Genomic DNA, 143115 nt, shown 5'->3' on the forward strand with positions numbered 1-143115 from the left:
GCTGGTGTTGGGCCGTCCTCTTCGGAGGCCAGGGCTGCGTGGTTTGTCTTTACTGCTGCTCTTTTGTCCATTCTTCCACTTGCTCTATAGATACTGGACGGGTGTCCACCTGAGTCAGGCTGTGCTTGTGCTGGGGCTGAGGAGGCAGGAGCCCGCCTGCCCCCAAAGGGAGTTAAAAGGAAGCTCCTGAGCAGGCGGAGGGCAGCCGGGGAGGCTGCCTGGAGGAGGTGACAGTGAGCAGAGTCCAAGCAGTGAGGAGGAAGGTGGCTGCACAGAGAACCCAGGCTGGGTGGGGGTCCAGGGCCTGGGGGCTGAGGCTCCATCCTCTCCGGGTGCCCCTGGACTCTCCGAGGGGCTCACGGTGGGTCCTGCCTCACAGCGCCGCCCTTGTGAGAACTAAGGGAGGAACTGCGGGAGAGTGCTCTGCCTGTGACCATTACTGTCCCCACTCTGCTTCCCTGGGAGGGGGGCCGCAAGGAGAGCCCCCTCCCCTCTCCCCACACCCTCTCTGCAGCAGCCTGCCTCCTCTGGCTCGGGGAGCCCCCGCCGGCTCGTGGACCCCCGTCTGCCTCCCTTGCCTCCTCCAGCCTCATCCGGATGCCCCGCAGACACACCCACAGGAGCAGCTCGTGGTGGTCCCTCAACCTGCTCCTGTGCGGGGATCCTGGTCTTTGCGGGTGGAACCTCCCACCACACACCCACAGACCTGGGATCCCCTTCCTCTTCCTTTCTCTCAACCTCACAGCCAGCAGCTGGTGAGCCGGGGTGGACCAACTCCACTGAGGTCTCTACTGGCCATCCGAGCAGCCGCTTCATTGGGTGCCCTGCTCCGACCCACTTCCCATCCATCCCCTCTCCAGTGAAAGTCCTCAGTGGCTCCGGAGCCCCACGGAGTAGAGGCTGAACTCCTTCTCGTGGCATTTGAGGCACTGGGGAGTCTGGCCCCCACGCCTCTCCAGCTTGGCGTCTGCCTCTCCCCTCCTTCACACCTCAATCTCAGCAGTGTCACATTGCTTCTAGTTCTTGCACAAATATACAGAACACAGGGAGGCATTATTTCCCTGAGCCTTTGCACTGCTGTTCCGTTTTCCTGAATGCCTTTATACACCAACTGGCAAACTCCTATTCAGCCTTCAAAACCCTGCTAATGCATGACTACCTATTGTGATGCCCTCAGAGAGGATTACACTCTCACCTCCATGCTCAGATGGCTCCTTTTTTATTTTCTCCATATCCTAATTATTTGTTTACCTGCCTGTCTCCTCCATCAGATGAGGAGCTTCTAGGAGGCAACGCCCATGACTGGAACACCTGCATTTCCTTAGCCCGAGGTCTCTGAGGAGCACGCAGGCGCCCCGCGTGGATGAGCGGAGGAGAAAACAAACGAGCCCTCGGCATTGTGAGCGGCCTGTCCTCTGTCACAGAGCAGGGCAGGAGGGAGGACAGTCGGTGAAGGTCAGCCGTAACACCTGCGTGCTCCGGTCGCATTGACACCAATGCAGAGAGAGTGACAGTGTGTCACAGGAGCCACTGCCAACTCAGTGGCCCGCCAGGTTCCGGCAGGACGGCCACTCAAACTAGGTCAGAGGCCCTGCCGCCCGCCTCGTTCCGAGGAGCACGCTCCGCGATCGCAGGAGAGAGTTCGGTTTGCGCGTGATTATTTACCCATTTGGCTAATTAGATGTTAATAAACCGTTTCACACTGCGGAGTGCAGTGCTGCGAGAGGAATTTAAGCGGGCTTTGCCAGGAAGCCTCGGCGTAGGGGACTGACCAGGAGGCGGTAGCCGGGCTGTGGGCATGGGAGGACAGCTGGGCACCGGCAGCAGGGCCTCTGCCCGCCTCCCGTCCTCCGCCCCGTCGCCCCTGGGCCGGGATTCATTGCTCACGTCCGCCCTCGCTTCCCTCACTGGGCGCCCACCGTGCATGTGAGGGCGGCGGGGAGGGGCCGCCCAGACCCCACCCTCCAGGGCTTACATCCAGTGTGGAGGAAAAAACCCATGATGAGGCCACGCCCCCCCGGGGGCCTCTGTCCCAGGGCTGTCCGAGCACTTTACACACATGAGTTCATTAGATACAAGGAGAATGACAGTCCCCCATGCCGTCTCCCCATTCTCGGAAGGGCAGGGATGAGGTCCTGCTCGTCGCCCCTCCTCTAGGAAGCCCATCCAGGTCTCTCTCTCTTTTCAGAAGGAGAAGGACCCATGGTTGGCCGAGGTGGTCTTTGGTGGCCTCTGTCCCCTGTCTGGCATGGTATTCTGGATGGAGTCAGGTCAGACATCTCCGAATCCAGACCCTGCCCCTTCTGCTGTGTGATTCTGAGCAGAGGACTCAGCCTCTCTGAGTCTCAGAGGCCCATCTGTAGAGGGAGGGTGTGGGTTCATGGGACCAGGCGTGGAGGGCCGTATACAGACCCCGGATGGAAGGGACGCTCAGTGAGTAAGTTGTCTGCCTCCTGCTCTACTCCCTTTCCAGCTCTACCCCTATAGAGCCCGCTCCCTGGCCCATCCTCCCTCAGAGCAAAAATCAAGAATGACGGAGGGTGTGGGGGGTGGCAGCCCCTCCCCAGGCCAGGGCGGGGAGGGCAGCTGCAGGGATGCTCCCACAGGGTCCAGCCCCCCGAGTCTTTCTCACTCTTGTTGAGGGCGACCCCTCCTCTGATCTCGGTCGCCTGTGTCCTCGCCGCTCTCCTCTCTCTGGTCCGAGTGAGGACAAAGCCCTTTTGTGCCTTTTACTCTCAGCGCCGCTGAAAGGCCTTGGCGTTGTCAGAAAGAACGTTTCAATTAGAGCTGAAAGCCAAGTGAGAACAAAAAAATAAGGAAGTAAATTCAAGAGCAGATACCAGTCATGACTTCCAAGTCTGGGTTTTGGATCCAAGGAGAGCTGGGAGAGCTGTGAAGAGCAGACCTTTATTCTCACATCAGGGGCTGGGGGGGAGGAGCCAGAGCCCCTACAGGGGCGAGGCCTGCGAGAGAGACTTTTCACATGTCCTATTTCACTGCATCCTCAAAATGATCCCTCAGTAAAGTTTCTGTAGACCATGAACCAAGCACAGAGATGTTAAGACACTTACTCAAGGTCACGCAGCATCAGAGCTTTGTTAATGGATAACCACAGTTTTGCCCCAAATAATAGGTCTGACTTCTCAAACTCCATGTCTAGTGACCTGTCCCAGCCAGGAGCTCCACCCCTGGCCCCGTCCATGCCGTGCACCAGGGGCCCTCCCTGTGTGGCCCAGGTCACACCCGGGCATGGCCAGGCTGGCGAGGTTGGCAGGGAGGGCCCCAGGAACAAGCTTGGCCTTGGCTCTTGCAGGCCCGCAGGACAAGGGCCCCGAGGAGCCGTGGATGAGTGCAGTGGCTTCTCCCTTCTATCACCACCTGCCCAGTGGGCCCTGCACGGGGTGCCGCTCTCGGCCGTCAGGAAGCTCAGAGGCCCCTGGGGGCCACACACAAGGAACTGGGTGGTAAGGCTGGTAAACAACCGTCACCTCGGGCCTGCTCTGGGGGTGGGGGGCTGGCAGGGGTGACTTCCTGGAAGGCGTGGCCCTGTAGGGCTCTGAAGGATGATCAGGGCCAGTCAGGGACCAGAGCCTTCCAAGCTGAGACGCTGAGAGCAGCAAGGGGCAGGCCTGTGGGGGGGGGCTGTGTTGTGTTCTGGGGGGACATGCAAGGCCTGGTGGGCCATTCTGGAAACCTGCGCTTCCCTCGGGGGCACCGGGGTCCCTGAGAGGGGCTCCTCCCAGCCTCCTCCGCACACATTAGCCCCACCTGTCACCCTGGAGGGAAGGGGCCCCCTGAGAGGGTCTCCCCAGGAGGGTTTCACAGGCGGAGCCAGGCCTGGGCCGGTGAGGGTTTAATAGCCAGCTGCCCAGCCTAACAAGGCCTGATTTGCAGCGTCCACCAATCCTGTGGTCAAATGCTCCCACCACGGCCAGTTTCAGGCAAGCAATGGGCCGTCGCGGGCTGTGGCCTTGGGAAGAGCTGAGCACCCTGGGATCCCACTGGCCAGCGTGGCCACCGTCTCCAGCTCACCCTTGACGGAGCTGTGAGGGCCCTGGTTCAGGCAGGAAACCGTGGGTGGAGCCGGAGTGCTTTCGTGTGTAAACAGAGCCATAGACCACTGGGTCCTGGCCCAGGGGCTTGGGAGGGTGGGGGATGGAGAGGGGCGGCAGCGCAGCCTGGGGAGGGCGGCGGTGGGAGAGTAATCCGAGCCCAGCCTCAAGTCGATTCCTGTGCCAGCACCGCAGTCCCACCGCCAGGCCCACAGGAGGCCCACCCTGTGCAGGGTCCTCTCCTGCCAAGCTCCTGCACTGCCCCCCAGAGCAGGGAAGACCCAGTCTTTGTCCCTGGCCCTTCGGCCTCTGATGCTTCCGCCCCCTCCCCCGTCCCCCCTTCCGTCCCGCGCGTCGTCGGTGCCCTGCCCCCAGCCCCCGCTTAAAAATTTCTGGTCCTTTCCAGAGCAGTGGTGAGAGAAACTGGCTCTTTCATGGGGCTAGAGCAGTTTATTTCATCTGATGCTCGTAGACAGGACCCAGCGGTCACCACAGTTATCAAGATGAGAAAACCTCGAGTCCACAGGTACCCGGTGCCTCCCGGAGTGGAGAGGGCACACACGATTCAGGCCCCAAACGCCGTCTCTGGCTGTCTCCGTCCCAGGCCGCAGCACGTGGTGGCTTCAGCTGTGCCCGAGACTCTGCGGGGCTGTCAAGCACGAGGTCTTGGGTGGTGAAGTCCTGGAGAGGCGCCTGGCAGGGAGAAGGGCCCCTCTCAGGTCCGCGTATGCTCATAAACAATTCACCCCAACCCGACGCGAGACCCAGGCGTGACCAACCGGGCTGCTCAGACCACACAGCAGTTGAAGTCAGGCCTCCTGCTTCCCGCCTGGGGAGATGGCCGCCCGGGGTCTGCACAGGGGCGGCTGTGAGACTGGCTCCCAGCCTGCGGCCTCCTTCCAACCAGCGAGCGCCCTGTTCTTGTAGGGATTCTCTAGGCCCAGGGGCGGCCCTGCCAGCACCAGAAGGCGCCCAGAGGCCTGGGGACCGCTACTCCAGTGTCCCCACACTGGCCCAGCTGCAGCCCTGGAACAGGCACCAAAGCCGGCCTGGTTCTATGCCTGGCTCGCTGTGCCGTTTGGCGAAGTCCCCGGGCCTCCCCAGGTCACGGTCTATGAAGCGACAAGTAATAATAGTGGCCCACAGGTGTTGGAGATTCTTGTGGCCTCTTACCACTGCTGTCTGCCCACATGGTGACATGTTGAACTTCCCCTTGAGGAAGGAGGTGTTAACGTCTAGGTTTTCCAGATGAGGAAACTGAGGCACAGAGAGGTTAAGTAATTGGCCCAAGGTCACAGAGCTGGCAAATGCAGGACTTGGACTCAAACTCGGGCAGTCTGATTTGCTGGTCTGCGCTCTGAGAACGAAGGGTGGTCGTCACACCCCAAGGCATCTCTCAGCCGTGAGGACCTACCATGCTGCGCTTCGAAGACCGGGCACCAGCCTCACTCCTTCACTCGTTCACGCATCCACGCGGTCATTCCCCGAGTCACGTCCAGGACCGAGTCCAGACGCTGTGATCCCGTGGCCGTCACATCGGAAATGAACAACCCCCCGACGGGTAAATGTTAGCAGCCTCCCGCATCCTGCAGCTGGTTTTGGGGCCACTGACCCTCTCCCTCCTCCAGCACCCAGCCCAGACTCCCTGACTCAGTTACCTCGAAGGCTTCCCCAGGAGTGTGACCTTGACCTTCTTCCCCGGAGCTCTGAGGCCCGGCCGCCCCGACGTCTCAGCAGGGGTTGCTGGGCCTGCCCACTGACAGTCGCGGCTGGATGAGGGGGCACCACGCCCTGTGCAGGCCGGCCCCTGGATCCCACGTGTCTGTCTCCCTGAGCCCCGTCCCCGCCTGCTGATGGGGTCTGTCGCCTTGCCAAGGTGCTGACCCCCTTCTCGCCTGACACTCCCTCTGCATGAGGAGTCTGAAGAACCCGGGCGGCAGCCTGGTTCGTAATTCCGTGGACTCTTTCCATGCCCGCCGGGGTGCCCCTTTGGAGCCGGGACCTGTAACCCTGCAGAGCCCCGAGCTGCAGAGACAGAAGGACACACGCCCTGGCAGGGTCCAGGGAGTGATGGAGAGTGGGGGTGCCTTGCTCCCACCCTTGGTCCCTGGATATCTTCCTTGGGGCTTGCAGGTCCACTCTGAGGTCCCTCATTCAGTGCAAACACCACTTCGTGGGGCAGCACCCCATCCTCGCAGGGGAGTGCCCCCGACAGCACGCTCCAGCGTGTCATCGGCTTGCAGTTTCTGGGTGGTCAGCGTGATACGGCCAGAGGACCCTGTGGTCGTGGGCCCTCCTCCTCTGCTGTAAGTGGGTTTTCTGGCCTGAAGTGATGGTGTGTGGGGCCCTGAGCCGGCAGATCAGACACTCATGAGCCCTAGACAGTGCCGCTGGTGGGGGTCTGGTAGGTAGGAAGGCCAAACTCGTGTCCAGAAAATCCTCCTGTGAGAATGAACTGCTGGCCCTTCCAGGACAGAAGGGCCCCAGTGTGGTCAATTTGCCACCGAGCGCTCAGTTGGTGCCCTCACGGAATAAGCCATATGGGCGCCTCAGTGCTGGCCTCTGTTGCTGCAGGTAGGGCAGCTGGGCAGCTGCATGGGCAACGGGAGGTTTGTGCTGTTGGGTCCGTGGGCAGCGTCCTTCTCTGCTCCACGGTCACTTCATCCACATGCCACCCAGTCACGGTGGCCGAGGCTGGCTACCAACGCCTGGCCAGACCAGCCTGTCCACAAGTGTCTTCCGTGGTGGACACACCATCCTGGGCGCTGACAGGTGACACAGCGAGCTCCAGGCTTCACACCCACCCCCACCTGTCCATCCACATGTACCCCAGACTTCTGTGTCCTTGACTGTGACCTCGGTCATTCCAGACTCCTGACCAACCAGCCAGATGACTTCTCCCTGCCCGCGTGTCTGCGTACCTTCTAACCCCGGCCGTTTCTCTTTCCGCACAGGGTGGATGCACTGCCCAGAGCTCGGCCCCTTGGGTGACCTTCTGTCTCCACTGTCTTTCAAGGCTGGAGGAGGCTGGAGTGCCGCTTGTACCCACCCGCCTACACAACCCACCCATAAACCAAGCTTCGGACTTTTCCTCCTCCTCCAGCGGGTCCTCTGGGATTCCCCCTGTGGCCATAGGTGTGAGCTGAAGGCTGGTGCCGGTGCAGTGAAGGTGGGGCCCTGGGGGCTGGGATACCTGCTTGTGCAGCGTGCCGTGCCCTCCGGTGTCTCGTGCTAGGTCTCAGGTAAGCACACGGCTTCCAGCTTATGATGGATTGTTCTGAGCCTGCCTACCCTGTGACTTGGTGGGCCTGCACCTCCCCGTGCCTTGCCACAGACCTCACAACTGTTACCCCCAAATATACGGGGTCTGCCATGCCAGGTGGCTTACGTGTCAGGTGTGGGCCCTTTCCTGCTCTGCCCACCCACAGCCAGGCCTGACTTAGGATTCTCCACTGGGACTGCGGCACACCCCTGGCACTGCAGCGCAGACCTGCTGGATTTGGTTTCTGGTTTAATCCATTATGATCTGAGAACCTATCTGTATGATTTCTATTCTTCTAAATTTGTCAAGTCTTGTTTTATGGCCCAGAACGTGGTCTCGCTGACTGTTCCATGGGCACTTGAGAAGAACGTGTGCTCTGCTGTTGATGGCGTGTTCCATCAACGCCAATTAGGCCTCGTTGGTGGAGAGCGTTGTTGGGTCGTATAAATCCTCACTGATTTGCTGTCTACTTGTTCCACCAACTACTCAGAGAGCAGTGTTGGCGCCTCCAACTTGAGCTGTGGATTTCCCTGTTCACTTCTAGCGGTTTGGCTCCCGTACTTTGATGTTCTGTTGTGGGGCGCACACACATTTGAATGGGACCCTTGTTATTATGCAGTGGCCCTCCCTATCTCTGGTCACGGTCCTTGTTCTAAAGCTACTTTGTCTGATGTTAATTTAGTGACTTCGGTTTCCTTTTTTTTGATGAGCAAGGTTAGCCCTGAGCTAACATCTGTTGCCAATCCTCCTCTTTTTGCTGAGGAAGACTGGCCCTGAGCTAACATCCGTGCCCATCTTCCTCCACTTTGTACGTGGGACGCCGCCACAGCATGGCTTGACAAGCGGTGTGCAAGTCCGCGCCTGGGATCTGAACCTGCCAACCCCGGGCTGCTGCAGCAGAGCGCGCAAACCTAACCACTATGCCATGGGGCCGGCCCCCAGCTTCCTCTTGGTGAGTGTTGGCATGGTATCTCTCCATCCTTTTTCTTTTAACTTGTCTCTATCTTTATGTTCAAACTCGGTCTCTGGTAGCCAGCAGATAGTTGTTTTTGCTCTTTTTAAGATCCAGTCTGACCATCTGTCTTTGAACTGCCGTGTTTAGACGACCGCCACTTAAAGGGTCACTGAGACAGTCAGGTTAGACTCTGTCACCTCCCTACTCTCTGTACGCCCCACTTCTGCTTTGTTTCTCTGTCCCTCTCTTTCTGCCTTTGCTGCATTTACTTGAACACATTTCAGGATTCCATTTTATCCTCTCCATTGACTTATGATTTATCTCTCTTTAAAAAAACACTACTGGTTTCCCCAGGGCTTACATTGTAGTTTTTAAACTACCTTCAAACCCTTCATATGTAGTGTGAGGCTGTGAGAACTGGACGTTCCCCGTCGCTCCCTCCCTCTCTCCTGCTGTGGCTGTCCTACATTTACTTTTACACATTCTGTAAACACACCATGCATTGTTACTATTTTTTCTTAGGCAGCTGTCTTTACAGCAAGGGTCTCAGCTCTGACCACCAGCAGCCTGTTTCTGTCAACAAGGGTTTCCTGGCACACAGCCACGCACGTTTATTGACACAGGTGCTGGCTGTTTCCACACTTCTGTGTTGACATACTTACAGGGGCAGAGTTGAGTGTAGACTTGGGTAGCCGCAACAGAGATCATCTGGCTCACAAAACGTAAAATATTTACTCTCTGTCCCTCTAAGAACAAGCTTTCTGACCTCTATTTTAGATCAATTAAAACTAAAGAAAAAAATAATTTTATTCTACAATCAATTTCATTTCCAATGCTCTTTGTTTTTTTCTGTAAATACATGTTTCTGACTGATATATTCCTTCTGCTGGAGCATTTCCTTGAACATTTCTTGGAGACTAGCTTGGTTAGCAATGAATTCCCTCAGGTTTTGTTTGTGTGAGAAAGTACCAATTTTTCCTTCATTTTTTCCATGAACTCTATTCATTTTTATTATCAAAAATTTCAAACCTGTTTAAACTTAGAGGGGTGCCATACAATAACCTCCAAATAACCACGGCAGATTTACAGTGATCGGTTCTGGACCCATCTCATTTCATTGTCGCCCTGCTCACTCCCACCCTGATTTCCCCCCAGCAAGATTCTCTTGGTTTTGGTATTCAGAAGTTTGAATACTTTGGGCGAGGAGAAGTATAGTTTATCCTGATTGGGGTTCTCTGAGCTTCTTGAATCTGTGGTTTGGGGTCTTTTATCAATTAAAAAAATCTTGGCCACTGATTGTTCTTGTATTTCCTCTGACCCAACCTCTCTTCCCCTCATGAGGCCCCAGTTGTGCATATGTTAGACAATAGCGTCCCAGGCTCCTGGGTGCTCTGTTCTGTCTTGTCCCCACCCACACCCTTATTTTTCTCTTTGTGTTTCCTATTGGGTGATTTCTATAGATATATTTTCAGGTTTACTGATTCTTTTCTTGGCTGGGTCAAGTCTACTGACGAGGTCATCAAAGGCATTTTTTATCTTTGTTACAGTGATTTTTATTTCTAGTATTCAATTAGAATTTCCTTGTTCCTGCTGAAATTACCCATCTGCTTTTGCATGTCCTATACCTTTTCCATGAGCACCTTTGACACACTAATCATAGTTATTTCAATTTCCCTGACTGATAGTTAAACCTCTGTGTCATATCTGAGTCTGGTGCTGTATCTCTTGGGGCTGTGTTTTGTCTTGCCTTTTTATACGCCTCACAATTTTTGTTGGAAGCTGGACATATTGTTTAGGACAGAAGATACAGAGGTAAGTATTTGTTATCCCTGGAGATAAGCATGCCTTAGCTCCTGCTAGGCCTTTAGTGTGAGAGTCTGTGTTAGTCTAGGCAGGACCTGGGCTGGCTTTGAGGTCTGCTGTTGCTGACGGCCCTCGGAGCCCTGCAGGCTGCAGGTTCTGGGAGCGTGGTCTTCACCAGGGCTCCTGCTCATCCTCCAGCTGTAGTTCTGGTCACAGCACATGTTCCTCCCCAGGGCTGGAGATTTTATGTTTATTTTTTCTCTTTTCTTTTCTCAGCTGCAAATGGGTTTCCATCAGGGCCCTAGGTGACAATTTTTTTGACTCTTCCTCCTGCACATTAAGGCTTTTTGTTTTTATGTATGGGAGGTGGGAAAGGTGGATCTGAGCAGGTTTTCAGCAGTGGCTGATGTTGTCTGCCTCGAGCCAGGCCTTAGGGGAAGCTTCCTCAGGAGGCTCCTAGATCTTCCCTGTAAGCAGATGGTGGGGTTTATGGGAGAAAATTCTACAAGAAAGTACAACCCTCCATACATCTGCAGCCCCTGGGGGTTCACACTTTAGTGGTAGCCTGCACTGACTCTTCAGCAATTTATTAAAACTTATAGCCAAATCCTCTCTCCAGCTTATACGGTGTCTGCTCCAGGGAGGCCACTTTCTGGGTCCTGTTTCTCCCTGCAGCCACCTGCTTTTCCCAGATTTCAAGCTACCTGATTGTCTTGTGACATCTGTTCTCTGGTGGGTTCAATAAAAGTCATCGATTTGCAGTCTTATGGCTTTTTTTTTTTTTGGTAAAAGTGGGAGTGACGCACTTTCCTGCTCTCTACATCACTGAGCTGAAACCACAAGTTCTGGAGTGTCAATCAACAATGAAACAATCTGAAAATGAAGAAACCAAAGGAAAAGCTTATGACTTATAGTTATAGTGATACCACTTGGAGCACCACATCCTGAAATGTTGAAAGTGGTTGGGGGGATGTGTCTGGGGCAGTCTGGTGGGGAGGATGTCTATTTTCATTTTGTGTCCCTCTGTATTTTCTATTAAAAGTAAATCACACATTTGTCTTCCCAGGCACCAGTTACACACACACACACACACACACACACGTCTGAGGGAGTCACTAGAGAAGCAGAGAAGCAGGTGGATCAGGGTGGTCCACACAGTGGTCACTAAAGAAAGATGGACTTTCAGACGAGGAAGACATCAACATCAGAGTGGAGACTCATTCTGATGAGCTCTGCTGGCCTGGAAATTTGAAAGTCACTGGAGGCTCTTCTGATCCATATTTTCCAAAAGATGATATAAATTCAAGAAGAAATCCATAACTAGATCTTCCAGTAGGTCATGGAGCATCAGCAGGTAACTCTCTAGCTCAGTCACTTGACATGAAGCTTTAGAACAGGGTCAACCAAAGTGGGTTCTGGAGCATGAGTCCCACAGGCTGTCAACTGATGTTACTAAAAGAAGCAATTCTGTGGCCAGTCAGGTTAAAATGCTTGTTGAAACAAAGGTAGACAGAATTTTTGACTGCAGGACTTCTCAGAGCCTTGAAATTGCTCTATCCACAGTGACTCCCGAGGGGCCCACACAGTGTGCTTGGTTTATCAAAACTGTTTAGTCTGGAATTGATTGTTTTTTTTTTTTTTGGATGTCTCCTGGAATTACTGATCCGTCAAAGACTCACTTTGAGAAAGCTGATGAAGGGGAAAGATTATATCTGTGTGCATGAATCCTGGTTTCCCTGATTCCATCACTCTAAGCCTCAGTCTTGTCATCTATAAAGTGGGTTTAAAATGCCTTTTGTGATTGTAGGGATTCAGGGCGGTAAGAAGTGGGGAACCTGATGGGTGAGGCCAGGTCCACACATTCCCCAGTCTCTGCCCCTGGGCCCGGCCTCCCCCTTGGCCGGCAGGGCTGTGGACAGCAGCGTCACCTCCTAGCCTCATATGAGCTCCTTGATGAGAACCCATGGAGGCCGACATCTCTGCTGCTGCATCTGAAGATGACGGCTGCTGGTGGCCTGCACGCTGGCAGGAATGTGCTGAGTCTGCAGCCACAGATAAATTGCTGTCCCAGGTCCTGGGTTCCTGTGAACCATCAATTTTCTGGTCCACGCCTGCCCCCACGGGCTCACATCTGGAGGCAAGGGGACAGAAGTCTGTGCTGAGGAAATGGCTCTGGAAGCTCAGCGCTCAGCTGTGAGCACTTATTGGTGGCTTCCTGATTGTGCTCCTGCTCTCAGGAGCAGGCGGGCCCGTTCTTTGTCTCCACTGGTCCTGCTGGGCTGCTGTCCATATTATGAGCAGTGGGGCCCAGGGTACCAAGCCTGCCAGTCACGCCTGCCTCCTGCATGCCCTCAGTACCTACAGAGGGAATACCATCTGCTTGGGGGCCCGGGCCTCGGCTGCCAGGGACGTGGGGAGGAGAGAGGGATCCAAGGTGGTGCAAAGGCAGGCGTTCAGGACTCAGAGGCCAGAGACCTGTGGCCACCTTGCTGGCCACCTGCGGGAGAGTGGCTTCATCCAGACACAGAGAGGAAAGGGAGGCTGGGGCAGCCGAGAGTGAGATTGTGCAGAACAGGCTCCACTGCAGAGCACTTGAACATTCTCTGGCTCATTGAGTTCCCTGGAGGGGTATCAGTCCCTTCTGATAGAGAGGAAGCTTCCAGAAGTTCTTATAATTTATCCAAGACTTGTCTGCCATAACGGCAGGCTTGGGTCCCGCCTTTCACTTCAACTCCCACGCTGTTCCCAGCCCACGTTGGCATCCGGGGGGAAAGATGGCCCCTGTGCCCTCCTGTCCTCACCAGAGGGTGACGGGGTTCCAGGAGCAATTCTGCAAACTGAACGATCTGGACTTGATTTGGATGTCAAGGGTTTTCCCACAAATGTCCTTTTTCTGCTCCAGGATTCAGCCAGGGCCTGCGCTACACTCAGTTGTCAGTGTTCCCCCGCCACTGCCATCTGGACCGTGTCTCAGTCTTCCTCGTTCTGCATGATTTCGACACCTTTGAAGTGCAGCCCCCTCTCCAGGGCTGAATTAGGCGCCCCTCCTGGAGGAAACGTCCGTGGACGTGTGTTAAAATAACCACAGTAATTAATAAATATTCTGGGAGAGACGCTTTCAGCCTACGCAAATATCTTAATTTTTAGCATTTTGCCTGCTAATTTTGGATTTCTGGGTGGATGTTGCCGGAAGCAATTGTTACTGTGAAATTTTAGTGATGGTTTTCTATTTTCTCAATCCTTCTGTATTTATTAGTTGGAATTCTTCTCTAAGAAAGATTTGTCCCTTCTCTCACTTATTTCTTCAACTATTTATTTACATCAGCATGGATCCAGGGGTCATTATCTTATACTCTGGGTATTCATCCAATACCACACTAGTTATTTGTGGCTCAAATTGTTCCGGCTTTGGCCACTGGGAGCGACTTCAGGTGGCCTCATTTGGTGGCCATTTGTCGTGGCCCATTTTGTTTTCCTTTCTTCGAGCACTGGCTTTCTGGCACCACAGCATGCCCCAGGCACATCTGCTGTGTCCTCTGCTCTGGCTCCAGGATGAACAATCGCAGGATGTTGGGCAGAGTGTTTAGAAACCAACATCTGGGCACGGGTGTGCTCATTGCCACTGGGCAGCCCTGCTGCTGAGAGCTCTCGTGGGCAGTGCTAGGGGAACACGTACATACTTTAACCCGTGTACATGTGTGTTTCTGTATCTGCTCCTGTGTGGCTCCGTCTGTGTGTATAAGAAGGTATATGTGAGTTCATCCTGCTGTCTCTGACCCTAGACTGGCCCTGCGGGGTTTACTCTCGTCTTTCTCTCTTGCTTACTGATGACTTTCATCACTACAGTGAAAACCTGGCTCCATTATCTACACTTACTGATTTATTATTCAGTTCTAGATGCATGTGCAGTTGCAGAATTACTAAGCTGTATCCATGTGAGAAGCAAATTCACCCACTAGAGTCCAGAGTTTACGTACAGTTCTTTTTTCTTAGTCTTGCAGGATCTAGTCAACATTGCTTCCAAATTACATGGGTCAGCTTCTTTTTTCAGTGGGGTTGTGTCGTGTATTTGTAATATTATTAGACTCACTGTCACATGCCACGTTCCATCCTGGGGGACCTGACATCCTTGTTGATTTTTTTTGTTTCGTTTGGATACAGGAAATCTCACTCTCTGGGATACACATTTCTATGGGGTTTGCCAAATGCATCGAGTCATGCATCCACCATCATGGTTCCATTGAGAACAATTCTGTCACCTGCCTAAATACAGCCTCATGTGGCTCCTGTGTCCCTGGCAACCACGTCATTCCTTCAGGTTTGTCTTTTCCAGAATGTCATATAAATGGGGTCCTAGGATATGTAGCCTTTCTTTCACTTAGCAAAACACATTTGAGAGTCATTGAGCTGCTGCCCCACCAGTGGTGAGCGCCCTTGATCCCACCCCTGTCTGGACAGGCCACCATGGTTGGGTTATCCGCTCAACTGGTGAAGGGCACCTTGCCTGATGCCATTTTGGGGTGATTACAAATAAAGCTCCTATGAACATTCATGTGCACATTTTCAGGGGAACATAAATTTTCAGTTCATTTTGGTAAATACCCAGGATTCAGCATGGGGTTGCTGGTCTTGTAGTAGGTGTGTGCTTAACTGGACAAGAAACCTCCAGACTGTCTTCCGAGGCAGCTGCACCACTCTGCACGCCCACCAGAGATGAAGAAGAGCCCCTGTTGCTCCGCATCCTCACCAGCATTTGGTGTTGGCAGGTGTTTTGTTTTTTCATTTTTGCTGTTCTGGTGTGTGTGTGTGTGATCTCCTGGTGGTTTAATTAGCATTGCTGTAAGGATGGTGACGCGGGCATCCTTTCCCATGCTTATTTGCCATCCATTCATCTTCTTGGGTGAAGTGTCTGTTCTCAGCTTTTCCTCATTTTTTAGGGTAGACTTTGTTTTCTTATTGTTGAGGGTTTCCTGTCCGGCTGGCTGGGCAGGCACCACCAGGCTCTCCCTGAGTGCTGGATGCCCTTTCCTCGGATCCTCTCGTTGGTTCTTTCTCTAGCCTTGGCTAGTTTCTTTACACCTGTTCTCGGCTATCAGGGAGCCTCTGCAGATCCCTAGAGTCCTCTCTCTGCAGCCGTTTCCTGCTCTGTGAACCACCTTGGTCCCCCCAGACCGCCAGCTCTGTCTCCTCATCTCATGGGTCCTGAGCTCTGCCTGGTCCCCCTCCCTGAGCCATAGCTTGGACACTCGCTCCCGGCAGAAGGCCCAGCCAATTACAGCCCTCGACTCACTTGCTTCCCATGTCTCAGGGATCACCGTCCCTCATTCCCTGGTGTCCAGCATCTTGAAAACCACATGTTTTGCCTGTTTTTGTGTTGTTTTCGGTGGGAGGGTAAATCTGGTCCTTGTTACTCCAACATGACCAGTCCTGGGTGCGTGTGTACCAGTATTTTATGGTTACAAAGTATTTCCACATACATCATTCCCACTAATTGTCACAACAACCCGGGAGGCCGGCACCAGTTGACAGTTGCAAACATTTTGGTGTAGGGGGCAAAGGTGACTTATGTTGGAGGTCAGAGGTCAGAGTTCACGCAATAAGTGTCAGAGCTGAAGCAGGACCTCTAGTTTCTTGCTGCCAGGGTCAGCGATTTTTTCCAGCAAGCCCACTGACCAAATGCAGGTCAGGGTGATGGCTCAGCACGTGGGGTGGCGGGAAGGGGTGGGGGAGGGGCACGGTGGCCAGGAAAGGCTCAGGGAAGAGATGGGACTTGACCTGAGGCCAACATGGGTGACCTTGGGGATCAAGGAAGAGCAGGGACCCATCCTTGGAGGCCAAGCCAGCCAAGCCGAGATAAAAGGTCAGGAGGAAGAGAGGTGTTGCCAGAAAATTCAGTGCTGGGTGACATCCATGCCCTCTCTGGTTTCCAGTGTGAAAGAGGCAGGGGCCGGGTTTGTATCTCAGGATCTAAGACCATCGGCCCTAAAGATGGCAGAGCTGGAAAGAACCACGGACACCCCTGAGTTCTGTGCTCCCTCCTGCTTTGTGACAGGTGGGGAAACTGAGTCAGAAAATGGCTGGCTCAGTGAGCGGCAGAGTCAGGGCTGGAATACGGCTCCGTGCGAGGAGCCCACTCCTTCCTTCCTTCCGCAGCTTTCCCAGTTTTTTCCTTTGCACTTATTTATTTATTAATTTATTTTTTGCCTTCGGCTTATGCATTTTTGTGCTGTTAATATATAATTAGACACGGCTCTGGATTTCTTCCTTTATCTTCAAGGCACGTGTTTATTTTAGGCCCCGAAGTGGCGAGCAGAAGGGGAATCTTTGAACTGCAGAAACAGTCTAAGAGTGTAGCCACAGGGCTGAGGATTCCATTAGGTATAAAGACAGTGGTGCAAAGAAAAACAAGAGCGTTTCTGCTGCTTGTAGGCGATCCTGTAACAGCGAAGCTGTGCGCACCTTCGGTTCTTCAGGGTACAAAGACCTGAAGTAGGGCCGGGTTTCCCGGTGGCTGGGTCGTCGTTTACCCCTGTGCCGGTGTAGCCACCGCCTCATATCATTTCTGTTGTCCTCTTCCCAATTCCCTACCCAATCTTCGTATGCACCTTCGGTGTTGTTTTCATCAGTAAAATGCTCGAGTTGGAGAGACAATTCTTAAGATCCTCATAGCATTAACATTCTGGGATGTACTTTCTCCTTTAGCAATAGAACTCGTATGCTTCCTTCAAGACCCAGGCTCAGGCGTCCCTCCTCCCTGTATTCATCAGCTGCTGGTGCTCTAATGCTGTGTAACAAGTACCCAGGTCTCTGTGGCTCCTACCGTCAGGCATCCATTTCTTGCTCACTGGCCCGTGGGGCGTCTGTGCTCTGCTGAGGTCAGCTGGGATTAGCAGGCTTGGTTCTGGGCTGTACATAGGGTTCAGGTCTGTCCCGCCTGTCTGTCATTCTAGAAGCAGCAGCTCCCTAGGTCACATTCCTCCATAGCCAATGGCAGAAGCACAAGAGGCCAAACCAAACCGTGCAAACACTTCTACAGCCTCTGCTCACATCGTGTCTGCTCACACTCCATTGGCCAATGCGAACTGCACGGTCAACCCAACATCAACGGGGTGGGGCTGCTACTCCAAATCGTCAGTGCCGGACACCACAAAGTCACACGGCAGAGGGAGGGAAGGAACTGCTGGGGACCTGGGGACAATAACCCACCCCCGGCCCTTCTTTGACCACAGGCTGTCCTGTGAGATTTCAGCCCCTTCTGGGGAGTCAGGTCCTGCTTCCTGCATCCCTGGGGAAGCCCTGCACACCAGCCCTTCCATTTTTTGCCAGTAATGCTTCCTGCGTGTCACTGTGTGCTTCTGGTGACTTTTTGTTGGCATTAGCCTGAGATAGGAATTCTCCTGGGAGGAAGAGGAGGCGCGTCTTGAGATTCATGGAACATCACTGAACGGCTCTCCACGGGGCCCCGATTCCCCTGCCCATTGATCTGCATGACTTTGTTTTCTTTACTGACTGCTGACTTCGCCAGCCTGACAGCTTTTGCTCAATTCGTGTGTGTTGAAGGGTGACTTACTCTTGTTTTAATTGCATTTCCCTGATTAAGAGTGAGGTCGAACACTTAGAAATCTATTTATTAGCCATTCACATTTCCTCGTCTGTGAATGGTTCTTACCTTTGGCCCGTTTTTTGTTTTTTGCTGATGGACTTTCTCTGATGGATTATCAGGGTTGCCCCGTCCCCTCCTTGTGAACCCTTTGTTTTCTGTGTGCACTGCACGTGTCTTTTCCTGTATTTTCCTTTGTTCGTAGAGCTTTTGTTGTAGAAGCAGATTTAGTTTTAATGAAGTCAAACTGACTCTTCATTGAAGGTCACATTTTGTAGCTCGTTTAATTAATCCTTTCCTGTCTCCGGTTTATGAAGATATGATCTAATATTTTCTCCTTAAAGCTCATCCTTCACATTCAGGGACTTACTCCGCCTAGGGTTTATTTTTGTGCATGGCACGCGTAAGGGTCTTGTTTTATTTTGTTACCTGCAGCTTCGGCACTGTGTAACGCGTGGCTGCAGTGCTCCATGCTGCACGGGCACTCCTCTGACACCTGTCAAGCTCCCCATGTGCAGACAGTTCCGTTCCTGACCCCCCTGGATCTGTTGGTCAATTTTCCGTCTTAGCACCAGGGACACAGAGACTCGGCTGTTGTCACTCTCTGAGTGCTGACTACCGACAGGACAGATCGACCTTCCGAATCTCGGCTCTTCTGGACCGTTTATTCCCCTTATTAACTTTCTGATTCACCAGGAAGTTCCGTGAAACGGCCTGTTGAAATTTGATTGGAATGTAATGACTTGCAAGACTATTTTGGGGGAAATTCACTTCATAATGGCACCAAGTCTTCTGGTTCACGGACGCAGTGTAAGTGATGGTGTCTGGTGCTGTGCACAAAGCATCCCGGTCTCCCCCACCTTCCAGAAACAGGCGTGTGGCACCTCCTGCCCCTGGTGCAGTGGGGCCCCACAGCTGCCTCTGATGTGGTAGCAGTGACGTGTGGCGCTTTTGGGGCAGAGCATGTCAACGTAGGGCTCTCTTCCCACCCACCCCCCACCCCCCGCACAGACACAGTGGCCTCCAATGCTGGAGATGGTGGCTGCTCTGCTGCCTGCGGCCTCCTGCAAAACCACAGCAGATGCGGGGTTGGCGAGACGTACACGGGTGGTGCACCAGCGCCGGGTGGTACAGGCTCATGAAAGCCCGTGTTGAACTTTCTGGAATTTTGCAAGCGGGTTTAATTCATGGTGTTCTCTGGAAATCCACCATGGTGAGGGTAGTCGCACCACAGAAATCTGCAAATGTGATAAATTAACACTTATTTTTCCTCTGACAGTAGTCTTTTTATTTTATTTAAAAACCTCATTGTGGTTCTGGAAAGCCAGTTGCTAACCGTTCACCAGCACATCACTGACCACACGCTGCTGGTTGAAGCCGCGGAGACGCTGGGGTTGGTTTCACTGCAGGGTGGCTTCACTTATGGAAATGACGCATCTCCCCATTGATTCCGACCTTCCACGTTCTTCTGAAATATTTTACATTTTTTCCATGGAACACCATCTGCTCCCTGACCCCAGTGTCCCCCCCGTGTCCCTGCGGTGGGACACCCAGCCGTAGCCTTGCGACCTCATGCAAATCCTGATGCATTTGTGCCTCAGTTTCCTTTCGTACTCCACGTGGACAGCTCAGTGGCTTCCAAACTGTGGGAAACATCAGCTCCTTTCTCAAGAGTGGTCACATCCGAGCCAGTGAGCATAGTGCTGTTCTCATGGTGTGGGCAGGGCCCCCTTGGCCTCTCCCTCTGCTGTGCCTGGGCCCCCTGCCCAGTGGATGCTACCCCTGGTCCTGGTGGGAACCCTTCACGTTCCTTCCAGGGCCTGCACACAGTGGGGGCAGCATGCCAAGATGCTTTCAAATCGAAGTCAATCTGACCTTTAGAGGCTTCTGGAACTCGCCTCATCTAGAGACCAGGGTTCCCCAGGCCACGGGCGCCATGCCCGCAGGAGGTGCCTTGGGAGGGGCACCAATTAGCTCTCAGACACGGGCGGGGGTACCTGGCCAGTCCCCTCCCTGCTGAGAGTCTGGCTCTGACCCAGGGGGTCAGGCCCAGAAACAACAGTCTCCTGATTCTGCCCAAAGCGATTTGTCCAAACCAAGCGTTCAGCCTCAGAGGGACACTGGGAAGAACCGAAACCTCCACCACTTGTTAGATGCTAAACAAGCCACGATGGACTAAAAAACAGCGAGAGTAGACTGATCCCCTTGTGAGAGAAACCATCTCTCTTCCTTCCACCCGAAGGCCTGGCGGACTCGCTCGTCAGTGGCGCTCTGCACGTGGGGAGACGAGTGATCCTGAGTTCTCTATTCTCTGTCTGCGTTTTCTGAGTTTCATGTAAGATGCACCAATAGCTTGTCTAATAAGAAACACGAAATAAAGCAACAAGAGGAACCCGTAAATGACATTGGTGTTTAATATTCAGCTTCTGTAAACCAGTTTAATTCTTTACATTTTCTCACTGACACCCAGTGTAGGGCCGGAATGACCGGGTGACAAAGATTTGGGAATAAAAAATAGAAGAAAAAACGTCGCGCGTGCTGAAAGATGGGAAAACGTGCTTGCCAGTTCAGGAAAAATTGCAAAACTGACTCTTAACACACTGAACTTAACACTTCCACAATCAGTGACGGCAAATGCTCATTTTTAACCACACAGCTTCTAACGTGTTATTACAGCTATTAACGTGTTTTTGGCCAAATTATATTTGGCCACTTTCTTCTCGACCAAATTGGTTTTGGCCCAATTACATCTTCCATGTGGTTTCCTAGTCTGTAAAAAAGAGATAATTGTACGCAACTTATAAGAATCAACCAGGGAAATAAATGTCCGAGGACTTAATAGGGGGCTGGCGCCCAGCCGGCACCCAGCCTACGCCGTTTCCCGCCGCTTAGAAAGCCCCCGCTCCCGGCTGGCACGAGCACTGAGGAAGGTCACCTGCCCCCACTCCTCGTGGCTCCCGGGGCGTCCGTGCTGAGGATCCTTGGCCAGTGCATGGCATGCAGCCTGGCCACATCTTGGCCCCCGCGTCAGGGGTGCTGCTCCGTCCTCTCAAACCCGAGCAAGGCCTCCACACTCCAAATTCTGTTGGGAAAGTGATTCCCCGCTCTGGTAGCCAGAGCCCCGGGGGATGCTGACAATTCTTAAAAGACAGGTTGACAGCTGCGAGCTGGCACTGGGCTGAGGTGGGACGATGGGGTGGGACGGGCCCCTGCCCAGGGGGCTGCCTGAGAGGGGAGTCCAACAGATGCCCATATGGGGGCCTACGGAGTAGCGAGAGGGTGAAGGGCTCTGAGCCCCTCACCTGGGCCAGGCTGTATCCGTCAGCTCCAGCTGTGGTAACAAATTCCACAGCCTGGGTGGCTGAAACAATAGAAACCTACCGTCCCACAGTCTGGAGGCTGGGCGTCTGAGACCAAGGTGTCAGCAGGGCTGGTTCCCCTGAGGCCTCTCTCCTTGGCGTGTAGACGGCCGTCTCCTTCCTGTGTCTTCGTGTGGTCGCCCCTTTGTGTGTCTGTGTCCTGATCTCCACTTCTCATACGGACACCAGTCAGATTGGATCAGGACCTTCCCAATGACCTTATGTACCTTAGTCATCTCTGTAAAGGGCCCATCTCCAGTCACACTCTGAGGAGTTAGGACTTCAACATACGAATTTTGGGGGATACAATCCAGCCGTCACAAGGGTCTGCACTGGGAGGGAAAGCGGGAATGGATCAGCTGAACCTTGGCTTTGGTGCAAGCCCAGGGCTGAGGGGCTGACTGTGTCCCTGTGAGTCCCCGCCGGGGCAGCAGAGCCCTCCTCGGGCCCAGCTCTGGCCTGCGCTGGACCCCCTCCAGGTTCCTTCCTGCCGAGCAGGCTGCAGCAGAGCAAGGGGCACAGCACTGCCCGGTGCCCTCTGGGCAGTCCATGCCTGATGACTTCTCTCTCTGCTAATCGTCTGCTCGCTTTACAGGACCCTCCCCCGACGTTCCACACGCAGGTGTTTTGTTCCCCAGGAAAAGCTATTACCGAAGTGAGAGGGCCTCAGACATCCCCGTGCTGGAGCTGCTGCAGCAAAGCTGTTTTCTCTCTGCAGACCCATGAATTACTGACTTCAGCAGCTGGAGAGGACGTGACGATTTAAGGAAAGCTTCCCACGGCCAAGGTGGACATGGGTCACAGCCCCAGCTGGCGGGCCCCCAAGAAGCCCCCAGGGCTGTGGCCCCCACACTGCGTGCATCAGATTTCCACCAGGAGCCCCAGACTCCCCAGGCCCATTGAAGCCCCAGGACGTTCTGGAGTGGACACTTAGGTGGTCTGGGAACTACTGACCTGGCCCCGTCCCATCCAGTGTTGTGGATGAGGAAACTGAGGCTCACAAGGTCGAAGGGACACATCCAAGGTCGAACGGCAAGTTAGTGCCAGAGCTAAGACCCACACCTGGTCTCCCCGTCCCCATCTTAGGGCACTGCTGCGTTTGTCAGCACCCTGGGGCCCCAGGCGCTGCGTTATCTCCGCAGCCTGCCCGGCCCGGGCCTGGCACCCTCTTGCCTGCTGCCCGTGGGGTGGATGGGCAGCCAGCGAAGCTCCACAGCGTCACCTCTCCAGGGCGTGCCGCGCGGGGCTGCCAGGACCACAGGGTCCCTGGCCCCCTCTGCCAGCCCCACGTCCAGCCAGCCGTGGTTCTGGTCACTTGCGTTCCACAAGCAGGGTTTCATCATCCACTTGTGTCCTAGAGCCAGAGGGAGGGTCTCAACATGGGGGCCGGGTGGAGAGCACCCGCGGAGGAGAGCGGGGTGCAGGGGAAGCTGGGCACTTGGGGCCGTGCAGAGCTCAGATTAGCGAGAGGGAAGCCCCTGCAACACCTCTCACAGTGGGCTCGCGGGCCCTGACCCCTGTGGGGGCCCCGGAGGCCGTGTAGCAGCTCCGGGAGCCGTGGAGGGTTTCTCAGAGGAGGCGTCAGTCACCTTGGACCCCTGGGCCTCTCCTGCCGGTGGTGTCTCCTGTGCCAGACCCCCAACAGAAACCAGGGGAAATGGTTGTTGAATGCATGAGTGTCTGGCCCTCCGTCTGGAAGCCTTTCCAGCTCTGGTTCCTGATTGATTCTCGTGGTTCTGGATCAGCGCACAGGATGCTGACCACACAGCTGGAAGGGGGCGGGACCTGAGGTCGCCGGGGGAACGCGGCACCTGGAGCTTTGTGAAGTGCCTCCCCCATGTGTGGCAGAGCCTCCTTGGCCTGGGAGGTGGGCACTGCTGCCCCACGTGACAGACAGGGACAAAGAAGGCCCATAGCGGTCTCGGGGTGGTGACTGGTGCTGCCCCCAGCTGCCGCAGGAAGGGGCAGGAGGGCAGCAGCAGAGCACGAGCGGGCTCACGTCTACCAGCCGCGGCCCTTGTGTCAGTTACTTTTCTGTGCCTCAGTTTCCTCCAGTGTAAATGGGGTCAGGGCATCCGGCTCCAGGACAGACACATGTGGGGTGCTTGTTATCGATGCTGGAAACACCAAACCCACAGGCATCCCGGGGTGAAAGCTGGCTGCCCCCTGCCCCCTGCCCCTGCCTCCAGGGGGTACATGAAGCCCAGAGAGGTCAAGTGACTTTTCTGAGCCCACACAGAGGCAAAATCACCCACAAGTGGCCCCTCCTTTTGCAGAAGGGAGCACAGCAGGCTGGAAGCAGCACTGGTCTCTAGCTAGGGCTTTGCCATCTGCGGCTTTGGGAGCTGTGAGCCTGTGATGTGTGACCTCCCCTCTGGCCACAGTGGCCCTCCTGCACAGGCTGCTGTGAGTCTCCAGCAGATCACTTACAGGCAAGTGCTGCCACCAGGCCCAAGTTTGCCGTGGGGACCTTCCGTGCTGGGGGCGGGGGCCTGGCTTCGTGGGTAGAGGGGGTGGGAGGTGAGGGGTGAGGGGGACGGTGGGGTAGGGGTCGGTGAGGTGGGGGCTTGAATGTGAGAGGCTGAGCCTGCTGCCTTTGCGGGTTGTCGCACCCGCAGCGTGGGCATCTCCTGGGAGCTGTGGGAATGCAGACCCCCAGGCCCCAGCCCGGGCCTGCGGCCTCTGAGTCTGCTTTCCAAGCCACTGCCCAGGTGAGGTGTGCACGTTCAACTCAGAGAAGCAGGGCGTGGAGGAAGTCCCCTCTCCAGCCCGACAGCACAGGGCGCACGTCAGCAGAACGTAACGGCCCCAGTACGAGCCCCTTCCCGCAATAGAGCCCTCCATCTTCCTAAAGCTCCATCATTCCTCCTGCCATTTCGCCTCCTCCCTGCACCTGCGTCTCCGCAGTCTGCTCCCCGGCTGACGGATGCCTGCCCTTCCCCGTGTCGTCTCCCCAGGCTGTGACAGCCAGGGCGGGGCTGCCGTGTTGCGTGCACATGGATGAAGCCTGAGAAGAATGAGTTGCATTGCGCCGCAAGGAACCACTGCACTTTTGGAGGCAGGAGTGGCTCTTCCAGAAACGTCAAAGATGTCATTTGCATGAAGCTGCTGGCAGCTCTGAGAGGTACAGGCAGGGATGGGGTGGGCGGGCAGGGAGCCGTGTTAGCAGAGGCAGCTGTGCCAGCAAATAGCTCTCGCTTGACTGCCAGTGCTATAGTTTGAGGCTGCCAGGAGCAGTGTTGAGAAGGATTCTGAGGTCCTGTGCAGACCCAGCAGGCAAGGATGTCATGAACTCTCAGTAATAGGCGGAGGGCAAACATCGGCCTTCTCTGATTTAGATGGAATAATTCCGGGGTCGAGCAAACTGGTTCAAACCCCAGGCTCACCGCTAGCTTCTATGTGGAGCCCTCCTGCCCTTGGTTTCTTCAGGGTGATTGAGAACGGGGACCCAGATGAGGGGCCGGCTAACTCCCAGAAGGGGGGTCAGGGCCGGGGAGTAGAATTGGAGAAGGATGGGGTTTCATCAGGTGGACACTGTGTGGAGGAAGAGAGGACGTTTTGGGCAGTTGCAGCAGCAGGTGCAAAGGCCTGGAGCTGCAGAGCGTGCGCCGTCCAGCGTGCCTGCAGGAGAAGTGCCCATGGGGGCTGCAGAGGGAGGCTGCCTGCAGGACGCCTTCCAGGACTGCTCCAGCCCACATCACTCCCCTCCCCCAGTGCCACCTTTGCTGGCATTTCTCACCCTAGCTCAGGTGACACCAGCCTCCTGGTCAGTGCCCAAGCTTTGAATCCCAGCTGCACCACCACTAGCCATCTGACCTTGGGCCACAGTTGATTCCACTGTGCCACAGTGTCCTCACCTGCAGGATGGCGCCCACAGTGGTACCCACGGCACAGAGGGGCCGGAGATTCAAGAACATCAAGTCCTGATAACGGTGTCTGGCACAGCCTGTGCTGGGGTGGCGTTGGTTCTGTCGTGGTTGGGCCTGGCAACCTCTCGTCCCTCAGTCACATCCTGGGATCAGGGATCCCATCCGCTTCTCCCGTGTTATCCTCTGGACCTAGGCAGAGCCGGGCGGGGACAAAGAGCTCCAAGTTCCAGTTAGAGCTACTGCCCAGCATTACTCCATAGGCCACGGCCCTCCAGGGCTCTCCTGCCTCAAACGCCCTCCTCTCCCGCTCGTGGGGAGTTCAGACAGTCCCACTGCCACCGCCTCCTCCTCCCACTTCTTTTATAATATTTAAAATAGGCTTTTTAATTATCTTTAAAAAGAGTATAAATTTTCATTATCACAGTGTTATAAACTCATAATTAAAGGAAATAAAACCTTCCAAATACAAACCATTAAATTCAGGTGTTTTAACTACCATTTTGTTTGCTGAACAAAAAGATATTTTTAAAATTATTATTATGTTCAAAATTTGGTTTCTACTTTTCCCACTGATGATTATATCATGAGAAAAATTTGATTTTTACACTATTTTCATGAAGATCATTTTAAAGAGTTACAAGTATTCCAGAATGAGGGCATGTTACAGTCCATTTACCCACCTCCTTTGTTGGATAAGTAGGCTATTCCAAAGTTTTCTCTAGCATGGATAATGTTTCTATGAGAATCTTTGAAATCAACCTAATTTAAAGGATTATTTTCCAGGATAGATTTCCAGAAGTGGGATTAATGGGTGTAAGAGCATTCACATTTCAAAGTCTTTTTTTTCTTGCATGCTGTTATTTCACTATACTTTTTTTGCTTTTTTAATGTGTTAAAATATATACGACATGAAATTTCCCATTTTAACCATTTTTAAGTGCACAATTTAGTGGTATCAAGTGCGTTCACATTGTTGTGTAACCGCCGCCACCATCCATCTCCAGAACGTTTTCATCATCCCTATTTGAAACTCTGTACCCGTTAGGCAATAACCCCATTCCTCCCTCCCCCAGCCTTCCATCCTATCGTCAAGTTCAAATTTCTTAGTGAGCAAGATCGTTCCTTCACTCTCTCATCCATCCAAATGCACATGCATGCACACACACCCACACATGCACACACACAGACACACGCACACCATCCCCCGAGGCCCCTCTGCAGGCCTCTGCCTCCCTGTGAAGCCCGCCCGTCAGGAGGACATGGGCAGGGAGGCAGGGAGGCAGGTAACCAGCAAGTGCAGCGCGGGGTGGGGACTGCCCTACAGAGGAGGTGCCTCCTCAGTCTGGGGAGAGGGTGGTAGGAAAGCCCGAGACCTGGAGCCTGAGGAGGACTCTGCCGGCAAGCACAGGTGGGAGGGGAGGTCTGCCCAAGGCTGGTCTGACGGGAGGGGGCTCCTTGAGCTCAGAGAACTGCAGGTGATCCAGCGAGGAGGACCGTGGGATGAGGAGGAGGTGGCCATGAGGGTGGAGAAGCCATTGGGGACCAGGTCACCAAGAGTTTCGTGTCAACCACATGAGGGACTGGGAAGCCATGGAAGGTTTTAGGCAGGAGGCAGCAATGTGATCAGTTTGCCTTCTGGGGAAACTTCTGGATGCAGCGAGGGGTTGGGTGGGTGGAGGGTTAGGTGCGACTGGACTGGGGGCTGTGGGACCCTGGGGAGAAGGAGGGTGGGGGCACAGATCTGGGATAGGAAGGAGGGGAGTCAGCTGGAGTTGGTGGGGGCTTGCGGTGGCCGTGGAATGCAGAGGGGAGGGGAAGGGACGGGACTCAGACACACAGGAGGTGGAACCCGTGGACCACCATCACCAACCCACGCAGGAGGTGGGTCTGCAGACACATGGCGCCCAGGTTTGGAGCCGGCCAGCCGGCGGTGCCCTCCAAGGGGAGGAGGGATCACTGGAGGAGGCCAGCCAGGGAGCGTGGCACACTCAGGCCTCTGGTGGCTCCTCCCTCCTCCCTCTCCCTCAGGAGCCTGACCCCCCTCATCTTTGCTCGTGCCCTTCTGGGTGGGCTGTGCCTCCGGCTCTGACCGACCTGGTGTCCAAGTCCGGTGTCACTCCCCCGTGGTCAGGAGTCAGAGTGAGCTCCCCTCTCCGACCACAGTGGCACTCAAGGTGGGTCTGCTGGAGATGACCCAATGCTGATGAAAGGAATGAAAGAAAATCTGCACAAATGGAGAGACACACGGTGCTCACGGATTAGAAGACAACAAGACACAGGCGTTGGCTCTCCACCAGCTGCTCTGCGGCTTTACCACAATGCATGTCCAATCCCAGCCAGTTTCTGAAACGCATAGGCAAGATGACTCTAGAATTTGTGGAAAAGAAAAGGAACTAGCACAGCTAAAACAATTTTGGAAAGAAGAATGAAGTGGGAGGCTCGTCCGCCCCATCTCACCACGTTCCGTACGGCTGCGGGGGTGGGCGCCGGGGGCCTCGAATGCACCACGGACTTGAGTGTAAAGCATAAAACTATAAACCTTTTAGGAAAAAAGCAGAGGAGGAAATCTGGAGGATATTGGACTAGATAAAGAATTCTTAAACTTGACACTGAAAACACAATTTATAAAAGGAAAATATTGGTAAATTAAACCATCAAAATTCAAAACCTTACTTTGAGAAATATCTCGTTGAAGGATGAGGAGTCAAACTAGTGAATGGGAGACTACTTTTGCAAACTATGTTATTCAGCAAAGGACTCATATCTAGAATACAGAAAGAACTGTTAAAACCAAAAGTACAAAAAAAAAAAAAAATCCCTGGACAAAGTTCGAAGAGACATTTTCCTGAAAAAGATATACTGATGGCAAATGAGCACGTAAAGAGATATTCCATGTCATCAGCCGTCAGGGAAATGCAAATCGAGACAGCATCACGATGTCGGCACGCACCTGTCAGGGTGTGACAATCCCAGAATTAGAAGCAGTGACAACACCCCATGCTGGAGGGACCACTGAGACCCTGGGTGCTCAGACAGGCCTGGTGAGAGTGAGCGAGGGGGCAGCCTCTCTGGGAACAGTGCGGTGGTTTCTTTAAAAACGAAACATCCCACGACCACCGGGAGCAATCGCACTTCCGAGCGTCCATCTTGGAGAACCGATGACTTGTGTTCACACACAAACGCGCCCACGAACGTTTGCAGCAGCTTTATTCCCACAGCTGAACACTGGAAACAATTCAGATGTCCTCCTGTAGGTCAACAGTTAAATCTACTCTGGTCCATCCACACTGGGGAGTAAGACTCAGCCATGAAAAGGATGGAGCTGTGGATGCGTGGCACAGGCTGGTGAGCCTCCAGAGAGCTCTGCTGAGTGGAACGAACCAATCTCAAAACTGGGTGATCTGCATGGTTCCGTTTATGTGACAATCTTTAAATGACAAAACTATGGAAGAGAACGGGTTAGAGGTTTCCAGAGGAGGAGGAGAGTGGGGCAGAGGGAGGGGGGGTGGCCATGAATGGGCAGCACAGGGGTCCTGGCCGGAATGCTCGGTATCTTTACTATCTCAGTGTGAACACCCGGGTGTGATACTCAGCGACCGTTTTGTAAGATGGCACCGTTGGGGGACACTGGGCAAAAAGTACCCAGGATGGCTCTGTGTTCTCTCTTACAGCTGCATGTGAGCCTACAATTATCCCAAAATAAAACTTTCAGTTAAAAAACCAAAAAACATTAAAAAAGCAAGTCACAGCCCCGCCCACCTCCTGGGGGATGGTACAGGACATGAGGACCAGGGGCGGTCCTGGGGCACCGGAGTCTGTCCAGCACTGGTGAGAGGTCAACACGTGCAGACGAGGGTGCAGTGTGGTGAGGGGACCCCGGGGGTCCCAGATGTGGGGGTCAGCACCAACCTTGAGGAGGAGCTGGGGGTCCTGGTCGGCCACAGGAACCGCAGAGTTTGGTGGAGGATAACAGTTGAGCACTGCCGGGAGGGGACTCAGAGGGGACGAGTCTGAGGACAGGCTGAGAGCTGCAAACACCAAGATGAGGGTGCGTGTGAACGGGCACCCCGAAGCTGGTTCAGCAGTGGCCCTTGTTCACATCACTACAGCATGTGGGCTGTCCATGAGTGGAAGCTGGGATTCTCCTGACACCCACAGAGGAGGCGGTGGCGTCCTCCCCTGTTAGGCTCCCGGGGCTGCCATAACCAAGTGCCCCAAACACTGGCTTAAAACCACAGGAAGTTATCCCCTGCCCGGCGGCCGTGACACACAGCCAGTGCCTGCCACTCGGCTGGACTGTGACATGCCCTCCTAGTGGGACCAAGGGGGGAAGGCTTAAGGTGGTGGCTGGGAGTTATTTTCATTGAAATCAAAGTTTTGGACATTAGAGACCCCTGGAGGGGGTCAGAGAGCTGAGAGGGGTCCTAGGTGTGTGGGAAGGCCTTGCCCAAGGTCATTGAGCAAGCTGGGGTCATGGGCCAGGAGAAGACCCTGGGCACCACCCAGGCCCACTGTTGGGTTCTATTTGAGGCCGTGAGCAGGCTGGATGCTTTCAATGCTCCCATTTGACAGATGAGCAGGTGGAGGCCTGGGTTGGTGGCAGGGCTGGTTTGGGAAGCCAGGCTTTCTGACTTGGTGCCCCTGTTCCTTTCCGGGAGACCCTGCCTCTGCCACGACTGCTGATTTTCATCTCCATTTATTCTAAGCCCTCCCAGACCGGCGGGTGCTGCACAGGCAATGGGTGTTGGCCTCCAGCAGCCTCGGTGCCTGCCCCTCCCGACCGAGGCCCTGGGAGCCGGTGGCGACTGTGGGCTCGTTGTCTTGTTTCTCCTCAGGAAGAAGCTCCAAGAGAGATGGCACGCTGCCCAGCCCGTCAGCTCCTGGCTGGCACCAGAAGGAGGTAAGGAAAACGCCCTCTGATGCGCAAACTGCACAACAGATTTGAGGACGATCAAGAGAGGCCTGAGCAGACTGGGCGTGGAGCACGGAACAGGGGACAAGCGCAGGCCCGAGGCCCAGAGAGAGCCGTCCTCCTGTCCACAGGGCTGCTGAGCACGTAGGATGCCCACAGGCCTGCTCTGCACCCTCCTGCCTGGAAAGGTGGGGGACACACCTGTCACGTATGTCTGAACCGTAGCACAGGCTCCTGGGTTCAAATCCCGTCTCTGCGGCCCAGCTGTGGGGTCCCGGGGGATTGCCCTAAGAGCCTCGCACCTCAGGTCCTCATCTGTGAGATGGGACGGTGGCTCTGCCCACCAATGAACATTGCCACCCAGTGATGGCACCAACACAGAGCAGGTTCTCTTGTCTTTAGTCACCCTTTGCGGGCCTCGTGTGCTCTGGGGAGGCGACAGAAAAGAGCTGCCTCTCCTCGGGGACTTCCAGATGCAGGAGCGTTGTGTCCACGCCACCAGCCGGGGTGGAAGGTGGAGACGACCAGTGAGGATGGAACGTCCACTGTGTGCCAGGCGCTGGGCACCCCTGGGTCCCCGCTGTGCCTGTGCTGTTGAGTTGGCCCCGTTTCACCAACGAGGGAGCTGAGACTCGGGGCCCCACAGCTCGGAGGGGTGGTGCTGGCGCAGGAGCCCATGGTGCCCTGACCCTGGCATCCACAGGCTTTCCCCGTGCGAGATGCAGAGGGCTATAAACTGTTGGCCCTGGGATTTCTGAGTTGGTGTTCTGGGAAGGCTCCGGGGAGGGGGGCCTTGGGCTGGTCTGGAGGGGAGGGGAGGGGAGAATGCATCCCTGCAGAGCACAAGGGCAGGAAGGCCTGGGGGCACTGGCCTGCAAGGAGCAGGCTGGAGTGCACGATGTGTGCAAGACCACGTCCCAAACCCTCCAAAGTTATCAAAATGCAGACTCCTCCTACCCGTGGGCAGTGGCCCAGAGGCTCTGAGGTGGAGCCAGGAGGATGCATTTCAACAGGCTCCCCCAAAGGGAGCGGAACGCGGGAGGTCCCAGAGCCACTGGAGGCCGCTGGGGCAGGAGTTGGAGAAGAGGGGTCTGCGATGTAGGTGGCGAGGCTCTGGGCGGTGGGGGCCGGCAGGGGCTTCTCTACAGAGAGAGGGGGAGGGAGGCCCCCGGAATGAGGAGCTGGCAGGCGGTGACCAGGAACGCAGACGTGATTGCCTGGCCGTGAGCTGGCCCCTCTCAGAGGGCCCAGTCTACTCACCTGCATTTCTAGTTCCTCCAGCTCTGCGGCTGGAAGAACGCCCAGGAAACAGAAACAAACAAACAAAATGATCTCCTCTTACTTCCTTAAGGCAAGCGCATTGCAGAAAATCTGGAAAATGCAGGGAAGAACAATGGGGAAAGTAAAAGGCTGGCCCGGCTGTTCCAGCAGGCGACCGAGAACTTCCATCTGCCCAGCGTTCTCACAAGGCGGCTGCGGACATACCTGCCACACAGGGCATTTAGACTGCTGTTATTTACTTATTTATTTTCAGTTGTGGTTAAATACACACAACATTTACCATTTTAGCCATTTTCTAAGTGCACAGTTCAGTGGCACTAAGTATATTTGCACTGTTATGCAGCCATCACCACCATCCATCTCCAGAACTTTCCATCTTCCCAAACTGAACCCCTGAACCCATTGAACACCAACTCCCCCTCCCCCCAGCCCCTGGCACCCACCATCCTACTTTCTGTCACTAGGAATTTGACTGCTCCAGGTCCCTCATATTAGTGGAATCATACAGTATTTGTCCTGTTGTGACTGGTTTATTTCACTCAGCATAATGTCCTCAAGGTTCATCCACGTTGTAGCACGAGTTAGAATTTCTTTCCTTTTTAAGGCTGGATAATGTTCCATTGTGTGGCTGGACCACATTTTGTTTATCCGTTGTCGACATAAATAATCCATAATCAATCTATAAATCAAAATTGGGGTAAGTTTATTATGAGACAACTTTTAAGGACCATGGCCCTGGGCCTTCCTTCCCTAAGGGAGGAAGGGCACCAAAGAAGTGGGGTGTACAGAGCGGTTATGTTCCATCAAAGAGCATGTATCGAATATGATTGCAATGTCCCTTTTACAATAACCACAAGATCGCCCTGCCAGATTGCCTTGTCAGAATAGCTATTGATGGACATATCGGGGAGCAGGTCTGCTGTCTCGATGGGCATGGCTGGTGTCAGGTCTGTGGTCTCGAGCTGGGTGGTCACAGGATGAGTGCAGCAATCAAATCCTAGCCTAGGGAGAAATGCTCATCCTTAAGGAAATGTCAATGTGGGGGAAGTTGCATCCTTATCTTAAGGGCATTTACTCTTCTGTTTGGGACATGGCAAAGCAGATACACAATGCAGGCGACAGGCCCTTTTGGAAAAATAAACTCAGGCCGAATTAGTTTTACCCCAAATGACCTCCTCATATGCTCCAGCATATCCTATTGCTTGCCATTTATTTATCACCGTCCATCCATCAGTTGACACCTGGGACAACCCAGGTGTTCCCAGCATACTGCTGCTGGGAACATGGTGCCCAAACAGCTACGAGGTTTTGCACCCTGCCCCATCTGCTCCCCTGAGCGCGGGCTTCCCTCACATGGCCCGTGGTTGGCTGCTGAGTTGCTCCCACGTGTTCCTTATTACGAGCAGTTCCATGGGCATATTTGTTCAAAAGCTTTGTTTGCATTTTCCATGGTCTCCTTTGGACAGATTCTTTGGAGTGGAACTACTGGGTCAGCCCCTTGATGAGGGCGCTTTGCTCATGAACTGTCAAGTTGCTTCTCAGAAGAGGAGCTGATGGTCTCCACTCCTGCCCGTGCCCGGCGCAATAATTAATCTGTGCGGGCTTGATAGGCGGAAGGGTATCTCGGTGCTGCTTCAATTTGAATTTCCTTCACGGCTCGGGAGGGTACCTGATTCATCTCCTTGGGTGTGCTTGGCGTTTGTGATTCCTATTTTGAACAGGGCTTTTCATGTATTTTGCTCATTTTTCTGCATGTGGCTTGGTCTCTTCCTTATCAGTGTGAGAAGCTCCTTACGTAATTAGAAGTCTGCGCTGCTGTAATTGCTGCAAACACTTCCAGCCCCTCCTCGGCCGTGTAGTCTTGGTTAGGAGTTTGATGTATAGAAATGTAATTTGTGTTATCAGATCTTTGCTTTCTGCTTCCTTTGCCCTTGCAGGAAGCCTTGTCCATGCAGGGCCGGTAGATCTCCGCCCACGTTTCCTTCTAGTTAATTCAGAGGCATTACTGAAAATTCAGAGTGAAGCTGGGCTGGGAATAAACGCCCCGCGGGAAACTCACCTGGCTCGGGTGGCCCAGGGTCCTCGTGTGACACTCAAGGGCCCTCGGCTGCTGCTATCCCCTCCCCGTGTCCCTGCACTCCAGAAGGTTCCCTTCTCCTCCAGCCGTTTCTCCCCCAGGGACCTGGCCCATGCCCCTCCCTCAAGAAGCCTGCCCGGGCTTCCCAGACACGGACCCTGCCCATCCCACCCCACCCCGGGGACCACCCTGGGCCCCGGGCAGCACTCTCCTTGACCCTCACTGGGAGCGTGGACTCTCGTTTTCCGATCTGTCACTTTCTGGGTTTACTGGCACTCCTTGAGGCAGGGTCCCCATGTCCCTCTCCGGGATCAGCACACAGAAGGTGCTCTTAGGAACTGTGGCCTGACCAATGTCCTGCGAGGGCTGAGAGCTGTCTTTACAGCTTTACATAATCGGGGCGCGTAAGAAATGGTTCTTTGTTGTTGTTTTTGTCACAATTCCAAGAACTCCCACCAGAAATGCACGTGAATGGGACGTTGGGTCAGTCTGTCCCTTCGTCTGGGACGTTGGGTCAGTCCCTCCTCACTCTGGGCCCAGCTGATGAAGGAGGAGGCGGAGACACTCAGAACCACTTCCTTTCTGGGCCCCCCAACACCCCCGGCACCAGGGTGCTCCCTCTGGCTGTCCCCTCTGGAGAGTGGGGAAGGTCTTCCTTTGTCCGTCCCACCCCCGCCTCCAGGGAAAGCCCTCAGACTACTGTTGGAAGGACAATGCCAGGTCCAGTGACCTTCCCTTGGCTGCTGCCAACACCCACCACCACTCCCCTCCCGTCCAGGCTGGTTACCCACCATGGTGCAGACTCCATCCTATGCCCAGGCCCAGCCCCAGACCCGGGGGAGCCCTCTGCCTGCAGCCAGGGACCCACAGCGCCAGCTCGGTTAGGTGGGGCATTCTCGGGGCTCAGCCAGTGCTCCTCTGCACCCCAGGGCAGGCCCTGGACGGGGCAGGGGGCCTCCCGGCTGCCCTCTCTGCTTCACCCTGGGAATTGCTCCATCTCGGCTCCCAGCTGACCAGGACATGCCAGCTGCTCCTGGCTACTCCACTGTCCTCACTCTGGCCAACCCGGGGCCAGCACCACCCCTGGGCCCCCGGCCTTTCTGTCCAAGCTCCGGTCACCATCTGCCCGCCTCCTCTCTGTGTCCCTTCAAGCCCCTGCGGGCCAGAGGCCACTGGTCACTCATGGATCAGTGCCCGCAGGTCAGGGAGCTGCTCTGAGACAACTGGTACCAGGTCACCCATGTGGTCGCCCTCCTGGGTTCTCAGGGGCAGCGGGGGCAGAGTGTGGCAGGATTCTCCAGGCGGGGGCTGGAGAGGGAAGGCAGGCGCCGGGCTTTGACCTCACCACCTCCCTCCAGGCCTCGCCCTGCCCTCACACAGGCATGCTTCGGCTCGGCTCGCAATCTTGGACACACCCGGTGACCTCTGGCCTTGGTCTTCTCTAACCTGGAACTTTCCTCAGCTGTCAGGTTAATCCTCACTGATCACAGTACAGCTCCTCCGAGGCTGCCTTCTCCAAGGAGCGGTCCTCACGTGCAGATCACCCACTCATGTGGCACTCGCGTTGAAGCCGGGTATCTGAGGGGTACTGTAGATATTAAACCAATTTGCTGTTTTCCTGTTTAACTTGAGGGGTGACTCAGGGGTCTCTGAGGATTTGTGAGCTCCTTTTGCAGGAGAAAGAGAATGCCTTTGGGGAGGTTGCAATCACTGGATGGCCGATCACCAGACCGATGGCCGGCCCTCAACAGCTGTTGAAGCCCAAAAGTCAGATTGCCCAGAGGCTTACCCCTTTGTTTCCCTGAAGCCCCTCCTGCCATGCCCCTTAGCTCTGTAAAACCCCCCTGCTTTCTGCTCTAGGGGAGGTGGATTTGAGCGAACCCAGGCTCCCACCTACTCATTTTGACCAATTCGAATAAATCTTTCTCCATCTCCAAGCACTGATGTCTCAGCATTTGGCTTGCTGGGCATCCGGCACTTGACCTTGAGATTAAGAGGTTTGGTATCATCTTCCCACTCCTGCTGCTGGGCTGTTCCCCTCTTCTAGTCCCTCCACCCCCTACGGTCACCAGACTTAGGCTGCTGCCTCCACGGGTGGTTTTAAGGGAACCAAGGACCTCTGAGGGCAACCACTTGAGGCTAAAAAGAGAAAAATAGGCTAATTGGATACAGACAGGATATTTTACCCACTCATGAATTTGGAGACCTCCAACCAGCTGCTCGATGCCCCTCAGTCTCGCCCCTAAACTTCAGACCCCGGCCTCCATAGGACTGCATGTCAGGGTGAAAGAAAATCTCCAAACGTATTGTCACTGAACTCCTTGGGCTTCCCGGGGAAACTCCCTGAAGGGGAATTCCTCCCCTGGTCAGAGTGATGAGACCAGGCCATCTGGGTTCCTGTCACTGTATGTCCTCTGTGGCCTGGGGAAATGTTTCAGCCACAGTGGGTCATCTAGAGGGTTTCCCCCAATCCTTGCCTCACAAATATTGGTACAAGCACTATGCTCTTCACAAGTAGGAAATCTAACCTGTCCCATTTGCCAAAAATACCATTTGGATAAAATATAAAGTGGAGATAAACCAGTGAGTGCGGTGTTCCTGTGTTTAACCGGCTCGTGCCTGGAATGGCAGAATGAAAGCTATAAGGTCTGTATGGACGCATGTGTATTATGTAGATGTGATATTTTTCTACCTCCGGATGGTATTACCAAATTAATTCAGAAAATACCATAAAAGAGCTCTATTTCAATTGACTTAGAGATACGTAAGCATTTACATATAAATTAAATATTCCTAAAACTCCCAGAAATATAGAAACTAACCCAAACGCTTTTCAAGTTTATGTGACTTGGGTAAATCTTTGGTAAACAACATTAGTTTAATATTGCTGGTTTAATAAAAATTAAATTGTCTTCTGAGTTATCAGCATTAAGCATAATATGAACATACAGCTTTATTCTAGTTGAGTTTACTACTCAAAATAAGGAATATTATATCCACTAGATGTTTAACATTGTAAAAATTATAAATTCCACCTAACAACAAATGTATAAGTAAAGATGCCATAAAGATGAGTTGCTTGATAGCCATTACTTCACGTATAGCAAACACAGCAGAAAAGCAAAAAAACCCCAATGTATTTAACTTTTTAAGTTTTTACTTTGTGAACCTTACCTAAATGCAGGTGCTGTAAAAATAGTTAACAGGAAAAAAACTTGAGATGATGGCTAGCTTAGTTTAATGTTATAATATGTCTGCTTAAAATAATGTCTGGATCATTTCTCAGTAAGAGGGACTACAGAAATCTTCATTGCTAAGCATAAGCCTACGTTTATATAGTCACGGTGTCTGATTTTTATATGGTAAAGAGAGATTAAATATATTTGAGTCTGTTAATAAACATGTTTTTTTCTACGTTGATAAATTGTGCTGTACAGAAGTGTATGCCTATAAAAATGATGTGATGGTGTGTGTTCATAAAATTTGCTAGCCTGCTACAGAATGCTCGTATGTGACAGACGATTCACAATTGTCTACTTCCTAGTTTCCTCTGTACAAGAAAGGTTACTAATGGTTAAAAAATTATAATCAATATATAGAAATGCAACTGTTAAAAATAAGGGAAACAACTTTGTAGGCAAAGTTTGCAAGGAAAGCAGGATGTGTTTTTGGTGAGGAAAAGCACACAAGGTGTGAGGATGCGTTTTTCTTCAGGGGAAAAGAATAATTTTGTCCCAAAGTAAGATGACGGCTGTTCCAGAATAAGAAGGAGGAAAAGCACAGGACAAAACCTGAACGGATGCGGAGATTGGTAGCAGATTTGCAGAAAAGGAATTTTCTGTGTGGCCCAGCTGGCTAAGACGGAGTGGATTTGTTCACGAGGTTTTTCAAAAATGAGCTCGACAGTATCCTGAGGCGAGACCAGAGTAACAACGTCTTCTCAGATTATTCACCTGCCGTTCCTAAGAGATTCTACCTTTTGAGTAATCTCCCGAGGAAATAAAGACTCTTTGTCCTATCATAGTCACTTCCTGTGCTTTGTGCCAACCTTCTCACGTCCTCCATTGTATGAGAGACCTGAGTATTGCTCCATGGTCATCTGTGGTCCTATTTAGCCAAGTGTTCAACCCTTTTGGCATTTTTGACAACTTCTCCAAGTCAAATCCTAAATGAAATTTTGATCTCAAACTGGCCATGAGATTTCCCAGAGAGCCCAGCTCTGGTCATCTCCGACACAGCGAACTTCTGGGAAGGGCCCAGCCTGAGCCCGACACTGGGGAGAGCCCAGCTCCAGGTGGGGACCCCCAGGCAGGCACCAGACAACCATCGTGGGGGGCCCTTCGCTGCCACTGCCTCAGCAGCCCCTCGGGTCTGGGGGTCCTCCCGAACCCTTGAGGAAAACCTCCCTGGCAGGACTTTAAGGTGTGGCCCCCAGGCCTGGGCCATGGCGGGGAGCGAAAGCTGGACCATCACCATCCATCCTGTCACCTGTGTGTGGGGCGGGCAGGGCTTGTCCGAAGGCCGAACGGGGATGACCTGAGCAGGACCGGAAGGAGGAAGAGCCCCCCTCTGCCAGGGCTGCGGTCACCCCCCTTTCCCCAGACATGTACCACCTCAGGACGGCACCCCCGCCCTGCAGTGTTGAGGCTGGCTCCCGACAGGCCTGTCCCTGGGACCTGGCTTTGGGAGGGACCGGGAGCCGCTCTGGGAGCCCTCCTGGCGGGAGCTCAGCGGCCAGCATGCTCTCCTCAGGGCAGCCCTCCATCTCGGTGGGTTTCTGCTGACCCACGGGGCGTGCCTTCCTCCCTGGACGTGCTCTCCTGAGGTCAGGGCCCTCGGGCATCTCTTCCGCCGCCACACGCTTTTCCGTTCTGGAGAAGGCCCGACATGCAGTGGGGCCCAGCACGCATTTGCCGAGTGGGCGAGCAGTCTGACCCTCGTGATCAGATCTCTCTCTGGGTGGGGACCATCCAGATGGGTGACCACCCCGGCAGGAGATGGAGGCCGCACCTTTGCCGCCCCGCCCGAGGTTTTCTGGAGCAGTAGCCGCGAGTGCGGGATTGCGCGTGGCTACAGGAGGGGCATTTGGTCCACTGAAGGAAGAGGAGGATTTGTGGTCCTCTAGGAGCACTATTTACATGCAACTGATGTGCTAATTACAAGTAACTCTGGTCTATTCCTTAAAGCGGTTCCTGCAGGACCTGCTCCTAGCGAGTTTGTTCTGCTCTGTGCGACTTACATGTTTTTGCAGAATAACAAGATTTTTGGAATTCTCTAGTTTGGGCGGGGTGTCAACTCAGTGTGGCTTTAGAGAAAGAGTCGCAGTTAGTTCTTGACAAATGCTCCCAAAGGCAGAGGAGGCGACGGGCGGTCAGAGGGGAGGTGTGTGAAGCTTCGCGAACTCGCACATTCTTTCATCCATGTGCTTCTTCGCTTGTTCGTTTATCCATGATGCAACGAGAGTCCAGGCATGGATGTCCCCTTACCTGGCTGTGGAAAAATAAAAATATGAATAAGAGAGGACCTTAACTCTTGAGGAAGTTACCTGGAGATGAGGGACAGAGCGCTGCAGGGCGAGGAATTTGGGATAACGGGGATTAGCCTGGTCACCAGGGAATTCGCACCACCCAGGATGCGCCTGTCAAAGGAGCAGAGGGGATGGGGTAACGGACGGGGCAAAATGCGGCTTGGTAGTCGTAGCAGCCGTGGAGGCCAGGCTCACCTCTTGAAAATGAGGACCAAGTAAATTCTGCTGTCTGGGTCCAGTGGGAGCATCCACCTGGTGTCCCCTGCCATTCAGAGTTACTGCCGGCAGGAGCACAGGGCTGAGGGCATCAGGTTTCCATGTCTGCTGTGTGCGTCCCATGTCTCTTTTGGAAGGTGCTGTGGACTGAATTTTGTGCCCCTAAATCCTGATGTTGAGGCCCTGCCCCCCAAAGTGACTATATTGAAGATAGGACTTTTAGGGGGTAATTAAGGTTAAACAAGGTCATCAGGGTGGGCCCTGATCTGACAGGATTGGTGGCTTTATAGGAAGATAGAGAGAGATCTCTCCCCTCCGCCCTCCGCCCTCCGCCACGTGAGGACACGGCGAGAAGGGGCCGCCGTCCACAAGCTGGGAAGAGGGTTCTCAGCAGGAGCAAAGATGACCCACACCCTGATCTTGGACTTCCAGCTCCGGAACCGTGAGGAATACATTTCCGTTGTTTAAGCGTCTAGACTGTGGCATTTTGTGACGGCGACCTGAGGGGACTGAGAAGGAGGGAGAGCTCGGGTTCGTGGGATCATGGACCTGCGGCTCCGTGCCTTTCCGTCCAACCCAGGCCTCTCTGATCCCATCAACTAGAATTCATTTAACATTTTCGCAAGCTAGACACTGTGCTTCTTAGGGCAGGAAACTGATGTGAAAACGGCCTCGACCTAGGCTAGCCCTCGATCAGATTATTAGAAACTTGTTATTGTTGTTACTGTATTCTTAGTAGTAGTACCAACAAGTCCTCCCCACTAACCAAGCACCTTCATAACCATTATTCTGTTGGCTCCTCAGCCTCCAGGGAGGCAGGCAGGCATTTTTATGAAGAAACTGTTGCAGGTAGAGTAAGTGGCTTTCTGGAGGTTGGCAGGCTGAACAGACCTGGCCTGGACTCATGCCTTGAAACTACAAAGAATATTTATTCTCATGAAAAGAACATGACCTTGAGGAAGCTCTTAACGTTCCCAGCTCTGGGACCTGCCTCACTGAAGTTGTGGGGAGGCCAAGATTTGCTCCCTGCCAGGAGTTGTGCAGGGCAGTGTGGGCACAACTGGGTCTGCTGTGGACAGGTGTGCAGGTTGTACACTGCCCAACTCAAGAAGCAATAGTCACGTAGAATACTGTGTGATTTACACTCCCTCAAGTTGAGCAGTGTGTGACCCACCCAGCCGAGCACAGTGGTCCTACTGCCTCCAGGGCCTGTCAGTCAGAAGCCATCAGTGGGTGCTGACTGTGTACTTGGCTTTTTCCAGGCAACAATCCGGGCGAGAGGCCTGTGACCTAAACCTTGCTCCAAGAGTCTGCCTGGGATGGCTAAAAGACATCATTGGACACAACTCGTGGTGTAATCCTGTGTGGTCCCCTGGGTGGATGACACAAAGGGACCTGTGTCCATTGCTGGGGGCCTAATGGGCCTGCCTCCTGCTGAGAAAATCTCAGGCTGGTCTGGCTAAGCGGCTTGTCTTGGGCTGCTCAGCAGGTAAACCCTGAGGCCGAGGACGCCGGAGGCCTGTTCTTCATTCTCCCAGGCCTCTCTGATACATGTGGCTCAGGAGAAGGAGAGGCTGGGGAGCCAGGACCAGAGAAGCCACCTAGCAGTTGGCCTTTCACAGGCTTATTCACATCTACAGGCTTGGGAACAGGGAGATGGGTTTTTAAAGACTCCTGCTGTGCTCATTTCCCACAAAATGAGGTCCACATCCAGGGCTAAGTAATGCAAATAACCCTTTCTCTCTTCTTTCTGGTTCAGATTAGAGCAAAGAGTTCAGAGCCCTGGGGCTGTCGTCACACTGATGGGTCCAAATGCAACGCGCAGGCCGTGCATGTTCTCTGTGGAGCATATGCACACGCCTGTCCACGTAAGGGTGGACACGCACGCACATGTGGATATTCACCCAAGCACATGCGCACGACATGGTCATGTTACCCGTGACCGTGGGCACTCATGTTGCAGATCCCTACAGACAGGCATGCACGTGAGCACAGGATACACGCTCACGCGAACACGTGAGCAGACGAATGTGACGCCAGCTCACACAGGCTTGCGTGTCCTCCTGCAAAGAGAAACATATGGCCCGTGCATTAACCGACTCAAGCTCACACTGCAGACGGAAGCATGCTCTCCATCTGAAGTCCCCAGTGGTTAAAAGGCAGACATTGAAAGCATTAATAAAAGACGCTGCCAGGAGCGCAGTTGCAACATTGATTTCTGTGGTTGTCGGAGCTGAGTAAATAAACCCCAAGTGGCATTTAATGTGGGGTCTGCTCGCAGAGGGCCGGCAGGCCGAGGAGCAGAAGCCAGTAAACGTTTACAACCTTCCTTCAAGTGGAGCGGCCCGCAGTGAGGGTCAGAGATGTCCAGGGCCGTCGGGCAGCCTTGAGGTCTCCCAGCCCATTTGTCGACTCGTTTGTGGCAGCAGATGCTGCTTCCTGTTCCTGGGAAGCCGGCAGGAGCCAGCAGAGGACCCTAGAGACCACTGGGTACAGGAGGTCACTGTCCTTCCCCACAGCCAACTCAGGTCCACAGTGCCTTCAGTGCATGACTGGAAAGTGTCCTCCCCACCGCGCCCTCCGAATGGCAGAGATCAGCTTGAGTTCATCGCTAGCCTGCCTTTGGCCCTGGTCTCCAACTGCTAGGGTTGAACTGTGTCCCCCCAAAATCCATATGCTGAGTCCCATCCCCCAGGACCTCAGGATGTGACTGTTTGGAGACGTGGTCTTTACAAAGGTGATTAAGGGACGTAAGGTCACTGGGGAGTCCCTGATCCAATCTGACTGGTGTCGTTACAAGAAGAGGAGATCAGGACACAGACACACACAGAGGGATGACCACGTGAGGACACAGGGAGGAGATGGCCATCTACACGCCAAGGAGAGAGGCCTCCTTGATCTCAGACTTCCAGCCTCCAGACTGTGACACAATACATTTCTGTTGTTTAAGCCCCCCGTCCACAGTGCTTTGTCACAGCAGCCCCAGGAGACTCAACACCAACCAATCCTCAACTGTATCACCGACTGACCCCCAGCTCTACTTTATACTGACCTCCGAACACCAGCCCTTGACGGAGGCCTGACACTGGTCATGGCTGAGCCCCTACCTCCGCTACATGTGGCCACACCACTGAATCTTTTAGAGAGACGTAAACAATAGGACTGAAATCCTATTCCCTTCACTGTGTGGTTGCTGTTTGTGGAGCTCTCCATTCTCCACGTAGGTTCGTGTTTCCATCTGGCATCATTTCCTTCCGCTGTATGACTTCCTTTAGCGTTTCTTATAGCCTGAGGCAGAGGAGGTGAAATTTCAGCTTTTTATATCTGAAAATGTCTTTGTTTTGCCTTTGTTTTTGAAAGACATTTTTTCTGGGTATAGAATTTTCGGTTGACAGGTGTTTTCCTTCAGTACTTTAGGGATGTTGTTCCGTGGGATTCTTGTATGCACTGACTCCAGTGAGAAGTCCACCACCATCCTTAACTTTGTTTTATATGAAACATGCCTTTTTCTTTTCCCTGGTTTTCTCTTTATCGTTGGTTTTGAGCAATTTGGTTGTGATTTGTCATGGTGCATGTTTCTTGTGCTTGGGGATTTTTTACTTTCTTGGATCTGTGGGTTTATAGTTTCCACCAAATTTGGAAAATTTTCAGCCATTACTTCTTTAAACATTTTTTCTGTCCTCTCTCTCTCCTCCTTGTCTCTGTCTCTCTCCTCTCTTTTAAGTACTTTAGTACTTAAAGTACTTTAGTACACGTGTTAGGCGTGGCCATGGTCCCGTGGCTCACGAATGCTCTGCTAACATTTCTGCTCTCTGTATTTCGTTTTGGATGGTTTCTATTGCTGTTCCATCCAGGTCACTATCTTCTCTTCCTCGGTGTCTAATCTGTCCTTAACCCTGTTCAGTGTATTGCTCATCTCAGACCTCGTGGTTTTCAGCTCTGGAAGTTGATTTGGGGGGCAGTCTCCCACTGCCTGTTGTCCAGCCTGAAAACAGCTGCCCCGCACGTGGCCCAGTGCTGCAGTCACTTTGGGTGGGAGGCCGAGCGCAGGGGTGGGCGGCCTTTACTTGGTTTCAGAGGGACCCCTCTGACTGTGTGTTCAGAGTGATGTCAGGGGTGATGGCAGGATCGGGGAGCTGGTCAGGGGGCTGTTGCAGGACCCCAGGACAGAGAAGCAGTGACAGAGATGGTGGGATATACTCTGACTTTCTATTTTAAAGTAGAGCCAGCAGGACTTCTGGACACGGGGCAGTCTAGCAGGATCCTGGGCTGGGCTTGAGTGTCAGGAGGACTGAGATGGGGCAGCCACAGGGAACCAGCTTGTGGGGGGATCAGGAGCTGGGGTTGGACATGCTGACTTTGTGTCAGGCCCAGAGTTCGAGACAGTGGCCCTGGGCTGTGGCCTGATCTCTGGGCCTTCGTTCCTCCCTTATGCTGTGGGGACAACACCGTCGCCCACCAAGGGTGAGAGGCTCAAGTCTAGCCATGCACAGGAACCTGAGGCGCTCTTTGCAAACTTTGCAAACTTCTGCTTGTTAACGATCCGGTGCAGTAGGAGAGAGGCAAGGTCTCCGGGAAGCACACGGCAGATGGCCACTATAGGGCGGGGACATGTTCTCAGATCATCCGGTGGCCCTGGGGCTCCGGCCCTCCCAGCAGCTCCCTCTTGGCTCTCAGGTGACTGCAGGTATGAAGAACACTCGTGGCTGGGCTCGTGCAGCTGCCCCGGACCCTGCCCCTGTCTCCCTGGCGCTGCCTTCAGCCCACTCTCCATCTCGTTCCCTCGGCCTCTGGATCCTGCTCTTCGCGGTTGTGCAGTCTCAGCCTCCCTCTGCCTGCAGCCTGCAGACCTGCCTCCCCTCCCTTGCCCTGGTCCTTGCTTTTTGGAAGCCCTGGTCCCTCTCCGTTCCTGTTTGTCTGCAAGTCCCCTGAAAGGTTCAAGAACATTTTCTGTTCTGTCTCTCACCTATAATAATAATAATAAGTAACAAGAGCCATCAGGTATCAAACAGCTGCCCTGTGCCAGGAACCGCCCCCAGCACTTCACGTACAATGCTCGCCATCCTCAGGGCAAGAGCCACCACGACCCCTCCAACCAAGATGAGGAAACCGAGGTACAGAGGGTCACGGAGTGAAAGGCAGGCAGTGGGAAGTGGGGGGGATGGGACCAGCTCTGACCCCTGGGCTGCCGTCTTCACAGGCATGAGCCATTGTGCCCACCTGGCCACCCCACCTGCGTGCGCTGTCTTGTATGACTGGCCAGCTGTGGGCATGGTAGATGCTGGACGCCATTCAGACCGAGGGCCTCTCAAGGGCGGGGGTGGCAGTGTCCTCCCCCATCTCGTCCCTCCCCGGGCTGGCCTTCCTGAATTCTTAATCGAGAAAGACTCCCAGGTTCATTGGTTGATTACAGAGTTGAAGATGGACACACAGGGGCACAGGCCAAGAGGAGGGGGTGTCTCAAGTAGGATTTAACATTCTTCCTCCAGCTGTAAAAGGGATGACCACACAGGACGTCTGCCTGAGCCTGAGAGGCGGGAGACAGCCATGGGCTCTCAGCATCTGTCTGGCTTCCCCCGGCCATCTGTCTCCTCAGCAGCCTCGGTTTCCCCACACCCTTAGCCCACCCTAGCTGGATGCAGGAGGCCCCTCCATCTCTGGCTCCGTCCCCGGGTCACCAGCTGGGGCCAGTGCCTGGTCTGAGGGTCTGACCTCTGTCCTGTTCCTTGGGCTTGAGTTCTGGCCTAAACACCCTCCATTCACTCGCAAGACACGTACTGAGCCCGCACTACGTTCTAGGGATTCTGCGGTGATCCAGACAGACGGGAAAGCAGCCCTCAGGGCTGCGTGTCTCAGATGGATAGACGGGCAATAGACAGACAGACAGACAGACAATGCACAGACGTGGTTTCAGGCAGCCGCAGGTGCTATGAGGAAGACACACAGGGTGACAGCAGAGTGGGGCGTGGGTGGCAGGCAGGTGCTGTCTTGGCTGGAAGGGTGTCTGTGACGTTGGAACTGAGGCCTGAATGGCAAGGAGGAGCCGCTCGGGGAAGACCCTCTGTGGGGTGCCTGGCTGTCCTCTGCTGTCTAGGCCCCTGGCCTTGAGCAGGACGCATTCCCTCATCCAGTCCCTCAGTCAGCAGCAAATCCTGTCCCCGGGTCTGATAAGTGGGCACGGGGACCCAATGAATGAGTGAATGAATGGGGGAATGAATGACCTGAGTTGATTCCACGAGCACTGTAATGTGGAGACTGTTATTATCCCCAGTTTTCAGGGGAGGAAACTGAGACCCAGGGGCTCTGAGCACCTTGCATGGGTCATGAGAGGGCTCTAGGCAGGTCCATGTCCACGGACACCGCAGGACATGCTGATGTGCGGGCGACCGGAGCTCCTGGAGGACAGCGGCCACGTCTGCACCTGGAGTCCCGACGCCTTCCCCGTCGTCTGGTGATGAGCAAGGCTTTGCTGTCGGCGTGGAAGGCGCTGCGCCCCTTGCCAGCTGGAGCAGACGGTGCCTGCCTGAGACAGACGGCCGAGCTGGTGCGTTGGCACAGGTTTCCACGAGCCTGCCGGTGGCTGAGGGCTTTGGCCTTGCTCCTGCCATCTCTTCGAGCGGGCGGCAATGCGGCCACAGCGCCTCTGTTCCTGTCACTCTTGTCAGCTCCGGCTCTGGCCCTCCGGCCAGGCCGTGGCTGAGTGGGGAGGGAATAATTGTCATGTCAAGCCTCAGGCCTCCGTGAGCCTCCGGCAGTCACACCCAGAGAGGACGTTCTAAAACACTGTTCCACATTTCCTCACAGTGACCAGGAGAGCGAGGATGGCTGAGCTGGCAGCTCAGGACCTGCTGCAGATCCGTGGGGGGCAGCGGGTGCCTCATAGAAACCCGGGAGCCAGCTCGCGGAGTGCCACTTGCATCTTGTGTTCTCCGTCAGGAGCCTTAGCCCCAGACAGCAAACCCTGCTGCCACCCACCAGCAAGGGGGGCCTGCGGCTCCCCTCCAGGGAGGCTCGAAGTTCACTTCCTATGCGCGGGAGGCCGTGGTGAGCCTGGTGGTGACAGATGATGGACGGAGAGCCTGGGATTCTGATGATGGCTTTTCCCATGCTCCATGCATGCACTTCCGCCACAGCCGGGCTGGGTGCTGGAGTGAGGCGAGGCGGGGGCGATCACTTCAGTGGTTGGGGGCCTGGGGGAGAGCAAGAATGGCGGCTGTCACCACCAGCTGGGACCCGAGCCCGGGGAAGATTGAGGACTCATCCACGGGGGTTGGGGGAAGCACGTCCACCTTGCATGTCAGATGAGGGCTCGGGATCTTGGCTTAATTCAGCCTGGGTCAATATCCAAGGGGGTGGCCAGGTTGGGGCTGTGGGCACGCTTGGTCAGAGGGGCAGGTGGCAGCAGCTTGGCCTCAGGTGGCCAGACGCCTGAGCAGAGCCAGGGGGGATCTGGGGAGGCAGAGGGCCGATTCTGTCTCAGGGAGAGAAGAGAAAGATGTGTCCTGAGGGAGGATGGAATTCCAGAAAGGGCTGCCATCTCGCCCTGTGCCTTTGAGGCGACTCGGTGTACCCCCGGCTGTGCAACCCTCTGTCCGTGCAGGTCCGGACAGCCTCTGGGCCTCCTCAGCTTAAAATCCCCCACCTGACCTGCAGGAGCCTGCATGATCTGGTGGTCCCTGCCCCATTCTCCATCCCACCCTCACGCTGAGCCCCCCTGACTTGACTCCCCCGCACCCTCTCCTGCAGGAATGTCTTCCCCCACCTGGGCCTCTGCAGACGCTGCCTTTCCGCCTTTCACACCGCGGCTCAGGTGTCCCTTCTCAAGGGGCTTTCTTCTCGCCCCTGCTCAGCCGAACGGGATTACCCGTTTAGCGTCCTTCCCCTGTGGAGTCTGAGCACCGTGAACGTAGGACGCATCTTGTACCTCAGCATCTGGTCACCTGCTTTGTTTTGTGCACTTGATCAATAGCTGTAGGGGAGGGACTGTCCCAGCTGTCCACGTCACTCTGCTCCTGGCCACTGGCTTCGTCTCCGCTCGCCTGCCTGCTCGGGATCCTGACTGCGGCATTTGTACCTGAATTCTGCAGCACCACTTCTCAGTGCCCTGCCCCCCACAGACAGCGGGACCCAGCCTCCGTTCTCACTTCCAGGGGGAGCGACACAGCCTCTTGTAGGCTCCTTGGGGCCCCAGTCCCTCGGCCTGGCCCACCAGCCCACACCCCCGCTGGCCCACCTGATCCCACCTCCCCAGTGGGTGCAGGGCCAGTTATGGTGTCTGGAGGCCTGGCGAGGAGATGCCTGTAGATGCCTGGGGAGGGAACTGGATGTGCAAAGGTGGGGAGAGGCTCGGGGGGGGTCACAGGCCGTGAATGCATCTGAGCATATCAGATTTAGAGCTTAGAGCTGCGGCACCCGGTCAGACTCATCCCCGTGGGCCTGAGCCTCGTCTGGGCTGGCCCTGCAGGGTACGTCAGGGGCACAGCACAAGTAGAGTGGCTCAGGGACGGGAAGTGCCAATGACGACTCAGACGTTTACAGCCAGGGAACCTGGGTGAACGGGGCCACGTGCACAGAGACAGGCAATCCAGGAGGGGGTGGGTGCTCTGAGGAGACAAGCTCAGTGTTGGACACCTGGGGCTGAGATGCCGACGGCCTCTGACGGCGAGATATGAGAAGAGGGTGGCTCTACCGAATAAATGGGTGAATGATGGATGTGTGTACTCTGTGTGTGCTCATATTTGATGCTCAAAGAAAAATGTTGCTTGGGTGCAGCGTTTTGGGACCATCAAGATGGAGAAGGTCACTGAAGCCAGAAAGCAAACCCGTCTGCTGGGAAGTGTGGAGTGATGCGAGGCTGAGGTGGACCTGGTGTGCCTAGGCAGACCCATTTCACACACTGCATAGACACGGGCAGCTGTGTACACACACATGTGTACATGCGTGCATAGTGCACATACACAAGCACGCTGCCCTTGTGCACACACGTGACACACATATGCACACAGGGATGTGTGCACAGATGCATGCACACACAAGCACACACAAGGTACTCACAAGTGCACATACACACATAAACATACATACACACTTGTGCACGGAGGCACATGTGCACATGCACGCAACGCACACCCACAGTGCCTACATGCACAGATACATGCCCGTGTACACACACATGCACACATATGCACAAGCACACACAATGAACACACACACACTGGCCCGAGCCACTCTGGACTCCTGGAAGGGCACGGCCACGCCCCCCTTCCCCCTGAGCTCTGTCCAGCGAGGGTCCAGCCGGCACAGCCCACAGAGTGCGTGGCTCCAGCTGATGCCCAGCTCTGGTCCCCGGGTTCTGTCCTTGCTCCCATAGCAGAGGACCAGCTTAGGTCACAGTGGCAACTGCCAACCTCAACTGTCCCTTTTGCTTAAAGTCCGGGCATGAACTGGTGGCAACTTCTGCCTCGTGTGCTGGGTTTCAGGGAGGGCTGTGGTGTGGCATGGGCTGACCGTGAGTGAGGGGTCCAAGCCACTTTGAGAGTCCTCCTCTGCTCAGCAGAAGTGATGTGCCCGACTCAAGGAGGGACCTGGTCAGAGATCACGTGTGCCCCCAACCACCAGCACATGGGGTGGCCTCTGTCATTGTTCCCTGGCTGCTCCTGAGGACAGGGGCAAGGCCCCCCCACACCTCGGGACCCCGATGCCTCGTAACCCCACAAGGTGCTTGTTCCTCTCGGGTTCGTGGAGCCTCCTGCTGAACCTTCTCTCCTTTTGATCAAAGAGGACACGTCACCTCTCACTTAAGTGACAGGTGGTTTGATCATCACTTGGCTGTCAGCACACCCCTGAGGAGGGATGTCAGCCCACACGGTCTGGAGGGGAGGGCGGAGTGTGTGTAACCCCAGGCCTGGACTGACTCCCCCTGCGAACTGCCTGCCTGAGCTAGAAGGGGGGCTTCTGAACAGAGGGGCCAGAGATGAGCCCAGGATGCATTTAAGAAAAGGCTGAGAAGGAGCCCGAGTCCTCTGGGCCACCTCCTGGACAAAGATGAGGAAGAAAGGAAGGTCAGGGGCAGCGGGGGAGACCGCCGGCCTCCTGCATTGACTAACAAGGCTCCGTGCCTCTGTCCCGTCCCTGGCGGAGGGGCCATCAGGTGCCTGATGAGGCAGGTAATCAAGGGCCTCCAAGCCCGGTGGCCGCCCCCAGGCTGCTCAGAGATGGTAGGCATGACTGGGGACGGAGCGGCCTTGGAGGGGATGCCCGGGTCAGGGAATTTGCATCTCAAAGAGATAAATGGAAAGCTGGCTGTCAGCAGGTCCCTCTGCACCAGAAGAATTGTTTGTCCCGCAGGAAGGACAGAACACAGCAGAAGCAAATTTCAAACACGAGCAAGAGAGATTGCAATCATCTGGGAAGTGTTTGGAAGGGCATTTCTGTGGCGAGCTGACTTTCCCGTGGGCCGCCCCCACTCACAGGTGGGCCCTGGGGACACCGCAGCCACCTGCCTCCCAGCCTGTGCCCCAGGTGCTGCTCTGGGCTTCCCTGTCCCAGACCTGGCAGTGGCAGTGAGAGCTGAGGGGAGGGTGGGTTTTGCCACGGGGGTGCAGGCTGGCTGTGACGGGTCCCCCTCCCCTGTCCCCACTCCCCACTGTCTACAGGGCTCCCGCCTCGTCCCTGCTCCTGTGAGCTCACGGGTTGCTCTGCCTGGTGCCTGGGCCTGAGCAGTCCTACATGGTCACTAGGGCCTTTGTGCACCATCTGGTGACAGCTGCACAGTCAGTGTATGGGTGGGCCGCTGAGCTGGTAACCACCACCTCCACTGAATCCCTGGACCCGACGCCAGGAGTCCTGTGATCAGGCCTCCTTTACAGACACTTACAAATCCAGGCCCTCGGAATACGTCAGGAAGAGCCTGCTTCGCGGGGCTTACAGGTGACCCAGTAACTAAGGACATTTGTCATATGTGAAAGGAGCTAAGGGCTGTGGTGATAAAGTAGAGTGGGGTACCAGGATCTGAGGGTGTGGGATGGGGGCATCACAGTATGCATAGGGTGACTGGGCAGTCATCTTAGCCCAAGGTCCTGTATTGTCACCTACAGCTGCATAACAAATGGTCACCCAGCATAGTGGGATGCAGCAGCATGTTAACTGTCTGAGTGCCTGTGGTCAGGAACCCAGCACAGGTCAGCTGGGCCTCTGCTCATGTCTCACAGGCTGCAGGCAAGGTGTCGGTGGGGCATGGGTCTCATCAGAGGCTCAACTGGGGAAGGGTTGGGTCCAGCTCCCCTGGCTGGGGAAGGATTCAGCTGCTCAAGTCTGTTTAGCCAAGGTCCTCAATCCTCCCTGACCATTTCGGAGGCCGATCTCTGCTCCTTGCCGTGTGGGTCTCTCCTCCAACATGGCAGGCTGCGTCCTCACAGCCAGCAAGGGAGGAGTCTGCTGGCAAGACGGAAGTCAGGCTCTCCTGTGACCTCGTCCCAAAGTGATGTCCCATCACAGTCACCACATTCTGTTGTCTTATAGCAAGTTGCTAGGCCGGCTCACACTCAAGGGGTGGGGGTTATGGGGGTGGGAGTTCCAGGAGGGGCTACGCAGGGGTGGGAGCTCCAGGAGGGGGTACACAGGGGTGGGAGCTCCAGGAGGTGATACACAGGGGTGGGAGCTCCAGGAGAGGGTTACAGGGTGGGAGCTCCAGGAAAGAGTACACGGGGTGAGAGCTCCAGGAGGGGGTATGCAGGGGTGGGAGCTCCAGCAGAGGGTACACAGGGGTGGGAGCTCCAGGAGGGAGTTACAGGGTGGGAGTTCCAATAGGGGGTATGTGGGGTGGGAGCTCCAGGAGGGGGTATGCAGGGGTGGGAGCTCCAGGAGAGGGTACACAGGGGTGGGAGCTCCAGGAGGGAGTTACAGGGTGGGAGTTCCAGGAGAGGGTTACATGGTGGGAGCTCCAATAGGGGGTATGTGGGGGTGGGAGCTCCAGGAGGGGGTTACAGGGGTGGGAGCTCCAGGATGGGGTACGCAGGGGTGCACACTCCAGGAGGAGACTTATTAAGGGCTATCTTTGAAGTCTGTCTACCACAATGTGCCCTGAAAATAGCCTGAGACAGAGGTTGGCACGAGGGCAGCTTATGTTGGTCAGCGTCTCCAGAAGCACGGGCGTCAGAGATGGGGGAGAGCGAAGTGGAGAGGGATGGAAAGTGCACACAGGGACGTGTCGTCAAGATGCCTGTGCTGCAGGCAACGGGGACTCCAGCTCCTGGTCACCTGAGGAGCCTGGCAGGTGCCTCAGAACTGTCCACGGGGTGGGGATGCAAGACCCTCCAGTCCCCGTTCCTCTTTGCTGAGGGCTGCCCCACTCCCGGCACGTCCGGCTTGCGTGTGCCGAGTGCTGGGCGGGCCCCCTCGGGCATCTCGGGCTGCACCTCCATCCCTGGGGGCAGAAGGTGAGCCTGGGATTTGAGGGGGTGGGCGTGCTGCTGGGCGACACCTGCGTGAAACTGGTATGAACACAAGGGTCGGGAGTCCGTAGGGCCCCTCTCGGCTTCTCCAGGACCTGGTTCCACCTAGCCCAGGACACTCAAGTTCCCCCCTGCTCCCCCAGCTGGAGAGCCAGCCGGCCCAGGTCAGGGGAGGCGCCAATGAGCCCAGGCTGCGTTCTTCGAGGGGCTGGATTTATGGGCTCGGAGCGCCTTGTCCTGTCTCTCCCTAAGTGTCTCGAGAGCACCGTGCTAACAGCTTGAGTGCTGTGTAAATGCTCACTGAAGGGGCGTCTGCGAGCGTAATTAATGCAGCGCCCCTTGGATTTGCATGGTAAGGACTTCGGAAGTGTCGACTCAGGCAAAAGCTCCTGGTCTGTTGAAAGCACGCTTGGCCGGACATCAGGGACCTGGGCCGGGCTGCGCTCACCCTGCGACCTGGGCCGACTTGTGGGCCGCAGTTCCTGAGCCGTGGCCTGAATGGGGTTGGAGAAGACTGCGTCCAGCATCCTGCCAGCTCCAGCCTCCACGTTTCTGACCCGCGTCTGGGCCCTGCTCAGACGCACCTGGCAGGGAGATTTATGGGGGGGGTGGCTTAACGCTGGGATGGCAATGGCTGTAGGAGCCCCGGCCATGTGAGCATGTGTGTGGCCAGGAGACCAGGGTCGAATGCTGGGGTCCCAAGGCCTGAGCATGGGGCTCCTACCTGAGGCTGGGGGTTGGAGACCCAGAGGTAAACCAAGTCAGACTCTAGGGAAATTCATGCTGCTTGAAGGCCCAGCCCCAGCCTTGAGGGGGGACCCGAGGCGGAAGTGAAGATGGGGGCACAGAGCAAGGCCAGGGGCACGAGTTAAGGGAGTCTTTGGCGGTTCCTGTGCATTGTCATAGCTTCTTCCTCTCACCCTTAGCGGACGGGGCGAGTGATGTCTGACGCGTGGGGCATTGGGCCAGCTTAGGGGACAAGGTCAGCAAGGCCACTGACTGTCCAAACCAGGGCATGACGAAGCGGGAGGCCCAGCACGTCCCCTGGACAGTGAGGGAGGCTGGGTGGGGAGAGGGCCCAGTGATGGGACAAAGTGAGAGGGTCTGCCCGGCCACCTGAGGTCCACCAGGAGCAGAGGGAGACCAAGGGGGCGCAAGGGCGATCACGAGGTCAGTGGGGAGAGTTTCCTGGATGGAGCCCTGGTGTGGCCTTGGGGAACAGCTCTCTGAGGCAGGCTTCTGGCACCTGAAGTCCCGGCACGAATGTTGACCAAGCTTCTGTGGGCGCTCAGGAGCTGCGCGGGACCCTGGGACCCCGGGATGCCAATATCAAGGTCACGCCCGAGAACTCTAGGAGCTTCTGTGTTTCCCTGCCTGGTGCTTCTAGGAGTCCCGTACTGGGGGCAGAGGTGTGTCCAGAATCTACGCAGAGTCTATCCAGTCGTCCCCGGCTTCCCCTGCCCTCTAAGCATGGGGCCATGGGCGAGGTGGGGCTGCGGGGCTGTGGAAGACCCTGGTCTTCGGCCTCCCCACCATCCCCCAGCCCAGCGAGGAGACGATCGCATTGCCCACCCCAGGCTGACAGAGGGCAAGAGCCCTGGATCGCTCACCTTGAGAGGGCCACTGAGGGTAGGACGCCAGCTTCGATGCCCCATCTGGGAGCTGGCTTCCATGAGGGCGGCCTCGGTCTCCCCACAACGCTTAGGTCCCCGGGCTGCGAGACTAGTGAGTGTGAATTTGTGGCTGTGTCGTGGCTGCCTCTCGGGTTTATGTTGTCCCGTGTCCCCAATCTGCCCTACAGGTGGGGCCACTGACAGGTAGATTCAGATCTTTTGCGGCCACCCCAGGAGAGACCCCCACTCAAGTTCTCGGGGACCGCTCAGCACTTGTCACCTGCGTTCCCCAAGGCCAGCCTGCATAAGGCCAGGGCAGCCCGATGTCCCTCCTACTTCTCACCCCACGTGCCCCACTCAGAGCCCCTCCCACCTCCCGCCGCAGGTGGAGGCCAGCCCGGACCACGCCAGACCACACCGCCAGCTGTGCTGAGCACAGAGGCTCCCCTCTGTCCAGGAGGGAGAGGCTCCATGGGGAAGGGTCCCCGAGGGACTGCCTTCCTCCCTCACTGGCAGCTGTGCTCTCTGTGCTGGATCTCAGCCCCTCAGCGGACCATGGCCAGTGGAGTCTGGTCCTCTGACCCTCATGGACAGTGCTCCCCTAGGGCCCTGCACCCCTTTCCTCAGATCACAAAACCCTCCCGTGTGAGTCTCACCCCTGAGGACAAAAGAAGGTGTGGATAGTGATGGCCCTGGGGCATCTTATCACCCAGTGCCACCTGCCAAACACGTGATCTGTGGCCCTGGCCTGGCCTGTCACCCCTGGTTCCCTCAGCCCTCGGCTCAGACCTGAGCCTGCTCAGTGAGGGCTCTAAGGGGACAGCTTGCTCTGGGACTGAGTCTTTCAAACCTGACCCAGGTCCCCAGCTCCACACTTGACCTCCTGGCCCTCGTGCACAAGAGTGGGCTCTGCAGAGGAGGGGCTCCTGCGGTCAAGGAGGGCCAGCTCCCACCTCCCACAGGGACTGGAAGCAAAGTCAGCCTCATGCTTGTTGGTACCCTCTGTCCCGGGGGGGTCTCGGGTGTCTGCTGGTTTAGGGCAAACAGACTTGGTCAGAGCCGACAGAGGTTATAGGGACCATTGGGCCCAACTCTGACCAGATGAGGAAGTGAGGCCCAGAGAGAGGGGGCTTGCCTCCGCCACAGCCACTGAGCAAACAGTTGGCCTAGTCAACACCAGGCCTGGCTGCCCTGCCTCCTGGGGTGGCCAGACAGGCCTGCAGGAGAATGGAGCTGGGCGCCTGGGCCGCAGCAGGACGGGCACCAGGCTGAGGGGCTCGGGTTCTCATCACTGGCTCCAGACGGGCCCCGGCTGGTAGGACGTGGGGCCAGGCGAGCATATGCCTGGCCAGCATGTGACAGCCACCAGCCGTCCGGAGAGCTGGCAGAGTCTGGCCGGGGGGCAGGAGTCTCAGGGGTTACCATTTACGCCTTGGAAACCAGAGACACGCTTGGTGCCAAAGCCCCGGGGGGATGGAGGCAGCGAAGGGAGGACATTAACTCCCTCTGGGTGCGCTCGGTCGCGGGACACGGGGAGAGCCGGCTCGGCCTGGATGCCGCTGCAGCCGGGGTGGGCTCTGTCTGCTGTGCGTGTCCCTCCTCATTTGTGTGGGAACACGGGTGGCCCTAAGGGCTGGGCTCCCTGGTGCAGAATAGAGGCAGAGGGGGCAGTCTGGGAGGGAGGGCACCTCAGATAGATGGGGCATCAGTGGGTCCTGGTGGATGGGCATCCAGGCAGGTAGCTGGGAAGGGCTGGAGACGGCAAGCTCTTTAGCAGGGCGGAGAGGCGGGACGCACCGGTGTGCGGGGATGGTGCTGGATTCGGCTCTGTGCCCGTGGCGTGTGCCGGGCAGCCCGAGCAGGGCCAAGCCAGCCTCTGGTCACCAGGGCCAGCTGCAGCCCCTTCTCCAGCCTGCAGGGCATGTGCTTCTCCTGGACAGCCACCCTAAGCCTGGAGCCTGTGCTTCAGCCCTTTCCTCCAGGGACCTTCACACCCACTGCCTCCTCTTAAACCCAAGGCCCCGCGAAGCTTGGAGGAATTCTTTCCTCCGTTTTTCCCCTCTGAGGCCCAGAGGGGTGAGGGGTCTGTCTGGGTCGCACAGCAAGTGGCTTGGCCCCAGGACCAGGAGCACAGCCCCCTGACCCTGACAATGATGATGGTGATGGTGGTGATGATGGGGACCCCAAAGTCCCTCACACCCAGCAGATTTTTGTCACAAAAACGAGGCAGCCCCGATCCCCCCGTGTCTGCATTCATGCTGAGTGCTCAAGCCAGAGCTAGCCAGAGCAGAGCCCTGCTCCTCTGCTGAGTCTCTGTGGGCTGCCCGTCAATGTGCCATTTCATCCGGAGCTCCCCAAATTCATTCTACACATTCAAAGTGTTGCGACCAGCAGGAAGCTCGGAGATCAGCCACCCAATTTCTTATTTTCTCGGCGAGGGCCTGGCTTGCCCACGGCCACATAGCCAAGTGGGGCCCCACCATGGGGTGGGCCGAGGGGATATGAGCCCCTTCACTGTGCGTTTCTCAAGGGGAGCAGGGAGAGAGGGCGCCAACTTCAGACCAGGTGCTGGGGACCGATGCCTGCCGCCCTGCGGCACGAGGCTCCAGGGCTGTATGTGAACTGTGTGTGAACGCTGCCTCTGTCTAGGCCTCTCCGAGTGGGGCGTTCTCCCAGGCACTGCAGGACAGAGGGGCAGGTGCGGGGTCCAAGTGGGGTGGACTGGAAGCTGGCCCAGTGGCCTTGAGGCTGCTCCTGCCTGCCAAGACGGCGCAAGAAGGGGCCACGGTAAGTGAAGGCCAAAGGGAAGGGAGACCCCGTCCTGCAGTGGACTGGAAAGGCGGACGTCCAGCGTGGCCATGCACTGCCCTGTGCCCTGGGCCCGCACCCCAGCCTTGAGCCTCAATGGTCCATCTGTAAGAAGGGAGGCCGGTGACAGCACTGAGGGCAGAAACGAGCCTGCTTTAGGAGGAGGATGCACAGACCCAGGAAGACCAGCCCTCTGTGCAGCCTCGGGCCCCCACGGTGGGGGGAGGGAGGGGCACTAGTTATGAATACTCAGAGCAAGAATGGGCGGTGGGGTGGGGCCAGTTCTGGGGACACCCGGAGGACGTCGAGGTAGAAATTAGGCCAGAGAGGGTGGCCTGTAGCAGGCAGGGCGGTGGGGACGGATTGAAGGGGACGGACTGATGTTGAAGAGGCCAGGACGGACGCAGCGGATTGAATGGAGAGCAGTGCAGAGGAGGCATCCGGGGTGACTGGATTCTGAGTTTGGTGCCACAGAGTGCAACAGGGAAGGAGTTGGGAGGAGGTGCAAGTTTGGGGGAGAGATAATGAACTCGGCTTTGGAACCAGCTGGGATGGGAGCAATTAATCTACGTGGAGAGGGAGGGTGCTCGCCTTGCTGGCTTAGTACCTGCGCCGCTTCCTCTGAATGTTCCTCTAATCGGCTTAGAGATTTATGCAAATCCGGGCGTGCAGGCGCCCTGATTGGGCTGCAGAGGACTTGTCCAGGCTGCCAGTGCTCATTTTCTCCACAGCGCCCTGGCTCTGAGCTCCTGCTCCCTGATGAAATCCCTCGGCCAAGATGGGGGTTTAAACATCATTAGGACGAGAGCCAAAGGGGATTTCCACAGGAAGAAGTGCACAGGTCCAGAGGCCAGGCCACCCAGGGACCAGAGCAAGACACAGGATGTTGCTCTCAGAGTGATGAGTAGGGCTGCAGGTGGAGGTTGAGAGCTCTGGCCAAGGGTTGAAACTGAGCCCTGATCTCAAACACAGGTGAGCTCTGACTGTGACCATGACCCTTTCACACGATGAGCCCTGACCCTCGTCACACACTGAGCCCTGGTCCTAGTCACACTCTGAGCCCTGACCCTGGTCACACTCAGCCCTGACCCTGGTCACACACTGAGCTGGGAGTTAAAGATGGCCCCCAGGTCATCCACCTAGGGGCCCACTCTGGCCTTACCTCCATGAAAGGTCAGCACATGTCGGGGCTCAGGCCACCAGAATCTCTGGCTTCAAAGGGGCTGCAGAGACGTGGGGGACAGAAGACAGGGGGCCCTGAGGGGAAGGTGATGTCCTGACCCCTCTTCTGCTGGCAGCCAGCAGGAGCAGAAGACTAGCAGAAGCCTAGGGGTGCTAGTTTGCCTCCAGTGCTGTTTGTTTTTCTCTGATAAGAAATTAGCAAGCACTTAGGGCATACTTCTTAGAAAATGTTGAAAATGCAAGTAAAAACATAGCAATGACTCACAATCCTAATTCCACCTTGGGGTTAGTATTTCAGGGCTGCCCTGTATGGCTGTACATGTTGTTCACTGCACAAAGGGGCTGAGAGAGGAGGCAGATTCAGCCTGTGGTCCACTCAGTGCAACCCGAGGAGGGCCGCACCCACCCCAGGTGGCATTGGGAGGCACGGGGGTGGCTGTTCGCAGTTTCCAGGAAGATGCCACGTGGTCTGTGTTCATTTCGGTTATTTCTTCTGGACTGTCTCCAACCATACTGTCACACAGACCCGCGGCATGCGCACGTCTCTGCATCTTTGTACATGTGAAAATCGTGCACCCCGCTGCTGGTTGCGAGCCTTTCTCCCTGTAAGTTGTGTGTCTTCCTCCGGAGACGGCCCACAGTTCGGTTACCCTCCCCCACTGTGCCACACGCAGTTTCCTGGTGCTCATTTTAAAGAATTCTGCCGCGACAAACATCTCTGCACACGAGTGTTCTCAGCCCCCTCGCTACTGCACAGGGACAGACTGCCAGACATGTAACCTCGGGGTGCCAAGCACAGGACGTCAGGGCTAATGAGACCTGCTGCCAGGTCACCGGCTCCTGCGACTGTGTGGCTGGCGGGTCTGGAATCTGCAGGGCAGGCCGGCAGGCTGGAAGCTCAGGGAGGGTTCCTGTTCTTTCCCCAGGAGACTTCCGTTTTGCTCTTAAGGCCTTCAACTGATTGGATGAGGCCCACCACATCCTGGAGGAGCACCTGCTTTACTCCTTGTCCACCAACGGTAGATGCTGGTCTTACCTGCAAAACACCGTCCCAGCAATGAGGAGCCTGGGGTTTGACCGAATGTCTGGGCTGCACAGCCCGGCCCCATGACACGCACAGTCACCACGGCAGTTGCTCTCAAGGATGTTTATACCAGTCCACACACGTGTGGTGTCAGTCTTGAGGGATCTTCCCCCACACGGAGTGCCAGTAATTTAATACTGACTTCAGGATCTCACTCAATGCACATGCATTTGATGAGTAGAGAATCTGAGCTTCTTTTCACATATTTCTTGGTCGTGAGACTTTGAAAGAACCCGGAGAGGTTGGACCGCCCTGGGGTCTGCGGGCTTGAGAAGAGAGAAAGGTTCTAGAAGGGAGGATCAGGCGCGGCTGGGGGAGAGCGCACCCCGGTGTGTGAAATGGGGAAGGAATCTGGGGTGCAGACGGAGCCCCGACAGTGGCTGCCCCGTGCAGTCTGCTCGCCCGTTCACCTCCCAGCCCCACTACGTCTTGACCGTGACCCGCGTGCCCAGAAGTCGCTGCACCCCTGTGAATTCCGGCCCACCTGGGGCTTGTCTCGCGGGGTGATGGGGCTGCAGCAAGACAGCACGGGGCCCGGGGCCAACGGCGGCTCCACGAATGTTCCTCGCTGTCAGTGTCCCGTGTTGCTGTTTTAGAGAAGGAACGGGGAGGGTGCACACAGGTGCCCAGCACACAGTAGGGCCTCAGTAAACCTGGACTGCCCCTCTCCCTTTCATCTCATGGCTCAATTAGCTGTTGGAGCGGTTGAAAGAACTGGGTCAGCTCCTATAACATCGCCTCACTGATTCTGATCACTCCGGCTATCGCCGCATCATTAATCCGGATTGTCGCGCCCCTTAATCAACACGGAGAAGCGTGACACCCCAGGGCCGCAGCGGGAGCCCAGCCGCAGGTTGACCGGGTCGGTATTTGTCCACTTGAGACACTTGGCATCTGAGGGACGGACTGTCCAAGGCTCGTGCTGACGACCCCTTCTTCCAGGCTGCTCTGCCTTCCGCATTTGTACCAGCCCTGAGACGGGGTCCTGAGAGCTGCCTGGTTCCTGCACTCCGTCCAGATCACTGCTGTGTGTGTGTGTGTGTGTGTGACACACAGGGAGGAGAGAGGGGAGAGGGGGAGAGAACTTGCAGTTCCTTCAAATAATGATAAATTTGTCATGGAGGACAGGGTACAGACCAGAGGCCAAGGGCCTCCCTGGGGTTGGCTCTGTCACCCACATGACATGTAACCTTGGAGTGACCTTGGCACGTCTGTGCCCGGTGCCCCTTCCTGTAACCCCGGCCCCAGGACTCACGTAGGGGGTGCTGCCGGGATCAGGCTCGACGCAGTGGAAACACTGGCGTGGAGCAGGTGTTGGTCATGTCGGCTGTGGTCTTTCTCCCAGCTCTTCCTTTCTCTTTCCAGTTTCGCTACTTCTCCATCACACAAGCGATCCACAGGTACATTCCCGCTGTAAACAACCCCAAGTTTCCGGATAAAGCTAAGGCCCCCTTGCCTGGCCCTCGCCCCATCTCTCTGGACCAGTTTCCGTGCATTGACGTGTGCAGATGTGCGCCGACAGCAGCGTGCAAGTGTGCGTGTGCTGTGTGCCGCAGGGCGGGTTCCATCCACGCATCCCAGTGCGCCCCGTGCAGCTTCCTCCTCTCCTCCAGCTCGTTCCCTGGCAGGGCTCAGGGCTCCCACCCGTTTCTGTGGGAACCGCTGTTGGCCTCCTGGAATGGCGAGGCCGTGGCTCAGTTAGCCAGTGGCCCAGTGTCTGGCATTTGGGTTGTTGCTGTCGTCTGTGGTCACAGCCGCGGAGACCCCCACTTGCACCTCCCGTGAGGGCCTGTGGGGGCTCCTCCAGGGCTGACTCTGAACAGACTTGCCGAGTCACACGGGGCACGTCATCCATGTGGCAGCTGCTGCCTGATTGTCCTCCGACGGTCCCGTCATTGTTTACATTCCCCGTAGGGGATGGGGCCATGTCCATCCATTCATCGCTGTGTCCTAAACACCTGCAGAGCCACCAGCAAGTATCTGTCAAATGAGTGAAGGAATGAACCAACGGATGAGTGAATGGTTTTCCTTTCTCTTTCAACAGCAATGTGTTCAACACCCCAGGTCCAGTGCTGAGGATGAGCGTGCAACTGCACATTGTGTGAAACACGTCATTGCACAGGTGACCGTGCTGCCCCCAGGATGGAGGACCCCAGTAAGGACTCAGATCTGGAAACAATGCTTTTCTTTTATTTCAGTGTAAAATAAATAAGGCACTTAGCAAACCCCTTACCTCTTAGCGAATGTTTTAAAACATAATGTGGGTTGTTTTCACATCCCCACATCCAGGACATTACACACGGCGCTCACGGTGTGCTCCCAGGGTGAGGTCATACCTGCAGAACGCGACGTGTGTGCCTCATATCATCCGAGCTCCTCTCTGAAGGCCTCCTTCCCAGGGCTGTGATTTAATGTTACGTCCTGGCTTCTATAGAGGGATATAATATGAAAGAGCCCTTTGAAGGATGTCCCCTTATCTTTTGCAAAACTGTAATCTAACACATCGTCCGTGCTGTAGGACAGAGTTCTTTACCAGAAGGCACACGGCATAAGTTCCTCCTAACCATTTTGTTCTCCTAGACGTATGTGTAGGGCCCATTCAGGGGCATGAATGCTGTCCTCAGACCCGAGGCCCGCCCGGACCTGCTGTGTGACCGTGGACCGGTCCGTTCGCCAGAGCGGGAGGAGACCGCTGGCTGCCAGGGCTCGGCCTCAGATGACAGACGGGTGTGGAGGTGACAGTTCAGAGCTCCTGAAGGAAGGGGCTGAGGCCACGTGGCAATTGTTTGACTATCATGCATTGCTACCTTGGAAGGACCCTCCTGGAAGCAATTTACTCTCTGACCGTTTATGAGAATCTAATAACTTTGAGGATCAGTGAGACGTCAAGCACTGTCCACAGTAATCTGGACCAGGTTCCCGTGTCCTGTCGCTTCCCGAGTGTCTGGGGGTGGGGGGAAGCCACAGGCAGCCCTCGGCCCCGTTTCTGGGCCATCAGTGGCCTTGTCCCACTCTGAGCCACTTGGGTGAGACGTGGCCTGGCCGGACAGTGCCAGAGACGGGAAGGGCACAGGTTGGAGGGACTCAGGAGTGTGTGGATGTGCCTTATCTGGAAAAAGGGTCTTTGCAGATGTAATTAGGTTAAGGATCTGACACGAGGTGGTCATTTGGGATTACTCAGTGGGGCCCTAAAGTGTCCTTATAAGAGACAGAAGAGGAGAAGACTCAGAGACGAGGAGAGGCCACGTGCATGCAGAGCAGAGACTGGACGGATGCGGCCACAAGACCGGGGACGCCTGGAGCCGCGGGAGCTGGAAGAGGCAGGAAGGACCCTCCCCTAGAGTCCCCCAAGGGAGCACGGTCCTGCCCACAGAATACATTTCCGTTGTTTTAAGCCCCCCACTTGGTGGTAATTTGTTTCGGCAGCCACAGGCCACTGATACAAGGTGCAGACGGGCCCCGGCAGCTCTTGTCATGGAATCCACGTGAAAGACCCCAGAGAAAGGCCAGCCATTGTTTCAGGAATGACTTTGAGCAAGCCTGAAGAGTGAACGAGCTGGCTTGGGCAACGGGCATGGAGATGAGGCACACTCAGAGACAGGCTTGTGTGGCCAGAACACGGCATGCGCTGGGGATGTAGGGGGAGCTGGGTGATAGCCAGCACGTCTGGGTCCCAGGCTGAGGGGCTTGGAGGACGCACCGTGGCACTGGGGAGCCATGGGGCCTTCAGAAGCAGCGGAGGGGCCGTGCGATGTTGGCCTTTTGGGCATCGTCAGGCTAATGACTGTTTCAGTTGTTGAGTCAGGAACTGGGGCAAATGATCTTATTTAATCCTCACCCTGCCTGATTCCTGTTATTATCCCCAATTTGCTGCCAAGAAAATAGGCTCAGAGAGGTTAATTGGCTTGCTCAGATCACACAGCCGATGAGCGCCAGGGCCAAGGTTGGAAGTGAAGCTGTGATCTGTCCCCAGGGACCCTGCTCTGCTGCTCCTTGCCTCCTGTGTCACCCTCAGGGAACAGGTACGTTGGGCCCAGAGAGCCTAACAAAGCTGTCCCTGCTCCCTCTGCACTCAGACCCACCTGAGGCTCAGGCGAGAGACCCAGGTGGCACACGCGGGGATGGACTGTCGGCTGAGCCGCTCATGGACAGCTCTGGGAACGCCTTATAAGCCCCCGATCATACATAGTACTATCCCCCCAAAGTGCGGGCCTCTGGTGGGGCTTGGGAGCCAGGCCAGGCGGGTCCCTGGGGGGCAGGGGACGCGAGAGGATAGGAGGCTTCAAAGAGAGAGCTCCTCCCGATCGGACCTCAGCCTCACGGCACGCTGGCCCTGGGGGAGGAGCAGGGAAGACGATAGAGATGGGATTTTGCAGCAAAGAGTCCTCACAGGGCACAGAGGACCCCCAGAGGAGCAAGTGGAAACACAGGCTTTTCTGTTTAATTGATTGACTGACTGATGGTAAAGTCAGTTTTATTAACTGAGAATAAAACCTGAGAATTCATCTAAATAATCAGGAGCTCACAAGGAAACTACCCATGAAGCCCAAGTTCTGTGTGATGCGTTGCAGTGTGTCTCAGATGCCGAGTGTCCTAGGCTCTCCTTGAATGCCTTCCCAACGGTGAGCTCATTACCAGCCATGTAGCCTGTCCCTGGTGGACACTCCATTCTAATCTCTGGCCTCTGTCTCTCCCCACTGAGGACCCCGTGTGCATTTGAGGTCCACACGGTGTCCATTTGTTGCACCATTTGGCGCTCTGACGGCATGTTGTATTGTAGTGTGCAGACAAACGCAAGTGGTCTGTGTAAACGTAACAGAAGTGGTCCTAGGCCCCCTCTCTCAACCCCTGCAATGTCTGTCTCGAGTGGCAGCTTCCTCGCCTGTCTTCCTTCACCCTTCCTGACCTGCCGGACGTGTTCACAGCCCCTCCGCATCCTGGTCAGCATCCTCTGAGCACCCAGTTTGCCCACGTCCCCCTAAACCGTGGGTCCTACGATTGCACCCTGGGCTTCGAGAGGGGCCTAGACAGCTTGGGGTCAGCCATGCTCTTTAACCTCAGACAAAAAGGGGCTGACACCTCTTCTGGAAGGCCGGGGCAGGTGACTCTGCTGGAGGGGGGACCTCCATCATCACTGGGCGAATGGAGCAGGAGCGTGTGCTCTGTGTGCGGGGAAGGGGCTGCAGCCCGCAGCTCTGGCCTGTCCAGAGCTGCTGCTGAGTGGAAGCTGCCACCCAGAAAATCAGATTGGAAGCCAGAGGAAGCTGTAGGTTTTGTGCAATTCCCCACTCAGCGGGGCTGACACACGCCCGGGGACTTGGGCACGATGGATGGGCCCCGTGGGTGCTTTTGAGAGCTGCACGTACTCAGGAAGCCAGGGGCCTGGGCCAGCATTTCCAAGCAGATCAGGGGCCTTTCCAGTTGGGTGGCCGCCATGCCGACCTGGCCCGTTATCACTCACAAATGGTCTCTGCAAATAGTGAGCATGCAGGAGGCAGGCGGGTGCCATGTGCGAGTGGGGGATGGACCCCTCCACAGCCACCGAGCGCCTGCTGGGCACCAGCCCTGAACTGGGTGCTGGAGGCAGAGGGATGGGCAAGGCAGATAACTCCAGTTGCTCAAGAGGCACCAGCACCAGCCAGCGGGACACCAGGCCCACGCTTCTCTCGCCGCACCCTCTCCGCCATGCTGAGACTGTCCGAGGGCTCCTCGGCGTCTGCCATCAGGCTGTGAACTCGGCCAAGCCCCTCATCTCCAACATCCCGCCCGCTATTGGATCCTTCATCCCTGTCTGCTTGGTGAACGCCGCCGTCGTGTCTGGCACGTAGTGAGTCTTCTTTAAATGTTGGTTAACCTGAATTAAACTCAGGGTGAGGGTGGTGTACTAGGCCGAATAGGGTCCCCCAAATTCCTGTCCACACAGAATCTCAAAATGTAACCTTATTTGGAAATAATTGCTACTGTAATTATTTAAGATGAGGTCAGCTGGAGTAGGGCAGGCCCTTCATCCAACGACCGGCATCCTCGTAAGAAGAGCAGCGACACGGAGACACGGAGGGAAGACAGCCGTGGGGAGACAGAGGCAGAGTCAAAGTGATGCGGCTACACAGCAGGGGCACCAAGGACGGGCGCCACCAGCAGAGCTGGAGCAGAGGCGGGGGACAGCCTCGCCCTTGGAGCCTCCAGAGGAACCAACCCCGTCAACATGCTTGTTTCAGACTCTTGGCCCCCAGAACTAGGAGGGAGTACATTCCTGTTGTTTCAGGCCTCCCCATCTGTGACACCGCACATGTGGATGACGGATGGACACGGCAGCCCCAGGAGGCTACCACAGAGGGTGCAGGATTAAGACACGCCAATAGGAAGCTGGGGTCACTGTGTCTGTCAGGACAGGTGAGCTCTGCTGTGTAACAACATCTCCCACATCTTCATGACTGAAAGCCACAAGAGGTTATTCCTCATGCCCTTGTAGGTCGCTGGGGTGCTGGACTCACCACGGCAACTTGGTGACCCAGCCCAATGGTATGGCCACCACCCCAGTATCCTGTTTGCTCCAGCTGGGAGAAAGGAGGGAAGGGTGTTCCACACCAGCAAGTACATGATGCGTGTCCCTTCCGCACAGTACTCAGTGTCATAGCCAGTCACATGGCTCCACCCAACCACGGGTGATGGGAAGGTCAGGCCTCCTCTGTGCCCAGAAGGAGAGGAGATCAAGGGATCAGTGATGAGCACTAATATCTACCACAGTCACTGAGGGCCAACAGCACAGCCCGGGCTCAGGACCCCTCAACCATGAATCACTGAGATGCTCTCCTCTCTGTCTCGGTTCAGGACTGTGGAAAAAGCATGGAGTTGGAATCACATGACTTGGCTTTAAATCCTGGTTCTAATGAACTTCGTCACAACCCTTGGCACAAAGTGGTCTAGGTCTGACCCATTAGTACTGGTGAAGGGATGAAGGGGGGAAGAAGGATGGATGGATGGATGGATGGATGGTGGATGGATGGATGATGGATGGATGGGAGGGTGGTGGATGGATGGACGGTTGATGGATGGATGGATGATGGATGGATGGATGATGGATGGATGGATGATGGATGGATGGATGGATGGAAGGATGGATGGATGGAAGGATGGATGGATGGGAGGGTGGTGGATGGATGGACGGTTGATGGATGGATGGATGATGGATGGATGACGGATGGATGGATGATGGATGGATGGATGATGGATGGATGGATGGAAGGATGGATGGATGGGAGGGTGGTGGATGGATGGACGGTTGATGGATGGAGGGATGGATGAATGGATGATTGATGATGGAAGGAGGGGTGGATGGATGGATGGATAGAGTTATTGATTGCTTTATCTGAACCAAACGCTTTTATGAATTAACTAATTTAATCCCATGTTATTGTGGTCCCTAATTTACAGTCAAGGAAGCTTAACTCAAGATGCCTGACTAGTGTTCCCAGGGTCACACAGCTGGTAAGTGACTGAGGCGGGATTTTATCCCCAGCACAGCCCTGTCACTCCCAATCCAGGGGGAGAAACCACCCCAAGGGGAGAGCAACGGGCTCATCCAGGAGACCACCCTCTTCCACCCACCCTGGAGCTCCATCCTTCTTGGGACTCTGCCCACGTCCCAGAGCCTCCCATCTGCGGGAGTGGGAAAGGAGACTTGCAGTCCCTAGAAGCCACGCTGGCAATGCTCCCCGGAGTGCAGGGAGGACAATCATCCCCAATTTTAGTGCCAGGGACCTTGGAGCAGAGTGGCTTTCACATCAACTGCATCCGGCCTGCTCGGGGTCTTTGTGTGAGTGAAACATTCTTCTGAATCTATTCTTTGTTATACAAAGAGAAAGTATCATAAAAAGGCCCAAAGCCACAGCGATTCGTCTCCAACTCATTTCAGAGTTTCAATTATCTAAATTATTGCTTTGCCCTGGCACAAAAGGAAGAGGCTCTATTTTTAAAGTCACTGGGAGATAAATGCAGGGTTGCCTCCCCTGTCAACAATGCATAATAGTTTTGATCAGGCGTTCAGCACGTTTCAACAGCGTCAACAATGGCAGCGACCGGGGTCCCCGGGGACTTTATTTTTAGCCTGAAAATCACAAAGGAGGAGCCAGGAGATTTCATATGGCAGCCTGGGCTTTTGAGTGTCTCCTCTGCAAGGCCAGCCAGAAATTGCGTTTGGCTCCCAGCGAACCGGGAGTGTTTGAGGGGGAGGGCCACTTGGCTGGGAGCAGGACGAACAGCCTGGAACAGGCTCAGTGCGTCTCTCTGCCTTTGCATCCCTCATGCATCTGCTTACTCCTTCAGCAAATGGTTCCTGAATCCTGCGAAGAAAGGAACGCTCATGAGACATGGCTCCTGACACCAGGGGCAGTAGTTTTTATCTGAAATGACAAGACATGTCCAAAAAAGGGCTCTGAAGGAGAGAGACAAAGAATGCTAGGGGGCTTGAGGTGAGAGAGGTTATCAGGGGAGGCTTCATGGAGGAGACAATGATCAACCTGAGCCTGGGACAACAAATCTCGTGTCGAGGGTGGAGATGAGAGAGAGGGTGTTCCAGATGGGTAGAAGAGCGAAAGCAAAGGTCTAGAGGCCTGAAGGAGCGGCCAACACAGGGGGCGGTGAGCCTGGCACAGAAGGGAGGGGAGGGGAGAAGAGACAGGAAGAGAGTGGGGGATGTCGGAGGGAAGAGGCAGCAGATTCTGAAGAATTTCCAGCCTGGGTCTCCGTCCCTCCCTCCTGACCTCCTGGTGGGTTTCGGTCTCATGCGTCGATGAGCACAAACCACGTTCCTGGTAACCCGTGGGGACGGCCCACCACCAATAGAGCCTGGGTTCTGCCCCCCAGGCCCTCGAACCTGGGGAACCCCTTTGTCCCTGGTACCCCGTGGGGATGGCCCACCACCGATAAAGCCCGGGCTCTGCCCCCTGGGCCCTCGCAGCCGGGGACCCCTTTGTCCCTGGCCCTGGACGATTCTCGGGACAGAGGACAATTAGGCCACGGTCTCAGTTGAGGGACTCTTGGCCAGGGGGCGAGGCAGCCGTTTATCACCCAATCGCAAGTCAGCGCGGCAAGTGCTGTAGTTGAATTACACTTTGCAAACACCGAGGGATCCCGTTTGAAGCGCGGCGCTGGGGGCCCTGGAGTCACTTCTCAGATCAAGTGGAGAAAGGGCTGGAGCAGAGCCAGAGGGAGGCTCGTGGATCCGGGGCTGATACAGGGGAGGCGCAGAAGGGGGCCTGCGAGGTCCGATTTTGGTGGACGTCGTACTGGAGTCTTGGCTTCTTGGATGACCAGACCTGCAGCTCCCACCTCGTCCCCCGAACCCAGCTCACCGATCGAGGCACGACCTCACGCCAGGCACTTACTGGCCACCTGCCTGTTCTCTAACGGAGCTCTGGACCTGGTCACCTCACCTCTCTGGGCCTCAGCCTCCTGGTGAAAACGGGATGAGCCCCCCCTTGCAGGCTGGCCGTAGGCACCTGAGGCCATGGGTGGGAGCCCCTGACATGGTGCCCCAGCCTGAGGCTGTTCCTTCTGGCAGATTCTGTCCTGTCACTGCCCAGGTCTGGCCAGGCAGCTCAGCTGGCCTGGGCAGGGCCTCTCCCTCAGCCTCTCTCTCCCATGGGGCAATGATGCCAGAGCAGAAAGAAGCCTGTTGAGAAAACAGCCCAGGGTGCTCCGTGCTTCTGCCTCGCGCAGACATGGTCAACAGACGAACACACGCCACAGGTCACTCCACAAGCCACCGGCCCGGCTCTCACTCAGCCAGCTGATGTGTCCTGACGGCAGACGTGTCTGACATGTGTCCGAAACAGCTCCAAGTGGTTTTCTGATCCGTTATCTGGTGCTTAATGTGGAATCCGCCTCCCGCTTCCCGCAGGACCCACACTCCGGCCTCGTCTGCACCCACCCAGGGCTTTCCCTGAACAACCGCGCCAGACCAGGACCAGGGCACCTGATGAACCGTGCTGTGTTGTGTTAGCCCAAGAGCACCCTCCCGTCTCTTTCGCCATGTAGCAGATGCCGTGTGTCCGGGGACTCTGCTATCAAACCTCCTTGCTCACTTAGGCGCTTGAAGGACCCACTAGTCCAGCGGTGCAGGACATCAGCTCGTCGGCAGGAGGATCCAGCTCTCCCACTGTCGCACTCCCCCGGCCACGGTTCCGGATGTGAGCAATGGGGTGGGGAATGTGTGGGCTGGGCAGAGGCAACCGGGACCCGGCGTGCTCTGAACCAGCTCGTTCCTGGTCGTCCTCCCTCAGTTTGAATCTGGCTGCTCAAAGGGAGCGGAGGTGCCTGCTTGAGGAAGGGTCAGCACTGGGGTCAGCGCCCAGGGGAGGGGGCACATGGCAGGTGTCCGGCAAGCTGGAGGGGTGAAGGGTGCGGGGTGGCTGCCCCGAACTAGGCAGAGCTGTGATTCGTGAGTCAGTGACCCCAGCCCATCACTGGACTGCATCACCCCCTTTCTGCCTCTCCACTTATGACAGCACACCATTCACACGGCCGGACCAGGAAGGGAGTTTGGGCCCAAAGCCCCCTTTGTTGAAACGGATACTTAGCATAGTGAAAGAGTGGGGTTTGGTGTTGAGGTTGCTTGGTGCCACTTTTTCTTCATTGTGGGATCTGGGACAGTCAAGTGAGGCCCTCGACCAGCCTCGACTGTTATACCCGCCCCTAGGGCCCGGACAGCTCCCCAGGACCTGTCCATTTGGTGGGGATAGAGAGGCGGATGCTGCCTGCCCGTTCACAGCAGTTCAGTAACAGCCACAGCCAGGGACATTAGCAAAGGAGTGGGGGGCTTGACCTTCTGCATTCCTGACCTGCAGGGGAAAGTCACTGCTGACGAGGTCAACCCACGCAAGCTGGGCCTTTCCACAAACAATCAACAGACAATAGCTCTGGACTGTGTGTGGTCAGTAGGGACTATGGATGGTCAGTACGGACTATGGGTGGTCTGTATGGACGATGGATGGTCAGTGTGGACTATGGGTGGTGAGTGTGGACTATGGGTGGTGAGTGTGAACTATGGGTGGTCCGTATGGATGATGGATGGTCAGTGTGGACTATGGGTGGTGAGTGTGGACTATGGGTGGTCAGTATGGACTATGGATGGTCAGTATGGACTACGGATAGTCAGTATGAAGAGGGAAGTCACAGGGGACATGGTCGCTGTCTTCAGACCCTGGGAACTCCATCCCCTGCCAAAAGATGCGTCTTGACTTTCAGGGTAAATCCAGCACCAGAGGGTAAGAACACAGCAGTGCAGGTTTGGTCACAATATACGGGGAGTTATCTAGTACAAGGGCCACCCTGAGTCATAGGTAGTGAGCTCCCCATCACTGGGGGTGTTCAAGCAGAAGCTACATAAACACAATGTTGCTGAAGACACTCCTGTACAGAAAACAAATGTTGGACTAAAATGTATTCCAACCTCCAATATCTCTTCCAGCTCAAAGTTTCTAAAATTCTGGAATTAAAAAAATCTTCTCAGTCTTCTGTGCAGGATCCTATCCCTTCTGGCACCTCTAGAGTTCTGACCTTAGTCCTTCTACGGTCCCCTCCTTCCTTCCCTCTCCTCCTGCTCTCCTCTCCTCGATTCTCTATCTGCTCATCAGTTTTGCTTCATTTTATCCATGGATTCAATTAATCGTTTTTTTTAAGGATTCTTACCTGCACTTTTAGCCTCTCCTCTGAGCTATGCCCACCCCAACCCAGAGCCAAGTGTGTACTGGGCATCTTCTCTTGGAGGTTACAGTGGTGTTAAAAGTCAGTGCATCCAAACTGAGTTATTAATCCCCTCTAAACCTGTTCCTCCCCCATGCACAAGCTCACTGAAAGACCCCACGATCGACCCGGCGCCTCAAGCCAGACACTGAGCGTCACACTCGACCCTGTGCTGTGTTTCACCCGTCCGCTCCCCACACCTCGACAGTGGCCGAGTTGTGTCCACTCTTCCCCCTCGGTTTCTCCTGAATCCGCCCCTACCCCCACTGCCATGGCTTCCTGGTCCCAGCCACCTTCACCTCCCTTCTGGATGTCTACACTGTACACTGGCCTTGATTGCCCAGACCCACCAGTGCCACCTCCATGTTGGGCCTGGCGTGGTGACCCTCCCGTCTCTGAGCATGTCACTCTCTGCTTCAAGTGCTCGTGGCTTCTCACAGCCAAGGGTGGAGCCCGACTCCTACTTTCAGATTGGATCTTCAGTTTGCCTTTTCTGAATTTCCTTCTACCCAGCCAGCACCTTCTCCCCCCATGACGCCCACACACCTTCAGCTATCCAAAACGATTGGGTGCTCCCTGTGGGCACACGGTCTCTCATTCCTCTGGACTTTACATATTCTGTGCCCTCTGCTTTTGGCGCCATCCCTCCAGCTTCTCCTCCTTCCTCTAACCCTGATAAATTACTGCCCATGCTTGGCAACTCAGCTGAGACGTCATCCCCCCAGGAAACATTCCTGGGCACGTGCCCCAACGCCAGCCTGTGCCGCCTGCCCTTCTTGGGCTCCCTCTTCCCATGGCACACGTCACCCTGTTCTACAGAGTGTCCAGCTTCCCCCGAACATGTGGGCTCTTTGAAACTTCCTTCTGTGTCTCACCTCAAAACTTCTTCAGGAACAAACTTTCCTAAGGTCTCATGCCTGTTTTCTACTCCCTTATTTTAGAGAAAACAAAATGTCTCCAGTGCCCTACACACGGTGTCCAAGATGAAGGTCATAGATAGGAATCTCCAGGCCTTCATCCTGCCCCTGGAAACAGCTGTGGGCCAGGCACACGGGTAGGACCGTGACGGCGCCACTTCCTTCCATCCTCCCCCGTGCCCTTAGCTGGGTGCGGGCACCGGCTCAGAACGCTCCAGTGACTTGCCCGATGTGGGAGTTAGCACCAGGTGGATGGGATTCTGGAGGCGACTCTCTGTTTCATCCACACGTGTGCACGCAGGGCGGGGTGCACACGGCCATGACATCACTAGCTCGCGATGGCGGGCCCTGCGCACTGTGCCTGGCTGCAGCTGCAGCGACCTCCACCCCAACTCATGCCTTCAGGAGGGGCCGGGTGCCAGGTAACGAACGTGCCCAGAGAAAGGGTCAGGCGTATGGTGGGAGACCAGCTCCCTCACATCTAAAGATCCTCTAATTTGTTCAACATCTCCACCCCAAGGAGGAATTTTGGTTTGACCTTGAGCTGTGACCTTGGGCAAGTCACAGGGACCTCAGGGCCCCTGGTCCCCATCCTTTTGCCGTAGACGCCTTCGGCTGCCCTGTGATTTGGGCCTTACCGCAGCCCCAGGAGGTGGCAGGAGTGTGACGCCCACCTGCCCTTGGCAGAGGTGCAGGCTGAGCTGAGAAGGGCCGAGCAGCTTGCCCACCGTCAGCCCGGTGGCACAGGGATGTGACGAGAGCTCTCGAGGAGGACTCTGCCTCGACCATCACCCACGGCCCCAGCCCCTCCGGGCGGGGCTCCCTTCTTTGTTCAATGGGACTGGAGGTTCTGCCCCGAGGGGCTGTGATAGGGTTCAGGGGGAAAACTTAGGCGGAATCTTGAATGTGCTAGGAGAGTCACCAGCGTGCTCAGCCACATCCTTCTCTGCAGCCCCAGCGGAGGGATCGCAATGACCAAGCGAGCCTGCAGCGCAGTGATGAATAAACATACGGGGAACAGTTGCTCTCAAATTTAATCTCACTCAGGAGGATGTAACAGGGACAAATCAGGGCTGACGGGGGCACCGAGAGAGCCTGCACACGTCTCCCTGCCCTCGGCCCGGCCTCTCCTTGCCTCTGCTGAGGGCAGGGCCTGCTGCCCGTCTGGCTCGGTACCCAGCACGCACGGGGCTGAGGACAGAGGGAGCAGGCTGGGGGATGGGGCACCTGTCTGCGGGGGCGGGAGGGGAGCAGCACTTTTACTGCAGCCCCGGGGGCAGCCTGGCCAGGCCCAAGGAGAGCAGCCCTGGCTGAGCAGGAAGCACAGCCTGTGGTCCAGTGGGCTGAGCGCAAATGCTGGGTCTGTGGCTTCTTAGCAGTGTGACCTTGGGCGCATCCGCGACCTTTCTGACTTTAAGGAGCGTGCTTTTCCACCTGGTTGGGTGCGGGTGGGAGTGACATCACAGAGGTCAACTGTCTACACAGGCTGTGTTTCATCTCATCTAAGACACTGCAGATTTTCAGATGTGCTGTTATTTTTCGGCATTACTAGAAAGAAAAAAAGACTGCTGATCATATTGTAAGACACCACTGATTGCAAGACGCATAGTGGTTTCAGAGCTGTTCGAATGTGAACAAACGTGCCCCTTGGATTGACTGAATTGGGGAATAGACACTCAAATGCATCAGTTTCTGAAGCAGTATTAAAGTTTCCGAGAGAGTGTGATGGGCAGATGGAGCGAATGTGCCTTGTGTGCTCACCAACGCCAAAGCCAGGCCTGGCGGGGTGAAGCACAGGGAAGCAGACCTGCTCGCGGAGGGGGGCAGAAGATTCCAGAAGTCCAAGACATTTTACACTCCCTTGCCTTGCAAGGGAGTGAGCTCCCCAGACCCTGGGAGTGTTCAATCCAGACTCCGGGGAGTCCAAAGAGCTCTGGACCTGGACAAAGGCTGCCCTGAATGCCCTCTGACCCCCTTCTCTGTCCCAAGACTCAGCTCTGTAGAGATGTGCCTGAGCTCAGGGAGTGGGCAGACCAGATGGCCTCGAGTCCCTTCCAGCTGCAAGTTCCCGGCCAAGAGCTGTCCTTTGGCATTCTGTGCTTGTCGGGCTGTTGGCTGGTTTTTTCTGACTCAGTGAATGGGTGGTTAATGAAGGAGGGATGGGGGGAGTTCCTGGGAAGTGACGGAGACTGCTGTCTGTCCAGGAAGACAACTGCTAATGACCAGCTCCAGCTGGCAGCCCCCAGGGGACCACACTGAAGGCAGCCAGATGGAGAGAGGAGCCGACCCAGAGGAGAGAGGGGCCAGCCAGAAGCCTGCCGCAGACCCCCCTGGACCCAGCCCTTGCTCTGCGGGGGACCTGAGTGACGGGCCAGGGAGCCAGACTACCCTCTCTGGTGCCCCTCTCTTTGGACCGGCTGAGTGAGGCCATAACGCAGCTGCTGTACCCAGCCGGCCGTCAGCCTGGTTCCATCCTCACCTGTCAGTTGACCTCCGCTGTTACACTGGACCAGCCGATTTCCTCCCCAGCACCGGCTCCTGGTCCTCACCGTCCGTCACCATCTGTGCTCGCATCCCTGTCTGTGCTGCTGCCCTTATTGCTGTTTGGCTCTTGTCACCATCCCCTCTGACACGAAGCAGATAGCTGCCATCATTCTCACAGAGCCCCTGTGGCAGGCCAAGGCACCGGATCCACACCCTCACTTGCTCCTGATGGCGTTACTGTGAAGGGAATGTGACAGTTCTCATGCACACTAGGAAGCCGGGCTCAGTGAGGTTAAACAGCAGGGCCTGTGTAGCATCCGTAAGAGCTCCCGGAGCCTGCAACAGGGCCCAGTTCTGCCTGGATTCCTGGCTGAGTGACGTGCCGTGCTCCTTCCCCTGCCGCCCCCAGGTGCCTCTGGGAGCCACACCCCTGTGACGTCCCAGTCCTGACCCCTCTCACGCTTCACCTTCCTCCTCTAAGTCCAGGGCACCTGGACTCTGCTTCCCAGACCCCGTGTTCGAGGCCTGGCCCGATGAACCCAGCCGCAGCCTCTCCCTGCGGAGGACTGGCGTCACGAGCATGAGTCCCCTGCCCTCCCCGTCCCCTCAGGGGCCCCGGGCGCTCCTCTCAGACCCCGGCAGGTGGCATGACCTGCTGGAGATTCTGCTCTCCCTACCCCTGGGTCCCCCCTCAGGCCCGACCAGACTGGCGGCCCCAGTCCTTCAGTGCCCTGCACTGCACCAGCAGGGTGCCCACCTCCCAGCCCCATGCACCCTCAGGGGTCCAGCCCCAGGCTCACCTCGCTTGTCTCTCTGCCTTCATTCCACTGGGCCCCTGCACAGACACCCCGGACACCACAGGTACGAGCCTCTATTGCCAGCCTTCGGGGAGGGGGCAGATTTCAGTGGCCAGAAAGCTTCCTCTGGGCCCCAAATCATCCCTTCATAAGGGAGAATCTGTCTGCGCCTCTCTCCCCACCTCTGGTGGTGCTGGCAATCCTGGGTGCGGCTTGGCCTGTGGACGCATCACTCCAGGCTCTGCCTCCGTTGTCACGTGGCGTTCTCCCTATGTCTTCACGTGGCCTTCTTATAAGGACATCGGTCATTGGATTTAGGGCCCACCCTGATCCAGATGACCTCATCTTAACTCATTGCATCTGCAAAAACCCCATTTCCAAGTAAGGTCACATTCTTAAGTACCAGGTGCACATGAATTTTGGGGGACTCTATTTTTGGGGGACTAGTCCATATACCCCCAAGTGGTTCTGCCCTCCTGGGGTTCTCAGACCCCTTCTCCCCTGGCCCCCGTGTGCTCTCCTGTCAGCTCTCAAGGACTCGCTTCCCTACAGCACCCCAACTAAGAGCCCTGGGGGTAATTATCTCGAGGACACCAGGACTCTGGCCCCAAGAATATGTCTGAGTCCCAGGTAGCAGGTGTTCCCAGAAAAGAGAACTAGTGACAAGGGGTGTCTGAGCCACAGGGAGGTTTCCCTACCATTGGGGATGCCTGACAATGTGACAACGTGACAACCAGGATCAGGTAACCACCACCCCCCCAGGGGTACAAGCAAAGGCTCCAAGCCTGGCTGGCAGGGGGCTGCAGAGGGGTCTGTGCGTTTAATAGGAAGTGGACTCGGTGACCTCTGAGATCTGTGCTTTCATACTCGTCGAACCAGACAGCCCCTCATGCCCCATCACCACCGTCACCCCATCTGACAGACCTAATTGCGCTTCCTGTTATCAGCACTGGTAACAGCGGCTGGAGTTCTGCTTATGCTTCTGCAGAAGCACCTTCTCATTAGTCGTCCAGTGATCCTCCCCACAGCACTCGGGGCAGGGAGGGATCTTTGTTCTCGCTCTGGGAAGAGGCGCCCCTCGGGCACCTGCACCCACCCTCCGGAGCCCCTTGTAATACTGTCAGGTGTCTGTCTCCCCATCTGCTGGCTCCCGACAAGCAGCGTCTGTCTGCCTCTCAGCGCCCCGGCTCCTGGGATGGCGACTGTTTCGAGATGTTAGGTGAGTGGCTGGGGACCTGAGAGACGAGTGTTGCTCCCTCACGGCGACCTGGGGCAGCTCTGAGTCTCCCATCTCTTCATCCAGAGTCTTCTGAGCCCTGCTTATTGTCGCTCCCATTCCTGGTTTTGGAGAAGAGACCTGCAGTCCACAGCCACTCTCTGGTCTGTGGAGGAGGAACGGAGGCACACAGCTTGCGCAGGACGGCCAGGGATACACCCCTCACAGAGGGGCTGCCACACCCCTCACAGAGGGGCTGCCACACCCCTCACAGAGGGGCTGCCACACCCACAGCCTGCACACAAACTCTTCCTCCTGGCAGTGAAGCCTCCTGGGCAGAAGCCTCCGGGGAGTGGGAACAGAGCGTCATGGTGAGAGAAGCCCTCCCCTCTGTCTCCCAGAGCAAGGCTGCCCTGCGCACACGCGCCCTCTGCTCTGTCCTCCTCCTCCCACGGCACACGCAGCCCCTGGGGAAGCCCTTCTCCCCAGGCTCCCCTGACGAGCCTTCGCATGTGTTTGTACGCTTGTGTGCGTGTGCTCACACGCGTGTACCTCACACACACCAGTTGGATGGTCTCTTGGGTTTTAACTCAAATAGATGAGCCCTCGCCTGTGGGTCCCGCCCACCCTGTTCTTGAGAGCATTGCAGATGTTAACGCAGATGCACGGTCTTGAAGGCACCAGGGCCCAGCCCAGCCGACAGCTGGTCTCGGCAGCTGGTCTAATTGAGGAGGGGCTCTCAGGCCCCCGCCCCAGGGGACTCATTGAAGGGGAGACTCATTGAAGGGGCCCAGTGGCCTCACACCTTCCAGTTCCCACCCAGCCTCCTCCATCAGTCAGCAAGGTGACTCACATCCCGGTCCCTGGAGAAGTCCTGCATGCTTCTGCACTGTCCACGTGCACCCAGTGGCTTGGGGAAGGGTCCAGACTCCTCTTGGGTTCCAGGGAGGGGAAGGGCAAGGCCCGGGCAACAGGCAGGGAGAGTGGAGCCATGTGGGAATGACTCAGAGTTGAGCAGGGCTGGTCAGACCAGGATGGAATCTCCCTGGACACCTGCAACCGGGCAACCAGCAAGTTACCTGGTTGGCCTGAGTCTGCCTTTACCCACCCTCAAATGGCGCACTAATCTTTCTCCACTCCTGTCTTTATTTATTTATTTGACGTTAATTTTTGAAAACCTACCTGTGTGTCAGGTACTGGGCCACTGGACCCGGGAGCTGAGTGACATGTGTGTGGAATGGCTCACGTGGTCCCTGGCGTGGGTAAGTGGACGGCGACAGTTGTGATGACAGAGGTGACCAGCCCGTGAGCCGGCCCTTCCTGATTTTCTATCAAGGACATGATGACAGCCCCAACAATAATAGTAACAGCAAACATCAGTATGGAGTCTCACAACTCGCCAGAAACCACGGCCTGCTCTCCAGCTGTTGGCTCCTGCACCTCTCCACAGCTCCATGATGGAGACACTGTGATGACACCTTTTTGTAGGAAAGAAAACTCATGTTCACGAAAGTAAGGCAGCTTGCTCAGCCTGCCCCAATCCACCCCTCCCATACCTATGATGGGGGCACCAGCTGACACCCCAGCTGGGACTTACCACGAAGCCAGACCACTGGGCAGCCCTGTCCTCCCCATGGGAGCTCTGGATTTGCTGCCTCTCCCCTGGACGAGCCCCCACCCACGCACCCCCCTCCTCAGCTGGATAAAGGGGGATAGAGCAGACTGGGTGGGTTTCCTCGAAGACCAGTCATTTTCCGCAGGGGCAGCTGCCTCCTTTGCCTTTCTTCCCAAGTGGTAGAAGCCCCTCCGCGAGCATGAGAAGGACCCTGAATCCCAGGGTGAGTTCAGCCACAGGCACACACATGTGTACACACACGCACACACGAAGACATGCTTGGTCACGGGACCAGGGATCCTTCTCTTGTGCTTTAAGGGAAGCTAAAGAGTGAGGAGGGAAATGAGGTGTCACAGGAAAGCCACGCATCTTCTCCGGGTAATTACCCACACCTTGTACAATCTGACGAGCCATCGAGGGGCCTGGACGGGACATTCAGGGGAGTTATTAAATCTTTCCTCATAGGTTACCCAGCCGGGGGAGGTAATTGATTTGCAGGTGGGAGAGTGTGCATGTGTGTGTGTGCATGTGTATCCGTGCCCCATTAGTTTCCGTGTAAACACGTTGGGGGAGGAGCGGCCACTGGCCGGCCTGGGCTGCACCCCTGTTACCACTGGCAGAGTTCGCAGGACTGGCCGGGCAGGTCTCATCTACTAGAGTAAAAGCCGAGAACCATCCAGAGGGTGTGTAGGGTGCACCCATGGCGCACACGTGTGTACATGCACCTGCTAAATTCCCACATGGGGATCCTTTCCATGCAACCCCTTGCCACGTGTCGAACTTCTATTAATCTCGCGTCATATGGGTGAGTTCTGTCATATCTATCACTTTATTTTTATTTAAATTTATTTATAATTTTTATTTAAATTAAGTGTATAAAGATACCACATTACAAAATAATATCTGTGCAGTCATAGGTTTGATGTAATGGCCATGTTTTCTTAACACACATTAAGACGCCATGTAACTGTTCATAAAGCCGTGTCTGTAACACGTCAACTCATCTCCTTTAACCCTCCTGACATTGTAGAGACGCACAAGTGAGGCTCAGAGAGGGAAGCAGCTCTGCCCGAGGTGGCACAGCAGGGAAGCCGTGGAGCCTGGAGGGCAGGGCCGGGGAGACGCCGGCTGCAGTGATCCGAAGGGGCTCTGTGCAGCCCCTGAGCCCAGGTCCTTCCTGGCCTGTTAATGGTCTTCCCTTTGCTTCAATTTTATCTTCCTCACTGTGAAGTCTCCCAGATTCCACCCACCCCTGAAGGTTCCCAGCATAACCACGGGGACGTGGGCGGCCTCCATGCCGCCCCACTGACTCCTGCCTCTGCCTGAGATTTCTGGGGAGCCCCTTGGGCTCCTGCGTGAAGAGACACAGCTGAGGACGGGGCCAACTCTCCCAGCTATGCAGGGAGTGGTTGGAAAAACACATCGACTGTATCAACAGTGCAGGAACTCGCTCGTGGGGCGGAGGGGATGGCCCCGTGGTGCACAAAGGCTGGCTGGAACGAGGAGACGTCGTCCCCAGCTCCAGACCTCACAGTCCCATTCCGTTGGAAGCAGCAGGCCATGCTGGGTCAGGCCAGGCCTGGGCTAGTGCTGAGCTAGTTAGCCAGGGTCCCTGCCTGCTGGGTGTCGTGGCTTTGCTGTCACCCAAGAGGCCATGGCTGGTGTGCGAGGGATGACACGGAAGAGGTTTCCCTCCCGTCTTCTTTTCTGTTCCACGTCCTGAACACACAGAACAGAAGCCCTGGCGAGCTCTCCGTCCATCTCAGGACACCGGTGCTTTCTTTCTCCCAGGTCTGCGCTCTGATGGGAGAGTGATGGCCCCGTTCTCAGGGATGGACCCCCAGAAGGGGAGACAAGGAATCGCGTGTGTAGAAAGTTCTCACGGTCCTGGGCATACACACGGGGACAAAGCCCAGTCCGCCACCTTGGCTGCCTCCTCTTGCTTGCCTTCTCTGAGCCTCAGTTTCCCCTCCTGGATGCCAGAGAACTAAATAAACAATGTGAGTGAAAACTTATTTCAGTAGCTTTCCAAGATGCTAGTGCTCTCTGCTCTGCCTGGCCTCCAGGCTCCCCCAGGAGCTCCCCAAAACCGCGCTCTGAATAACACAGACGGCGGGGCATCGCTCTCCTCCATATTTTGTGGGACCTGCCTGCCTTTCCCTGCACCTCAGCGCTCTGGCCGTGACCTGTGCCCCAGCCTCCTCTTTCCTCAGTCTCTGTCTCCACTTTTGCTGGTTACTTGGGCCCCTCCTTCAAGTTGGCAGATTAAAAGAAGGGAGATTTGCATAGCAATAAAAAGGTAATTAAAATCACCAACACGTGAAAAGCCTATTGTACGATTCCCTGGGAAAGACGCCTCCACCGGCCAGGAACGAGGCAGTAAGAGGGTGGGGGTGGCCAACCAATTAACGCAGCCTGTTAGCCACCAATTGTCGGCGCTGGGTGCTGCAAATATAAATATTAATTGCTGCAGGGCCGACCTATTAACAGCCGACCAAACTCATAAATAACCTGCTCACAGTTAATGGTGACTGAGTGCATCTCCACGGTGGGCTTTGAAAAGCCCCGAGTGAAGATGCTGCGGCCATGCACCTCCCGTTCTCCATTCATTTCAGCACAACTGCAGTTCCCAATATCTGATTGCATTTCAAGGTCTGAATTACGGTGTGTCCGTTTATTGGTTTATTCAGTATTTATGACCACTTAGGAAGAGTCTGTGTCCATGTATACGCACAAGGATAAGACTAATACACCCATCAAATTATTGTTCAGCTGATAATTAAATTAGAGCTCTCTAGGCACTTAATGACCAGCAGGAATCCCCGGCAGCAATCTCCTTTCTGAGGACGGCGGCTTCTGTGTAATAATTCCCGTAAATGACACCCTGTCGGCCGTGAATGGGCACTCAGAGCTCAGAAACGAGGCCCCAGTGTGCTGGCTCATGGACAGGGCCCCTTCCGGAAACTGCGGAGGGATATAACGCCCCCGCCCATGATTCTGTTCTGGAAAACAAATGGAGAAATCTCACTTTGGCATCAGCCAGAGACCACTTTTGTTCCACACGCTCTTTCCAGGCTGAGCAGAAGAAGAATCTGTGTCAGGCTAAATGGAACCCTGCTTGTAGAAGGTTGGTGCCAGGACGCGTCTTCTTTCCTCCCTCCTCCAGTCGCATGCCCATCACTCTTGGCGGACTGACCCACGCCTGCCCGGATGCTGTTCCCAGTCAGAAAGAGCTGCGACGAGGCTCAGGGTCCACGAGACATAAACGCTCTTCTGCTGGAACCTGGATCCACGACGTGTGCGTTACCCTGAGCTGTGCTCCTACTTGATCTCGGGAGGGATCCAAGCTAAAACTGCCCCCATCCGGGGCTGCTTGGGTCTTGCATTCATTCATGCATTCATTCATTCAACCATCTCACTGAGCAATCATTTCCCGAGGCCGCACTGTATCATGTGGCAAGTCCTGAGAGGGTGGGAAAATGAGGCAGAACTGGTCCCTGATTTCCAGGTTCACTACCAAATGTTGGAGATGCCTGTATGGAAATTCATTCATTCTTCCTTCCTTTCTCCTTCTCTCTCTCTTTTTCGATAAGCGTTATGGACCAAATGTTGTTTTAAGTGCTGAGTGTGGGATAGTGAACAAGACCAACGACTTTGATCTCATGGAGTTTGCATTCTAGTGGGGGAAGCAGACAATAAAGAATGTGTCAAATGGTGACAGGTGCCATGAGATGAAGAGAAAGACTGTGGAAGGTGATATTTTATAGATGGTGGTCAGACGAGGCATCTGATGAAGTGACATTTGAACATTGTCTTTGACAAAGAGGGAGTCCTGGACGTATCAGGGAAGGGATTCTAGACAGAGGGGCAGGAAGGGAAGGGACCCCGAGGCAGGAGTGTAGTTGGAGGGGACTGGGTAATAGAAAGGGTGATGGGATATGATGCTAGAGACATTGTGTGTGTTGGGGTGAGGATTTCAGATCATGTAGAACTTTCTAGGCCATTGTAAGGATGTGGGCTATTATTCTGAGTGAGATGGGAGCCATTGAGGTTTGAGCAGAGGAGAAACACGTCATGACTGTGCTTTAAGAGGATCATCCTGGACTCTGTGAAAATGGACTGGAGAGGTAGAAAGCAAGAGAGAGAGAAGGGGGAAGAGGGGGATGGAGAGAGAGAAAGAGAGGGAGATAACTTTGAGAGTTGAGAAATGACCATTGGATTTAGCAACATGAAGACATTACAACTGTTGTTTTGGTCAAATGGTGGGAACAAATTCTGATTGGGGTGATTGCAGGTGATAATGGAAGGGAGGAAAGTGGAAACAAGTAGAGAGGATTTGTTGACAGGAGTAGACTATAAATGGGAGGATAGGAAAGAAGTCACTGCAGAGGAATGTGGGGCCAATTTACATGTGAACACACACATATACATGTATGCACGCATATGCAAGATGTTTGTATATATTTTACATATACACACACATTTCATGTATATGAAAGATATTTACAGCAGAGTTTCAATTCAGCAGAGTGGAGAAATTTGATGATGCAGGAGACAGAGGCAAGATATTGTTGAGCGCCCCCAAGAAACAGGTGAGCAACGTGCTGTGTGGTGATCCTTTCATTCAGCCCTTCCCCCAGGACCCACAGCTTCCCTCAGGACCCAAGGGTGTTGTCCGTGGTGCTGAATGTGACTTTGCTCCCAGCCAAGATTGCACTCGTGTGCCCACAGGAGGTGTTCAACACACGACTGTAATCTGACTACATTAGCCTATATATTTAATTGCTATTTTATCACTCATTAAATCATAAACATCACGTAATTTATTGGTTTTCTTGTATACTGGAGAGAAGAGAATATAGACGAATGGATAATGGGAGAAAGGGAGAGGTAGGTTCTTTACACACAACCCCTAATATGCCGGGCACATTGCTAGGCAGTTTTTACAGGTCATCTCATAGAATCCTCATGGACACCCTGAAAGGTGAATACTAGGAATCTCATTTTTTCAGTGTGGCTCAGGGAAGTTCAGAGTGTATCCAAGTGTGGACAGCAAGTAAGGGGGAGGGGCTGAGTTGGTATTTGAATCCAGGTCTGCTGACATGTCTGTCTCCACTTGCATGACCTTAACCACCACATACAGGACAGATCATTTCTCCCCTCCCCTTCCTTAATGCTTTTCTGAGGTCAGCAGGGAACAAGACAAAGACCGGGGTTAGCCTGCCTGGCTGGAAGAATCTTGGGGAAGCTACATCTTGTATTACCAAGGGCATCGTGGAAGGAGTTTTATGCAGTGTCTCAAATTCACTTCAAAAGAGTAATTTTTCACAAAGTGCAAATGTGCCCAGTCCCTTTCCACATTAAGTAGCATCAACAGCTTTCACCAGCTGAATAACTTTTCTTTCAGTGCAGTAATTCATATCTTGTGATAATCAGTGAAAATTTTTCAGGAAGGATGGGATGGTGGCCGTACAAATGTGCTGTTCAGATCTCCTGCTGCAGGGAGCACAACTGACTGATGGATCTAGCAGTTTCCCTTCTGGACCCACCGCTACCTTTGCACCAAGGCATCCAATCCTCCCACTTCCCCATCTTTCTTCACAGGTGTGAAATCTGCAAAAGAGCTGAAGACTCTGCCTGCCTTCACCTTCTCTGTCCCCTCCTTATCCTTCACAGAGGTCTCCCCCAATAAATGTCCTGCACATCTATTCCCATCTTGGTATCTGCTTCCTAATGGATCCCAACAAACTTGGACGGGTAGAGCTGACCTACAAATGGAGCTTCTACACCAGGGACATTTGTCATCGAGGTTTCACTCAGGGATATTTTCTCTGTGTGTGTGTGTATTCATGTACACAGCTCTGATCAATCAGGAAACCTCATTCTAGATCAAGGTTCTTTCAACATCTATGCCGCAAGCGTTCCACTGAGCCAAAATTGACCTCCCCATCATCTGGCATCGATAAGTGGGTCATTCTAATGGGAAAGACCTCTTAGCTTCTCTCTCTCCACCCTCTTCATAACTTCCTTGCTTCTTTCCCACAAAACTGTTACTCAGAGGTCGCCACTTATTGGAGTGGGGTCTAACACAGATGTTAAATGTCACCTGAATGGCTCCATCTCTTTGCAAGCATGTCTGTACCATGTGGCTGGACAGAGAGGGATGAGGCCCCAAGATCTTAGGGAGGGAAGGAGCCTGGCTTCAGCACTCGGCCCTGTGTGATGCCCTATATCCGCCTTTTACCAGAGAATCCTGCAGGGCTCTCGGTTAGTTATAAAGGAGCACTCTGTTTCCTCGCGTATATTAGGGCGAACTCCGTGAGACTGCCGTTTTTGTGGGTCAGCAGCCGTTGAGTGTGAGTGATTTCCTACAGTTCCCTGTGACATCTTCCTTGGGAATCTTGTCGGAGTAATGAACCGTGGAGGAGGTTGGCATGACAAGATTTACACCCTCTTGGGTCCCCGGCCCTGACACCAGCAAATATCACCCAGCCCCACCTCTTCCCAACCAGGTTTGCATAAATCCTGCCCACCCACCGAGGTGGAGACTCAGCATTAACTGTATTCCTAAATTCCAATCACAAAAAGGACCAGATGTTGTCGAGAATAAAAGGGTGTTTATGAGACTCCTGAGGACTGTCTTAACTATGCCAGAAGGCTGTACCCAGAGGGACAAGATTAAGCCTCAATTCAGAGGAATAAAAGGCAGGAATCCAGCCAACAGGGGAAGGACTGAATGCATAAACATGCGCCTTATCCTGGGCGCCCAGGATTGCTCACCTAAATTCCAGTTCACGTTTTCCATTAGATCCTCCCTGACAATCGTTGTCTTCATTCTCCATCCTGAATTCCAGTCTCATCCCCTCCTACACACTGAATTGCCCAAGTCAGAAACCTGGGACCCTTCCTTCTCCCTCATCCCACATCAACCTCGCTAAATTCCATCACATCTACACCTGAGCTACCTATGGTATCTGTCTGCTTGTCTACATGGCACTGTCTCCACTCTGGGCAAGGCCACTGTTGAACCCCATCCAGATGACTGTGACAGTCTCCTTACGAACCCCCTCCCCCTGCCTCAAGCTTTATTCCCTCTAAGTTTGTTCCCCACACCAAAGCCAGAGCGTCTTTAAGCTGCAATCTGACTATGCCATAGCATTACTTAAATGCCTTCAGTTTTTTCCATCGCTTCCAGAACAAAACCTAAGTTATGGAGCTTGACAACCAGGCCTGACTCCGCCCTCCAGCCTCATCTCTCACCCCCACATCCCACCCACAGCGAGACGGTTTCCCGGACACGAGGAGTCTTTCTCGCCTCTTGATCTTTATGGGACCACTGATTCCTCTTCCCAGGAACTCTGTCCCTCCCCTCACTTTCACTTGGCCTCCTAGTCATCCCTCAGGACCCCCAAGGAACCATGCCATGCTCCCCTCTCTTAGAATCCAATTCAACATAATCCATTATCATCACCTCTCTGTGTAAGTGCTTTTCTCTCTTGAATAAACTCCTCGAGGGCAAGGGCCCTGTCTCACCTGCCTTTGCATTTCCAGAAGCTCCTCCAGTGACTGAAGCATAGACGGGCTCACTTAGAAGTTATGCTGTGAATGAATACCATTGTCACTCTGGCCCCTGTCCCTAAGACCCTCCCTCTCTGACTGTGGGCCCCAGGACTGCAGAGCCAATGGACCCCCTTCCCAGCACCATCTATTCCACGGAGACGCAGGTGACCTAGAAGAAGGGGGTTTGCCTCTCCCAGGGGAAAAGGTACGGAAGTAGACGGAGGAACGGCAGAATGTCGGGGGTTAGGCATCAGCTGGAGGAGGGATTTTTAGGGACTCTGAATCCGCACCAGCAGCCCTGCAAGTCTAGTACCTAAGGGTGAGGTTGGGGCCGACTATGTGGGCGGAATGCTCACTATGAGATTGGATTGTGCTTGTGTGTGTGTGTGCATGCATATCCTGTATATATAGAGAGGACAGTGTCTTGTGGGAAGAACCACAGCTAGGGCTCCTCTGATAAAGGTGCGTGTCCCCTCCCTGGCCCTGTGTCTTTACTCAGCACAGCAGCGTGGAAAGAGTCCGGGCTTCAGTCTGGGCACAGAGTCAAATCCTCCCTCGCCTCTCTGTGGCTGTGAGGCCTCTGTATGTCACCTGAACTCTGAGCTTGGGCTTCTGCATCCGTGAAGTAAGGACAGTAATAATCACAGTTAGCGAGACACAAGTTCCCAACTCAAAGGGCCTCAGTTTCCCCATGTGGAGAACCGTGGTGGGGCCGGGGTGACGTCCATCGTACCTTATGCACTTATCTCTGTTTCCTGGGATTGTAACCTCAGCGTGGTGGTTAGATCACATCCATCCCAGTTTCTGTCTACTGCCGAGCACCTTGCCCCACCAAGGCAGACCCGTAGACGTTTGTTGAATCTGTTTCTCAGGGCCGACTTATCACTGGTACCCCACGTCCCTCAGAGACACGTCCTCCGCACTCTGGGGCCCCAGCCTCTCCGACACGGGGACCAGCCGATGGCCTTCTCTTCTAATTAGCGCCACACATTAGAGTGCAAATTGGCAAAACTATCAGACAAGCAACAACAGAAAAAAAGTTTTTAATTAGTTCATAAAGATTAGGAAACGTGGTAAAAGCAAGTGCTTAGATCCATGTGTGGTTCTTTGAACTATAATTAGTATGTTGGATGTAAAAGCTGTAAAAGCCATTAGCTCCCATGCTAGCTGCTGGAAAGTTGGATGGAAAAGCAGAGTCTGCGGGGAGGTGGGCAATGATCAACGTTTTCAGTTGAAGGAGACACGTTCCCTTTGCTTAAACGGTTGGGATTCATCCTTTCATCATGCGCATTCAGTCAGCACGTCTCCGGGCCTCACGCGGTTGTGGGCTGTGCTTCCCACAAGAGCACAGTGCTCGCTATGAGGTGGGCACATCTAATCAAGGAAACAGGGCTCTTCAGGCAACAGCTCCGGACGGGCTGGGAGTGTGTGTCTGGCACGTCTCCAGTTGCTCGGGGAGCAGAGAAGGAATGACCCAACCCTTGTCCACCTCAGACCCACGTGAAACTCTGAAGGGTGCCCTGACAGCCCTGGGCAGCAGTTCCTTCCTTGGAAAGTAGAGACAGGGTTGATCCTAGCTGGACTTCATGCACGGGTCTTGGACTATCTTGATAGGGGATCCTTTTAGGTAATGGGGTGGGAGAAATGCAGGGAACCCAAGACCCCTAATTCACCTGATTTAAGATGCTCCAAATCCCACTCATCCTCTCAAGGTCGCTGGAAACCCGCCTGCTCTCAGAATCTTCCCACAAGCCCTGTACTTACAAAGATTTTCCTTCCCCAAGCTTCAGTATCAAATACTAGTACCGATATTAATTGCGGACACATATATGGCGTGCTCTATGTGCTAAGTCTTAACTAACTTATCCCTCACCTCATTAGCTCATTTTATAGGTGAGGGAACAGGGAAATGGAAGGTTAAATAACTTGCTCAAGGTCAGACAGCTGTAAGGCAGCAGAGCCTGACCTCAAACCCGGGCAGTCTGACACCAGAGCCCTCATGCTTAGCCCATACCCAACGCCGCTATTATTTTTAGTGTGTCTGCCATATACCAGGTGTAGAATTAGGCGCAATACTCAGGTTATCTACTAAACCTCAAACAACCCTGTCATGGGGCAGAAAGATGGGGCCACAGAAGTGGAGGAAGCTTAAATGTCTTCCCCGTGCTTTTGGGTTAGGGAGTCACAGAGCCGGGATTTGAACTCAGAACTCCTTGTCGAGGGATGCTGCCCCTCGTGTGGCACCAAAGCGGCACAGTTTGAATTCCACTGTTGTCTATTTCATACAAGTACTTAGCATTTTATGTAAGTAGAATACACACTCAGAAAAATGCATGAATCCTAAAGTTGATGAGACTTTACGGAGTAAACTCACCCAGGAACAACCAGCCAGGTCGAGAAATAGTGTCTTACCAGCACCCAGAAGACTTCCTTCCCATTACCACCCCCTAAGGCAGCCACCATTCTAACTTCCACCACCATATACTAGATTAGAGCTTTAGAACTTGAAGTGAATTGAATCATATGCCATGTACTCTTTCGTGTTTGGCTTCCTTCTCCCAACATTCTGGTGGTGCGTCATCCATGTTGTTGCAAGCAGCAATATTCCTTTACTTTTATTGTATATTACTCATATGTATCACTATTTTACTCATACATAACGATATGAAGATTTATTTATCCACTCTGCTGTTGATGACAATATAATCGCTTGTAATTTTTTGATTATTACAATTAGAACTGCTATAAATCTTCACGTACATATCTTTTGATAAAGGTATACAACACTTCTGTCGGGTGGCTATCAAGGAGTGGAATGAATGGGTCGTGATTGGCTTTGGTAGACACTAGCAAATAGTTCTCCAAAGTGGTTGTACCAATTCAGACTTCTACTAGCTGTGTATTTTTTGTTACTTTACATCTTTGTCAGCATTTGGTATTTGCAATTTAAAAATTCAGCCATTCTGTGTAGTGGTACTGTTTTGTGATTTTAATGTACATTTTCTTGATGACTAACAAGATTGAACACGCTGTTTATTGTCCAATTCGATATTATCCTTGTGAAGTTCCTGTGCTATTTGCCTTTTTTTTTTTTTTTTTTTGGTGAAGAAGATTGTCCCTGAGCTAACATCTGTGCCAATCCTCCTCTATTTCGTATGTGGAAGGCCACCACAGCATGACCTGATGAGTGGTGCATAGGTCCACGCCCAGGATCTAAACCTGTGAACCCCAGGCCACCGAAGCAGAGCACACGAACTTAACCACTACACTCCCTAGTTGCTGGCTCCTAGTTGCTGTTTTTCAAAAATTGGGTTGTTTGCACTTTCCCTGTTGATTTATAGAAGTTCTTGTTTAAATATATTCTGGATATGAGTCTTTCAATGGACGTAAATTCTTGATTCTAGTAAAATACAAAGTATTACTCTTTTCCGTCATGGTTAGTGACTAGCTTGGGGCCACGAAGAACGTGGTCTGTGTTGTCTTCTGGAATGTTCTTGTTGTACTCTTCACATTCAGGTCTAAAATCTGTCGGGAACTTGTGTTTTGATGTGGTTTTTAAATACCTTTTAAATGATGTGAAGTGAGGGTCTTTTTTTCCTGCATACAGTTATCAAACTGACCAAACATCATTTATGGAAAAGATTATCTTTCCTCACCATATTGTGGTGGCACTGGTTCAAAACTATAAGAGTTTTCTTTGTGAAAAAGTTTTCAACTACAAATTCATTTTCTTTGGATAGATAAAATGTTATGCCAGTTAATTACTTCCTCTTCAGAGAACTTTGGTTACTTGTGTATTTAAAGAATTTGTATATTTTATCTAAGTTGTCAAATTTATTGGAATAAACTTTATAATATTTCCTCATTATCCTTTTAATATCTGTATAATCTGTAGTGATGTCATCTTTCTCATTTCTGATTTTTATAACTTATCTTCTCTCTTTTTTCCTGATCAGTCTGGTTAGAGGCTTACCAATTTTAATGACCTTCTCAAAAAAAAAAAAAATCAACTTTTGTCTACATTGATCTTCTCAATTGTTTTTCTGTTCTCTGTTTCATTGATTTCTTCCCTTATCTTGATGGTTTACTCACTTCTGCTTAATTTAGTTTAATTTGCTCCTCTGTCACTGGGTCTTTCAGGTGAAAGCAGAGAGCTTTGGGTTGAAACCTCTCTTCTCTATAAATGTGCCCACTGCTGTGTCAGTGATGTGTCACAAATTCCAATGTGCTCTGTCTTGATTTTCATTTGGTTCAAAATACTTTCTAATTTCCCTTTGGGTTTCTTCACTGATGCATGGGCTATTTACAAGTGTGTTATTTAGTTTCTAAACATTTGGGGACTTTCCAGAAGTCTTTTTACTATTGATTTCTAATTTAAGTCCATTGTGGTCACAGAACATACTTCATACGACCTGAATCCTCTTTAACATATCGAGATCTTGTTTCAGCAGCTGGGAATACGGTTTGTCTTAGTAACCAGTCCACACGCACTGGGGAAGAATGTGCTTTGTAAATGTCAATCGGGTCAAACTGGTTACTAGTGTTGTTCGAATCTTCTATGTCCTTACTGATTGACTGTACTTGTTCCATCAATTATTGAAAGACAGGTGTTTAAATCTCACTATTTGTGTGGGTTTGTCTGTCTCTCTTGTGTTTCTATCAGCTTTTGCTTCATGCATTCTGCATCTGTTATTAAGTGAGGCAACATTTAGAATTATGTCCCCTTGATGAGTTGACTCCTTTATCATTTGAAATGAACTTTTTTATCCCTAGTAACAGTGTTTGCTCTGAAATCTGCTTTGCCTGGTATGACTGTAGCTACTGCAGGTTTTTTTTTTTTTTTTTTGGATGAGTGTTGGCATGGTGCACCATGTTCCGTCATTTTACATTCGTCCTCTTTGTGTCTTTATATTCAGAGTGGGCTTTTCGTAGGCAGCACAGACTTGGGTCTTCGTTTCTTTACTCAGTCTGCAAATCTCTGCCTTCTAATTGGGATGTTGAGACATTTAAAATTAAAGTAATCATGGGTAATGTTTGGGTTGATGTGACCTTTTCAAGTTTGTTTTCTAACTGTCGTATCTTTCTTGTTGTTTTTCCATATTTCCTCTTTCCCATCTTCATTTGATGTCCAATGAAGTTTCCCTCTTTAGGGCTTCGATCTGGTCCTTCCAGACCTTCTATGTCACTACTTACTGTGCTCAATCTTTCCTCCATCTTTCTGAGCCTGTGGAAGGTGGTTGGGAGGCTGTTGGAACGTCCTGTCCGCTCCAGCTGCCATCGGTGTCAGTTCCGCGTCACTCTCTGTTGGATGCCTCTCCTCACCAGCGTGGGTTAGCTCTCCCCGCTTCTTTGCAGACTGCTGAGCTTTGACTGGAGAGCAAATATTGTGAATTTCATCTTGTTGGGTGCTGGATATGTTTGTGCTTCTGTAAACACTTTTGAGCTTTGCTCTGGATTCTAGTTGAGTCACTGGAAACAGTTTTATCCTTTTAGATCTTCTAGGTTTGTTAAGCTGGATCGGAGGCACATTTAGTCTGGGGATAATTATTCCCGATAATTATTCCCACTACTGGACACCTGGTGCCCAGGGAATCACGAGGTCTTGCAGCCTGACTGCTGGAACGGGAAATATGCCCCGTATTCCCTGCCCTGTGTGAGCCCTGGGAATTGCTCTAATTCCTCAGCCCTGAGTGGTTGGGTGGTCCCCCCACCGTGTGCTGGCACTGTCGTTTTACTTCTACAGATATCTTAAACTCCACTCTAAATTGTCATTATTTTTGCTTTAAAGTGTCAATTTACTTTTTAAAAATATTTTCATTGTAAAATAAAACACAGATACAGAAAGTCACACAAAATCAATGTGTGGTTTACAGTGTGTCATAGGCAAACACCCTGATCATCACCAGTTCAAGAAACAGGACTTTGTCACCCACCCTGGGAGCCCCGTCTGGGAGCCTGGTCTCAACCAGATCTTCTCTGCCCCCTCCACACCCCCGTGAGTCTCCTGCTTTTCATAGCAGTTACGTTTTTTTTTTTTTTTAAATAGTTTTATCAGTCAAAGGTGAATCCCTGGACATTACAACTTTGTCCTGCCCTACGTATAAAACTTGAGGCGTCCTCTCAGTTTCCTTTATCCTGTAAGTCCCTCCTAGTTCTTTCCTTTCCACACCATTGTCAATGGGGAGCCTAGCTCCGTCAAGCGTGGACTTTTCCACAGTCTGGATTTTGCTGACAACATCCTCAACGTGTCCCTCTGTCCTTCACACTCTCTGTGTATCGGCTGCTGGATCCAGAGACTGAGTCTGAGTCAGGCTTAATCCTTCTCTGAAGACGTCATTTGCTGTTTGGCCAGACTGTAGTGGGGACATAAGGTCTGACTGTACCGCTTTTTGCCACGTGAACAGCCATAGATTTTCAACGCTTGTACCTACTAATTCATTAGGACTTGCAAGGGGTGCTATTCTAATTCTGTCATCTCCTTATCTAATTATTTGTCAACAGACTTTCCAAAGATTTAAGGAAAAAGTCATCCTATTCACCCACACACTTACCATTTCCAGTGCTGTCCTTCTTTCCTTTAGCGGGAGGAACTTCCATCCTTTCTTCTAGTGGGGGTGCTGGTGATGGCTTCTCGGTTTTCATTTATATGAAAATATCCTTATCTGACCCTCAACTTTGAAAGCATTTTGCTGCTTATAGAATTCTGGGTGAACATTTGAAGATGGCGTTCCACTGACTTCTGGCATCAGTGTTTCTGGTGAGAAATCAGCTGTTATTTTATCTTTGCCTCTGTCTAGAAAGTCCCTTTTTTCCCTTCTGGACGCCTTGAAGATTTTCTCTTTAGCTGTGATATTTAGCAGTTTAACTACGATGCACTTAACTATGTTCTTCTTTGTATTTATTTTGCTTTGTTTTACTGAGTTTCATGAATTGACAGACTGATGTTTTAATCACATTTGGGAAATTTCAGATAATATGTATTTAAATATTTTTTCTTCCTCATTCTTAGTTACATATATGTTAGATTACTTAATATTGCTCCACAGGTAAATGGAGGTCAGTTTATTTTTTTCAGTTTTTTTCTCCACACTTTAGTGTATTCAAACTCTAATAACCCATCTTCAAGTTTAATGATCTTTTCTATTGTAGAGTCAAATGAATTTTTCCATTTACTTTCAGAATTTTGATAGCTCTCCTAAAAATTCCCACCTCATCACTCATTATGTACATTTTTACTTATAGATACTTTAACACAGTTGTCATAGATATTTTAGTGTTCTTTTCTAATTTCAACCCATAGACCATGTCTGGATCTGTTTCTATTAACTATTTTTTCCTTTTAACCTTGTATGACAGGTTCCTATCTCATCCCATGTCTGATAATTTTTGTTTTTGTTTTTTTAATTGAAACATGATTGACATATAACATTGTCTAAGATGTACCACGTGTTGATTTGATACATTTATATATTGCAATATGATTACCGCAGGGTGTTAGCTAACACGTCTATCATGTCACATAATTATCATTTATTTTTTGGGGTGGGAATAATTAAGATCTAGTCTCTTAGCGACTTTGAAGTTTAGAATACAGCATTGTTGACTGTAATCACCATGCTGTGCATTAGATCTCCAGGACTTATTCATCTACTTGTTCCAGGTCTGTAACTTAAACATCTCCCCACTTCCCCCACCCCCTGGTCATTTTTGTTTTTATAATGGACACTGTGGATGATGAGTTGTAGAATCTCTAGATTCTGTTATCTCTTCTAACAGTGTTAAATTTTGTTCTGGAACCTAGTTAAATTACTGGTGTATCATCTTGGTCCTATAGTCGTGTAGGTTATGTTAGGGAAATCTATTCAGTTTCCCTTAGTCTTAGGGTACAGATCTTAGTCTTAAGATGTGGTTCCTAATCCTACACCCCTTCTGGGCTTTCAGTTGAATGCCTGAAGTGTTTCTCGAGGCCCTCTAACTTGGTGAAATTTGGACTCTAAACTCTGTTTCCCCAGCACTGGGCAGCAGTTTAGTTCTATCAGCCTCCCAGCTATCTGTTTGGTGAAGCTCCTTAGAGGCCTGCCCTGTGTATGTGCAGTCCAGCAGTCAGCCGAGGATTCCTGGGAGTCTGTAAGCAGATTTGGGGGATCTCCCTATGTGACTTCCTCCACCCTAGGATTTTCTCCTTCAATTTCCAGCCTCCCCAGTAGTCCTGAACTTTGATGTCTGACTCCCCAGTCCAGCAAGACTGCTGATTTCTTCTTAAACTCTAATCTGATTGTGCCCTGTGGACTGAGGATTCCCTCAGGAGAATAGCAGGATGGATGTAGAACTTGCCCAAATTAATTCCCTTGTTTCAGGGGTTGTGTCTCATCCAGTATCTGCCTGCTTTTGGTCCCTCTCCAGTGCCTTCCAATAGTTGTTTTTGTATTTTCTCCAGAATTTATAATTGTCATTGACCTATTCCATTGGTCTGTATGTCTGTCTCTATGCCAGTATCACACTGGTTTAATTACTGTAGCTTTATAGTAAGTTTTGAAATCAGGATGTGTGAGTCCTCCAGTTTTGTTCTTCTTTTTCAAGATTGTTTTGGCTACTCTGAGTCCCTTGAGATTCTATATGAATTTTAGGATGAGTTTTTCTATTTCTGCAAAAAAAAAAAAAAAAAAATTGAGACTGTGATAGTGGTTCCTTTGAATCTGTAGATTGCTTTGGGTAATATTGACATTTTAACAATATTAAGTCTTCCAATCCACGAACATGGGATGTGTTTCCATTTATTTATGTCTTCTTTAATTACTTTCAGCAATGTTTTATAGTTTTCTTTGCACCAGTCTTTCACCTTCTTGGTTCAGTTAATTCCTAAGTATTTTATTCTTTTTGATGCTATTGTAAGTGGAATTGTTTTTGTAATTTCCTTTTCAGATCATTCATTGTGTATACAAATGCAACTATCCTTTTGCGTATTGAATTATTTATTTATTTATTTTTATGAAACAGTTGTTTTTATATTTTCTCCAAGATTTAGGATTGTTATTGAGAGAAGCATTAGTCTAATGTAAGCTACTCTGTCAACTGGGGAAGTTGTGAATCCTCAGATATTTTATTTTACGTATGTACTAAGCTGGCCAGTTTTCACCATTATGACCCACATTTTTATCCTTTCCCTTGCTTTTTATTTTCCTTCCTGAGTTACCGTGCTTCCATTTCAGCCATTTCCTTCTGGATTCAGGACTCCCAGTGGGAAGCTTCCTGGAGAGTTTCATTGTCAATTCAACAGGCAGTCACCGCCCTGCAGGTCCTGGCCTGTGGCACTCGTGAACATTGGCCCCCAACAGCGGGCCGCAGCCACACCTGTCCAGTGAGCTCAGGGCCCCCTCCCAATGGCCTGGCTCCTTGGGTGCCTCAGCCAGGGAGGGCTGCTCCCCGACTTTTATTCCTTGCTCTTTCGTGTTCTCTGCGTCTTGATAGTTAGCATCTAGATAGTTCTTCATGTTAAAATTTCTCTGTTCACATTTGTGATTTACATCTCCTGACTGGGCCCTGACTTATACAGTTCTTAATTTCAGTTGTTGCATTTTTCAGTCATTGTTGTTCTTACCGGTTCTCTGATAAAAATCTCAGTGTAGTTGTATGTTTTCTTGAATGTGTTAAAGCTGTTTTGAAGTCCGTGTCTGAGAACCCCAGTGTCTGCTTCACGCGTAGCTCTCTTTCCGTTGTCTTGTTTCTCTTCTCAGTCATTTCATCTTCTCCACGGCTGTGCCCAACACACTTTTATTGACTGTCTGATGTTGTGTATGGAAAGCACTGGAGGATTGGATGGGGTCATCTCCCGCCCCAGTGGGATTCATTTTCTCCTGCCCAGCTGTGAGAGCAGAAGGACGCGACATTGGTCCAAGCAGGGACGGAGACGCTCTGAGGCCGGCTTCAGGCTTTGCCAAAGGCTGGTCCGTTTCCAGTTGGTCCTTACTCCTCGGCTATCGCACTGTTGGGACCTCTAGTGGAAGTGCGAGGTGCTCACCAGGGCCCTTTCTCTCCAGCTTTTTCTCCCAAGTTCTACGAAACTGTGAAGCAGTGCTTGCCTTCTGGGCCCTGGGCAGCTGCTCTGTGCGTGTTCTGGGCCCCTATGGCCACGTGAGGCTTGGGATTTGGCAAATTCCCCAAGGGAAACATTTGTTGAAAAGGGTGGGCTCACTTCCATGAAATTCTCTTCCCTCACGGAACTCAGCCCCTCAAGTCCTGACCCCTTGGATGGTCCTAAACTCCTCTTTGATCTTCTCAGACTCACGAGATGCAGCTCTCTGCTGGGACTTCGTGTCACGCACAGCAAGTCCAAATGTCCCCAGAGGGAGAAGCTTCAGCCTGCCTCCTCGGTTCCCCCTCTCAGGGCACGATCTCGGCTGTCTTGCTTATACTCCAGTGCCTTCAAACAGTAGTTTATCTTGAATTTTAATCAGCTTTAATGGCCATTATTTGTGGGAGCATTGGTGTGGTGTAACATATTCTATAAATAGAGGGCATCTGTTTCATATAATCGACTTTTCCCCATAACCAGACTATAAGCTCTTATGGTCTGGGTTTTCCCATATTTTCAATTTCACACAACCTGATTTGGTCCTGAGCACACTCTTGGGGTCCAGAAAACACAATTTTATGTAGAAACCAAACAACGGAAGTGATTAGTTGAATAATTTCAGTAAAATCATCCAGGGTTTTATTTATCCAGGCCCCCTGCGCAAAGTCCAGAGAAAGTGAGGAATACTTTGTTCTGGAGTGGGGACAACGCACAAGTGTTTGAGTTTCTTGAACAAATGTTATTTGGCTTCTATCACAGCCAACAACAACATTAGCCAAATGAGTTGTATTTTGCCTGGGTTTATTTTTCCCAGAAAGAGAGGAAAGGCCCTGGTGTGCGGCACAAGCACGCTTCTCTCTAGAATTCGGTGTCACCAGGGCTGGGGGTTCCAAGAGGTGGTTTTGAGGAGAAGCAAGTTTTCCCATCATCGTGTTCCCTTCAAAGTTGAGTGAACATGCTCACAAGATACCCAAGTGCCCTTAATATCACATAATGGGTCTGTCCTTCTAGAACCGTCCATGGCCATCAGGTGCTAGTTTGGAAGTCAGACAGACCTGGGTTTGAATTCCAGTTCTCATCTGAAGGGCTCTGAAAAAGTCACCAAACTTCTCTAAGTCCCAGTTTGTCACCACTTAAAGGAGAATAGCAGTCCCCACCTCAAATATGTGTCATGAAGACTGAAAGAGGTAAGAGACAGTGAGTGAAGCACAGATGCACGCCAGCACAGAGGAGGTGCCCAGGACATGCCATTTTCCTTCCCTTCTCTCTCCTAAGCCTCGTTCTTCCCAGATCCCACAGAAAGGCCTGCCTTCCTCTCCTAGGAACCCCACGGCACATTGCTGTCCCATCTGTCCGTTTCCTGAAGTCAGATACTGGGCCCAGTGCATCCTCGGGCAGAGGGCCTGGCGTAGAGGAGGTGCTTGGGTGCAGCTCTGCAGAGAGAAACTGAACTTTGTTCCTGTGCATGTTCATTTCATGGGCACCTTCTCTGTGCTAGGATGTGGGGATGTGAAGAAGGCGGTGATGGACGCAGGCAGTGAGTCCTCCTGGGTGGTGTGGTTACTGTGGAAATGTGGAGGGTGTTATGAGGGCACTGACGTGCCGGCTGTGGAGGGGAAGACCCCCAGTAGTGACTGTGCGTCTGCGTGGAGAAGGAAGAGCTGGAATTGGCAGGTAGGAAAGCATGAGAAGACTTTCCAGGAAGAGGAACAGAACGAGCTAGGACTCAGAGGCGGGGAGGGGGAGGGGTTTGTGAGCCTCTGGCTGTCTAGATCAATGGAATCCCCTCTGAGTCTAGATCAACGGAATCCCCTCTGAGTCTAGATCAACGGAATCCCCTCTGAGGCTAGATCGACGGAATCCCCAACAGAATCCCCTCTGAGTCTAGATCAACAGAATCCCCTGTGAGGCTAGATCAACGGAATCCCCTCTGAGTCTAGATCAACGGAATCCCCTGTGAGGCTAGATCAACGGAATCCCCTGTGAGGCTAGATCAACGGAATCCCCTGTGAGGCTAGATCAACGGAACCCCCTCTGAGTCTAGATCGATGGAATCCCCTGTGAGGCTAGATCAACGGAATCCCCTGTGAGGCTAGATCAACGGAATCCCCTGTGAGGCTAGATCAACGGAATCCCCTCTGAGTCTCGGCTGCTTTGCCTGTCCAGATGGGTTTCTACGACAGTCAAAAAGAGACATGAGTGAAAGCTGTGGATAAGCCAAGGAGCCCGTGAAACAGGTATCAACACCACCTCCAGCCTGGTGTCCCAGATAAACCCCAGAGGGAGGGCTCGTTTCTCTTCTCTCTTCCCCATGGTGTTGGCCTTTGACACTAGTCATGTGATCTTGAGCTTCAGAACCCACATCTCAACCTTCAGCCTGTTTGTGGAGAAAATTCGGATAATATCAGCACGTGCTTCTTCGAGCTGCTAAGAGGGTCAAAGGATACTTTGCATGATTCTTAGCACAAAGCTGGACACCTTATAAACTACTATTATCTCTTTATTTTTCGTCATTACCAGCTCAGTGGCAGCTCTGGGCCTCTCCCCCAGCTCCCTGGCTCTTCGCACATCCATAGCACGCATGGGTCCCATCAACTGGTCCATGGGGCAGCTCAACTCTTCCCACGCCCCAAGGAGGAAGAGCACTGAAATACTTCAGGGGGAGGATGGAGTCCTCAAGGCCATGCCTGCCCGTAGGTCCCCACTGGGGGAGGAGGGCGTGGAGCTCTCCAAGGGAGCAGTGGAGAGAAGAAGTTCTCTGTCACTCAGGCAGTTGTTCTGATGGGACCACCATTAACTCAGTGAGCTAGAAGAGAGATCCACAATCCTGACTCCCTCCTCCCCAAATCCCTGAGCTGGTGCGTTCATAGCTGTCGCTGGCATCTGACCGCACACCTGAAGCCCATGTCTTAGTTTGAGTTCCCCCAGAAGCAGACTGTGAGACGAGGATTCCAAGTGTAAATTGTTTACTTGGGAGATAATCTCAGAAACCACCAACTGGGGAGTGGGGACCTGAGACAAAGAAGAAAGTGGACAATCAAGGATGCATTTCCAAGCAAGTGGCCATGGTAGGCAAGACTTCAGGCCATGGTGTCGAGGACACACCTTGGCCTCCTGTCATCCCACTTGAGGGGCAAGAGAATGGGGGTATTCGTATGCCAACAGCCACCAGTCATTAGCTGATGGCTGCTCTGGGGGCTATTAATTCCCCAGCACCTCTGCCTGCTGTGCACGTGGGCAGAACTCTCTGGCAGCCTGAGGGTGAGTCAGGTAAAGAAAGGCAGAAGGCAGCAGTTGGAGGAATAGCCGTGTGCACTGAAATGGTGACACCAGGTGGGACTGGCAGTACCAGCCACGGCCTCTTCCCTGACCCCACACTGCCCTGATGACCCTTCAGAGGCCCCTCCCTCTACCTTCCTTCACCGCTCAGGGCACGGGGAGAGGGAGAGGGAGCAAAGGAGAGCAGAGGACAGCAATTGTGAACGACGGACTGCTAGGAAGGAGCAATGGCTTTGCCATCTCCCAAGCTTCGCACCATCAGCTCCAGCCAGGTGCCTCTGCCCCACACCACCTCCTCCCAGCAGACACTCAAGTTGGGTAGCCTGGACCAAGATGGTGTCCAGCACGTGGGAACCATCGTGGGGGCGCTTAGAGAACTCTGCCTGTAGGTCTTGGGAAGCAGGCTTCTCTCCTCCCTCCCCCCTCACTTCCACCTCCTGATGCTGAATCTTCTGATTACCCGGAAAGCTACCTGGTGTCTTCCAGGTGCGGCCAGCCACAGGGCTCCTCGTCTGCCTCTGCGTCCCCTTCCAGAGAGAAAAGCCCAGATCCAAGAGCTAAGCGAGTGCCTGATTTATTAAGGTTTTTGCCTCCATTACCTCTCCCCTCTCCTCCGCCCCCGCTCCCCACCCTGACTCCCCAGGCTTCCCTCTGGGGTGCACAGACCAGGAGTCACCTCGAGGCAAACCATGTCGGGGAATTTGATGTTCCGGTGCCTGGAACACAGGCTTCATCAGGCCGACGACACCACAGGGCCCTCTGGCACAGATCCCGTCGGAGGATGCGTTTAGCGGGAGAGAAAGGGCAAGATGAGGCTGCCAGGATTCCTTCTGCTGCTGGAGATAAAAGAAACACCCAGAAGACACGTTTATCACACGATCGGAGATGCTCAGGTTGGGTGTTCCCTTGACCTCCCAGGCCCGGGCCCCTTCTGTAGCGTGCTAAGGGAGCCCGTTCGTTACCGGAAAGCTTGGATTGGGGAAAATCGCCCCCCTGGATTGAGCCGTTGTCTGTTTGCCTTGTCTTCCAGGCGTCGGTGCCTCCTTCTGACATTTCCAGCCACACGGGACCATTCAGCTCTTTCCGTCTCATTACTTCTCTACAAAACTTGATCACAGTGAGCCTTCCTGCCTCCCAGCTCCCCTAGACACACACGCACATACACACGTCTCCCTGAATTTATAACCAAACGCCCGATGTCCCCGTCTCTTCCTCCTGAAGCAGGTTTTTCTCCCCTTTCCACGCTGGGACTCTTCTCCAGATGTATCAAAAATTACAGACTCATAAAATGTCCTAGGTTTGGGAAGGGCCTTTGGAGGTCATCAGGTCCAATCCTCTCATTTTACACACGGAAGAGCCAGAGGCCTTAGATGTCACAGGGGACGTGTGGGGACACTCAGCAAATTAATGGCAGAGTCGGCCCTGGAATTGATGTGGCCCGACTCCAGGACCGAGCTCTGTCTGCGATTCCAAACTCCACTCTAATCCGTTCATATTGTGGTCCTAAAAATAGGACCCTGAGCTGATGGGGTGACGCAGAGACCCTGGTTTCATTTTCCTTGTGTGAGCGAAGTGGCTTCCAGGAGCCGCTCAGAGCTGGGGGCCGGCTTCCCATCCAGCTGCCTGCACTGGGGAGGAGCCGCTGCCAGGCCGTTGTGCAATCGGTGAGCTGCCCGAGCAACAAAGAGGGTCCGGGGGCAGGAGTCAGCCGGACAAAGGTGCCCCACCTCTCAGAGAAGCGTTTGCAGCTCTCAGAAATAACATGAAAACAAATCGTGAATAAATAGGGAGACTTATCCTTGTGGGAGATCAGCGACTGTTTTCCAGCCTTGACCCCCTGTAGTGGGATTAGCGGCTCTGACATCCGCCGAGGGTGCAGAAGTCCACTTACTTCCTCGCTCCAGCTGACAGCGGGCTTGGCTGTTTGGCCGTCTTGGCAGCAGAACTGGGCAGAGCAACAGTGTGCCTGCTGAGTGCAGGCCTTCGGAACAAGGCGTTTCTCCTCGTGCCTCCTCCATCCTCTCCATCAGCCATGAATAGAACCTGCCCCAGGCTAGGCCTCCAGTCCGAAGAGAACAAGGAGACTCATGGAACAGCTCTGGACCGTCCTGCGGCCGAGCCCAGGCCGCCCAGACGGAGGAGCCCAGTGGAGCCACAGGATCCACACGAGCAGGACATTAAACGCTTGTTTCTGTGAACTAGTGGGCTTGGAAGCTGCTTCTTATGCACAGTTGTTATGGCACTTGCTGACTGCTACACCCATGCTCGTGAATAGGAGAACCACACATTGCAAAGATGTGCACTGTTCCTAAATCAACTTACGAAGTCAATACGTTATCTGATCAAACTCTCAAAAGGAATTTTTGGAACTTGAAAAACAGATTCTAAATTATGTCTAGAAAAATAAACTCTATGAATAGCTTAGAACATTTTGAAAACCATGAGCAGAGCTCTGGGCACTGAGGGAAGCTTGCTCGCTAGACTTCAGGATGGAGAGCAGGAGGGAGGAGCGTGGGCCTGTCCGGGGCGCAGATGAAGCAGTGGGGGGGAGGGGCTTGAGTAGGAGACCCCTGAGTCCGTGAGAAGCTGATAAATGATAATGAATGTTTGGGGAAATGGTAGATTAATTCTTAAATAGTATGAGAAATTTTGGCAGTATATGGAAAATCGTAAAATAGGTTTCCCACTTCCTGCCATATTAACTAAATTAACTCCAGATGAACTCAGTACATAAATGAGAAAGGTGCAACGATAGAGTTAATTTTAAAAACGCAGGAGCATACCTTTGTGACCGTGGGGTGAGGGGAAGGACTCTCTATCAAGACCCCACCAGCAGAAGTCATGAGAGAAGTGACTGGTGGACTCTGTCCCCTCCAGGTGAGCCTTTCCTCCTCAGTGAGGGGCACCAGGGACCAGAGGAACCGATGGGGCCAGGCTGTCTGCAGTGTGTGCACCTCATGAAATATTGACGCCAAGGACGCTTTAGGACATCCTGGAGAGCAAGAAGCAAAAGATGGGAAACACGGAGAAAATGAGCGCCAAACCTGAAGAGGCGATTCCCAGGTGGGAGGGTGGCCCTCACAGGTACCCCGCTGACCAATCAGGGAGCAAACGGATGTTTGATATCACAATCAGAAAAGTCACGTTGTTACCTGAGATGCCACCTTACAGCCATCACAGTGACAAAGTCAGAAAGTTTGTGACCACAAACTCTGGGTCCTCAGAGCCCTCATGTGATGCTGGGGGGCGGGGTGGGGCACCAGGCAGAGCCTGTAGACTGATGTGGAAGTTCCTAGTGAAACTGCATACCTGCCTGGATCAAGCCTGGTGATTCCAGTCCTGAGCGCCACCCTAGAGGGTGTCACCGTGACGTGAGACACTTGAGGATGCTCACTGAATGCTGCTCGTGCAGCCGAGGACAGGAAGCGTGCTGGTTACCCTTCCCTAGAGGAATGGCTGAGGGGTCAGAGGGCCAGGCTGTGGTCAGAGAGCTGAACCAGCTGTAAATGCAGGGATGTGGCCAGCTCTAGAACAAACGTCACCAGAGCCCGGGGTTGACTCGGGATTTCTAGGGGAGTTTGATCCCCTGGGACGGAACTCTCGTGGGTTTGGGGGGACGTGGTTCCCTGGTCTGCCCACAGCCTGCCCGTGGTCTCTCAGCCCAGACCTGGGCCCCTGCCTCAGTTTCTTGCTGCATAGCCAGGCCCAGCCAGGCCTCTGGGCCCCTCCCTCACCCCGGCCTGCACCCTGGAGGTCGGGAAGAGAGGGGCTGAGGGAGTCCATCCCTCCCCCAACCCCGCTCTATGTGTTCCTGAGCCCTGCCTCCCGCCATGCTGGCCCCACAGGAGTTCTGCCTCAGTATCCCCATCGTGCTCCGTCGGGATCCTAGCAGCTCTGGACCCCCATGCATTTGTCTGGGGCCCTGCTTATCGTCTGCCTGACCACCCCTGGGACTCGCCGTATGGGCCAAGCTAGTTTACGAAGCCGCTGACCACGTGATTTCCAGGTGGTCACTGGCTGGACTCCCACGCTGTGCCTCACGCAGCAGTGGGGTCTTCTCACACACCAGGACCTGCCCGAGCCAGGCCCCAGCGTGTCCCAAGGCTTTCCTCTTTGAATGTGACCGTCTTGGTCCTTGGCAGGCCAGCCCTGGTCCTGGCTTGGCCTCTATCCTGGTGCCACAGAGCATTTGGGTTTCCCAGAGAGGCAAGGCTGTGTCTGGAGCAGGACTTAAGAATGCATCCTGTGTGCAGCCTTCAGCTCAGCAGGCACCAATGAATGTTTCTGGTTGAAATTCAACGTGACACCTGCCGGGCTGGTGACATCTGACACATTATAGTGGAGTGCTGTGTGACCATGGATTTTGCCATTCTGTCTCCCCCACCATGGTCGACACCTGACAAGTGTGGGCTCAGACACTTAGACTGGGCTGGGCTGGTGGCACCCTACCCCATCCCCTTCCTTCTGCTAAGAGCCCCATGGGGTGGAATTGCCACTTTGCCTCCTTGCAGCCCACACTGGGGAAGCACGGGTGGTCCACTTGGTCCATTTGGCATCAGACTAGACCAACCCTCGACTTCACCCCTCCTGCAGCTTCAGGGATTGGCATGGGTCCTCTGGACCAGTGAGCTAGGCTAGGACTCAAACTTATTTACTTTTCTGTTGAATTGGAACCTGAAGAGATGTGGGCCTGGAGCTGCTGGGACCACCTTGCCACGTGTGGAGCCTGAAAGTGGAGATAACATGGGAGACAACAAAGTCAGAGAGGGGAGGAGACTAGGTTCTGATGAAGTCATCTGAGTTCCTGGATCCAGCTATGCCTGAAGCAGAGATATCCTTGACTTTTCAGCCATTTTCTGAGCCAAGTCTCCCCTTCCTTCCTTCTTTCCTTCCTTCCTTCCTTCCTTCCTTCCTTCCTTCCTTCCTTCCTTTTTCTTTCTCTCTTTCTTTGCTTCTTTCTTTGTGTGTGTGTAAAGCCTGTTTTAATTTGATTACCATCACTTACAGCAGACAGAATCCTAATGGATAACAGCCAGGAAGTACACAGTAGTCTCCATGACCTGCAGAGGCTCCTGTATGAGGCTCTGGCAGGGCTCCCTTCCCCCGGTCAAGCATTTCCCAGCCATGCTGGGTGTCCAGGGCTCCGTCTCGGATCGGCTACACCTGTCCCTCCTGTATCATCTGGATGGCGTGACAGAGAGGGCAGGTGGAGCCCCGCCAGCAGAGTGTTGGCTCAGGGGGAGGAGGACTTTTAAAGCCGAGGTTCCCGAGAGCGGAGAATGCTGCTCCGAGAGGCAGTCGGGATCCTGTTCCAGGAGGATTCCAGCCGAGCCCGGTTGGCATGTGTGGGGATGCGGAAGCGGAGCTGGCCGCATTGGGAGGGACAGGGCGAGACGGCCCCCGAGCCCTTCCCAACTGGCGCGTTCTAAGGAGCCTCACAGCATAGCAGATGCTTTGCACGTTCTTCCTGCGTTTTCTGGATGCTTCTGCATGCAAATGAAGCTCCCGTTGGCTCACACTGGCCGGGATATGTCAAAATCGGATGGTTGGCAGCAACAAGAGCCCAGCAGGGTCCCCCGCTTGGAGCTGGCATTTTGCAAAATGCTGATGTGGCTGAGCGTCTGAACATGCGGCAGGCAGGCCGGATGCTGAAGCAGGATAGATAAATTCCGGCCAGGCCCGGCCCTCGCTGGCTGCACGGGCACCTGCTGGCCATCTGCTGCGATGGCCATTCCAGGGTCCTGCGCCAGGGTCTGCGGGCCCCGACGGAGCAGGACGCGGACATGGGGGACGGTAGCGTCGATTCCAAGCCCTGATCCGAGCGCAGCACCTCATGGCGAGTGCGCGTCTGCTTTTCCCATGAAAGCATATTGTTGCCCTGTTTCCAAGGGGATAAACGACACAGAGAGGCGGAGGAGCCAGGACTCCAATCCAGAACTTTCTAAACCTCAAGATCCTCCCAGTGGCCTTGGATGGAGGCCCACAGCACCTGCGCTCCTGCCGTTTGGGAGGCTGTGTTTGTCACAGGCACCTCTGCTGTTCTAGAAGGTGGATCTGAGTGGGCATCTCGAGGAGCAGGTCCTCAGGGAGCAGGAGCTCGTCGAAGGACCCTTGTCTCGGCGGCTGGAAACGGGTTTTGAGAGGGGCCGGGGAGAGGCCCAGAGTGTGAGCCTGGGTTTGAATGTCAGGAGAGTCCCCGGGGAGCGTGAAGACTCTGGGCCCTGGGGGAGGTGAGCCTGTCTGAGGAAGTGTGTGTGTGTGGGCATGTGCCTGTGCATGCATGCTCATGTGTGTGTACATGCATGCGTGCTTATGCGGGTGTGTGTGCATATGCGCCTGCATGCACGCACGATCATGTATGTGTGTACACGTGCACACGTGTGTGGGTGCACACGTGCATGCATGCGTTATGCACACGAATGTATTGAAAGGGAGGGCTCTGCTGGGGCCCTCAGCTTCCCCGGGTCAAACAGGCAGGTGATGTCTGGCTTCCATCCTCCCCCAGGAGTCAGAGCTATCAGGATCCAAGCAGGAGACGCCGTGATGTGTCACCGCTGATGAGTCTGTGTGGACCACAGCACGGGACTCAAGTCATGGGGCTGGGGTCTGCCTCCGGTGTGAGGTCAGGGTCCTCTTGCACCCCCCGGGGCTCTCAGAGCCCCGTGGGGAGGGTCAGTGTCTCCACAACAAGACAGATGTCCCAGGGGCTCATGGCCTCGCATGCTCCAGCCTCCTAAGGCCTGACCCGAAGCTGGGCGCGTCCCATCGAGCCCAGGGCCGTGGGAAGGGGTTGGACTGCGAGGCAGGACCCGGGCCTGCCCCTGACCTGCTCTCTCATCTTTGCACATTGTTCCCCGGGTCTCATTTTCCCCAACTATACATGAAGACAGTGGCCTTGACTGGCCCATCTGTAGTGCATCCCAGGGGCTGGGCAGGCAGGAGATAGACAGATCTCCAGCCGAGGACCATGGTACCCCCTCTGCCCACTGCCAGCACCTGGCAGCGCCCCAACCCTGGACGGCGGAGTGGGCTCTGTGCTGCACCTTCCTCCCCCACCCGTGCCTGTGTGGCACAGCCTGGACGCCGTGGAGCAGGTGCCTCTTAACCCTCAGCCCGGGGTGAGTGCTCAAACGCAGTGCCTGCATCTGTCGCGGTATCTCGATGCCCACAGGGCCGACCAGCCCCTCCTAGCATCAGGTGCCAGATGCCAGAAACTTCTGGGTCTTGCCTGAATTTCTTTGGGCAAAGGTGAGTTTGTTATGGAAAAACTGGGTTTGCAAACACAAAGAAAACTGGGAGCTCAGAGAAGAAAATTCCCCCTCGGACAGGGCCCCGGGTCACCGGCCCACCCACCAGCTGTGAATTGCCAAATCAATCCCACCAGCTGCCACCTGCAGACCCAGGTCCCTAAGCCGGGGGCAGCACAGGCCTCCCCTGGGTGGCCTTGGGGACCTGGGGGGCCTGGGCTGGGCCTCAGGCTCCAAGGCAGTGCTCAAGTCTGCAGCTGCATGTGTACCCAACACCTCAATTTCCTTAATGCGTTTTTAATTATTTGAGTCTCCAGAGAAGAAAGTTTTCTAGTTAGAAGCACAGGTGCCTTTTCGGGGGGCAGGGAGGCCTCGGGACTGTTCTGTGGTGGAGAGGAATGGAGGACATTCCGGAGATCTGGAGATCTCCGCTGCGTCGGGAGGAGGGAAGAGGGGGTGCAGCGGGGAAGAGGGGCTGTGGCTGTCAGGGGGAAGGCACTGCAGCCCCCTACTCTTTCTCCCCTACCCCATGGCCGTGCTGGCTGTGAGGCAGGGGTGCGGGGGACCCCTTGTCACCCTCTCGTGAAATGTCTTCTATGCCTTCTAAGGTTTGTGCTTTGGCTGCTGTCTCAGGGCGGCCCAGAAAGCAAACTCTGTCCTTGTCTGTGGGAGAAAGGGGCAGGGGTGGGGAGAAAGGGGATAGAGAGAGGAGGAGGGAGGGAGGAGGGAGACGGGGCCTGAATGCCCTCCCCGTGGCCACGTGTGAGCAGGGCGGCCCCCTTACCCTGAGCCTCTCCCACCAGCCCCCGGACCCCAGCCGCACCCCACCTCACTCGCTGACCTCCCTCCCCAGCACCCAGGGAAATGGCCGGAGAGCAGTTCCGCTGTGGCGCAGAGACCCCTGACCCTCCCCAGCCTTATCTCTGGTTGCTGTGCCCTCGGCCTTCGTCCTGCTTGGGGAGCTGCGCTTGGGGAGCTGCATGGCAGGCTCCGCCGCCCCGCCTCTCTGAGTCCCTTCAAGGCTGCCCCTCCGCCAGCCGCCCAGGTGGCTGAGCAGAGGGCGGAGGATGGACAGTGGACGGCCGCTCTGATCCAGCTCCCAGCATCCGGGCTCCAGACTCGGTCTCAGGCCTGAGGACCCAGGACCTGACAACGAGGGTGCCAAGTGCCCTGTGAGCCTCTGCGTGCCTTCCCTCCCCTCCAGGCTCCAGGGAAAGAGGCCCGGAGCGTTCCGGAGGCCTGCAGTTTCCGTGCGCGCTCCCTGCAGCACGGGCTTTATCGTGGGGAGGCTAACCCACCCAGAGGACGCTGACAGCCCAGGAGGGTCCCATGGCAGGGGGGGCGGGGCACTCCGCCCCTCCCCCTTCTGATGCTCTCTGCAGCCATCTGGCCTGCCTGGACCTGAGGGCGGGGGGAGGTCTGTGAGGTGTGACCTGCGGTCAGGGCCCCAGCCCCATGGGGATGGCCCAGCACACAGACACGAGTTCTGCACTCTTGGTCAGCGGGGCAGCGGCCGCGGAATGGCTCTGGCCGCCCTGACGAGCAGTGATGGACACAGGATCTGAAACCCATGGGCCATGCCTCGCCCCCTTGGTGGGCAGCAGAGGGTAGTGGCCAGGAGTGCAGAGCTCGGGGCCCCACTCCGCCTTCCATTCCAGACCCCTGGGCCTCGCTCCTCCTGTGGAGGGAAGGCAATCGTTCATTCGCAGTCCCTCGTTCGTTCATTCAGTGCTGTCTACTGATCTCTGAATCTTGCCACAAACAGCGGCTCCTAACCCGGGGGTCACTTTGTGTAAGCTTTGGGGTCAAGGTGACTTGGCTTCACAGCTTCCTTGGGCAATTTTTGAGCCATATGACCTTGGGCTTGTCACTCAACTGCTCAGAGCCTCTGGTCCCTAATTTCTGACATGGGACGGAGGCTAAACCATGGGTCCTGCAAGGGCAGAGGGAGGGTTAAATGTGATATTTGTACAAGAGCCCCCCACCCAGAAAGACGGCTGTAATGACTGCATGCGGCCTGGGCCTCGGGCCTTGAGAGCTCCGGTCCTTTCTGTGGGCAGCAGGTGGAGAACGCCGCAGCCGAGGGTGAGCAGGGAGGAGCTGGAGAGACTGACTGGCCACCCTCCACGTGCCTCCCCTGCTGTTAACACACCCTGGCCCTGGACACCTGGCTGGGGGATGGGGTGGTACCCGACACAGGCTGGGCCCATGAGGGTTCTCCATCCTCCCAGTGGTTGGTTCAGAGAGGGGCCAGTCACAAGGCACGGCCAGTCGAGCTTTCCCTTCTCCCAGGAGACATATCCTGTAGGACAGAGGACGGTGAGGGGGACCTGCTGGCAGCCCCCTTCCCCCACACTCTGTGGGGAGAACAGTGGATGACCTGGCACAGCCACACTGGGATGGGCAGAGTTTCCTGCTGCGTCCAGCCCTCTGCCCAGCATAGGGAGCTCTGGCCCAGCCTCTGGCTTTCAGACCAGGAGCCCCCAGGCCTGTCCACTTAAGCCAGGCCAAGGGGGGTCTCTGGCCCCCACAACTAGAAGAGCCCATGCCCTATAGCTATGACCCAGACCAGGGTGAGTGGCTGTGGCTCGCCCAGACCTCGGGACAGCACAGGAGGGAGAGGGCGGGAGGACTGTGGACCCCCTCTGGGCAGCCCGACAGCCCCTTCACACCGCAGCCGAGCCTTAGGCTTGCCCCTTACACATGTCTGTGCTGCTCCAGCAGATTCTCCTCCCACCCACCCGGTATCCCTCCTTCTGTTGGCTAGGACCCCTAGGTCTGCATAGTCCATTCACCGTCCCTCCAGTTTTGTCCAGAGACTGTCCGTGAGGCCTCTGGCTCATCACAGCAAAGTGTCCTCATGTGGACTAACGACGCTCAGGGTCACTTTCACGGAAAAGTAGGAGGGGAGGTGCCTGTTCCTCTGCCCTGTGCTTGGGCTGCTGTATCCCTGCCCTGGCACCCCTGGGCCAGCCTTCAAGGCCAGATGGGCCATCCATTCTGTCCAAGCAGGGAGCCTGTGATGGGCTGAAATTTGTCCTCCAAAACTCGTATGCTGAGTCCTAACCCCCAGGACCTCAGGATGTGACTGTGTTTGGAGACAGGGTCTTTACAGAGGTGACTAAGGTTAATGAGGTCACCAGGGTGGCCCTGATCCAATCTGACTGGTGTCCTTATAAGAAGAGGAGATCAGGACACAGACACACACAGGGGGACGACCACGTGAGGACACAGGGAGGAGACGGCCCTCCAGATGCCAAGGAGAGAGGCCTCTGCAGGAGCCAGCCCTGCCCAGGCCTAGATCTCAGACTTCCAGCCTCCAGGACGGGGAAACAGTGCATGTCCATTGTTCTGCCCAGTCTATGGCCCTCTGTCATGGAGGCCCCTGTGAGCTAACATAGAGACTGCGGCTCACAGAGGGACAATGCCCAGCTCAGGTCCTGGCCAGGCCCAGCCACACAGCCCACTAGTCACTCTTCAGGGTCAACTCCATCCTTCACCTCGATGTCTCTGCCAACTCAGGGCCCACTTCAGGGCACAGGACACTCGCCACGTGGCTGGAGGACAGATAAGGCTGGGATGGGGTTCCCATCCCCAAAGGTGGTCCTCCATTCACCCTGCCCCAGGATTCACAGTGTGTGCACAAGTGAGCATGTGTGTGAGAAGGTGTGCGTGCACGTGTGTGCCTTGTGTGTGCGTGTATGAGAGCACATGTGCACGGGTGTGCATGTGTTTGCATGTTGTCAGGGCTACCGAGCTGCGTGAGGCCCCACCCCTCCCTCAGGGAGCGAGGAGCCCCGGGGCGAGTAGGTGGGTGGGAGCTGGCACTCAGGGCGACCACGCAGCTATTAAAATGGATGAGGCACTGCAGAGCTTGACCTGGAGCAACGGCCACCGCAGATTACTACCTGAGAAGAAAGGCTGCGGGGACAGAGGCAGTGGGATTCCGTTTCGGTTAAAAAACAAAAACAGCCAAATTATATGTAAAAATGTAGTATATTTCCCCGTGTTGGATAGGATTGAAGAAACTGAGGCAAGCTACGTGCCATTCCATCATCACTGGTGACCCGACAGGGCCGGCGGGGGAAGAGACGGGTTTCAGCACACAGGCCTGCATTCTTGGGATTCTTGAGTGCAAATGACTTTTGTCAAGAGAAGCCAGTACAGGAGAACAGACAGACAGACTGGGACAATCCTGTGATGGGCAGATGTGGGCGTTGCGGGAGCCGGGGTGGGGTGTGGAGGCTCCGGGGCACTGCGGGCACTGCTGGGCTGGCTCCAGGGTGAGGGGAATGGCAAAGGGCAGGGAGGCCCAGCCCCACCCTGGGGACACAGTCATTCCTCATTCTGAAAGCACTGGTTCTGAGGAGGCCGGGGCAGGTGTGAGGCTGGGAAGGAGGCCGGCCGGGAACCCTGGCCCAGGAGCTGGAATGTGATTCTGGGGTGCTGTGGATGGAGGAACCGGGCCCAGACCAGGCAGGCCCCGCACGGGCTGGGGGCGCCCAGGCTGCGGGACGCTGCCTCTGGGCGTGGGCTGTTGGCCACCTGCAGGACAGGCCAATGGGCAGAGTGGGAGGTGGTTGCACGCCCAGGGCCTTTCTGACCAACCCTCCATCCGCCCAGCTCTATCCAATCAGCTCTCCCTGGGGCCTCTGAGGGGGCTGGAGGGGCGCTCACTGCCAGCAGCCACCCAGCCACAGCCCGCCCCCACCCCACAACCTCCAGCAAAGCCCTGCTGGCCCCTCCTCCCTTTGCTGCCCCTCTTCTGCCTGGGTCCCCCTCCCCTCAGTCCTCTGGGTGCCCCTTGCCCATAGAGCCCTCCTTAGGTCCCCAAGAAGACCCAGACCCCTGCCCCAGGCTGCCACAGCAGGCATTCTAGCCGAGCCATAACCACCACTTGCATCCGGCTTGTTCTTACCCCATTTCAGGGAAGAGCCCAGTCGAAGGCCGGCAGTGTGAGGCCCTTTGGTGGAGGTTCTGAAACCACCGAGCTGCTTCCTCTGTTTCACAGCCCTCAGCACAAGTCACGGGAGGCTCCACAAACATCTGCAGGGGAAGAGCCCAGGGGCGCAGCTGTGGCAGGGGCAGGGACGCCCGCCAGTGGCTCACTCAGCCTCTGAGCTGTCTCTGCCACCAACTAGACTGGTCTGGACAAGTCCCTTCCCCACGCTGGACCTCCGTGTCCCCATCTACAAACGCAGGGTAGTTAGGAGGATGCTCTGTGGGGTCCACTCTAGGCAGATCAGCCCACAGCAGGGTTCTCAATCTCAGCCTCAATCCACTGACACCGGGGCCGATCGTTCCTTATAGAGAGCCGCCCTGTGTGCTGTAGGATGCTACTCAGCATCAGCACCTCCACCCAAGAGGTGTAGCAGTGCCCCTCCCCCGCTGTGACAACACAGATGCCTCCCGACGTTGCCACGTGTCCGCTGAGGGCAGGATGGCCCCCAGTGAGAACCCCCACACCAGAGTGCTCATGACCTTGACTTAGGGCTCCCTGCCCTGGATCTACAGCAACCCTGTGCACATATGCACTTTCTGGAGAGAAGGCTACGAGACCCTAAAAGGGGAGTATGTGCCCCCCAATTGAGAAGGGCGGCTGGTGGGCCTCCGGGAATGCAGCCCAGGATGCGACATCTGCCGTCCTTGCAAAGAATCGGTGGGCGGCTCATTTGCTTCCTGGCGGGAAGCTGAGCTGTCCCTCTGGGACTGGTCACGTGTCTTGATCACGTTTCTTGACCCCAGAAGGTCTCTCGGTGCTTCCTGCCCCTCACCATCCCTCATTCTCTGTAGAAAAATCTCCTCCACAAATTGCTGCTTTAGCAGAAGTATTCCTGTCGGGTCTCCAAACCCCCTTGATGGAGGAGGGCTGTTACATGTGCAATCGCCTGCACTTATTTACATATCAGTGCAAAAGGGGGGCAGATTTTTCATCTGGGTGACACAGCTGCACCGGGAAGAGGACGTCTATTAAAAGGCCTTCGCTCGGCACAAGCTGCAGCATCTAATTGGCTTCTCGGGGACTTTTTTTTTTATTATTATTATTTGCTCGGGGAACTGTGCATTGAACAAACGATATTAAATGACTATTGTCTCAGTCTTTAAGGAATTACCAGCTGAAAAACAACACAGAGATGTCATCATAGTGTGACGATGGCACTGGCACAGCCTGGCCATGGACGCGGGCCTGTCGTGTTTCTGATCGATAATAAGCTGGTTTCAACAGCGGTGCGCTAACGCTCTGCTTCTGCAGAACCTGCAATTAGCCGGCGTAGATTTTCCTCCCCTTTACGACGACCACAAGAAACAGCGGAGCTACATGGAAATATAGCGCCCTCAGGAATGTCCATTGAAAGCGTGTAAGATTTTGAGCATCTATGGAGTGAAAGGACAGGGCAGAATTGGGGGCAAGGAGGGAGTGGCAGGGGCACTGTAATGAGCTCTGTGCCTTCCCCGACGGTGGCGCTCAGAGTGGGGCTTCTGATCCCTGCAGTGGGCTCTCGGGGGGCCCTTCCCAGACCAGACGAAGCAGAATATCCGAGGGTGAGGCCTGTGGAGCTCCATAGTGAAAATTCTCACGCTCGCCAACACTGCTCTCGTGCTTCCGCTTTGTGAACGGGGTGCAGTGTCCCCTCTCCCGGCGGGCCGTGAGGTTAACATAGAGTGTAATGACGGGTTTGGTTGGGTAGGGCCCGGGGTTCACTGTTGCCACCAGCACCAGTAGGCGGCACACTGCCTGACTCTGCAAGCTCAGTGTGCGCCTGGGGCCTGGAGAATACCCGCCAACACTGTGCCGACCAGGGCCGCCAGCGGTTCCCAACAGCGCGGCTGTGCCCCGGGGCATGCTGGCAGTGTCTGGAGACACTTTGGGTTGTCACCTCTCGGCGGGGGGGAGCTGCTAGTGCCTCTCGCGGGTGGAGGCCAGGACGCCCCAAACGTCGGTAGAGCGGTGGGTGAGAGCCCCTGGGGTGGGAGATGGTAGGTAACAGGGTGGGAAGAGGGGGGCTACTTTGGAGTCAGGGAGCCAGAGGGACTCTGAGGACCCTGGACCAGCTGATGCTTTTTGGAGCCCGGGTCTCCTGCCTTTCCTGTCCACTCTCAGCTGTCACGCCCGGCCTGGTGGGCCCCGCTGTGCGCCAGGTGCTTCCCCTGGGGCTCCTGACCTCCCACGGGGCCCTGTGAGGCCGACGTCTGGACTCCACTGGAGAGCTGGGCACGTGGGCACTCAGGGAGGCGGAAGGCTCAGCAGGTCACCCCGAGGTCCAGGGGCTGAGCTAGGATGACCCAGGCCCGTCAGTGTCCCCCAGGCCTTGTTTGCTGCCTCCTTTCACTCCCTCAACCATCCCTGCCAGATACTCGCTGAGACCCTACTGGGGACCGGGGGGCTTGGTTCCCGCCCTCCAGGAGTTCCTAGGTGGAGACAGGTGCAGGAAGCAACCTGAGCTGGCAGGTGCCCCAGGAGAGGGAGTGCCGGCCGCTGGAAGGCACTGGGCCTTCACAAACTGCGCGCGTCCTGCTCACCTGCCTTTCTCTTTAAAGACGCATGTTTAGCAACACTCTGCAGAGCAACTGCCCTCCCGGGGCCTGGAACACGTGGTCGGTTGATGTCTGAGAGCGTTGTTGTCTCATCTTACTCACGGAGACTGGCTGCACAGAGAGCCTGGAAGCCTGTGCGTCCCACCCAGCGAGCAGCTAACGAGCAGAGCAAGGGCTGAAGCCAGCCGGGTGGGCCAGCCAGGCCTCTGGACTCCTGCCACTTGTCACCATGGTGGGGTCCAGCCACGGGCCCAGGAGGCTGAGACCCATGAGCAGCCCCGCAGCCCGCCTTCCAGTCCATCCTGAGCAGTGCAGGCATCGGGGCTGTGTGGGGAGCAGGTTCCCCCAGCAGGTGAGGGCTGAACTGGCCTGAGGGGCTGGAGCCATGAGGTCAGAGCATGCATGTGGGCAAAGCCCGGGCCACTCAGGCTCCTTCTTGCTGGCTGTTCAGGCCTGAACGCAGGAGGAAGCTAGTCGGGTTCTCTCCTCTTCCCCGTCCCGGCCTCCTCAGCTCTGGAACCTCTGTGGCTGTCAAGGGAGCTCTAATTAGAGGCCTCCGCAGGTGACACGCACAGAGCAGCTATAACTTCCCCGCCACCGCTGCCTTCGGTGAGCGCATGAAAAGCCCCGGGGTGGTTTTCATCATGATCCGGAGGCGCCGACCTGCTGCCAAGCCGCCTCTGGGGAGAAAATCTGACATGTGGGATGCACTGACAAGCGGCAGGTTTGGGGCGTGGATGCTCTGCAAACACCCTGGGAGAACAGGCCGGGGGTGGAGATAGCTGGGAGGCTTCACCTGGGGGGTGAGGCGTGCGTCATCCAACAGCAAGCTCATGGAGGAGCCAGCCCCCGCTGACCCCGCCGCCACCCAGCCCATCAGCTCAGGTCAGAAAGGGGTGCTGGGGGTGGAGGCCCTAGAGAAACTTCCAGAACAGTGGACAGGTACGTGCAGTCCGCAGAGTAAGTTATCAAGTTCAAGGAAGAACAGAGCTGGAATGAGTCTCCCAGAATGAAAACATAACATTTCAGAGGTAATTTCACAAAAGGAGTCATCAGACCAATATATCACCCTGTCGATTTAACTGCAGGGTTCAAAATAACCTTTGCTCTGATGTTTATTGAATCGTGGAAGCCGCGAATTTCCAAAGAAAGAATGTAAATGTTAGAGACACATCTGCCTCAGATAGCCTGTGACGTGCTGTCACGGATTGTTCTAGAGCCAGCAGGAGGGTTAGGCTGAGTAACCACCTTACACTCTGAGCCCTGGGATTCGGGTTCCAGGAGAGCCACGTCCAGAGGCACCTCCTGGGATGGAGGCAGCCAGGATTCAGTGTCGATCAGCGAACACGTACTGAGCACCCACCATGGGCTGGGCCCTGGGCTGCAAGATGAATCAGGACCAGCTGGTGCCATGGAGGGAGCCCAAGCTAGAAAGGAAGCCGACTGGGAGATGGGAGATCGTGGCTCACCTCTCCACCCGTCCACCGCTCACTCGTCCCTCACCTTCCAGACCTGCACTGTGGTCACCCCACTGGCCCTGCACTGTCCGATGTGGCAGCCCCAGGCCACATGTGGGCACTGAGTCACTGACAGGTGGCTGAGATACTCTATAGGTGTAAATACACACTATATTTCAAATACTTCGTGCAAAACAAGAGTGCAAAAGTGTCTCCAACTACTGTTATATTGATTACATGTTGAAATGACAATATTTTGGATATACTGGGTTAAATAAAAATATTATTAAAATTAATTTCACTTGTTTCTTTTCATCTTTTTTTAATGCAGCTGCTAGAAAATTTTAAATGACGTATGTGATTGGCATTTCTCTTGGACAGACACTTGAAGTTCAAAGCCAGCCTCTGCCACTTAGCTGATGTGTGACCCAGGGCAAGTCACTTAATGCTCTGTGCCTTGGTTTCCCTTTGCAAAGTGGGATAATCCCTCCCATGTTAGGTGGCAGTGAGGATTGCATGAGTCTCTGTGCGAAGCGGAGAGCATGGTCAGCTCCTGGCTGGGGGGTGGGCAGGTCCCAGGCCACAAGGGCCTTGGTGATGGGCAGACCTGGGGTGCCAAGGCCTCTCTGTCCTTGGAGCGTTCCATGTGACAGGAGCCCCTCGACGTGGGGACGTTACTGCTGCTTGAACGAGGCCAGGTGCCAGGCTCCGGAGCTCAGCAGCCTGCCCAAGGGAGGGCCCAGCTCCCACCCCTCTGCCTGCTGCCTGCTCCCCCAGGACCACGCTGGAGGCTGCGGGCTCCTCTCCCCACAGGCTTCCAGCTCCGCTTCCTGGCCCAGCTCTCGTCTCCCCTGGGAAACTTGGGTCCTAGCATCTTCCTGCAGGGACCAGTGGATGGGGAAGGGGCTCCTTTGAGGTGATTGCTGTTAAGACAGAGGCCACCATGTGGTCACTGCCACGGCCACCAGGCCACTGGGCTGCGGGTGCTGGGGTTGCGGTACACTGTCCGTGCACTCAGCCCAGGTGGGGTCCGGGGCCTCGCAGGCTCCTCTGTGCATGGAAAAGCCCAGCTGGGCCAGGTGTGCGATTTTCTGTCATCACTGCTGATTATCCTCCGGCTTCCGGAGGAGACCGCCTCTGACGTGGCTGCCTGTTCACCAGGAGGCTCTATCAAAGGCCCCTGGAGAAAAGGGGGGCCTGCTGGAACGTGGGCAGACAAAGGAAAGGCCGAAGCCACAGGCAGCAGCCGTAATTGTCCCAGAAGCTGTGCGTGGCCATAGCCTCGCACCCCTGGTGTGGGGGACACCTGTTCTCCGGGCCCCCTAGGAGGCGTGGGCTCGTCCCCTCTGTGGATCAGCCGGGACACGAGAGCCAGCTCTGGGGCCGAGTTCCTCTTCTCTCATTTGGTGAAAGGGAGCCCAGAACCTTCTCTGGAGGGAGAGGAGGCACCATCCCCCCCCTTGCAGAAAGCACAGGAGGATGAGGGAGGGACCAGGGTGCTGCCTGCACTGTGCAGCTGTTGAGACTGCCGACGGCCCAGGTCTTGGCACCAGAGGGAGGAGGGGTGGCTGTGGCCCAAGCGCCGTGGCCACGAGGGGAGGCCCGCAGGCTCTGTGCCAAGGCCTGAGGCACACAGCGTCCTCGGGAACCTCCCCCAGTGGCGGGCAGCCGACTGTGGGCTGGGGGACGATTCCAGGCAAATGCCTCCTTCTCTTGCCATCATTAACCTCCTGACCCCCTTAGCTCTGCAGTGGTGACCTGCACCCTATGGTCAGTGTCACTTCCGGCCCTCCCCACCTGCAGGGACCTGGGCTTTCATTTTCTTTCAGCCTCAGTGGGTCAGAGGCGCCTGCCGGGAGCAGCAGGGGGTGGTGGGCTCCGCTGAACATGTGCCCTCCCTATGTAGCCTCCACGGGGAGGGAGCACCACCACTCCTTCACCCACCCCGCAGGAGGAGGAGACCCGGCCTGGGCACTGAGGCTGGGGGGCGCGTTTGTGGGTGGAGGGGAGGAGTGGGTGGAGACCAGCGTGCTCAATCCCTTACCTACCATGTGTCACCTGGACTTGGTCAGAATGAAGGCTCCAAGTCGGCAGGTCTGGGTGGGGCCTGAGATTCCATGTTTCTGTCGGGCTCCCAGACTTTGCCCCTTGCTGTGGGTCCATAGCCAACATTCTGAGAAACAAAGGTTTAGACCACATGGTGGATTTTTTGGCTGGATGGCCCCAGGACTCCTGCTGTCCCCGTGTGCCCACCCTTTGCCTTGTGCCAGAACCTCTCCTCCTATTAGGAGTGGGGTCTGTTTCTCCCCACCTTGGATCCGGGCCTCCTTTGGCCCGTAGAATTTGGCAGAAAGAGTTTGTGGAACTTCTGACCCTGCAGAGGCCTTCTTGGAACTCTGCTGCTGCCCACAAAGCAGTCTGAGGGAGAGAGACGGCCCTGTCGAGAGCAGCACCAACTCCTTGCACGTGCCTGAGGATGCCTGGACCATCTCACCTGCTGACCGCCAGCGGCCGCTGCCACGTGAGTGAGCCCAGCCGAAGGGTCGCTCAGCCAATCACAGCCCCACTGCCAGCTGGGGGACAATGACACAGCTGGTCTTTGTCCCTGCTCTTGGCACAGAGCTTCAAAAACCCTTGGGACTTCCTGAGTGATGAGAACGTTATCAAGACGTGTTATTCAGAAGGAGACCCTTGACCACACCCGAGTTCATGCAGTGTTAGATGGCCCTTAGGTGGTTTCAGGGGATGGGCTGGCCATGCTGGAAAGACCAACCAGGGGGACAGAGGTTGGAAGTTTCAGCTCCTCCTCAACCTCTGGGCGTAGGGTGGCAGGCTGGAGACTGAGTTCCAGCAGGCAGCCAACGACTTACTCAAGCACGTCTGCGTAATGACGCCCCAGGTAAAAACCCTGGATGGGGGGGCCCAGGGGGCTGAACACATCGAGTGTCCGGAGGGTGACACGCAGGGATTCCACGAGGAGAGGCCATGCAAGCTGGGTGGCCCCACACAGAACCTGCCCTGTGCATCCTCCCATCTTCCTGTTCCCAGTTATACGCTTTGTAGTAAAACTGTGCTCATCAGCGGTGTGGAAGATGCTCTGGGCCTGGCCCCTGTTGTGGGAGGTGACCCCCGCCCAGCTGGGAAACGCCCAGGGCAGCCGGACCCACTCTGTCTCAGCTTTAGGGAGACTCAGTGCTTCCCAAAGGAGAGGTTCGCCTGTGGCTCATGTTCTAGTGGCCCCTCACCATCTCAGTGGAACGACCTTGAGGCCGAGGGCAGGGAATGTCCTGGGGAGGGTGCTGGGAAGCCACTCAGCTAATTTCGTGCATTCCTTCAGTCAGAGACCAACAAGTGTCCAGGAGACTCCCAAGTGGCCCTGCCAGTGCCCAGGGGACGAGTACACTCCACGCCTTGAGTCAAATCCCAGCTAAATACGAGCTTTGGGCACCCGCCGAGAGGGACCTTCTGCGGTGCCCGTCAACTGGGGACTGCGGTTGGTGGTGGGTGAGGGCGTAGGTGCCACAGATCCAGAGTCCCAGCCATTGTAGCATCTCCACCTGCTTGGATACAGAACAGCTAATAGAGGAGATACCTGTCAGTGAATGGATGACTGCGTGGGGAGCTGAGCAGACAAGACAATGAAAGAAAGAAAAGGCTACAGCAGACACAACTTCAGTAGCTATCTGACTGACGTGTCATTCTTTCTTACCTGATGTTGTTCTCTAAGCAGCACTGAAGTGCCCTGAGGGTGCAGGGTGCTGTGCTGTGGGCACCGAGAGGGACGGGCCGGCTCCTGTCTCCCGTGTGGACAAGCAGTGGGAGCAAGGAGTCAGATTGACGGGGTTCCCGTGTCGGGCCCTGGGCCGTATGCCGCCCAGACCCTGGCTCATCCTGTCTACACACTACACTAGGAGTCAGATTATGGTGCTCACCCATTTCCAAATGGGAGGGGGCTTAGGGAGATGAACAATTTTGCCCAAAGGCACTTGCAGGCTGGTCAAGGACCCCATAAGGTTAGTGCCTTTCTCATGTGTCACTCTGTTCCAAATGATGGCTGAAGGAGTCTCAAGCTCCAGAGCCTGCTGCCCAGGGTTCCTGGGACCTGTGGCGGGGGGGCACTAGGGGCACCCTCCGTCCGTGGATGGGCTTGTCCCGCCACACTGGGCACAGGAGCTCATCAGCACCAAACAGGTCAGCGGGTGGCAGCCGGTGTAACCTCAGAGCTCCCTGCAGGTGGGCGCCGCGAGTCATGATTTATCACAGGGAAACGCGTAGCCTTGTGGGTGAGGAGGGTCAGGACCACATGAAGAAGGAAAAGAAAAACACTGTGCCAAAGAGTGCACACGCTCACATTATGCAAAACTAGGCAGCGGTGTGTTTGGTATTAAGAAATTACATGAAGTTTTTAAATAAATTAATTAATCATCTTAAAGGTTTTATAGAAGGAAGAAATTAGGGCAAATCCTGAGCTGAGGGTCTGTTTGCTGAACTAAGCAAAAAATAATAATAATAAAGTTTTCTCTCTAACACTATTCTCGCATTGTTCCATTCTGCACCAAATGGCCGTAGGTCCTGTGTAAACGCAATCGGAGAGGAACACAGCAGTTTTTCCGTCCAGGGACAGTATGATACCATGCACACTGTTCTATTTTATTGTATATATATTACGTCAAGAAGCAAAGTTTACATCTCCGGACGTCCAGTTTCCTGAACCACCTCTGACTTGCGCTGTTTCCGGGGCATCCTGAGACAGTCACCTTATCAGCGAGCCCGGGGGGCCTGGAGCAGTGGCCGAGGCGGGGGACAGGACGTGTCTCTGTTTGAGTTCTGGATCCTTTCCACGGGCAGGGCGGAGGAAAGGGCAACCTGGCATGGGCCTGGCCCTCAGTTAATAGTTAAAGTAATAATTGTTAAAAATAGTAAAATATTTTAATTTAATATTATTTAATATTAAAACTTGAATTCTTGAATGAACTCTCCGAATGGCCCAGAGTAACCTCTGCCCATCCACTGGGCCGCTGCGAGAGGAGGCTAGTGTCAACGCTCACCCTTCACCCGACCCTGAACAAAGGTAACTGTCCGTTATTGTCCCCATTTGCAGACACAGACAATGACTCTCAGAGGGAAGGGACCTTCATCCACTGCTTTCACAGTGCCCGGAGCCCTGAGTGGGGCTGAGCTGGAGCCCTCCCGGGTGGGTGGGCATGGCCAGGCTGCCTCCACCCTCCCCAGTCCTGCTCAGGGACTAGGACCATTAGCCTTGTTAAATCTGGCTCAGAACCAAAGAGCTTTAATTGTTCCCCCAGGGGAAACCGGGCTCCCCTCCCCACCTCAACCCCTGCAGAGGGCAGGCAAAAAATAAACTAAAATAAAACAAAACATCGCCAATCCATCAGGCTCCTGATGAAGACAGACTGCTGACACGGAGCAGAGCTCTGCGTGGGGAGTTATTAAGCGTGGAAGGGACTGGTTCAAATTAATTGGTTCAGCTGTGACCTCTGGTCCCCGTGAAAGGTTGGGAGTGTTGACTACAGAGGGCGGAAAAACTGTGCCAGGCGGACACAGTAATTGGGGGGACTCGGCGCCAGTTGGGTGGTCCGCGAGCAGACTGTTTCCTGCCTGCCCCAGAGCCCTCTGTGATGTCTGCCTGCCAGTCTAAAGAGGGAACCAGAAAATCAGCTGAAGGAGCATGAGCCAAGGGGACTGTGGGTGACTCGGGGGGCGGGTGGTAGCCATGGGGAGTATGTAGGAGCCATGGGAAGCTGGTGGGAGCCATGGAGGGCTACGGGAGCCATGGAGGGCTATGAGAGCCATGGGGGTCTGTGGGAGCCATGAAGGGCTGATGGGAGTCAGGGGAGCTATAGGAGTCATGGGGGCTATAGGAGTCATGGGGGGCTGTGGGAGCCATGGGGGGCTGTGGGAGCCACGGGGCCTGGTGGCTGTGGGGAGAGAAGGCCCGTGGCCTTTCTCTGTGACTGCAGTTGTAGAGGGGGATACAGGGGGAAGAGACCCAAGCCCGCTAGAGGCGAATCTGGTCTGCAGAAACCCGCAGTCAGAGGGGACCCAGAGTCTGTGGCCTCAGAGAGAGACGTGCTCCAGCGAGGTGCAGGGGCCACCTGGGCTTCGCACCTGGGCAGGGGCTGCAAAACAACGCAGCCCGTTACTTGGGTGGGGAGAGCAAAGGCGGCCCCTATATATCCCTAATGCCGGTCTGGTCTCCCACTCAAGCCCCGTGCCCCTGTGGCTGGGACGAAACCTGCACTCGGGCACCTCTGGATGACGTTTCATGCCACCCAGTCATTTAAATGGCTCTCAGGTGGCGCTCCAGGGGATGAGTGCTCCCTCTTGTGCTCTGAGGTGGCTTCTGGGAGTTTGGGGTTGGGGGCTCCTCTGACGCTGGGGCGGAGGAGAGAAGGGCTTCTTGCCCCCACAGGTGACCCCCAGTCCTGGCTGTGGGGCGGCTGCTCGGGTCTCCTCTGTTGGCGTCCCCTCCTGTACTCGACTGTCTACTGGAGACCTCCACTTGGTCACACAATGTGCCCTCAACTCATCAGCCCAAGACCGACCTCAAGACTCACACCCACGTGCTGGCTGGGTCCCGAGTACCCACTCTGGTAAGGGCGCCACACCCCATCTGGTGCTCCACCAGGGCCCTGTGGTCCTGTCCACCCTCCCGGTCTCTCCCTCTCAGCATCCACCAGCCCATCCTGTAGACTCCTCCTCTCGGCCTGCTTCCTCTCTCATCTCCTGGGCCGGCCTCTACTGACGTCACTTGACTCCAGCTCCCTCATCCCTCCAGGGCATCCTGGCCTTGCCACACTGGACCCGCATACTTGCTCTGTCCCCCAGGCCCTGTACGGTCAGTCTCTGGCTTCCTCTGACCTCATCTCCTTGAGCTGGCCTCTTGAGCACCACCCGCCAAACTCCCCTCACCAGGGCCCTTCACTGGCACCCACCACCCGCCCAGAATCTCAGCACGCGCTGTTCCCTCCTACAGCTGCAGTCCCATCTCAACGTCGCCCACTGAGACCACTGTGGCTGAGCTGCTGGCATTTGTCCTAAATGTCCAGTCTGACTTCTCAGGTCCCTGCCCGAGCCCCGCCCTTCTCTCTGACCGCCCCTCGGGCTCCCTCACAGGCTGGTTCTCCCTCTCTTTCCCTTAAACGCTGCTGTCCTGCTGGGTGCTGACGCACCCACAGCTCCATGTCTCCCACATCCTTACACTCTCCAGGCCAGAGCCTGCTTTGGAGATTTCTGGCTCGTTCTTTCTACCGGGAACGTCTTGTCTGTGGACTATCACCCTTCATTCATCTCCCCTGGAAACCTTTCTTGAACCAAAAAATAGATTTCCTTCCGACACCTGCACACCCAGCTCCAAATGCTTTCTTGCATTTATTATCGCAGAGGAGAAATCGGAGGCCAACCTTATTTTTGTTCCTTCGTAGTATAATTTTTTTCTGACAGAATGCTGAAAGATGACATATTCATTCTTGAAATAAAATAGGTAGAAAAACAGCTTCCAGGACTGTGGCGGTTTCTCTGATTTTGTTGGGAAAGGATGGGTCCTTTTGACCTCTGCTCTGTTCTTTCTCTATCCGCTAAAACTGTCTTCAATTATGTTTTTGATAATTGCTCCTCTTCCAAATTATCCAATTTCTTCCTTAGAAACATGTCTATTCTTTTAAAGTTTGGGTTTCTATTCTCTGTCCTCCCCAGCAAAAGCCCTTCTCATGTAAGATTCAGATATTTATAATTTTTCTTTAAATTGTGAGGAAGCGTCTCAAGGTCGTCACTGATTGGATTTTCTGCTGTGTCGCATCTTTCCTTCCCTGTCCCGATGCAGTCAAAGCTGTGATTGCATTTTTGGTTTTCCTGTGACCTTGGCTTGTTTCCCCTTGTCAACGTTATTGTCTTTTCATCTCGGCTCAACTCCTTCTCGTGGTTTTCTGCCCCCTGATTTTGAGAATGCCTTGGCATTTTGCATTCAACTGAGGATGCCAGTTTTCTGGTATGCTCTGGTTTAAGTGGTAATCCTTTTCCAAAAGTCTTCTCTTCTGGAATCTTCAAGAGGATGCTCTTTGTTAATCAACATAACAATCACAAAATAAATGCACAGAAAGTGTATGAAGCACACACGAACACTCATACAGTCATGCACGATAAAGCATCCGTAGAGCCACACGGAGTTTAGGAAATAGACCCGCCCAGCACCTTGGAGCTCTCGGTCCCACCTTCCATCATCCTCCCCTCGTCCCCAGGGAACTGCTGCCCGGGGTCTAAGATCATTTTCCTTTGCCCTTTTAGTTTTACCGTCTACGCATGTGTCCTAAACAATGTGCTGCTTGATCCCGCCTGCTTTGAAGTAGACATAAATAGACGCACACAACACGTATTCTTTTGGTTTTTGCTTTTTTCACTCAACGTTGTGTTTCTGAGATGAATGTGTGGGATGTGTGTGGCTGTAGCCCACACACTTAGAGTGTCCTCTATATGAACTTACCACATTGTATTTACTCACTCTATTTTGATGGATGTGTGGGGTTTTCAGGCTTGGGGCTCTCACAGACAGCGCTGCAGAGGGCACTCTGAGACGTGTGTCCTGTGTTCTGAGCTTACAGACCGGGAAGTGGAATTGCCCGACCGTGGAGCAGCCTGGGGCAGGCCGGGTTCTTTTTCAAAATGGTGGGAAGCTTTCATGACTCCTCATCCTTGACGTCATTTGGTGCTGTCTGACTTTTGACTTTTGCCAATCTACCAGATGCGTAGTGGCGTCTTATTGTGGTTTTAATTTGCACTTCCTGATTACTAATCAAGTTGGGCATATTTTCATATTTATAAGATATTTTTGTGAGATGTCTCAAAGTCTTTTGCTCATTTTTTTGGTTTGAGAGGAGTTCTTAAATGTTTGAAATCACTACTTTGTTGGTTAAATATGATAGAAATCTCTTTTCCTAGTTTGTAGCTTGTTCTTTTATTCTTAATGATTTGATTCAATAAATAAGAGTTCTTTAATTTTATGCAAACAAATTAATAAATCTTTTCCTTTGGGTTTGTGCTTTCTGTGTCTTATTTTAAAAATCTTTCTTTTGATATTTTCCAGTAGCATTATAGCTTTGCATTTCCTAAGTCTTAAATCTGTGTGGAATTATTTTTGTCACAGATGATATGAGGTAGGGATTCAATTTCTTTTGTTTTCTGCTTGGACACCCAATTTTCCCAGCATGATTTCTTGAAAAGCTCAATTTTTGCCCTCTGATCTTCAATAACAACTTTGATATACAAAGATGGCTGTAAATGTGTGAGTCTGTTTCTGGGCTCCATCTGTTCTCCTGGCATAATTGTCTATTCCTGCACCATAATCACTTGTCCTAATCTAACGTATAAAGGTCTCTTTTTTTCTGGTAACATTGGTTTATAACTTTATATAAATTTCAGGTGTACATCATTATATTTTGATTTCTGTGTAGATTACACCATGTTCACCACCCAAAGACTAATTACAATCCATCACCACATACATGTGCATGATCATCCCTTTCACCCTCCTCCCTCCCCCCTTCCCCTCTGGTAACCATCAATCCAGTCTCTGTCTCTATGTGTAGTGTATAAAAGTCTTGTTAACTGGAAGGACAAGTCCACCTACATTACCAACTTTCAGGAGTGTTGGTGATTTCTGGCCCTTTGCATTTTCATATGTATTTTAGAGTTAGTTTATCATGTTTCACACCAAAAAATTATCAGAATTTGTATTATTGCCTTGAGTCCATAAATCAGTTTTGCATAATTGACATTTTCCCTACTCAATCTTCCAGTCCATGAAAATAGAACGCTATTTATTTGTTTAGATTTTCTTTAATGACTCTCAATAAAATTGTCCGATTTTCTCCAAAATATAGACATTTCACTGAATTTTATCCAAAAAGCTCTCGCACATCTTTTGTTGTATTGCTGGTATGCGGAAATACAATCATTTTTGATGTTTGATTGGTATCTAGCAATCTTGTTAGGAAAACGTTAATTTAAATAGTTCATCTGTAGACTCTTCTGCACTCTCCAGGTGAACATGCTTTATTCTCCCTTTCTCTGCTCATCCTTACATGTTTTATTTTCCTTTCTTGCCTACTGCACTGGCCTCAGCCTCCCGCATAGTGTTGAATGGAAGGGTGATAGGGCATGTATTATTTTCTTTCTCTTGACCTCAAAAGGAGTACTTTCTACTCTTAACTATTGAGTATATTTGCTCTAGGCTTCTTTTTCTTCGACTAGTTTGCTACGAATTTTAGTCATGAATGAATGTATTCACCTGACTCAGTTTTTGGTGTGGTGGTTTGTCCTGTGACCTCAATTCTCTGAGGAATCTAGGAAAAGTCATTGATTTTCAGTTTGTTCAGCTTTTTTCTTGCTGTGAGGGCGAGAGTGACAACTTCCAAGCTTTTATAACTCAGAGCAGAAACCAGAAGTCTTGCCTTTGTTTTTGAAAGATATTTTCATTGGGTATAAAATTTTATTTTGATGTTTTTTCTTCCAGCACTTTAAAAATATTGCTTCACTGCCTTCTTGCTGGCATTGTCTCAGAGCAGTCGGCTGTCACACTTCTGTGTGTACTGTGTGCTTCTGTATGTAACATGTCCTTGTTCTGTGAATACTTCTAAGATTTTCTCTTTGTGGCTGGGTTTGAGCAATTTGATTATAATGTGCCTTGGCGTAGTTCTCTTCTTGCATCTTGTTGAAGTTTGTGGAGTTTCTAAGATCTGTGGGTTTTATCATTTTCATCAAATTTGTGAAATTTCCAGGCATTGTTATTTCAGAATTTTCCTACCCCCACCCCCCTCTCCTCCCTTTCAGGGGCTCCACTTGCACATGTATTGGGCTGCTCGATCTCGTCCAATAGCTCGATGAGGCTTTGCGAAATTTTTCAGTCTTTTAAAAAATCTGTGTGTTCTATTTTGCATGATTTCTTGTGCTTTGTCTTCCAGTTGACTGATCTTTGCTAGTGTCTTATCTCCTGTTCATCCCATAGAGTGTATTTTTCATCTCAAACATTATAGTTTTCACCTCCAAAAGTGTGATTTGGATTTTTTGGATCCTCCTTGTCTCTGTTAGCACGTTCAGTGCTTCCTCTAGCTTTTGGAACCTATTGGATGCACTTATAATGGTTGGTTTAATGTCTTATCTGCCAGTTCTAACATCTGTGTCAGCTCTGGGTCAGCCAACTGATTGATTTTCTGCTCCTATTGGTCATGCTTTTCTACTGCTCTGCATGCCTTATAATTTTTGATCAAATTTACTTCCCCTTGTTGGTGCTGGATATGTATGTCTTCCTGTAGATATTCTCAGGCTTATTCTGAGACTCAGTTAGGTTACGTAGAAGCAGTTCAGGTCTTCCTTTTAAGATGTTTTTAAGGCAGAAGCAGAGCAGCATTTAACCTGGTGCTGATTATTCCCCACTCCCGAGACAAGACAGGTACTGAGTATCCCCACAGTGTGTAGGAATCATGAGGTTCGCCAGTCTGGCTGGTGGGAACAGCCATTCCCAGTCCTGTGGGCATTGGGTGCTATCATCTCTGATCTGTTCTGGAGTTCTGTCCCAGCCTCAGGCAGTTTCCTCCCACGGACACACTGACCACTGAGGACACACAGGGACCCTCTGCACATCTCAGGCTCGCCCTGCGTGTCACTCTCTCTTCCCTGGCACTCTGTGTCACCTTGGTCCCCGTCTCAGCTCCAATCCTCAACCCAGAGTCTTCTGGGTTCTCCTGGGTCCCTTCCCTTCCAAGGCCTGAGAACTGCACCCAGGTGGGAAGCTGGAGGAATGGGAGGGCTCACTCTGTTCCTTCTCATCTCTCAGAGACTACTGTCCCTGTCTGATGGCCAGTCTCTTAGAAACCGTGACTTCCTACATGTTGTCCACTCTTTAAGTTGTTTTCTCAGATGAGACAGCCCTGTTATTCCGTCTCGCACTGGAAGTGGATGTCTCTCTCTGTCTTTTCACCACGTTCAGCATCTACAACTGGACCCGTTCCTTCCTGTCGTTGCTCATTCATGCCTTCTCTCCTCGTGACCAGTCTCATCAAAGATTTGTTAGTTGCATTAGTACTTTTCAAAAGACCAGCTTCTGATTTTGTTGACAGTCTCTTATCTGTTTCTTTCATATTTCATTAATTTACCTTCTTTTCTTTATTATTGATTTCATCATTCTATTATTCTCTATTGGATTTATTTTACACTTTTTTTCTGACTTCTAAGGACGGATGCTCAAGTAATTAATATTCAGCCTCTCTTTTATCCTCATATGGGCATATGGGGCCAAAATTTTTCTCTTAAGTATTGCTTTAGTTTCATTCCACAAGTTTTTCCTTATAGAATTTTCATGTTCATCAAGTTCTAAATATTTTCTTATTTTCATTATATATATATCTATTTCTATTTGATTCATGTGAAGAAGGTCCTCCAGAGAGGGCTTGAATTTACTCATCAGGATCCTGGGGACCCTGTCAGTCCTAAGATTAAGTTATTGCCTTGCGGATTTTGAGACCACCCAGGTAGTATGAATTCAGACTCTAAACCCACTTAAGGGCTGGCTTGTGGTTCAAATTATTTCCTTTTTATGCCACAGTCTGAGTCAGTTGACTTTCCTTGTAATATGCCTGGAAGAGGGCATGGGATTGTGTCTGGTTCACCTCGACACTGAGTGTAGAGCTGGGGCAGCCCCTACCAGGCCCCCTCCCGTCGGGCAGACCTGAGCCCTGTTTTCTGTTCGGAGACCTTGAGAACCGCAGCATGAGGTCACATAGATGGGCAGATGCCACCCGGCAAGGCTGCCTACAGCCCTCGCTCATCTCTCTGCCTTCCTGTCCTTGTTTGGGGTCTGGGCTGAGGATTCCTGTGAGCCTACCTGATCACAGACGCTTTTAGGAAGACTTCTATTTTATTTATTTTTCTTGGTATATCTTTTTAAGAGTTCAAACTAGTTGGCACGTTTGCCACTTTGCTGGAAATAAAGGTTGCTGTGTTTCTTTTCCGTGAGGGCCATGTTGTCATTTTACATCTTCCTGACTCAGCCTCAGACACGGAGGAATCCACTTCTCTTCTGCTGTATCTGAAGTCTCTCGCTTTCCCTCTTGGAAAGATAACAACAGTTGCTCTCTGCCTCTCACCACGCTGTGAGCTGGCGCCTGAGCTCTCTCCTCGCCTTCCTGGCCAGGCTCCCCGACCGCGCTTCTGCCTTGTCTCCTCGCTCACCATCCACCTCTGAATTCACCATAGTCTTGGTTCTTCCCGCACGACTCCACCAAGCCTCCTCGGCCAGACCCCCGGTGACTTCCTGCTAAGGCCAGGAGACCCGCCAGCGCCCCTCATCTCTGGGCAGCCGTGGCCCCTTAGAGCTCTCTTAGGGGATGCTGTCTTCCTGGCTTCCCTCCTACCTCTCTGGTGGCTCCTCCTCTGACAGACCTCCCTGCGGGCTCCTCCCTGCGGGCTCCTCCCTGCTGGCCCTTCAGAGCTGTCATCCTGGGGGTCCTGCCACCATCTCCACAGCTTCACCCCCACTGATGGGCTGGTGGCTGCCACACCTCCATCTCAGCCCAGACCTCTGTCTTGCATGAATTACACGTAACCAAACTGTCAAGTCTCCCAGGAAATCTCACACACTGCAGGCTGAGCCTGTCCTTTCCCGTTATCACCCATCCAACCTGCTCCTTCAATCATGTTCTCCGTCTCAACAGCTGGCCCCTCCAGCCCCCAGGCAGAGCACAGCAGGACCCCTGATGCTTTCCTCTCTCTTAGCCCCCGTATGCCTCCATCACCATCACATGCTGACTCCCCATCCTAAGTGTCCACCCCCTTCTCGCCATGCCCCTCCTCTGGAAGTGCTTCGTGTAAATGGAACAGCCTCCTGGGGTTTCCTACTGTCCGACCACGTGAGTCCATTTTCACAGGTGGCTCTGATCACGGCACCACAGGATCACAACTCTCGGAGACCTCTGGGTGCCTGGGATGTCACTGTGCCAAGTCTCACCAGGCACCCACGAATGATGAACTGCCCAGCTCATCCACCCCCCTCGCGTCCCACCCCAGCCCCGCCGGTCAGAAGCACGCGCAGTTCTCAGACGCACAGATCGCTGGTGACCCACTTTCTCCAGCCTCTGCCTGGTCTTTTCCTTTGTTTTTCACATTTTTCTCCCTCTTTACAGACCCTCCCAACTTGGGCCACCTCAAAACACGCACATGCCCCCAAGGACAGCTCTTAACTCAAGTGTGAGAGTGCCTGCATCCTTGTCCTCCTAAGAGCGGGCGCCGGGTCCTCTCCTCCACCAGGGGCGCACAATCCTTGGGCCATAAGAGGTGTTCATAAACATTCACTGCTCCAGTGAGCGCGTGACCAGAGCTCCCCTCGGGTCAGGGGTGCAGCTTGCCCACAACCTCCCTCTCTCCCCCCTGGGGCCTCCTCACAGCCCACGACCTGGGCACATTTGTCGGAAGAACACGAGTAGCATCATTTAGTAAGCCCCTGCTGTGTACCGGACACTCGCGGAGCCCTTACACGCAGTAACTTATTTAGTGATTTTAACGACCCCGAGAGGAAGGCATTCCAACCTGGTCACTGAGAGGTCAGGTGACTCGTTCTGAGCGTGGGGGTCACACTCTGCCCTCCCCGACGCCCTGCGCCAGCCGAGCTGCAGGTGGCCAGCAGAGGCAGGAGCACACGCCTGGGCAGGCTCTTTCGTGTTGGGAGCGTTTGGTTTCCTGTCGGCCTCTCTTGCTGACCAGGGAACTCCATCCGGTTCCTCCTGGGACCCCTGTTCCCAGCACTTTCATCACGCACAGGAGCCCTGAGCTTCTGTTAGGAAGCAAGTCAGTGGAATATTGGACAAGATTTAGGCAATGGATCTGAGAAACCAAAGGGAGAAATGCCGAGAATGCCAGTCCAGCTGCGGCCAGGGCTCAGCTGGACCATTGCAGGAGAGCAAACTCTCCCCGTTGTCAGTACCAGTGGTTTTCAGGTGGTGTTGGATCCCGAAGATTGGAAAAAGCATCAGAGCTAATTTAGGGGGAAAAATCTATTCTTATCAACGAATTGAGCTAAGTTTCAGAGGAACAGAGACACAGAGGAAGGGAGAGAAATCATCTGGGGAAAGCTAAGGTGGTCTTTCTGCATGCCCTCCCTCAGCAACCCCTAGGCTTACATGTCACACATAAGGGGATAACGTGTCACACGTCATATGGGCACCACACTTGCAGGGCGTCTAGAAAGTGTGATGTTCTCTGGGGCAGGCCATCAGCCGTCAGCCACCACCACTGGAGACGCTCCTGTGCGCACATGCAGTGGGGCCTCCCCATCTGAAGGTGCTCGGCCTGTCCTGCCCCCTGGCTCTCCCCCGGGAGCTGGAACTGAGGCTGTTACAGGGAAGGCAGGGGTGGGGTAAGATTCCACGGAGTGCCCACCACACAGAGAGCTGCTGGGCATGGCGGCGAGTTCTCAGAGGGCAGGATGGCCCTGGTGTCTTGTCGGCCATGTGTGGGGTCCTGCCAGGCAGCCCCGGCCACACAGGACTCTTCCCATTGACTGGGCTGTAGAAGATGGACACCCCGATGCTTCCCACCCAAGGTCTGCCTTCCAGTGTTCCACCCCTGGAGCACACTGCTGCTGCCCGACCTTCTGGCCTCGATCCCTGTTCTGCCCCAGTCTGTGTTTCTCTGCCTTTCATTCTGATGGAAGCCTCTACCTGGCCAGGCAGGCCCTTTGGCAGAAGGACATGGCCTGCCCACAGCAAGCAGGAAGGGCGGAGGGAGAGCTGATGCCCCAGTCTCACTCCCGTCCCCATCTCCAATGTCCCATCAGCCAAGCGCATCCCAAAGCTGGAAGGCCTGGGCATCTGGCTGATGCTGTTCCCGGAGCAGACTCCCAGAGCACACGGCCAGTGGACAGGGGCCGAGATATGTCTGGGGAGGGTGGTGGTGTGACAGAATATACAGCACAGAGGACCTGCCCAGGATGGACTGTGGAACTGAATTCCCTGACTCGGCTTGGAATCTCACCTCTCATTAGCTGTGTAACCTCTCTGTGCCTCAGCGTACTCATCTGTAAATTAAGAGTGTGTCCCTATAGGGTGGCTGTGCGAATTAGATAAGAGAATACCTGTGCATCACTTAGAAAAGTGTGTGGCACATAGTAAGCGTTTAATAAACGCTGGTTGTGGTGACCTGATTTCCCCCTCTGTTAATGCCGGGCCATCTCAAACTCAGCCTGTTGAAAATCCGGCTGAACTTACTTCTTTCCAATCCTGGGCCGTTGTCAGGGTTCGCCACCCACCCAGCCAATCGTACAGCCATGTGTGTTATAGGACAGCCATATATTTTATTGTCCCAAATGGGTCACTTCTGAGAGAAAACGGGGAGCAGTTGACAAATATTCCAGGAAAACAGGCTTGAGCAGAGAGAGACCCCGGATAAATGAGGTCACAGGGTCATCCTAACCCCACACCAAATCAGCCCCCACCTACGCTGCACAGACCACATCTTTCCACCTTCCGCCACCTCCTGTGAGCCAGAGAAATCTCATTTCATCTTATTAAGTAGCTAGAATTCAGTCAATACAAGAATTCATTTGTAAAATAGATAACAACAGAAGAGATTAGTTCTAATAAAAGTAGCCGCCCTCTCTACCCACCTCTCCTAGCCCCTTCCGCACCTTGATCTGATCTCTTTTAACCCTTTTAGCTGAACCTTCTAGTAATTGCATTTAATTTTCAAGCAAAATTCCTCTACCACTATTTATAACTTTTGTTTTCAGTTTGATGCAACATCAACTGACCTCCCGCGGGAAGAAAGGAGAATTTTGCTCACCCCATGACCTCATTCTCCGGCTGAGTGGTGGGTGTTTAATTCCTGGAACTTTACGTGATGTGCTTACACCTAATATCTTTTCCCACCAAATACAGAAGTGTCGACAGACTCCCCTCTGTAGAAAGTGGAGATGCTCACACCCACCTCGTCTTCAGAACACCTTCTCCAGCTCGCTTCTGTGGGGTCAAGGAGGGACTGTTTACATGGAGTTATGGATCTATAAAGTCTTCTGTGTATTGTCTCTAGGTTGACTCTCAAATCTGAAGATCAATAAACCTACCATTATGGCTATTTAAATACCATCCACAGAACCCTGCACTGGGCGCTAACTGCACTTCCCTTCATGGAGAGCTTTTATTGTTCTCCCTAGAATTTCTATTTGCCTTTTTCTTTGCCATTATCTTTAACATATCTTCCTTATTTTTTTTTCAAAATCTTCTTCCATGAAAGGATTCTATTGAGGCCCCCTCCCCCACTTAATATTCCCCAGAGACCTGCCTTCTGGGGCCTCCGACCTCCCGCTCCTGTCTGCACAGCCAACTCTGGACTGTCCACTGAGGGGCTGCTGTCCTGGGACCTGACCCCCTGGTCTGACCTCCTCCCAGTTTCCCAGGTCTCCTCTTTCTTGGAGACTATTTTGTTTTGCTGGAGAACATCCTCAAAAGTACAAGAAAGAGTGTGTGGGAGACACTTTCAGAGGTCTTAACCATTTGAATATTCTAGGAAAGTGAAAGTTAATTTAGAATCTGTGTGTTTCGACCATCTCCATTTTCCACTTTCTAATTCGTGTGAGCGACTTCAGTCTGGAGGAGGGATCGGCTGACAGCCCAGGGACCAAATCCAGTCTGTCACCTGTTTTGAGAGTAAAGAGTTGTTAAGCACGGCCATGCCCACTTGTTGGACCCTTGTCTACGACTGCTGTTCTCTGCAATGGTGGAGTGGGTGGTTGTGACAGTCTGTACAGCCTGCAAAGCCTAAAATAATGACTACTTGGCCCTGCAACAGAGCAGCACTGTCGGACAGAACTTTCTGGATGATGGCGATGGTCGTTTTCTGCACTGGCCACAATTGGCTATTAAGTACTTGTAACGTGTCTAGTGCCACTGAGGAACTGACTTGTTAAGTGCACTTAATTTTAATAGAATTTAATTTAAACCCCACATCTGTCTGGTGGCTGCCATGTTGGACAGCTTGTTGGCTGGTTGAGACTGGAATCAGGCCTTGGGGACTACTGGGCCATGGTATGGCAGACACGGAAGCAGGCCGTGAGGCTGATCCACCGGGACGCGGGAGCCCGGAAGGAAGGTCTGCGCCCACTGCTCCAGGTGTTGATCCCCCGTCACCCGTGCTGGAGACTCTGCTCCCTGTGTTTGTGTGGGGAGAGCTCTGGCCTCATCTCACACCAGGTGGAGACAACAGGGAGAAGAGCCAAGGTGGCCGCCTCTCACGGGCCACTGCTGCATTAGGTGGTGGAGGTGGTGTCGTGGGGCGGACAGCTGCTCGTCTGAAAGCCCTGGGAAGCAGTTCTGTCCCCCACCCGTTAGCAGAGTGACCTTGCACAAGCCTCTTCGTTCACCTTCAATGTTCATCTCAACAAGATGGAGACTCCCCCTCTCAGGGCTCTGGGGACGGTTGGATAAAATGTGGGATCTACGGTGCCGGGCACATAGCAGGTTTATAACAAATCAGAGTTCCTAGGCTGTATCCCCCGTACTCAGGCCTGGTGAGACACCTGTTTATGTCGATGTAAAAGGAGAGTGTTAACAACAATGCTGGAGAAATGGTGCTAAAACGAAGCTTAGCAGGTTTCTCAGCTGCAGAACGTCTGACAATCTTCGATATGTAAATGTGCCTAGTGAGCATCCAGCTAAAGGAACGTGTATTTCCCAGCTTCCTGACTGTGGGAGGGTAAAGGCCTGTTTCCTTGTGTGGTGTTGTGATGTTCCCTAACCACACGTGTTCTCAGGGCCTGGTGTCAGGGGATGCAGCATGCACACACATGCGCGCACACACGCACATACACGTGTGTGCACAGCTGAGTGACAGAATGCACCCCTTTGGGGCTCTGGTGACCCTCTCTCCATGTAGCCGTCTCTCCCCCACAATCCATACCCGGTTACACCTCGTGGTCCCACCGCTGGCCAGGCTGTGCCGACGGTCACTCGACACTGTCTCCGCCCGGGATTGCTTTGTCCTTTTCTGTCTCTGGGGGTAGGCACAAAGGTGAGTGACAAGCATTTTGCTTTTCATCTCCAAGAAGGGTGAGAAATGGACACACAGGCAGCAGAGCTGACAAGGCGTCTGCCTCCGGCGGGCTCGTCTGTAATTAAACATCAACCAATTTGAGTTTTGCCCAGTGCAGCTGCCTGCTCCCTGAAACTTTTACAAAGCACCCGCGCTAATGAGGATGCCAGCTAATTACTTGCAAAATGATTAAGAACTCACACTGGGACAATGGATGGGTCTCAGCGGGGAGCCTGGCAGATGCTCCTCCAGCCCCTCACCCGCTGGCTCCCAGTTCCACCGCTGAAGGACGGTGCTGAGTGCCGCAGACAGCACGCCAAGGCTGGGACTCGCACGGGGACGGGGACGGCGGGGCTTCTGCTGCAGGAGGACAGGCGAAGGCTCAGGCTGGACCAGGTTTATCTTCCCAACCCTGCAGAGACTAATGGGTCCCTCCACCAGGAGGATCCGTCGTCCCTCAGCCTGGCATGACCACCTCTGCTTATTTCATTTCTCGCAAGTTCTAGAGCTGTGCTAGGGCCTGGCAATTTGCTTCCCCCCTGGGGCCCGCTTCCCAGAAGAATGAGGGCCTCACGGGCTGGCTCGGTGCTCTGCTGTTGGCAGAGCCATCAGGCAAGGTGATGAGAGGGCTGGCAGGGGACCAGGTTCAAGTCTCCGGAGCTGTGTGCGGGGGTCTCCAACTGTGCTCACGACCCTGCAGAGTTGGCTTGCCTTGCCCCTGTCACAGAGGAGGAACCTGAGGGTCTTCCCTGCTTCCCGCTCTGTGCCGGGGTCTCATCCCCTCCCCTAGGCAGCACAGCTCAAAGCCAGTCTCCTGAGGGCGAGCCTTCGGACACACCTCTGCCTTCCAGAAGGAGCTCCTTGTTCTCTGAGTGACCCTAGAGCCTGGACTTCCCCGGACGGCGCTCTCCCATGACCAGCTCTGCAGCCTTGACTGAGGAGTTAACGCGGCCCTCTGCCCTGAGCCTCTGCTGGAGGGGTGGGGAGTGGATCCCACTGTTGTTGCCTTCTTGTCCCCTGGGCCAGCCCCTCGCCTTCACGGCCATCTGCTCCCCCTCACTGCCAGGGCACAGGGAGCGCCCACTGGGGCTCCGTGTCTGGGCCCACTGGGAAGATCTCAAGCTGAAAGTCAGCCACACTCCGCGCAGGGTTTCTCCCGAGATACTCGGCTCTGGGAAAATGCCAGAATCTCCAGAGGAAAGTTACGGCATGCTGATGCTCACACGTGTGTGTACACACATTCACACACTCACGCTACACACACCACAGACTCACACACGCGCTACACACACACACAACACACATACACCATACACACAACACACATAGACCACACACACACTCTCACACACCACACACACACACATACAACACACATACACTGAACACAACACACATACACCACACACACTCACACGCACTACACACATGCCACACACACTCACATACACCACACACATAGCATACTCAGACTCACACATGTGCCACACACACTCACACACACACTTTTCTTTCTAATCAGCATCCCTGTCCGACAAGCCCTGGCACTGGCTGATTTAAAAACAGCCCCGTTTGAAGCCATCACTGGACAGGATTTTTAAAAATTTTGCTTCTAATTATGAAACTTCCCAGCGGGGGACCTCCAGCTGTCCGCTCACCCTTCCTGGCTCTGAAAGGCTGTGGCTGTCACACGGCCCCCTCTCATGACTCTGCCATTCCTGGGGGCCCAGGGAACAGAGGCAGGGGCACCTCACCTCCGTGCTGCAGGGACCCCTCCAGCCGGTAGAAAGCAAGGTGACATTCCTCACTTTCCCCCTCCCTGCCCCCTGCTCTGTCTTATGTCCCAGGCACCTGTCCTTGAATTTCCCTGAGGACCCCAGTGGGGCATGATGCAGCCACTGCCTCCGGGAGCCCGTGGTCTGTTGGAGACAGGCCTGGGCCACAGCGACACCCCACCTGTAACGGTTCAGGATCTTACGGTTTGCAGAATCTCCCACACGCATTATCCCACCCTCACACCATCTTCATCCCATCGCCCGGATGGGGAAGGGGCAGCCAGACCCAGAGAGTGCTCGGTAACGAGCCAGCCCCCAGCTTAGGGCTCCAGGCACAGGGTCCTGCCACCCCCTGGCAACCTGCAGAACCGAGCACTCCGCCAGCCCCCGAAATTGAGGCTTCAGAACCTCCTTTGTCAGGTAGAGGAGAAACAGGACAGTCACATCAGCAGACTGAACATAAGGCTGCTTGCACGGGGTCTTTCTGTATTTTTCTACAATTAATATTTTTTAACAACTTTTTATTTTGAAATCATTATAGATTCATAGGAAGTTGCAGAGGAGGTACAGAGAGGTGTCAAATACCCTTCGCTCAGTTTCCTCCAGTGGCTGCGTCTTATAGAGTTACAGGTATAGTGTAATAAAGACAGCCTGCCCTGGTGCTCCAGTGGTCAAGGTCCTGCATTCTCACTGCTGTGGCCCAGGTTCGGTTCCCAGTCAGGGAACCACACCACCCGCCTGTTCTTTCGTGCCTTTGTCAAAAATCAGTTGTGCGTATTTACGAGGGTCTATTTCTGGGCTCCCTATTCTGTTCCCTTTATCTGTGTGTCCCTCCATCTGCCAACACCACACCGTCCTGATGACAGCAGCTACACAACAAGTCTTGAAATCAGGTAAACTGCTTCCTCCTGGTTTAGTTATTGTTTTAGTTATTCTAGTTTATTTGGCTTTCCCTATAAATTGTGGAATTATCTTGTCTTTATCTACAAGAAAATCTTCCTGTGATTTTGATAGGAATTGTGTTAAACCTGTATTTCAATTTTGGGAAAATTGATGTCTCTACTATGTTGAGTCTTCCAATGCATGAGCGTGATATGCCTCTCCATTTATTTAGATCTTTTTGCTTTCCTTCATCAGTATTGTGTGGCTTTCAGCATACAGTGCCTCTCCATGTTTTGTTAGATTTATACCTACTTCATTTCTTTTGAGCAATTATAAATGGTATTGCATTTTCGATCCTGGTTTCCACATATTCGTTGCTAGTATTTAGAAATGCAATTGATTTTTGTATGCTGATCTTGTGTCCCATGACCTTGCTGAACACACTTATTAATTTGGGGAGATTCTTTTTGTTTCTTGGGATTTTGGATGTAAACCCCCACATTATCCACAAATAAGTCAGTTTCATGTCTTCCTTTCTGATCCGTATGCCTCCTTTTCCTTTTCTTGTCTTATTTCGTGGGCTAGACCTCCAGTCCCATGTCGACCAGCATGGGAGAGTGGACATGCTCGCCTTGTTCCCAGTGTCATTGGGGTAGTATTCATTCTTTCACCATTAATTGTGATGCTAGCTGATGCAGCTGTTCTTGTAGAGGCCCTTTATCAAATTGAGGAGGTTCCCTCTACTAGTTTTCTAAGAGTGTTTATCATAAATGAGTGTTGAATTTTGTTAAAATGACAAACTCAGGTTGTGCTTCGAGGAAGGGCACGTCATCTGCTGGGAAAGTAAAAGAAGGGCCCTGTCTTAGGGTCAGGGAAGGAGAGCTGAGGGGGAGGAGGGTATGGTCAGGAGGGAATGGGTGGGCAGCACCTTGACGGGGGGCCTCAGACTCTGCAAGTGCCCTGGGGTGGGAGAGAGTTCGGGGTACACAGGGGACAGGAAGAAGGCTGGCCAGGGAGAGCACGGAGGAGGGGAGGCTGGCATCAGAGACCACAGTAAATAAGGGCTCAGTCTTTGTCCGGATGGCAATGGGTGGGGGTTGGGGGGGCAGAGTGGCAGAGAGGAGACCAGTTCAGAGGCCACGAGTGTCTAAACCCAAAGGCAAAGATGGCTCAGACTACGGAGGTGGGAGATGGAGAGAAGTTGGGGATAAACTCCACAGGCTGGGTGATGGGCTGGATGTCAGGGTGACAGGTAGGGAGGTGTCAGGAGCCTGATCTTTCTGAGGGTGCCCTGTTTCCTCGGAAGGCAACATGTTAACTCAAGAGATTGCAGCAAGGATCCTTTACGGACCCAGTAATTTCCTCGTTCACAGTGCCCAGCACACTAAGTCCCGGATGCACAGCACCTTACAGCTTAGACGGCACCTTGCACCTCCATCATCTCAGGTTGCCTTGCTCAGTGCTCTTCAGTGGACCCCACAGCCGGCCCTCCACCACTCACCACAGCCCCCCAGCCTTGTTTGGCTGTGTTGCTCAGGGCTCCCTGGACAATTCCCTCTGGGTCAGGCCTCCGTGGCTTTTTCCATGCCGTCCCATACCTGGCCTGGCCTTGGCCTGCTCTCCTGTGTCTGAGCGCAGGACTGGCCTCAGCTTTGGAGGCCTAGCCTGGGTTCTTCCCATCAGAGAAGCGAGGCCCTTGGGGCTTCAATGACACTGGGTGTCCGTTATTGCCCCCAGTGCAATATTGTAGGGAAGAGTCTCGTTTGTTTTCAGGCCTGTCTTCACAATGAGCCTGATGCTCCTAGAAGGTAAGAATCCTCATGTTCCTTTCTGTGCCCCCTGTGGACCTCACTATGCTGCTGTGCCCCGGGGAATGTGGTTTTGCTAACCCGGGTTTTACCGACATTAAAGTGTGTGGTTCTGTGGAGCATCGGGCCTGGGAGACGTGGAGAGAAGACGTTGAGCGGGACCCAGGCTGGTCCAGAAGGCGGGTGAGCTTGCTGGAGCCTCAGAGGGGCAGATTACGGAAAGGTGTGGGAGCTGACAAAGTCAGAACCTACCAGAAGATGGTGCAGGCCGGGCATCCGCCGGGATCCAGGCGAGGGAAAGGGAGGGAAGCTGGCAGCATCGTGGTTACCTGGACACTGGGAGGCAGGTGGTGAGTGGACCAGACCACAGTAATTGCAGAAAGCAGTGTGCTCCCAAGAGCTGGTAGTATTTGCAGCTGCCAGGAGCTCAGAGGACCGCCCATGGGGTGGGTGCTGGCACCTCCCAGGGGAGGCTACGCAAGCTGGTGCAGGACTTCTGAGGAGATGGGGTGCAGATCCAGGCTCTGCTGGTGCCTCTGAGGGCGTGGTCAGCCGTGCTGGGGTGATGCCGACAGGCCCCGGGGAACAGCGAGGGAGTCTCTTCTTCCCACACTGCCTTCCACTCTCCATCAGCAGAAATTAAGGGCAGGCAGATGGCCAGGGGGCTGAGGAGCATGGCTTGCAGATCCCAGCCCCAGGGCCACAGAGCAGAGGAGGGAAGTGTGGGCTTGGAGTCAAGAGACGTGGGGAAATCCGCTCTGGATCAACAGGAAGGGAATTGGGAACTATTGATAGTTCATCCTGTTTTTTTTCTCTTTTTTGTAGTGAATTAAAATCAAACACCCACATCCATCCACCCAAATTAGCATTTTGTCATTTTCACTCTGGATTTTTTTAAATATAAAGGAATGAACGATTCTGATCAGGTTGAAGTCTCCTTTGTTGTCCTCGGGCCCAGAGAAAAATGAATCTCTTGACCGTGGAGGATGAACGTCGGCCCTTGTCCTTCTGTCTACACTGTGACGTTGTGTCGGTGGAGACTGTGTGGTATTGCCCTGGGGGCTTAAAAATCACAAAAGAATGAATTGGAAATCAAGACTTGTTATGAAGCTATAAAAATTAACATGCTCTCCTGCTGTATGTATTCTGCAATTTATTTTTTCACTTAAAATATGCTTTTGAAATCTAGCCATATCATTCATTATGTGTACATTTCACTAACAGCTGGATCAGAATTTATTCAAACAGACCCCTGATATCTGGATTTATTTTCAACTTATGCTGTTACAAACAACGCTGCAGTGAACATTTCATTCATTTATCTGTGCACACTTCTCTTTCAGATTTCTGTAAGATTCCATATTCCTCTAAGTAGATATGATGAGTCAAATATTTGCACATCTACATTTTGAGTGTTTGTTCAAATTTATCTTTAATTTACATACAGTAATATTCACTCTTTGTGGTACCCAGTTGAACAGGTTTTGACAAATCCTCAGAGGCACCCACTCACATCACAATTAGGATATGGAACAATTCCATCGCCCCCAAAAGTCCCTTCCTGCCTCTCTGTGTTCAACACCTTCCCTCACCCCCAACTCCTGGTGCCCACCAGTCTCTTCTCCATCCCTTTGGTTTTGCTTTTCCTAGAATGTCGTATAATACCATCAGAGTGTGTGGCATTAGGGGTTTGGCCTTCTCTCAGCATCATGCCTTTGAGACTCACCGTGCTTTTGTGTGCATCGAGTTTGCTCCTGTAGGTTGCTGAGGAGTATCCCCTGGTGTAGAAGGACCCTGGTGTGTTCATCCTCCACCTGCTGGAGGATATTTGCGGGGTTCCAGATTTTGGTGATTGCACTAAACATTCAGATACAGTTTTAGTGGAATTATAGGTTTTCATTTCTCTTGGGAATATAACTAGGAGTGGGATTGCTGGGTCATAGTGTAAGTTCACATTTGACTTCTTAGATAAATGCCAAACTGTGTTTCCAAAGTTACTGCTGTCCCATTTTGCATTCCCACCAGCAATGCACGGGAGTCCCAGGTGCTCTGCATCCCTGCCACCACTTGGTATTGTCAGATTATCTACCTATCTATCTATCTATCTATCTATCTATCTATCTATCTATGCACACACCGTATATATTCACATGCACACACACATATACAGTTTAGTAGGCATGTGTTGCTGACTCCTGGTGATTTTCACTTGGGTTTCTCTATTGGGGAATGATGTTCAGTATATTTTCATCTGCTTATTTGTCACCAGTATGTTTTCTTAGGTAAAACATCTATTTAGATCACTTGCTCTCTTTTTATTGGTTTATTAGTTTTCTTATTATTAAATTATGAGACCTGTTTGTATATTCTGGATACAAGTTTTTTGTTGGATATGTGATGATTTGAAAATACTTTCTCCCAGATGCAAATACATCTCCCATGAAAATGTCTTTTCCTTCTTTTAATAGTGTCTTTCACAGAGTGAACGTTTTAGTTTTGATAAAATCCTACTTATCAATGTTTTTCTTTTATGTACTGTGCTTTCAGTGTCGTATCAAAGAAAACTTTGCCAAATTCAGGAGCTGGCAAACTGTATCTAAAAAAGGCCGGATAATAAATATCATAGTCTTTGTCGACATGTGATCTCTATCTCAATGGCATATTCTTGGTTTTTGTTTTGTTTTGGTGGGGGGGCGGTTTGTTTTTACAATCATTTAAAAATGCAAAGCCATTCTTAGCTCAAGGGCACATAAAACAGCCCGTGGGCTGGATTTGGTCCATGGGTCGCAATTTGCTGACCCCTGGCTTAATCCAAGGTCACTAACATTTTCTTCTAGAAGTTCTGGACTTTTACATTTCACTTTCAGGTCTCTGATCTGTTTCGAGTTAATTTCTGTAACATGTGAAGTATGTGTCAAGATTTAATTTTTTCATGTCAATGTCCAACGTTGTTTCAGCGCTGTTTGTTGAAAAGACTATCCTTCTCCACTGGGAAGGCCATTGTTTGGCAACTTAGTAAAGCTCACTTGACTCTATTTGTGTGAGTCACTTTCTGGATGCTCTAATCTGCTCCAGTGTTCAATGCTTTTAAGAGGTGGTTTTTAGTATTTCATCCAGTTTCAGCAGAGAAGTGAGACCACCTTTACTGGAAACAAAACTTTCTGGAGTTTATTTATTTTAACCACTGATAGGTATTCCATCACATGGGGTTATTTTCCAAATGTTCACTGTCACAAATAGTGCTACAAGCAACCCTGTGCACGGCCCCTGTGCACATGCCTGAGGGAGGTCTCCAGGCCCCAGTGCTTGGTGGGGTCTTGCTCTCCCTGCCGTCACCTACGTGGGAGTGTTTGGTGCTCTCACAGTGAGTAGGATTGAGGGGTTAGTGGCCAGGGGTGCTAGACACCCTATAATGTGAATAATTGTCCTATATCTCACACAAATTTCAAGTATCCCGTCTGAGCACTCATGTAGGTCCATCTGTTTACGCAACTTATTATATATATAAAAAATTTTTGCATGGATTTAATATAAACTGAACATATATGCTGAATTTTCCAGGAATGCAAATACCTTGTAAATAGAGGTTAGATGGAACTATGTTTTATTCAGAACTTTTCCAAAAGTCATTTGCTTTTTCAGATAATCATGTCACCAATGGTATTTGAGCAGTGCCACCATATTGGACCACTCAAGGGGCTCATTCTATTCTCTGTAAATATCACTGCTACGGAATCATGCAGCACATAATCCTCTCTTCCAGAAACCCACACAATGCATCTCTGTTAGTCTGCACTTACATTAATGGTTAACAGTGATTATACACACACACACACACACACACACACACGCAAGTGTTTTTATTTAGTCTTATTTCAAAATATTGTATGTAAAGTTTATACAATATTCAGCTAAACATTTCAAATACAAATTACTCATTATAGGAAAATAGAAGCATTTGACACCTTCATTGAGTCTTCCATTTAGCTATGCATAATCATGTACATATTGTATTACATATCGTTTTACTATAAATTACTCTCCTTTTATTTCTGATTTATATTATAGATAGGGCATTATATTGATTTTTTTGAAATGATGTGTGCTGGTTAGGTTGTGTTGCTTATGACTTTCATGTCAGGGGAGTAAAGGGGTGCTTTACAGTATTTGCAATGAGAGGGGCTTGCTGGGAGTGAAGGATACAAGCGGAATTCCTGGGACACTGGGCGCCCACGTTTCACCCTCGCTCATCGCCAAGCTGCTGTCCATGGTGCTGAAACAATGCCTCTTCCCGCTGTGCAGCTGCGCCCGCATCCGCGTTAGCCCGTGGGCTGTCAGACAGACACGTTGATTCGCTTTTGTGATGAGTGTGAAGTGGTATCTATTGTTCAATTTGCATTTTCCCTGAGTGCTGGTGAGTTTAGGCCTCTTTCCCTGCTGTTGGCCACTTGGGAGTCCTCTTTGGTGAATTGAAGTTCCTAACCTTTGTCCAGTTTTCTATTGTATTGTTTACTTTATTCTCATTGATTGGCAAAAGTTATTTGTATATCTGGACACTGGTGCTTTGCTCTGTGTACTGCAGGTTGTTCCTCCCTGCTGTTGCATTTCGTTTAATTGTGTTTATTTATTTATTTATTTTGTACCAAAGTGTTTCATCTGCTGTAGTTACATTCATCAATCTTTTGCTTTAGGTATTGTTCTCTTTGAGTCTGGTCTAAGAAGTTGTTTCTTATTCTTAGGCTATGATGGAAATATCCTGTAATCCTTTTGAGATGTTTTAAAGACTTTAAAAAAAATTCTCACTTTAATCATGTGGAATTCATTATATGGAATAGGGTGAGGAAGGGAATCTAATTATTTTTTTTTTCTGATGGAAATTTCCCATATTAAGTCATCCATCCATCCTTTACTAATTTGTAATACCACCTCTATAATTCATCAAATTCCTACATATGCATCATTCTGTTTCAGGACTATTCTGTGTCCTGTTTTTGTTCCATTGATCCGTTTGTATTTCCCTGTACCATTATAGTCCAGATTTATTTACTATGTTTTCATAATACATGTTGACTTCTAGTACTTGAGTCCCCCTTCTGTAAGCTTATTTTCTTCAAACTTATTCTTGGACTTTTAATCCCTCATGTGAATTTTGGCATGGGTTTGTCAATTTTCACTGATAATACTGTTGGGACTTTGATTGGGGTAACATTGGATTTATTAATTAACTTGGAGTGAATTTTAATCTTTATGATTTAAGTCTAATCATCCATGAAAATCTCTTCATTTATTCAGATGTTTTACTGTATCTTTCAATAAATTTTATAATTTTTTCATTTTCTTCATACAAATTCTTGTGCATATTTTATTACATTTATTCCTAGGTAACTTATAGTTTTTGTTGTTACTGTGAATGGGAATTTTTTGCTCCATTACATTTCTTATTTGCTATTTTATGTTACGTGGTAACGCTATTGATTTTTTAAATGTTGGTTCTATATTAAACTATGCTGTTTTAATATGTTGACCACTGTATCCAGGAACTCTGCTGGTTTCTCCTCTGGGCTCTAATCATTTGTCCAAATTT

Source organism: Ceratotherium simum, chromosome 23 (assembly GCF_057802395.1).
Source record: "Ceratotherium simum simum isolate JZ-2026a chromosome 23, ASM5780239v1, whole genome shotgun sequence".
Taxonomy (NCBI): Eukaryota; Metazoa; Chordata; class Mammalia; order Perissodactyla; family Rhinocerotidae; genus Ceratotherium; species Ceratotherium simum.